Here is a 144,179-nt window from a genome sequence, read left to right on the forward strand (position 1 = left end):
TTTCATTTCCATCAAACAATGTCACAGCGTTCTGTTCCTAACACATCACTGGGTCTATATCAGTGTAGATATTCAGCATGATATTTCTTTTCCCATCGACCCGATGTGTTTTCAGAGTGTTCCTGTAATTTGTTTGAACAATGCATATTACTACCAGTTAAATATCGTAGCACATCACATACAAGGGGATCTAAAATGGGTTCAATAATCACAAGGAGGCTACAGTCAGTGACTTACTGATCACATAGTCTCCGAATGGATCGTCATCATCCTCATCATCCAGGTAAGCTGGAGCAGAAGTAATGGAAGAAAGAAAAGGCGAGAGAAAAGAAACAAAAAAAAAAAAAAAGATTATGAAAAATCAAGAGAGAAAGCATGAGAAACAAACCAAAAACAAAACTGAAAGTGCTCAAGACAATCAGAGAAACGGCCTGACAAAAAAAAAAACTTAAGGAAAGAAAACAAAAACAAAGCAAATTGCACTCTAACCTCTGATCATCTGCCTTTTTTATACTCATTCCTGTTCTCAGCCTGATACCTCCAGCCTTCATTAGGAGGCAAAGCGCTGACCATTAAACTACAAAAGTAGTTTCAGCACCACGCGGAGGAAAATATGATCACTCATAATTGACTAGAGAATTCTCAGCTTGCTTTCAGCGCTGCTTCTCACTGTTACACTCCTTTCCCCCCTCTTTCTCTAGGCAGGTTCTGACGATGGCATGAGAGCCTATTACGGCTCACTAAATTCCCTATTAGGATGGCAGCACAGTCGTCAGCAAGTTACAAGTCCAACACAAACGATATTTTACAATGTGTGTAACCTTTTTTTTAAAAAACTGATAATATTACTGTTACTATGAGTGGACCCTCACTGCCTGCTTACACCAGCAAGTTGGCACAATAACGCATATTTGACTGCCCTCTTTGTCAGCTGTATAGGAAAATCCCTCACTCATCATCCTCTTTCCATTTATTCATCGTTTAGGTTTTCCTCTTCTTCTCTGCCTTTCTATCACTCCCGGCTCCCTTCCCTTAATGTGAGTTAGCATCCATCTACTGAGATCGATATCCCGGGGCTTTTATTAAACACTGCTCTTATGCATCTGTGTGTGTGTGTGTGTGTGTGTGTGTCTGTGGTGTGGACCTGCCTGCCCGTCTTTGTGCATGTGTATTATCAGCTCCAGGTCGACAATGCTCGACAAGGACAGGGAAAATTTTGCTTAATTTTGTGCGAGTGTGTGAGCACGTATGAGCACCATGTTGAATAGACCAATCATTATTGATCCTGACTGCGGGGCATATTTCAAACCTTTGGCTTAACCAGAGGACATACGCATGCAGATGCATGCTGCACGCGCGCGTGTGTGTCTATCACCACTTTTCTCATTCCGGCATGCACGGCGCTTAGTACATGGACAAAAAGTCCTTGAACCGCTGGGTGAAGTATGAAGGTGTACGCACACATACACATAGCATGCACACGCTCTCAGTGGTGTGTATTTCTGAAAGCGAACTGTCAGTGCTGCTCTCACACACCATTCATCACAAGCTACTAATTCTGTTAGACCATTGTCGAGCCTTTCGCACCCCACGTTGCTCTCTGAAAACTCAATCAGAGGCTAATGCCCCCAACCCTCCCAACACACAAACACGCGTGCTCTCACTCTCAGTTTCTTACTCGCACACACTCACAGAGACCCTGAGGGGACAGCAGTGGTCTTGGGGGACCGCACCAGCCCAACTCTATAAGTGTGGCTCGAATTTGATAGACAAGCGAGGCACGAACTGAGTTACTCGTGTTGAGAGTGGCTGCAGTGTAAATCTAACTGCTAACACCTGAAAGCAAAAAAAGGTCTTACAGTCACTCTGTGGCATATAATTATAATCTGCGTTGCATAGTATAAAGCACTTTTTATTCAAAACGAAAATGATCATAATTAAACATTATCTTAATATCCTTGATTACAAGACAATCACTTGAGCGCCGTGACTGTCTAAGGTAAAAAAATTTAGAAAAAACCCTGTCAGCCGATTTGAATGCGGTTTGATTTACGGTTTGCTTTGTGGGGGAATATTAAAAAAAGAGGACAGCGCTGGTGCAGGCACTCTGCCACCTGTGCTAGTAGATTTGATTAGTTAATCAGAGGAATCACTTTGCCCAACTCTGCTTTTATAAAGCATAATTACAGCTCCAGCTACCAAGGAAATGAAAAAAAGAAAAGAACAAAAGGGGAAAAAAAAGTTCTCAACTGCAGATGTTTTTAGAGACATTTGGAAAGTTTTGTTTCTGGTCTTTTCAAAAAAGAGAATTAATACTTTAGCATAATAAAAGCATCACAGCAAAGCTCCTTAATAAAAACAGAGTGAAGAAAGGCTCTGCGAGGAGGGGAATTAAGGCATTTGAGCAAGCCCAGATCGGGGGCAGGGTTAGTCAGAAAAGGCCAGACTAAATTTAGCGCCACCTTTTCATTCTCTAATTATGAGATTAATACATCCTGTCACATATGTCACAATACAACCTCATGATTTATTATCCAGTCAACCAGATGGAGAGATTGAGCCAGAGAAGGAAGGAGGAGGAGAGGGAGTTTGTCTGAAAACAGCTAATCAGCATGCATGTGTGATTTGGGCCGGTCCTCAACTGAGCGGCCAGTCTGTGTATATAAAGTTGGCAGGCGGGGTAAAGGCAAGATTTATTGATGGGAACCAATGCTGAAGTTGAATTTGATTCTGTATGTTTCCTTTAAATGGCTGCTGTATAATGAGAGGAAAACACAGAGGCATATGGACCACACACCCAAACACACACACAAGCATATGAGGAGAGCTGGAGTATGGATCGTGGCCATAAAGTCTGGCCTGGGCTTCAGGTTTAAATCAATGTCAGAGCCTGATCTTATTTCATTTAATGCATGTTTTAATCATTCTCCCTTCTGATCAATGCAGTTTGGATGTGACCATCAGGCACTGCTGTGGGAATTTACAAGCACTCCTGTTCTCCTGCCTGTGTTTCCAGACGGACGTTTTACGAGGCAGTGCACAGTGTGACAGTAAATCTCTTCCTCCACTTTGCCAAAATGAAATCTCCAAATGCTGCTCACTATGCCCATATTTGTTTGTCTCCCGCTAAAGAAACTTGCATTGGCTCTGCCAAGTCAACGTTCTAGTCTCTTTATTTTAATAGTGTCTGGAAGGGGCAATAAACGGGAAGTGTCTTTATTCAATAGTCGACAATAAAACTGGATGTAGGGAAACTTTGAAATCCCTGAGTTGCGTTTATGAAACTAATTTAACGGGCTTTGCATACTTCTCTGTAAAAGGAATTTACCAGTGAATGAAAACACCCCAACAAGCGAAAAATAAACCACAAAATGAAAAATCCTCTCTTATGAACTGAGAGTTAGAGTCAGGAAGCTGGTGTGACAGATACCAGAGCTCTGCAGGGGAAATGAATACACTCATAAACTGCTCCTTAAGCGGTAACTTATTCACTTAACGGTCAATTCATCCTCGTCAGTGGATGAAGCTCACAGAACAACGTAAAATGTCAGTAGGAGGAGCTCGTAGCTATTTTGTATTGTTCATTTTCCATTTTTTAGATATACATAGATACTTAAAGGGAAATATATTTAGATTTCTTTAACCTACAGTTTCTGCAGACCCTTGACACCCATCCCCATATCAGCTCCTTCTATTTGTGTTAATCTCATCGATGCCTTTTGTGACGACAGCTACTCTGTTCTTGCTGCTTATGCTTTCCATGTATGGGTGTGGAATGGTGACAGGGCCTGTAAAACAGTCACACCAGCAGATATGCATTAACAAGCCACCTTATTAAGTGCACCTTGTCTAACCCTCCTTTTCCCTCAGAACTGTATTAATTCTTTGTCACATAAATTACTATTCATTTGAATACACTATTCTACATATTATATATTCACTATTATACAAACTATTAAACTCAAACTTGAGGGTTATTCAGCTGGAAGCAGTCATCAAAAGATAGCTACGCTGTGCTGATAAAGAGGTGGACATGGTCAGCAGTACTCATGCAGGTTCCAAGCAAATAATTGATGCTCAGTTGGTACTAAGAAGCCCAACGTGTGCCAATAAAATGCCCCTCACACCATTAGACCACCTGCAACCTGAACCATCAATACAGGGCAGGGTGGATCCATCCTGACAGTACCGCCTGAATGTTGCAGCAGAACAGGCAACTTCTAATGTCCAGTTTTGGTAAGCATTTTCAAAATATCAGTGTCCTGTTCTTAGCTGACAGAAAAGGCACCTCATGTCATGTTCTCTGCTGCTCAAGGTTCGATGTGCTGTAACGACTAGTTCCAGTTACTGTGGCCCTCTTTTCAGCTCAAAGCAATCAGCTCAAAGTCACTTGTGACGAAAGGACCCACAACACACAGCTTTGTAGGTAGTTGAATGTTTATTTATAATGTCTCCAGTGACTCCAGTTAGGCAGTTTTGCAGCCGCCTCTCTCTAGTGCAGTACACACAGCTCTGCTGTCAGGTCCCAGCATCCTACTCAAACAGGGAACGCACGATCATACAATGGAAATCAGCTGTGTTGGTAAGCCTTCCTCTAACACCACACCTGCTGCTCCGCTCCACCCCCCACCCCTCCATTCTGATGCCTGATTTGAACTTCAGCAGTTGATGTTGACCAGGTCCACATGCCTAAATGCAATGAGCTGCTGCCATGTGATTGGCTGATAAGATATTTGTGTTAATGAGCAGTTGATCAGGTGTACCTAACAAAGTGGCTGGTGAGTGTAAACTAAAGTATATGGCTGTATCCCAATTCAGGGTCTGCAGCCTTAAAGTACGCAGCCTCAACGATTCTCAAGGGCCGCGTACTTAAAGACCGCTAAGGCCGGAAGTGCGAGGCTTGTGAAATGGGACGGTGTAGCCTCCGTTGCGCTGCCCAGGTTGCCTAGCAACCATGATACTAACAGCTGGAAACGTTTCATACAGCTTTGTTTGACAGAAATGAAGGAGAAAATCTTTTGTTCGTTTGTTTGTTTCTACATGAGCTTTGATCATTCTCTGATTAAGGTCAGCTATTGAACGGTGTATATTTTAAAGTAAAGGCTTTAAAACCAAGTTAGTACAAACGTCACTAATGTCACATAACTTTGCCGACATGTGGCCAACAGTAATGTTTTAATGTTCTTCGTTATTAAACATTTGCACATAAATAAGTGACATAATATTCAGTATTTACTTAAAGTTTACTCTTCGGGCGCCCCTCATCCGCCGTTTTTTTTCGGCAAAATTATCCACACCCACCGCCGCGCTATGCATTCTGGGATATGTTGGGCCACGAAGTCTACACCGCCACGTCCTTAAAATTCAGGGAAATGAAGGACGCATTTGAGGGCCGCATTTCGAGCAGCCTTTGTCGCGTCGCTGTGACGTAATCGGCCTTAAAATGCGGCCTTTAAGGCTGCAGGCCCTGAATTGGGATACAGCCTATTTCCCAACGTGAGACACTGACAGCCATTTTAAAAGCACAGGTGGGGTAAATCTTTTTTTGAATGCAGTTTTTATCCCAAATCATAAATATAGTTCGCTTTGCAAACACTTCAGATCACACATAGTGACACTTGTTGTGCACTTTGTTTATCTATGCAGTGGCTGTAAATGTAAAAAAATGGGAAAAAAAAAAACTGTATTCAAGATTCTCTAATGTAACATCTCCTTAGGTGTATGTACAGTTTGAAGTGCTGATTGTGTTGAGACTAACAAAGGCACCAGGAATCGTGATTGCTATAAAAAAGATAACACTTTTTAATTTGTTATTGACTCAGCTTTTGTTTTGATTGTTTTCCAGGCTTTTCACCTCCTCCAGGAACAAAGATACAAAAATAGTACATGTAGTTAGGCACTCAGATATACGGGTGTCCAACTACACGGTTAGGGAAACGTGTGTATTTTGTTTGTTCGCCATTATAACGACATAGAATGGAAAAACAAAGATCACAGATGTGAAGTAAAAGAAATCTGTAAATATATACTTCACTGACTCTTCAGTCAGTTGCCCTGCTGTCAACAAAAAATAAAAAATGAATAAAAAAATAAAATACACAAACTCTCACACAAACACAAATTGTAATAACCTGGAGGTTTGTAATATCTGTCACGGTTTCTGTGGGTTTTCTATTTTGGTAGTGAAATCTGCAATAGGGCACACGCAGACATTCATCCACATGCACCCTGAAGGGGAACCTTAGACCCTCAAACTGAAACCTGTCAGTCACACTGCCAAGCTATACTGACAGGAGCGTAACGAGAGCTGGTGAGAGGCGCCGTGCGAGCGAACAGAAAGACACAAGAGGAAGCTTGAAAGCTGGAGAAGAAAGATGGGAGAGGAGTGAGATGAAGAGGAGGAGGAGGAGGAGGAGGAGAAGCAAGTGGAGGTGAGACTTCTGAAGATTGTTAGAGACACGGCGAGATGAGAGCGGTGCAGCATGCTGCTTGGTGTTTTGGCACGTCACCGTCTTTTTGATTTGTTAGCATGTGTTTATGATGTTGTTTCTCTGTCTGCTTCTGTCAATCTCTATTATTAGACCCTCAGATCCTCCTCCTGCTGTTTTGACACTCTCGCTGCTCCTGTTTCACACTTCCACTCACACGGTTCAGACTTATACACTCTCACGCCGATAGACAAGCGATATAGGACACATGTCAAACTCAGAAACATATATGCACGTGTGCAAAATCGACACAAGATCAACATGCGCTTAATGCTAAGGTTCGGCGGGCGCTTTAAAATGTGACGTGCGGCTGTATCTGGTGTTTTGTTTGGAAGCAGAAGCAGGAGCAGAGGGTGAGATTTCATCACTCAGAGAGACTAAATAACTAATGGATTGACTTGATCAGACACACGTACACTCGTCTTTCTATCAGGCTGCTGCATTGCCTCTGATCTCTTCATGCTGGCAGAGACACCAGTGCAGACGCCTGATCTAAATCTACAGTCTGTGAAACCACGAGACGGGCCTAAAGGTGTGAGATGGTGGTTTCCCTTAATGCTTCTATAGAAGGCAAACTTTTGAAGTGGAATTAAATTAAAATTACTTTGATTTGAGACGTGTACTGCATAATCAAAAGTATGAATGTCTGACCCCCCCAGGAGCGTATAAATAGACTTGAATACTACTTTTTTGACAACGTTTATGTTGCGACACTGACAAGCGACATGTTTTGATCGCCTGAACAATCGACACTCGGTGACATCATACTGCATGCAAGTGATTATCACAATACAGAGGTGGATTAAGAAGCTAATTCTACAAGGTCCTGAAAAACAGGCGACAGAGTGCTCAATGCTGTTCCTCTGGCCCTGAAACAGAGAGAGTGAGAGCGGCGTCTGCAGCTGATATCTGTGGCTGCAAGATTAGCTTGGTAATTAACCACAAAGCAATTATCGGGTGGTTGGAAGAGAAGCGCATCTCAGGGAAGGTGTTTCTTGACGTGTTTAATGGGTGTTGAGTAGTTTGATCAGTCGACAGAAGTTGTTTCGGATTCTGAGGCTCACAGTCCAACAGAGGTTGATCCACAGCTGATATGTGCGGCTGCCGAGAATTCAATTAATTAGACTGTTGCTCTTCCTTCCATCCACTTTTCATTAACCTCCATTGACACCTCAGTGAGGCCCGTGCGCGGGTTTACGACTGCGTCAGGATTAACAAGGAAATGGGAAGTTGGCAATAAACAAAGATGCCGGAGGAATGAGATTTCCCCTGGGAGAAACGCACTCTCGCAGTCACGGGGCGATTTAGAGAAAAGTTGCAATTGGAGAAGCGAGATTAGCTCCTCTCACAAAAGCTAAAATGCAATCGGCGCTCCCCCAAAAAAAGCTCAGAAGTTTTTTTTTTTTATCTTCTTGTTTTGAAGACTGACAGACCAGTGGTGAGATATCAGCAGATAAGTGGCTTAAAAGGGTGGAGTTAGAGGGTTTTGGCTAAGTGCTATTGATGAAAATAAAGAGGCCCTCTGGGGGGGTGTCCAACTACTGTTCTTCAGATCACAAACAGACTTAATCAATAAATCCAACTCTCTCGCAATTCAAGCAATGGCTGTCTGTCGGAGAGAGGTTTTCACAATATTGTGTAAGATTTATGCATACATTCCCTTTCATGATCCCATTTCATATAACATCAGCCCAGAGCATCAGCCTCACTATGTTCACGCATTCTCATCGAATTCATACTCTTCCACCTTTTTTCTCAGATCATGGGCCTCAACTTTAATAAATGAAACACTTCTGAGAGTCCTTTGTCCTACCTGACTCATCATCGGACTTGTTATCATTCTCAGAGTCAGTGAGGGTGAGGGCTGAGTTCTCGCGACTGGACACTCCTGAGCTTCGGCGGGACTTTACCCCTCCTCGTCCGGCCCACAGCTGGATGGCCCGCTCTGGAGACAGCGGCCCCTCGGGGTCTGAGTCGGCGTCAGAGCCAGCGCTAAGGGAGTAACCCCGCTGGAGTAGGCCGAGGTCGGGACAGTAGGGAACAGCGGCGGGGTGCGGAGGGGGAGACGGCTCGCACACTCCAAGCTCAGCCAGGGTGAAGTTGCCCCCTGCGAAGGAGAAAGATGGGTTTAAGGGGATTGCTGAGAATAATGTGCGTAAATGCAGCAAAACTGATCGCACTAGCACAAACGAATGCTCGCACAAGCAAATGCTCACGCACGTCTGGAAAACAAACCCACCATCACACGCAGAGAAGCACACTAATTATGAAACCACGGAGGCGGAGGAGGAAAATTGCGCTTTGTTGTGGCAGGCAGGAGGGGGAGAGATGACGCAGCATGAATCAGGCACAAAATAAAAACTAGCTGCTGGAAGAAATATGTACTGGCCTGCAAGCCTGTTAAGGCTGGCTGAGAAGGCCCGGCTGCCTTGCTTTACTGATCCACATTGGCATTCATGAGGTGTTGATGTGAGATCAAAGAGTTGCTCACTTGAGGCCTCTCAGACTTTAGTGGGGCTGCTTCGTTGCCTTCTGGGTTTGATCATCTCCCCACCTAGTTGCCATTGCACGCTGGACCCCAGGCTTGCCGAATGTACCGCAGTCTGCTGCAGCACCAGCCCCACCGCCTAACACTCTCCCCCTCAAGACAAACCGACTCGTCACGTCCAAAATAAATATATAAAATTATCCAAATTAAAGCACATCAAAGGAGATCAATAAACAGAGCTGCGGCCCAATTAAATCCAAGCTGAGGAAAAAGCAATTAAGGAAAAAGGCATGCTCAACCAATTTATTCTCTATACTAATTAAAAGAGTATTGTGGATGCAATCGCTCACCATCAGCTGTTGGGGTAAAGGGATCGGGGGAAAAACAGTTGTGATTCACTTCATTAGCAGTTTGTGAGGGAGGGTAAAGGAAGAGGCGAGCAGAGAGAGAGGTTGGCATTGTGGCGGCACACTATATGAATCAGCGCGCTGGGAATCGCACAGCTGTGTGACTGGGTTAACTGTGACTCATCAGGCGTACGGACGCAATCACAGAAAGAGGAATTAAACAGATGAGAATCGTCTGCTGGATCTTCACGGCCCCTCTTCACAGGCTCGGCGGAACTCGAGAGTTGTGCTGAAAGTAATGCGGAGGGAAACGCAGCCAGGGAAGTGGTGAAAGGCTCTATACTTCTACTCAGGCAAACAGATGGACTAGGCTAGAGAGCAGAGGCAAGTATAAAGCTCCACAGGTGGATTCGGCTAATGCGCTACAGCTTGCCAAGCTTCCAACAAGCTACAGTGCAAAGGCACCCAAGCACCACAAGACATCAGCGTGTATTACCATTCCTCGTTTTCCTCGCTTCATTGTCTTTTCCTCCCACTTAACATAAAAGGAAGACAAAAGGAACCTTCTTTACAATCCGTGAGCCAAGGGACTTTGACAATTTGTTGGCAATTTACACTACAGGATCTAACTAAAGACGATGAACTCATACCTGAGATGAAGTATCGCAGGAGGACAGGAGAGAACTCCAGGAGGCCTGAGAGAGTAGAGCACATGGGTTCTTTAACATCAGTCAGCAAATTATCCAGAACTGTTCTGCTTGCTAGAAAAGCGTCTACTCCACAATCACAGTCAGGATGAGTTTTTATGCAGATTATCCCATCCGCCTAAAATGACAATAATTGGGCTACAAACACAGCTAGTCTACACAAACACTGCGTGGACACAGTTACACAACACTTAAGTGTATGCTTGAGTGCATTTGTGTGCGTGCGTGTGTGCATGCACATATCTAATGTTACATCCCACAGGACACCGCTCTGTACAATTAACATCTCATAACCAGTGATTACACATGTAAAATCCAATCTCTCCTTATCACCATCAGCTGGAGACACCGCCCGATGCACTATGTATTCAAAGAAAGATGGATTGGGGCGAGGGGTTGAAGCAGACGTGAAAATCTATCTCAGTTATTCCTCAAACAGAAAACCAATTGCATGTTTGTTATATGATATTATGACAGATGTGGGGGCAAAATGTGGCACTGAATTCTAATCAAATCAGTCCCTGTCCGTCCATACGACACCGTCGCTGTCATGCCCGCCCTTATGCGCATTAATGTGTGTTTTAAGGCTTGTGCCATTTTGGCAGCAAACTTGGGCTGCTCACATCTGTGTCTGTTAATTGTCTGTGTGCTAACATGTTTCAGGATCCAAAGAGCCAAAAGCTATCCCACCATGATTTTACTGATGTTCCAGAGAGCTTCTGTTCACTAAAGGCCCAAGTTTATCAGTCTTCAAGTGTGCCACAGTACCAATAATACTTGCAAATATATAGTACTTTGCGAAAGTCTGTATATTTCACTAGGGAATTTGAAAATTGAGACATATGCAAACATGCAGGCCTATACAGTATATAAAGTAAAAAAGAATGCTTTAAAGTCAGTATTTGGTATGACCACCTGTCTTCAACACAGCCTCAACTCTCTTAGGCAAGCCTTTTTGTCACTTCTTTAAGTAGCTTTCATGAACAGTTTTCAAGGCTTCTCGAGGGACATTTGAAAGTCTTCTGAAGATGTTGGCAGCCTGTTGTTGACATTTTTTGTAGATTCAACAAGAACTGGGAACAAATGATGTCCTTTGGCGTCTGCTAGCTAAGAGGATTTAAAGCTGGTTCTTTGCTAGCTTTTCACATGTAGACGCAACAGTTGTTCCTACCTTGAGTTACGTGCTTTTTTAAATGTTTTAGTCATTCAAGCATAAAAAGGTCAGTGTTATGTCATTGTTAAGTGACTTATCAGAAAAAACAATCCCCTGAAAATTGGTACAAGGACACTGAAAATGTGTGAAAAATCAGCAAATGTCCATAGAAAACCTATAAATTTTTTTTAGAAAGGCCGGAGAACAATTAGTTTAGAGCACCTTTAAAAAAGTACAAGAAAGTCTGGCTCCTTGGAAGCAAAATTTAAAGAAAAAAGGGGTGGCTCAAGTCTTTTTTATTGTAATGCACTGAATAAAAATGAACTGAACTAGTTCTCTAGTCGCGAACTTTATCTCAGCATCTGTATCTTAGTCCTGGCTTCTAATATCTAATGATCAGAAAGACTGATCCGTGATTAAAAATCAGGTGTGCTACACAGAATATCCACAACCCTCATCTCCACTCGTGATATTTTGCCACAAAGTGGCTTGGGCATCATATTGAAAATCTACCGAAAAGTTATATTTATAGCTAGAAAAGCATTTTGAGAACACAGAAGTCATTCAGATATTTATCAAAATCAGCAGACAGATACTGATCATTAGTAATCCCATTTTTGACGTAAACAACCATGCAATACTCACTTCATTTTACACATGACTTCACCTCATCACCATGGAAACAGTGATTTGGGAAGCTGTTTATTCATTTTCCACCACCGATGTAGGTTTTTAAAAAATAACCATATAAGCATAATAGTATTGTGAAAATAGTCTCATATCGTCCATTCTTACTTCAGACAGAAAAAGTGACCTTGAACTTTGACCCTTTTCTTAACATGCATTCCCATTAAGGCCAACCTCCTTCCCCCTGCTCTTTGTCTCTCTGCTGAGGTGCTTTCATTAAATCCACTTTATTGCCGTTTTGTTCACTGCTCTGTCTGTCTGCTCTACCTCCATCTTTTCCTCTTTTCATCTCTCTCCCTGCAAAGAGTGTTTACCATGACCAAGGATTTCATCAGTCTTCACTACCGCATCTTATGATCCCCTTTTTCGTCATCAGCTTGCCTCACTCTGTTTCACTCCCTATTTTTTCCCTTATCAGCTTAAAAGGAAGCGCACCCCACCCCCATCTTCACACACAGTGTAGCACAGCGGCTGTCTGTGCAAATGAAACTGTGGATCATTTTTCATTGCTTTGACACAATGTTAATTCAATCACCAGCTTTCTCACTCAAACTTTAAGGAACTGTCTCTGTACTATATTGATATTTAAAAAATTTGTTAAATCAAAAGTATTTTCACTTCATTAGGATATTTAAAAAATAATAATATTATGATTTTTTTTTTTAAAGAATCTTCAGGCAATAAAACTTAAGTCTTACAGCTCTGACAGAGCTAGCATATTTCAACAAGGCCTGAACTGGCTTCACTTGGCTAATTAGCATAAGCAACACCAGTGCATGGCTAATTAGCATACCATTACATGCACACTTTTCTCTGCTACTATTTACAACCTATATTCACACAAACTATTTACAGCAACAGAAAGGTTTATTTTAATCTTTTGAAAGGTGTTCTTAAGGGAAAATCTCACTCAGTGAAACTGCACATTTTAAAGCTCCATTTGCATACCTGTTACTAGTAGTTTCCATGCTAGAGTTTCTCTGTCACATAATCCTCCCATTGTGTCGGTGTTTATGCACTGAAGTGTTTCAGTTTTACAATCTTCCTTCAGGTTACTATTGTGCCTCTATTAGTAATATAATGAGAGCTCAATAAGGTCAGGTAGCAGCAGGTAGAGTCTGTGGGAGGATAGGGTCCCGTAACTATATGCGAAAACAGAAGAGGTGAGGTTCGTGTTGGTCTGCTTCAGGATCCTTAAACCCCTACTAAATTCCTCTGCATCTGTTTGCATGCTCTAATGTCTTGTCTAATTGCACAGATTAAATATGTACTCTACAATTCTGGGATTTTTTTGATCTGGGAAGCATGACCCTTAACTGCAAGCTGCCTTTTATTCTCTACTTGGTCATTTCTGCTGCTTTCCTGACTCTCCTGTCCTTTTCCTTTCTCTTGGATCTGTTGAAAAATGTCATCACTAAAGTATTTATTAAGAAGCAATATAGATGTATTTTTTATTGCTTCAAAATTCAGATAAAAGAAAACACAAAAGAGAAGTTCATTTTCTTCAGGCATACTAAAGTGCAGCGCAGATGAATTCAGAATTGGATGCAAATGAAAATGGAAAATATTAAGAAATGACACATTTTGGCTGCTATTAGCAACAAATTTCTGCATTTCCTAGCTGTGCCAAAGAAAATAAGGCTTTTACTGTTATTAACAGTAATTTTACGTATGTCAGGAGATTGTTGGAGAACCTACCGTGCACACTGGCATTTGCTTCCTGATTTTGATGCAGCCTCCACTGAGGAGCAAATCAGTTCACTAGTTCGGCACTTCAGGGCAAATCAGAACTTGTTCTGAACTGGCACTCCCTTGAATGCTGAAAATGGCATGTCCGAGGGTGGCCCGGACTGTAAACTATTCAATCTGAAAAAAAGCAGCATAATTGCAGGCAATGAAACCCACAAGTTCTGCCTGCTTTACATCCTTTACAGAATTACACGGTGGGGTGGAGGAAAGTCAACCAGCATAATGCAGAGTCCTGCTGCCTATACTTTGCTTGTCAAACTGCTAACAAGCACAAATGATTTTTTAATGATAGGCCCTCTATCCCACAAAGCTGTCTACTCACAAACAGTCACACTTACACACATACACTGTGCATTGCACACTTTCGCTCCCCCACGCACACACACACATAATGAGTTTTATCAAGGGAAGTACATTTGGTTTAATGGATCACTGCCAATGCCATACCCACTCACACTATTGTATTGTTGTAAGTTTCAGCAAGATGCTAGCTATTTCCCCCATGTCACTTATTTTTCTGAGGCACAGCGTGTGGCGCATGAATACTCCAAATGATTATGTACTGTACCTCGGGTAAAGGGAGCTAAACTTACTGCTGAGCAAAGTAACAAGTAAATCTGCAGCTTATAACATGCAGTGTTTCAACCAAATGATAGGTCTGTGAAGGTAAATCCAAATAAATCTACAAGACTCTGTTTGGCTGAATAAAAAAACAAACAAACAAAAAAAACCACTGTTTGTACCAGTGAGGCAATACAGTCATTTTCAGGAATTTGAAGGCTTATTGTAGAGTTTAAAAAAACAACAACTGCATGGTGGTTAAAGTATATATTAATGTCTTTTTGTTTGTTAAGCCACTTAACACTGACCTGTGAATCATTCAAGCATAGAAACAGCACCTGACTTAAGGTATGACAACAATTTTATATTGTATCTTTGTTACTAGCCGCCTGTCAAAAAAACAAAACAAAACAAATACACACGCACAATCTATGAATATAAAAAATCCATTTTCCTAGCATTCTGTTTTGTTTCCTAACAAAGTACATTATCAACGATTAGTTGATAGTGTACCAGCATTTACACTATCTAAATGCTGGTTGGACATATCGTCCAACCAGCATTTAGTATTTTGGGATCTAGTCACCCCAGAGTTCTCAGTCGCTATTACCCCAGTAGGGAATAAACAAAGGGACACCGTCAGTATTTCTAAGTGGCCAAAAATGACACATGTTTGCATTCAAGCGGCATAGTGTACCTTAGCAGTAGTAATTATCACAACAGGAAAGTAATAAGTATACAGAGCAGCAAGGCAGGCAGGAAACGTTAACAAATTTGTAAAGAGAAAACTTTTTTTCCTAACCAATACTTCATCTAAGTGTCCTTTAACATTGACAGTTACCATACATGAACCGGTTCATTCTTGCAAGCATAATGCCAGCGCTCACTAATTGCTACGCGGTAGTGTAGTAGTTTAATTAACACACTGTTTTTTAACTAAAACCATAATGTGAAGCCTAACCCTGACCATAGCAGGCCTTGATCTTCTACTGCCCTTTGCTTTATTAGAGCAAAGTGTTGAGAACATTCTAGTTCCTAAAGCTTTGTCCTATTGCAATCCTCGATACAGATGTCTACACTCACCTATACACACACACACACTAATCTATTTGCTATGTTTATTTCTCTCTTGTTAGTTCAATTTCATTCACTTAAACCTACTCTTATTGGAATTGGATTTTGATTATACTGATTACCATTCTTGTGTACCTTGTGTTCTTGTTTCCGTGTGCACTAACAGTTGGTATCTAACTTAGTTGTCTCGCTCGGTGTCTTTCCGTTTCTTTCTCACATACAAATGATCATATTTCTTTTTAAATCTCGCTTTCTTCCTTTCCTTGCTCTGTTTTTCCATTTACAAGCTACACTTCACTCAAGCTAAAAACACTGAGTGAAGTGCTCTTCGAATTCTTGCTATTTATTGTGAGTCAGCGGCCAGCAACCAAGCTGTTGTGGCATTACCTTTATTGTGCGACTGACATGTCATGACACGATGACAGCGCACACTCTCAATTACACACATATACATCCCATAGCGTGTGACATGTCATTAACGCCACCATTAGCAGTGCAATAACGACCTAACAGATACGCACAAATCAGACTGCTATGGTCAAACACTTCCCACACCTCCCAGATGACACCCGTACTTTCAGTTCCCGCCTGAGCCACAGGGGCCTTGCACCTTCTAATGAAGAGACCAAAATAGGTGTAACAAATGTCATCCATTCTTGATCTCATTCTACTTCTGCCCAGAGGACAGCAGTCCGGGTTGGACAGGACATGAGGAGACATGACACAACACCATGCACTTGAGAAGAGGTCTTGTCACTGAGAAGTGTAGCTCTAAGCAGTGAGGTATTTCTCATTCATAAGCAAGGGGCCAAAACTGACTAGACTGGGAGACACGGCTTATCCTTGGTTATGACACTGGCATATTTCTTTGGCATTGGGATTAAACTGACTTTTATTAAAGCGTAAAAGTAAATGCGGGAATAATTTTAATCGTTATTATTACCCAATATTGTGAACAGAATTATTTAACAAAATGACAGATTGTAGGTTACTTAAAATATGTGTCCTTGAAAAAGTAGATTTGTTTGTACTTTTTGATTTCTAACGTCATTGAAAAAACAAATAAAAGTGGATTAAACTAAACATGCCACAGCCTGGCAGGGAGTGAATCTGGAAAGACAAAAACAAGACCATCGTCATAAAATGTGTCAGAATAATAGTTTTTTTTTTATCATGATTACCTTGTTTTAATAATCACTGGAGACCAAAATTGTAATTAAAATTAAAGTTTGATTAACTGAACAGCCCAACGTGACACATGAAGCCCAAGGCACCTGTCGAAATGCGCGGCTGACTAGCACTACTTTGGGGGGTGTTTTTTTTAATGTTACCACGTTTTTTTTGTGTGTGTTCAAAATTACCAAATCAGTCATAACTGTTTATAAATATAAATCTGCTATCTAAAATTTAAATTTACTAAAAGAAATTATGAATGACGCCGTTAGAGCTTCACATTTGCTTTTAAAAAAATCAAGATCAAGATTTGCAGAATTGTTGTCATCACTGGAGAACTAAATTTTAAATCAAACAGATATGATTTATAATTGTTTCTTTTACTATTGTAAATACAAAAGGAGACATGCTGTGCTGTTTGTCGCAGAGCTCTGGTAAGTGGTACAAAACAGCATCTGTAGTGTTCAAAGATTCAAAAGAATTTCCCAAATATGGGATAAATAAAGTACCACTGTCTGTCTCTCTCGTTCTCTCTCTTCTTTGCTTATGTATACATAAACTGCTTCATCATTTTCACAACAGATGTGCAGCCTTTAAATTGTGGAAGAAAAAATGGTAAAACCTGCTCCAAATATATAAAAAAATGCCAATTACTGCACTGAGCTGCCAGTCGTAGGATCCAGGTCCACAGAGCAGACAAAAATTCATCTCTCAGTCAAGGGTATATTTAACTGCAGGTAACCACAGCAACAACAAGTCTGCTTTATGCTATGGTACCTTCACCTGAAAAATAGATTTACAGGGTTTAAGTTAAAAAAAAAAAAGATGACTTTTTAGCAGGTCACAGAATTTCCAAGGCAAACCTTGATCGGAACAGGAAGATTTTTGCTTTATTTATACATTTGTCATCTCGGTTGCCTAGAACGGCGAGGTGGCGAAATGTGTTCCATGGGCCAAATCAAGGTTGAATTCCTACATTTCTTTACTCTGCACCAGCTGTGTAATGTTTTAAACCTTGGTTTCACCTCAGGCATCCCAGGGTAAGCAAACAAAGGATATTATTCATGTGATCATGGGGGAAAAACAAACCAAAAAAGAATGCTTCCACTGAGATTCTCACACCAGGAGCAATATATCATCATATACAAAATAATCAAAAGAAAGACCACAAAAGATTGTGGAATTTTTTGCCTCATCTATTGTTCCAATATACAAGGAAAACCAGGGGGGCATAGTACAAAGCAACCTAAGCAGGATTTGTTTGTGTTAGCTGGCTTGACAAAACCGCAGTCAGAGATAACAAGTTTCACAAAGGTGGTTAGCAACTTTCTTTGTTAACACAGTCTTTCTACTTAACGCTCTGTGTGTGCTCACATAAAAAGGAGGTGTTTGACGTGTCATTTGACTTTTATTCTGCACAGAGTAGATCAATTAAGCACTGCCTGCTCCAATCACAGCCATAATTGAGGTGAGAGAGATTATAAAAAATAAGAGTAAGATGTAGCTTTAACACTGTTGCTATGAGAATAGGAAAGAGAGAAGAAGAAAGACGAAGAAAAGAGTAACTGTGTCGTTGTGAATTTTTGAGTAGTGCTGAAAATAAATATATTAAATAATATTAATATTTTTATTTTCATGCTCAGTGTTTGTAATGTGACAGCTGGACATTAGAACTCTGTAACTTTAAATGTGATCAGTTAACACGAAAGGGTACTCGGTACCTTCGGGTACTTTATTAGTTACTCTGTCGTCTAATAAAGGAGATGCGGAAATCGCTTCAGTTTGTTACCAGATGAAAGTGAAATGAATTGTATTGATTAAACAGGGGATGAATAGCCTGCAAATATAAGTCAATCATCAAGTCGATCAATTTTCTAAACTGTGTTCTAGTAGCTTTGATTTCAGCAGTGTAAAAGAGACTTAGCAGTAGAACAGGGCCAGGCATAAAAACCTTTATACATTTTCTACATCACTAAATGAATACATGCAAATTCCAGCGACAATGTGAAGCACAGTTTGCGCTGTTGTAACTTTACAGCTGGGCTTTATTCGGTCGAGTTACCAAGGCGTGGCTTAACAAATTGCATATATGAATTGCGCCCTTTCAGCAGATGATCTATATCACGCTTACTGGAATCAGTTTAAAATGTGGCACTTCAAGCTGATTTTAAGCTCAAACTCTGAATATTACCTTCTCTAGACTAATTATGGGTTCAGCATAAGTTAAAAAGAGACACCTTCATGCCACTGTAGATGACTGAGAACTACACAGCCATGCTTCATGACACTGAAAACTCTGACTTTAAGCTCAATATACACTGTAGTTCCAGAAGTATTCCTTCACCCATCCAAATCATTGAATTTCTGTGTTTCAATCACTATAAAATCAAGCACATAGACATGCAGACAGCTTTTACAAACATTTGTGAAAGAATGGGTCCCTCTCAGCAGCTTGGTGAATTCCTCTGTGGCACTGTGATTGGATGCCACCTATGCAACAAGTCCAGTTGTGAAATTTTCTCTCTACTGAATATTCCACAGTCAACTGTTCATGTTATTATAGCAAAGTGGAAGCAACTGGAAAAGACACTAACTCAGCCACAAAGTGGTAGGCCACAGAAAAACACATAGCGGGGTCAGCAGACGCCGAGGCACACACTGCACAGAGGTCACCAACTTCCGGCAGAGTCAGTCACTACAGATGTCCAAATTTCATGTGGCCTTCAGATTAGCTCAAGAACAGCACCTAAATCCAAGCCTTACATCAAGCACAATGAAAAGCTTTGGATGCCGTGGTGTAAAGCATGCCGCCGTTGGACTCTAGAGCCATGAAGATGTATTCTCTGGAGCAACAAATCATGCTTCTCCATCTGGGAATCCAATGGACGAGTCTGGGTTTAAATAGTTTGCTGGGGGCTCAGGAGGTAGAGCAGCTCATCTATTATCTCTATCAGAAGGCTGGTCGTTCAATTCCTGGGCGGTCCAGTCTGCATGCCTTGGGCAAGATACTGAACCCCTAGTTGCTCTCGATACACTCATTCAAATATGAATGTTATGATGATAGAAAGCTCTTAAATCTAGAATGTGTGTGTGAATGGTTGACTGAGACATGTTGATGTAAGTCCTTCGAGTGCTCAAGTAGAGTACAAAAGCACGATTTAAGAACTGATCCATTAATCTTGTGCCAGTTTGATACCATGATAGGATTCCACCTGTTCATCTGTTGTTACTTAGGCTTCTTTTCTGAAACTTATAATTCCTAAGATTTTTATGCATTGTAATCCCATGACATATGGAAGCCTACCTCTACATGCTGCAAAATCAGCTGCAAACCCAATCTTTGCACAGCTCCCCTCACCCACCTTTCTGTTACTTGGGCAAGGACAGGGGGAACGTCAAAACATATATGGACATGTATAATGTAAGAAATGTGGCCTATATCTTTGCACGCAAAACACATTTAAATTCTGTCACGGGGGAACGTGTTTAATTACAGCCTAGGAAGCAACTGACTCCACTGAGAGCGAGCGAGAAAAAAACACTTGATAACAGTGACATTTACAATCTGCCTCATTTATCAAAAGCTGCCAAAGCAGAGTCAAAGAGGGTCATTACATAGTAAACATAGATTAACTCAACTCTCACAAAACCCACACAAAATTGTCTGATAAATGATTTTTATTCTAAGAAAATTGCAAATGTCAGCATGCATTTCCCTGGACTCTGTCAATTAATAGTGTTGTTTGTTACCCAATATTTGTGTGTGCCCGTGTGTCTGCGAATAAAAGCCTGTGCCGGTGCTAAATAGCTGCCACAATCAGCATGCATTTCCCCAGCCTCTCCCTGTTATTTGTCTCATTTGTTACCCTGTGTTTTCATGTGCTGTGCATGCACCTGTGTGAACATCATTCCTAATAGCAAAGTACTTTTCCTTTTATAGCACGGGGGAGGATTTGACAAAACTGAGCCGAGGTGCATTTTGGTTTTGTGTAGATGATGTCGAAGAGGCACATCGGGTTCTGACAGGCCCGCACTTACTCCCAAAACAACTCATAATCCCTTTCAATCTTTCACAAACACGGTTTATGTGCACAAATTCGTAATGCGGGGAAAATAACTAAATTAAGTGTTTAAACCAGATCCCTTTAATATATACGCAAGTCTGTGTGCCAAATGCTGGACCAGATGCTACTTTGAGTTGTAAACCCCTTTAAAGGCATCCTTGTATGTTTAGGGGCCACATATACAAACCCAGATGAGCAGTTTCCTGTCTAAAAGAGCGAATGTGGTGATGGGGTGAGTGGGGCGCATTGAGGATCGCAGGAGTGGAGTGGAGTCGGCCCCAGGATATTCTTCAGCAACTCTGCTGCTCTATTGCTGCAGCTACGGGATGCTTTTGAGTGTCAGCAGCTGGCAGAGGCACAGAATGCCAGGGAGAAGACAAAGATAAAGAGGGATCGGAAGAAGAGGGGAGGGATTGTATTTAATCTCACCGCCATTTATTTTTAATAGCATGCAGCTGCTTTGTTCTCTCTTTGATCATCAGCAGTACAGGTTGACAGTAACTCAGTGGAATGCACGAACACACAGACAAGCATGTGTGCATGAATATACACAAAGAAGAATACAAAACTTGCATTCTCTATTTTGCTTTACTTTAATTTTGTGGAAATTCGTACTTGTTTACACTATTTTTTTACTCTTCTGTGTCCCCGGTGCAGAACAGCTATGCTATTGGTCCACGAAGGGACCACAAACAAATGTGCATTCCTTCTGAGAGGCATGGTGTCACCGACTGCTGCAAGTGATAAGCACCACTAAGTAAGGAATATGCGGTAGGTACAATCTGCTACCCTAATTCAAATCACCACTGTGTACAAGTCACAGCCAAGAAGAAGACAAAGGAGTAAAGCATCATAAATGAGAACACTGACTGGCTTCCTACTGGGGATCATAGTTGAAAGTTGTTGGAAGCCTTGCTTTAAGGACTAGAGGCACCTCTACTTGTAATCAAACTTCAGATGGAAGAGACAAATATATTGCTTCTTCAACCGTGTACCCACGGGATGTTTATCTGAAAGGGAAATGCTACTACTGTGCAGCTAAACATGTTCACAAGCCACTGAGGGTGCTATAAACTAGTTTGTCACTGTAGAGGGAACTTCTTAAAGTTGAATTAGTATTTAGGGCCTGAACATGGCAAGTAGGAAAATGAAAAAAATACATAATTTGGGTCCAAATGTGGATCTGCAACAAATCGTTGGGGGCTGAGTTCCAACAGCAATGCCCATGATGAGTTTGACACTGCTAAAATCGATGGACAGCTCACTCTGAATGGAAAGAGGCCTTTAGGGGATGTTTGTGTGGCCGAGTAAACACACACCTAAGCCGAGGAGCGATTTGAAATAGTCACACTTTTATCACGTAAGACTTTACACAGGTTCCTTTGATCTTTTCACGGAGGATTCTGCAAACACAGTCACACAGAAGGCTGCTCTCTCCAGAGGGTTAGGGTGAGTCCCTGAATCCTGCTGAAGAGGACATATTATGAGAGGTTGCTGCTGCTGCTTTTCTCACAGATATTTGGAAGTCTCCCCAAAGAATGGAGAGGACAGAGAAAACAAAAGAAGCCTCTCTAGCATAAAGCTTCTTCCCAGCCACCTCACAGTGGGTTTTCCTTGCCATTCGGTCTTGAATACAGACAGCGGAGGTAATCGTGCCAGGATACGAGTGGCAGAGTTTGGCCAGAGTTTTTGGACAAGGCATTCCTTGGCCACTGTAGTGATTTGTCAAATCAAAGTCAATGGAGAAAAGGGAATGCAAAATGAGGGAAAAATGGCCACACAGGATATATAGTGCAGCTCTTCAGATTTCAGTGGCCTCATTCTGGTAATATAGGCACACGCGTGCACATTTGACCATATCTCTGAAAACGAGAGGCCAGACCTATAGAACCCAGATAGCTGGCAAAGCCTGTGTGCAGTCTAAGTCACACCCCATGAGCTTGGTCTCAAATCCATAGAGGGGGCCTGAACATAACACAAAGGTGTGATATGACCACTAAAGCAACAATACAGGGCCAGCAAGGGTGAAAGAAATGGGGAGAAAGCGAATGTGAGTGAAAGAGCAGACATGAAAGGTGTGACAGAAAAGCAAAGAAGGACATCAAAGAAAGTGAGAAAAAAAAAGTGAGAGACAGAAAGAGAGAGCAACAGATACACAATTGAGAGGGGACAGTAGATGATGTTGAGTGTTGTCCAGGCAGTGAGGTAGATAGGTGGGTGGTGGATTCTCTCTGTGACACTGATTTCAAGCCCTGGGGGTAAAACAGCAGAGGAGAATGTAGAAGGGCCCATTTAGATCCATCTGAAAGGAAAGGCCACAGCTTCTAGAGACTGCAGTGGCTGTGATAATGCCTGCTGTCTCGAGGTGGACCTGCAGGGATGACACACCCCTGGGATGCGCTAAATAGGAGCCGCAGAAAGGACTTGGAGAGAGACAAAGAGATGTACTATGAGTTGAAAGATCAGAGAGACTGTGAGGTGAATACAACAAAGAGAAAGTGCAGTAGGAGAGTATGGGGAAGTGTGCCTCTGCACATCGCTCAGAGTGATGTTTTACACTTTTGTCATATTTTTATATCTGTCGTGGGTTCAATTGGGAAGCCATTCAAACTACTAACAAACCAGCTGAAAAAAACAAGACAGGGAAATGAAACTTGTCACAGTTTTATGTATAAAATAAATCCAACCAATGCGTCTCTCGTATTCGGCTTTTATGGGAGTCAGATTTGTGCCTTATTGGGATCACTCGTGTTTTCAAATGCATGGCTTTGTGGTGTTAAATAGTGAACACTTGTAATGAGCTTTCCAGGCTGCTGCATGTTATGTTGAGAAAAAGACTGTGTTATTTGGCTGTGCTTATCCAAGCAGACTAGGTAATAAGTGTGTAATGGGGAAACAGTGGAGTTGATATCCAATGAAAGTGGGGGGTCTGTTGGAAGACACAACTGAGCCCGCTTTATCAGGATCTCCAAAGAGCCATTTCAGACAGCTAGTTTTCAAACACTAGAAATAAACTGAAATGAAAAAGGGCTGCACAAATCTGCAGTATGTTTGGACTGACATAGGATCAAAAAAACCCAGAAAAAATCAAGGATTTCAGCCACATGCAGGAACATATTGCACAATTCATCTTTCAACCAGATAAACAGACCAAATTCCTAAATGCTTCATTCAGCCGCCCATGAATGAACGTTAGCTGACTGATTACCTCTTAGCAAGGCAGAGGTCATTTTGTTCTGTTGCTATTTCAAATGAATGATACCTTGCAAGTCACATGGGGCGATAATCTCTCAACATCGTTGAGTTATTTCTTTAATTATAGGAAACAGCAGTCAGTGAACACAACGCAACATGCTGGATAGTTCAAACATTAATGTGAAATGCAGAAAGCAGATGAGCTTTTGTGATAAATTTTTCATTTGATATGTATGCAAATGTATATTATACTACTTTAAAAAAAAATTAATACTACAAAATCCAGAGAAAAATCTCATGGTTGCTGAATTCCAAAGCACACTGCAAATATGCTTCCAAAATCAGATGCTGCTTTTAGTTTAATTTACAGCGCTGAGTAAAAGTCACGAACTGCTCCTGAAAGTCTTTCAAGTTTTTTGAATTTTTTTATTTGGACACTGGCTGCTTTTCACTCATTTGCAGTCCAGTTCTTGTACCTTTTCATCTGAAATGATGAAAAAATTGTTATATTGAACTAATATAACAAATTTTTGAAGACATATATAATAACATTTTTAATTAGGTGAAATCTTGGCATGGTGTACAGTGTGTGCTTAAAGAAACTTGACAAGCAGAGGACAAAAGAAGTGTCAGGCCTAAAACACTGTCCACAGTGGATGAGGTGTATCTGAAGTACAGAGAAATTGTGCTGATCTGATGCAGGACCCAAGAGAACCATCCAATCTTCATCTGATCCATCTAATGCTTGGCCTAAGATGACTCCGCTATTATAAAGGCAGAGGTATGCTAAATTACACGAGAACTGAAAACCAGTGACAACAGGTCTTATGGAATGATACATCTGAATGAGAAATTTATGCTTCAAATTATTCTCAGTGTATACAGAGCAGGTCAGGAGATCCATTATGGTTTGAGGCTGCATTCAAGCCTCAAGTGTTCAGGATCTTGTCAAAACTGATAAAATTACGAAAGCAGAAAAGTACCATCAGATATTGATCCACCATGTAGCAGCATCTGGAAAGCCTCTGATTGGTGATGGCTTTATTTTTCAGCATGGCCAAGATCCCAAACACACTGCCAATGGAGTATAAGCATGTCTGGCTAGAAAAACACCCAGTGGAACACTAACAGTCATGGACTGAACTCCCCAGACCCCAGACCTCATTATTGAACATTATCAATATTATTGAAGCAGTAAGGGATCATCATGAGAGGGATTGGAACAAAAGGCAGCCAAAATCCAAATCCATTCATGAATACTTCTTACAAAAACTACAAGACATCTTGCCTGAGAGAGTTCAGGCTATGTTGAAGAATAAAGGTGGTTATACCAAATATTGACTTTAAAGCTTCTTATAATTGTGAAAACTCTGTTTTTTCCATATATACAGCATTTCCATGTATTCATTTACATGTAAAGGAACAAGACAGTAAAAACCATTATTTTATTATTAGTTATTCTACAAGACAATATAAACTGAGTCTTCATTTACCTTTAAACTACTGGTATATATTCAAAAAACTTAAACCATATCACATGCACATCTGAGCTCAGTGGGTGCTCTATTCCCACCTGTGCTGAACTTAAGCTTTGCTTTCTCACACATGACTCTAATGACAGCTGTAAGGGTGAGTCAATATGCATTAGCACACCACAGAACTGCAAACTGGTTTGTGTTACACAGAACCATTAAAGCAAAAATAAAAATGTGAGAAAATCTTTAGATAACCTCAGAACATCTTGACAACACAAAACAGAAAAATTCCAGGATGGCTTACCTACTCGATCACAGCTGATCGTATTTTTCATGTGGTTTTATCAGCTATTAATCAATAATACTACAAATCAGTTTCAGATATCAAACTGTTCCTCCTTGGGTTTATTTAGCTTTTTTTCTTTTTAGAAAATCAATACAAAACAAAAAGTCAATATTTGGAAATCCGTCTACCAGCTACTATCTGTAAGGAAAATAAAGTATCTCGCTTCTTTCTATCTTACCGCTAAAGTACTCGATAACGACAAAATATGAACACATTGTTTCCATCCCTCGTTATCTCACATGCTAGTTATAAAAATATCTAGTTGGAGGATCATGGAAACTCTGTCTGCTGCTTCTTTCGCTCTATCTTTCTCACACTCAACTCCTTCTCTTTCTCCATCCTTCCAGCACCATGCCTCCTCCCGTAGTGTCACAGTCCATATGGTGCTGCAACACTGTTGGTCTCCTGTGGCCACACTTCCCACGATGCATCTGCGGCTCTGGGCTTTCGAGGGAGCCGATAGGCTGAGAGGACTTTGGTATCGACCAGCTATTGCCTGGTGTGAGGTCAGCTCAGAGCAGCATTGGAGTGTGTCCGAATCTACACACACCACTGCTTCCAGTCTTTCATCCATTCTGCCAATCAATCCTCCATTTTCTGCTGTTACCTTTGCCTCAGAAGAAGTATGTTCTTCTGTTGTATTCCTTTCTTCCAAAACCTTTCTCCCCTGTGAGTGTGCCATTGCACATTTTCTTCTTTAAACTACTGCCCGATTGATCCATTTCTCAAATTTCTTGAGACCACATGCAGTTAGAAGCTGCTACCGTAGCTTTACACCTTTTCTTTAAAGCTTTAATGACGATATTCTATTTGCAAAAAACCACCAAGGATTCTTCAACATACTATACACATTTATTTATGCATTTGTTTGACGGAGGTGGGGGGGACTTTGTTTTTTATCTATCGTAGGCATTGTAGTGTTGTATTACTCTGAGCTGGCTTCCTCCTCTGTCTGTGTCCATGCAGAGAAAACAGAGCTTAGTAGAGATCAATCCCATTGAGTCTGACTCCTTTCACTAGCCAAGGATCAATACTGCCTGTTTCATGTCCCCCTGCAATACACGTGCACACGCACACACAAATCCACACATACACATACACACACAGTTTAAAGACATGGGCTACGAAGGCTGACCCACCCCTTTAAAAATGACCTATCGGCCTATCGGCTAGCTTGCTCACCGGGGGATACAGAAGTTCATTATGACAGCCTTGCCAGTGTTAAAGGTCTGCTTTGGTCCTCCTCCGCAAAGTGCAGGATCTGATTACATTAACAGCTTGCTAACAGAAGCAAGAAACGCATAGTGGCTAAAAGTAGCGTACAGCTGGAAGCCCTTTTCACATGCAACAACGTGGCCGTTCACAATGTGATAGAATTTTTTTAATGTAATGCTGGATCACAGAAAAGGAGTGGAAAGGCTTTTGAAGTCTATGACTACGCTAGGCTCACCCACCTGTGCTGGACAGAACAATACTGGAGTTACGCAGGCATCAGAAATAATTGTTCAGATTTTGACAGGGAAATGTTACCCCCAAGAGCTTTGAGTTTCGCTTTTTAATCTCAATTAGTAGTCATCATCTCCTATTACCCTGGATGCATATTGCCTGCAAAAAACCCCCAAACTCTCTTCTATGCTTAATACAAAGCTGCATTTTATGCAGGTAAATTATGCATAATGCAAATTATTATTCCAAAAAATCATATGACACTTTGGGAAATGTGTTATTGCTCTTTTGCTGAGTGAATCTGAACCTTTGCTTCATTGCCCTTAAATATTTAAGGCAACGAAGGTACAAAGAAAAACAAAGAGATGTTATATCACAGAAATGTCAAACTCATTTTACATCATGGGCTACATACGGCTTTGATGTTAAGTAGGCCGGACCAGTGACCATTATAAATGTGTAAAATTACAGAAAAAGTTCTGTTAGTTCATCATTCCTCGCCTACTGAACTACCAGAACTGCAATAAAATATACATTTTTAATAAATTCACAGACAATGCCCCTTTTAGTAGAAAGTAGAAAAACAAGAACTTTTCTGTCATTTAATCTGTTACTTGATTACTTTAGTGTAGTATGAATGGCAATTGAGGAGGGTCCTTTATTGAGTGAAAAAGCTGCAAACCAGTGGGCCTGATTGGAGTCTTTGTGAGGCCGATTCTGGTCCCGGGCCTTATGTTTGACAGCCCTGCTATAGCTGTTTATTGTGTTGCATTTGCTCAGTGTATATGCAATGTGCAAAAATAAGACATAATTCAATACACCTTCTTAACCAACAGCATGTTATTTTTATATCATTATTTTTATCTGAATACATAAATAAATCTCGTTAGGTGGATTTCTAACCTTTGGGCAAATAAGCAAAAAAGCAAATAAGTGTGTTTCCCAAAACAGATGTCCTTTGAGGTCATAAAGGTAACATGATTTTCTCAGTAATGTCTTGAGTCCAGCATAGAGTGGGTGCATAAATATAAATATGTACAGGGGATTTTAGGGCAAACTGACCTTGCCTAGAATACTCATCAGCCTCATGGTGAACCAGGTCCGTCACACACCCGCCGTAGTGCAGCCTCTGCTCATGGTCGAAGGCCTTGAGTGTTTCACTCGAGCTGTAGGACTTCTGGGTAGGCACACGACACTCATCGGTGTCCAGGGAGGAGGTGTTATACTGGGAGTCTTTGGAGCAGCGGCCCCTGGTCAGTGAGCGATTTCTGCGGTCCTTCAGATCCATGCTGATGTTGTGTGGGGGGGTTGAATGCAGCGAGAAGAAGACAGAGTAGACGGAGGAGAAGGCAGTGACGGGAGAGGGAGGGCTCTCCTAAGGGCCTCCCTAATGTCAGTCTCCACTTCAGTCACCTGGAAAACAGAGACAGGAAGAGGAAGAGATGGAGAGATGGGAAAAGACAGAGAAAGGTTGGTCTAAAATTAATGGATGCACTGCTGTGACTCACTCTCGCCTCGCACTCCCAGCAGAATATACAGACAAAATAAGACAGGAGCAAACAGCATGAGTGGACATGAGTAGCCAGGCAAATATAAAACACATTAGAGTATTGATGCAGGATAAGTAAGGCTATTGTAGGTACCATTAGGATTTCCACAGATTAACTTGTTAATTTGTGTGATTAAGGTGAACTCTTAAAAAGGAAAGAGTCACACTGCTCCTCCAGTCACTTACTGCAACTGTAACTTGATAGCAGGGCAATAAAACCCCCAAGTCCCCATTGTTTCTCTTCCTTTCTACTTTTACTCTCTGACCCCTCTCATGTCTTTGATGGTTCTCTTTTAATTAGTAACAGCAGCCACAACACAAAGTCTTCCAGCAAACTTTACCGAGCAAGCAACAAGAGCAGCAAGGCAAGTTCTCAACTCCGCAAGGAAAACAAACCGCTTTTTCTTCAACCTGCACCCATACACACACACACACACACACACACACACACACACACACACACACACACGCACACACACACACACACACACACACACACACGAAACCACAACTCTTCTGAGCCTGGCTCATCATAACCAGACCAAGGGAGCACCGCCAGCTCGTGGAGCTGCGCACCAAGGAATTTCCTTCTCTTTCATGCACTAGTAATTTCCCATACACAGGTATCCCAGTGAAATTGTGCACAGCTAAGCTTTGCTTTTATTAATGTACATAAACTGGTTTTGTTCACTGAGATGTATTATTATGTATCCTACAGTCAAAGCTCGCATTTCACATTTTGTTTTGTTTTCATCTAAAACACGTGTTCACGTGGTGCGCATTGAGCATATGGAGGCATATCACATAATCTTCCTGGTGCATGCTCGCCCTCGCTCACATACACAAAGCTCCCTTTTAGTTCTTTAGGTGGGTACATTTAGTAAAACTGTATATTACCTTTATAAATACACTCTAATTCCTTTATTACTGCACAGGAGTGAATGCTGCCAACCTCTGCTATTAAAAACTCCCAAGTCCTTAAATATATAGTTTATTGCACTTTAGGAAAGCGATGAATCAGACAATATAAATTTCCAGTCTTTTTTATTAAACTTAAATATTAACTGAATGAAAAAATGTGCAATCCATCACTAAAGAGAATTATTTGGTGCAGATGTTTTCCTTCAGTCTAAGGTGGCTCCTCTAATTTCCTTCCTTTTTTCAGAGCATCCCTGTTGCGCTTACGCTTTGCAGGGCGAAACAGAGCTGTTAGCACTGTGGTCCACAGAGACAGTCAGCCATTGACCGCGCTGATGAAAAATGGTCAGACGGCATTTAAATCTATTAGAACAGAGAGGGACTCAAATGCGGTCATCTTAAACCAATGCCAGCGGAGGTATGCACACAACGAAAGTGGACAAGTGCAGGTGCATTATCGAGACTAAAAAGAAATAATAATAAAAAAAAGATGCAAAAGGCAAGAAAGAAAGAAAGAAAAGCAACAGGAAGGATGGAAGAAGAGGAGAAATGACTTGAGGGCATTGCTAGTCTCTCCCTCATTATCAGAGTGGGAATGAATCCGGCTCCCTTAGAGGCTTTGAGGGATAATCAAACACACCCAAACACAGATACACGCAAACAGAACATCGCTAACACACATATTCAGTCCAGCGATACCTGAGACAACAGCGTCTCCTAAACTTGACATAAACTGTAAAACAGCCTGTAAGGCAACTAAACATTTGTATTATGACACTGCGTCTATGATACACGATAATGACGCTAATAAAGCTTGATGCAAGTTTTGCAGCCTTGAGGAATGCATTACGCTGGCGTCCAAGGATCAAAGTACAACGATATGACAACAACCAAACAGCCAGCTGTAATTGACAGGCACACTTCCTCCAGCTATAGCTACTATGGGATATTTATGGTAATGAACCATGGTTCCATTACTTGAGGCTGAAAAAAGTCAGATCCACCCACAGAATTACAGCGTTGCATTGCATTTGCACCAAAAATACTGTTCAGTCTTAATAGTTTTTATCAATATGAGAGCAGACAAGGGCATCTCTAAAGGACAGGCATCATTTCTTTTTTGAATATGTGATGTAATTAATTACATGCAGGAGCAGAGGAAGAATTAGAAGAGAGAGGAGAAGGAGAGACAAGTATACAGAATGTGAGTCAATCTATTCAATAAGGGCTCATTTTAAAATGCTTAGAAGGTAGTATTGAAAAGTGCCCTGCTATGTCCATTGATTAACAGTAGGTATTAAGTCTCATAAAGAGCTCATTATGCTTGGGCATCCATCACACAGGCTATTAGGAGTTCGACCTTAATGTGTTTGTACCTTGAATGGAGGGCGAGGAAATAGAGAGCGATACTGGCTCAGAAAATGTGGGGACATTCAGACTGGGGTTAAAGAAATAATGGCCAAACGAGTGGGTGTGCACAGGTGGGTGACAAATTAAAGGAAAAAACAAAACCAGAAAAGGACCCCATTGATCTTTACTGTGAAGAGCTCTTGTGTATGCTCCTGGGCATTCTGCTGAAATGGTTTAGGTCTACTTGACAGACGTGTGACCACAAACGAATACAACGGTACTCTGTGCGATCGGATTTATCCCACCCCCTCACATTTCTATCCTCACGGGAGTGGTCTCTTCCAGGGTGACAATGCCACCATCTATAGGGCATGACGGGTCACTGAATGGTTTGAAATGTATAAAACGGATGTGAATCATATGCCATGGCCTTTGCAGTCGCACAGCTCTAAACCTGATCGAGTATGGTAGATTCCGGACTGACAGCTCTGTCTGCTGCCATCGTTAAAAAACGTCAAATGAGGGAATATCTGTGGTGTACTGTAGAGTTTCTGAGCCAGTGCAATGGCACATTAAAGCTGTTCTACCAGCATATACTGAGCCAAAAATATAGGCAAAAGTTGGTCACTTTACATCAGATGAAAACTGGCTGAGAAAACAGAATTACACTAGTGATGCAGTTGTGTTTAATGTCTTAATGGGAGCTGTTTTTTGCATGTTAACACAAAGAAAGTGTCAAATCCTAAAGTGTATGTTGTGGCTAATATTAATCTATCTTTGTATGGCTTGCACCTATTGAAATTAAATTGACTTCTTTCCAAAGATTTGATGGGATAAATGCAGAACCACCTAGTTTTCTTGGACGTTTGAGCTTCACTGTACAGAATAAACTGATAATAATAAATATGAACACTCATCTGTCGTAAGTGGAAAATTTCCCTTTAGTCATCCAAAAGTCTAAGCTTTAGGTGTGAGCCTTACACACTGAGTTGTGATGTCATAAACTGGATTTTGTGATTTTACTTTTTAATGGAAAAAAAATAGTAGAAGCAGAAGAGAAGACACACAATAGCGGGCTGATGGATAGACTGGAGGAAGGTAAGGGAAACAACCTTGAGATCTGGAACACATTATCAATCACATTCCATCCAGCCAGGTGTTTCCTCAAGGTCACTGAAGCACATACAGGCAAACTTTTCTTAGTTAATTACTTCAGCGACAACAGTCCAACCCCCCAGATCGTCACAACGAGGCAGATCATCTCATTTATCAGGAGTACAATGACTTACTGTCATTCTGACTGTTCACATACCACAACTCCATGGTACGCTAGCACGTAGGTGCATGCATATTTATGTGCAGACACCCACACAGACTCAGCAGACAGACAAACACACGAATAAATGCAAAACTATAGAAAGACGTGCGTGAGCCTGCAAAACAGCCGCGTCTCCTTGACAGGCAAGAAAGCGTGGTTAGATGAAGGAGAAAAGAGACATGCACGCAACCGTGAAGTGACCATGAAATCCAGGCAGAATGAGAAATGTAATTGGAAGATGACAGGGAGGGCGGGGAATTCATTTTGGAAATTACAGAGGTGAAGTTTGGTGCAGATAATGGCCTTTTCTCTGCAAATAACAGCTTTGAAGGGGGAAAAAAAGAAATATGGAGCACACAATGTAAATCCACTGTAACTAGAAATCACACCCGGTTAATAGGATGTTAATGACATCAGTGGATTAGCAAGTATCAAACAAGACTGTTTTGTGTTCAACCTAATCAACCTCCTACAGAACAAAATCCAAATATCAAGGAAAGCAAAGTAACAGACAATGAAGATTCAGTTCTTATGGATCAAAATGAGGCTTCATTTTCTTCACCTGGCACAATCGACAGATTGAGTCATGAACAAATCCCAATTCTCCCTTCCTGTTTTCTCGCAAACTATTCTATCAAACTAGCAGAATATGGGGGTGGGAGGTTAAAGTGAATAAGACCTACTAATCAGTGGGCAAATTGGTGCATTTGTGCCTTGAAATTGCCACAGGTATTGTTCCATCATGACACAAATCTGCCTCAGGAAACCATTGCCGAGATACCCAGCTCTGGGAACGTGCTGGATACATTTGATCGGACTCAGACCTCAATCCTTTGCTCCGTTTTCTGATGATTACAGGTAGACTGGCACGATCGCCGAAAACAATTAGCTGCAAATCTTCCATCCAGCCACTGCTCACATTTATCATACAAATAAGCACGGAGGCGATGTGTGAGCGCTAGTATAGATGCTGTTTAGGGCCATCACACTGTGGGAGGCTTCCTGACCAGATGACTCCTACTGCAGCCAACCAGGAGGTTACAAATAGGGCATGTTCACTCTGCTGACTTCTTCTTACTAGACACCAGAAATAGCTGTTGTTGTTCTTAGCTCTAAGAGTTGTGCACTTGTATTATTGAGAATATTTTAAGTCTCAATAATTGTTCATATCAGAAAATACAGAAAAGTACATGTCCTATTTTTGTTTTGTTAGATGAGATGCTTAAACAGGTTTTCAAGAAATAGAACACTAAAGTAGTGCTACATTATAATATTACCTGTAACTTACACTTCTATATAGTATGTTGAACCTGTGAAATGTATTTACAGCTTTTGTATCCATAGTAAAACTTCATTTACTCTATTTTTCGTTTAACTACAACCATGTAATTACATCACACCCAATTTTATGCATGAGGATTTGATTCCGTTATATAGGTTTTCTTTTGTTCTGTGAAGTAGGTTTAATATTTTTTATGCTTCTTTAAAGCATCAAACATAAGAATAATTATTACTGTTTTTTTGTTACCCCTTCAATGTACTTTTTAATCTTTTATATCCTATAAGCATCTCATCTGATCTTATCTAGTCTTATCTTTATTTTAGCTTCTTATCATTGCATTAGAGGAGCCTGTAACACAGCCATTACCTGGCTCATTTAATTCAATTGTAACCACACCAAAAGCAGCAATCAGCCAACAAGACTGGCAGCTAAAAGCCTGATAAAACACAGCATGGAGCCTTTCCATCAGAAAATTTATCCACTCTTCCAGCACTCTTTGTCAACAGGAGATGAAGTTGTTCATTTGGTGTCTTTTTCTTTCTCAGTCTCTCTCTCCCTCTCATGATCTCTCTCTTTCTCTATCGCTCGCTCTTGTGTTTTTTGTGGGAGTTTTTTAAAATTTGAATGGAATTTGTATAGCAAAAGATGGCCTATTGAAAACCTGGCCCTGTTATCACAAAAGACAAAATTGTGGCTATAAAGCGTTTGGCTTCAATTTTCTGCTGTTTTTGTGCTGCTGCTCAAATTAAGTTGTTTACGCAGTTTGTTCACAAAGACAAAGAGAGGAAGACACGGAGTGACTGAGAAAAAACAAAAGAGGAGACAAGAAGAGAGTTGAGTACAGAGAGGTTGCGAGAGAATAAAGACAGAAAACAAATCCTTGAATGAAACTCATACTCAATTATATATCGACACAAAGCCTCTGTGCATCTTGACTTAAGGAATGAACATCCAAGTCAAAGTCCAAATATGCTTTAAATGGAAATACTATATGCACAGTTTATCAAAGCATTCAATTACATGTTCAGATTTCCCCTAAAAGCAGCGTGTACTTGACATCCGATGTGTAGGTGTAAATCCTTATTATCCTAACATATAATTTGTTCTTTTCACTGTAAAATCTTTTCTTTTCTGTGCTGAATACAAGTAAAGGTGAATCATAGTAATTAGTTTTTAGAATGTGTAGTAATAAAAAAAAAAATCACTTAATTTCTTATTTTATATATCAGAATTTGAGTTTCATTTACAGATAACAAGTTAATGTTGTAAAAATAAATGCATGTTTCTGTGTCAAAGGCTAATAGGAGCTTCAGCAGATAAATATTCCTGTATTTATACAATTTTATCAGTGCACTGCGACCTCCATTATTTGCCGTACAACTCGCACTCAAGCGCTCCGTCTATGAGCTCTGCACTGCGCCCCGACGGAGAGGCTCCTCACCACGAACAGCCATTAATCATGTCTTCGATCTCGGGTGGCTTTGGAAATTCACACAAAAACGTGTGTAGACTCACACGTACAGTATACACACAAGGCAAACGGATGGACGCATGCTTGGATGGCTCCAGTTCAACTGGAAACTACAACTCCATTTTGGATCCAAGGTGCTTTGCGAGCCAGCAGCTGAGGGGTGCAGGACAGGAAACATCTCATCTCTCGCTCTCTCTCTTCCACAAACCTCGCATCATTACCTCCAACACCTCTTTGAGCCAAATAGGTAAAAATCACTTGCTTATTAAGAGTGATCAGTCGTTGTATTCACTGGTTCTGTCATTATTTGTTTGTGTTGTTGACAAACCAATTCAATAAAGTTGTCTTAGTGAAAAAGAAAATTGCTTCCATTGTAGAAAATTGCAACACAGATGCAAAAAATACAATAATAATAAATAAGATATTGACACTGAAATTCCAACACAGTCTCATTGCAGTTCAAAAGCACAACATATTCGGTTGTGTTCAAGGGCAAGAATTTTTTTTCTCTTTTTAATTTTATTTACTAACAACAAACAAAAAAGGTATTGCTGCTAAAATACCAAGACGTTGCACGTCTTATGGCACTTCAAAACATAGTGACCAAATTTTAGCTGTTCATCAACATTAATGGAGGTGAATTATCCTCAAGTGCTTTCAGTTTTAAAGAGCAGCGTTAGTTAGTGGCATCATAGGATTTTCATCTACAGAGACAACTCTATAATAACTACATAGCTTGGCAGACTGTCAGTCTGTTGACTAGCCGGTACTGAATTCCAGTTAGCCAGACTAGTTAAGGAAGTGAATACTTGTTTGCTAGCGTTAGCAGGCTAACACATTGATCTATCACCCTTCAGTATATCTTTCTTCAAAGTAAAATGCTACTGCTTCATCTACTTCCACGCTGGTCAAGTAAGGTACATGACATGACTGTTATATCCAGATCTTCAGATCGTTTTAGGCCTAAGCGCTATTAGCTATTTCACCTGGTACTTTGCTAAGCTAATGGCTTAGCTGCAGCGCACGCTACAAGCCTTTCAGTTCACTTGTTTAGCACACAAAGGTTTGTTTCTGAGTTCGCTTAAAGGGCAATCTTGGGAAAAAAAAAAACTTTCTGCTGAAACACATTTTCTTCAAAGCATTGCTGATTTTCACACACAAGAAAATAAATTACATTTTAAGAATAATATCAGGTTGGAGATGCATGAAGCTGTCAGATTTACATGATAATTGTAATGGTACCCGTGTTTGATTACTGTGTACATTCTGGGTTTAACTACTTTACAATGCAGCATCTGAGTGCAGTGATGTGCGGCAAACTTCCATATTTCAGATTTTGAAACAATCATTAGCAAGTGTACACATAATGAGTCTGTAGTACAGTTTACAAATTAGGCTGCCTTTCATCTGCACTGCTATGCAACAATAAGGTCACCTAGAAAAATAAAGCAAGATATATTCTCCGTAATTGAGCCTAGTTCTATCGTGTTTCATGTCCCTGCAAGCTGATTTTCATACTGTACTGAAATAGAAAGGAAAGAAAGAACACATTCATTTATCTCCAGTAGTACAGGCTTTGGAAAATGCTAATCAGAAATGCAGACAGACAAGATGGGATTCTTAGTGAGCTAATAGTTGTGTTAGGCTTTCAAGCCAATGCAGAGCCTTGTTCTGTGCCTAGTTTGTGCTCTGCTGAGTATTGGGTTTGAGTGAGGCAACATCCCCTTTGATCAGCCAGTATTTATGAAGTATTGTTGGGATTGTACATGGGTACAGGATAAGATTTAGGCCTACCAACCCCAGAGTCTGCATATGTGACTCACAGTTGCTGGGAGGAGGAAAGGTCCCATCCACCTTCCATTTTCTCGCTCTCTCCTCTCATTTGCCAGGATGGAAAACAAATGAGGAAGGATGTGAGGAGGTGGTGGGTGGATGGGGGGGCATCCATCCCTCTCTCTTTCTTGCACTTGGTGCCTGTGTAATCTCCACACTGGGCTGCAGAGTGCCACAGAGCCTCTGTTTATTAGACTAATCCTTAAATCCACATTCTGCAGGCCTCGCAAACGCCTCGCAAAGCTCTAATCTGACTCAAAACAAAGGGATTAGGAACGACAAGGTCCCTCTCTCTGTCTCTCCATGTCTGCCAGAGCGGGCTCGGGGTGGTGCACACATGTGCTGAGAAACACACAAGAACTGTTGCATACTCTTGCCTGTCACGCCCATATTTGCTAAAGACTGATTGGCACATGCAAACCCTCGCGCGCACACACACACACACATGCTTCCTGTGAACACAAGCTGGCTGTGACAAGACAGCCAGTTAGAGCCAAGGTGCAAACAAACTGGGTAATTACACATAGCTCAAAAACTCATGGGAGAAATGACGGACAAGATGAGAATGAGCTGTGGGAATGGGACGCGGCGACAGCAGGGAGGATATACTTGGCTAACTAAACAAACCAGGCTTATATTATAGACTTACACTGTTACGAAAACAAATGAGAAAAGGTTTTTTTATGTGTGTGGATTGTTTTTTTTACTCACAAGCATCAAATGCCAGAGGTCCACCTTGGGTGTACTGGCTTGTTTTAGTATACACACAGCATAGAGCCAACAAATCAATATTTGTTGAGTATTTATCTGTGTTAAAGGGCCTTTACACCCAAACAGTGCAACAAGTCAGAACCTGCTACAAATTTACATTGCACTTCAGTCTCTCCACGAAACCCATTTGCTAGCTAGAATTTGCTCTCCAAGTCTCTTTGTGTTTTTCACACAATTCCATCCCATTTCCCCTCAATATGGCAAATGAATAATGCAAAAAAAAAGAAGAAAAAAAAGTCACTGCTTAAATTGTGTTCACCCAGCTGTTAATCCTAATTTTACACTATAATCTTAATAACTGAAGTTCCATTTTGGAAATGCAACATGTAATAATTCTGACAAGTGGGCTCGGCTTATTTTCTGGTTCGTCTCTTCACGGGAAAACTTTTCAAAAAAAACTTTTCTTTCAATGAGATATAAAAAAACAAGCAAGCACAAATACAGGCAAATGGTGCCAGTATGTGGGCACGCTGACATATTGCTAACATTATTGGAAAGCTTTTTGAATGATCTTATTCAAGTACTCAAAGTTGTAGAGCCTGAATGAAGTCTACTTTTACAAAGACAGTTTAACTTGGTCTTTTCACAGTTATTTACCTCTCTTTAGTGTTAGTGTGAATCCTCTGCGACAGGGATTGTTGCCACAGCTTCTGCCACACAATCTGCCATTGTGTGATCATCAGCTGATAAGGATCCAACCCAACACCTGTCAGCCAAACTAAATTTGAGCAGACCTATTCCTCCACAGGCATCCAGTGTGCGGACATCCTCTCAAAATCTCCTAATTCTAGATTTTTCGAGTTGGAAAGTGCTGCTATATTAAAAAAAAAAAAGAAACTTCAGTGTATTTTGGAGTACCATCCATCTCGGCATCTTTGCAGTGATATGAGGGCTGGATATTTCCAGCCACTTTACAGTAGTGTCTTATTCTGAGGTTATGGTGCACATCCATGCTGGGCTGTGCGTCTGACAAGAGTGTTATAATGCAGGTGAAGGTCATGTGAGATATAGAAAGCTTGGCAATCTGCAGATGGATAATGTCAGCAGTTGGGTCACAGAGCTACGCTACCCTGTTCTTTTATTCATTGAGGGAATTCCTGCTCATCCTCATTCAGCAGAATCACACCCTTGGTAGTGTGTGGGGCTTTTTTTTTCACCTGTGCCCTAGGAACTAGCTGCAGCACGGAGAGTGAGGGCAAACTTCGCTGCGGCACTGCCACTGAGTTATTAAAACAATCGAGTGCTGACAAGCCCTGCATTCTGTCGCAGAGGGAGAGGGCTAGGGCTTAATAACTCAGTGTCACGCCTTGACATTCTTACCATCTGTCTGGGTAAAATATTCAAATGTGCAATAAATGTCACTGGGGACAGCCGGTGACACTGTCTAATTAACACTATGACAGAGGTGACACACTGAAGACTTTGGCTGGCTTTTACTGTACAACATGCATCGTCTGTGTGTGTGTACGTGTGCATGCCATAACTCTGTGCGGAAGTGAAATGTTGAGGGACACTGTAGCGATTATACTGCCATCCTGTCTCTTTAGAGGGTAGTCAGCTATTGTTTAAGTTAACAGAAAAGTGTAGCACTAACACACATATTAAAAAGTGTAAATGACAGCAGCTATAGGGCTGAGCAACCCTGGAGCGGTGAATAAATGCCAAAGAAGATTTCATTTCTTCCGGCTGAAATGTCAACTAGTCGGAGAACGGGGAGGAGACACACCGTCAGCCATATATGGGTGTCTTACCTCAGCTCAGGTCACGTATGTAGGTATGTAGGTCAAACATAAGCTGCAGTGATTCATTCCTTAACTTAAAGTGAAACAAAATAACCCCTCCCATACACACACTAAAAGCTGAGGGAATTCCCAGAAAGAAGATCTAAAAGATACTTTATTTATTGGGTAAATAAGAAATGAGGTCATCTACTTATCCTAACAGCGAAGTCTGCGTACGCTTTCAAACTTGAGTGGCTCTAACAAAAATGCAACGGCGAACATGTGACAGTTTAAAAGAAAAATGTGAAGGCCAGGGATGTGTCCAAAATGTATATTTTTGCTTGCCAAAACACACTGCAGCATGCTTATATTCAGTATGATGTATCCTCCAGTGATATCATGGTTTGCTTGCGAAGTGCCTTACTTCGCAAGCAAACCATGAAAAGGAGAAAGTTATTTCTGTTCAATTCAATTCAGTTTTATTTATATAGTGCCAAATCACAACAGTTGCCTCAAGGCGCTTTATTTTGCAAGGTAAAGATGCTACAATAATATGAGCGAGAACCCCAACAGTTCATCATGGGAAGCCCCCAGGAGTCTAGGCCTATTGCAATGAGGGAGGATTCAGAGTCACCTGATCCAGCCCTAACTATAAGCTTTATCAAAAAGGAAAGTTCTAAGTCTATTCTTGAAATCTTTCTCCCAAAGTCAAACTGGGAGCTGGCTCCACAGAAGAGAGGTCTGAAAGCTGACGGCTTTGCCTACCATTCTACTTTTAAATATCCTAGGAACCACAAGTAGGCCAGCGGTCAGAGAGCGAAGTGCTCTGTTGGGGTAATATGGTACTATGAGGTCTTTAAGATAAGATGGGGCCTGATTATTTAGGACCTTATATGTGAGGAGATGAATTTAAATTAGTCTAAATTAGATTTAACAGTAAAGAGAAGCCAATATGGGCAAAATATGCTCTCTCTTTCTAGCCCCCGTTAGCACTCTCTCTGCAACGTTTCTGTCTGCGGTCATTTATATTTGGTGCCGTGGTTCTGCTCTGGGACCTTGTGCATACGTGGAAAGGGAGGAAGGTAGAGCAACAGCAAGACCCCAGCTCAGATAACAGATGTGACAGTAATTAAGTCAGATGCAGCATGAAAAGGGGAGGCTGCGATGGAGGTTGGCCACCAAGCTTGCAGATATGCAGAAGGCTGTGAGATTTATCAAGTGAACACACAGGACTGTATCAGCTCAGCCATCACGTGATGTTTGCTGGCACTGAGGTCAGTTGATCTACCAGGACTGCAGCTGAACTTGACTTTCTGGCATGCCTGAGCTAATCCTACGCCCAACTGAAAAGCCCCGGTTTATTTTCAGATAAAGAGGCATTTGCTAGCGATAAAAACATTTTATGCACTGCAATGACACAAGGACACTTCATAATAAAATGTATCTGTGCTTACAAATGTACAGTTTTAAACAACTTAATGAGCAGAAAATTGTTGCTACCACATGTTTTACTGTTCAAAGCATCATAAAAATGAATCTGCGTATAAAGCGGTGTACACCAGAATGTGTTTGAACTTTTAGCACCTAAAAAAATGCTCTTGTGCTCTGTTTCCCTCTCAGTCTGTTCTTTTCTCACTTCCCTCTCTGTATTCTCGCTGAGAGGCTGTTGTATGAAGCACCTTTAATAGGTTTGTGAGGGATATATTGGACTTCAGTAGGAGATTTGGCACACTGTGTGTGCGCGTGTGCTTGTGCGTACCTGTAAGTGTGTGCACATTTTGGATTGTCATGTAGGGTCCTATAGTACGGTGCTTTTCCACTTGTGTTACTGTGTGCACTCACACTCCAAAGCCATTAGATTCTATACAAAATCCTGAAGCTGAGAACTTTAAAGCTGAGAGTGGTGCAATCGACAAGCCGGTCTCCCACCGAGCACGTCTCGCTACTGTTGATCTCTGGTACAGTAGCGATCTCAGCTAGAGCTACAGTTGCACTTTCACATGCACATTTTGACTCTGTTACTTTTATCTGTTCTCTACAGCCCACACATGGGTGCCTCTGTCTTCGGCTGCATGCATGGTACCAATATTTCAGAGCTACCACTGATAAGTGCCTGCTACTTGGGACTATATTGTTTGTGCCTACTGTACTGTGAATGCTTCTAATGCCACCGACTTACCGTCTTGAAGTGTTTGTGCCTTTGGGGCCAATAGAAGACAGCCCAGGCTGCTCCAGCACCAATGACATAGCTGACTGGTCCCATTTAGCATGCTAGATTTAGCTTCATTAGAGAGGATATGGCTGGGAAGGCACACAGAAGAAATGAAACGAGAGGTGTGGTGGTGGGATGGGGGATGGGATGGGAGAATGACTGCTCAGCTTTTGCAAGGGCCCACTTTGCAGAAGAGGTGGACAAAAAGCTTAAGCTGTCTCATAAAGATACTTTATAAAGCAGCCATATCCATAATGGCAACGCAATAGAGAGAAATGGATGAATGAAGGAAATCAATGCAGCAGTTAGACTTGAATTAAAAAGCACCCCACACTAGGCTACATTACGGCCTGGCAAGCAGCTCTTAGAAAAGTTTGCTGTAACTTGCAAAACAAAGTATGTGAAAACTGCATTTAACAATAAAGAAGAAATAATGAAAACCAATTACAGACCACAAATAATAATGATGTTTTATTTTATTCAGTCTTCCTGAAAATGTGTTCACCACATTTCAAGCACAAACAATCCAACAATCTACCCGGTGGGGTAAAGGTATTACATAATTTCTTATGCAACAAGTGTTCTGCCTGCTGAAGCTTTAAAACCCCATCTTAATTCAAGAAATGTCCCACTTTGGCATGACAGATACAAATGAGCTATCGCATCCAATTGGCAGATTTGTTTCTCTTCTATTAAGGAAAATAAGTCTGCAAAATTGAAAATAAGAATAAATGACTTGTCAAGATGGATACTGCTTGCAGTGATGGGGAAAAAGAGAAGTTGAGGCGATTAATGTGTTGCTGTTTGAGAGGTTAGCTAGGACTGGGGACAGATGCGGGACTGTCGCTGGGTTAAAAATCTGTCATTTCGAACAGCATACCGAGGAAAGGAAGGAGACAGGATCATCCTCCGTGAGGATTGGTACATGTACATGTTACCCTTTAACCTCCTCCCTAATCTCTGCGCATTCAAATATGCATGAAGCCGCGTGACCTCACACAGAGACTGTGTGCGTGCGGTCTTGTGAAGAACATGTCCCTTAGAAACACCGCACAGGTCACCAAAAGACACCCTGCAACTAATGGTGTGAGGTCATCACACTTAGCCCTGGCCCTCGCTCTAGGTCAGTGTCACAATAACTGCTCATGATGAAGGGGTTTCCAAGGTAACCGGAGGGTTTTCAGCAAATCAGAGAGAGGGAGAAAGGACTCCTCTGGGTGTGCATGTCTTGTAGCAACCAGAAGACCTCTGGTGATTTATCCCTCACTGCTCTTGTACCACGCTAAACCATTAGGGCACAGTGATAAGAGATAAACAAAGTCTAGGACAGAGTCTGTGGGGTAGAACATAGCCTGCTCATTGCCATGTGAACCCGTCTCTGGCGGTGCTGTAAAATCATTATTATTTTTTTTCCCTTTAGAAAGGCTGGAGTGTCGAATGTACACACATACATTAATCACAATTTTGAGACATTTATAACACCTGCTGCTGCAGCTCCTGTAACTATACTGCCAATCACTTATTCTGTGGTGGCCATGGTGATTGCAGTGGAAATAATAGGCAAAGGCAGGACTTGGAAAAGTTGCCTTTTTTTATCCCACACCTACACCTGGACTTTAAAATACCATGTTTATGAAAAGTGCTCAAAAAGGCCACAACTGTGCTGCAAAATGAAACTCACAAGTACAAGTGCATGAAATGTTTGAAATCACCCGTGTCTGGGGGCATTTTTAAGATCCACAAAAGATCTGAAGACATTTTTAAGAACCACCTGAATCACCTGCTCTGGTTAGCCACAAAGATTCATTACAGCTCTGCGGGGAACTCTTGTAACCAAAAACCCTTGCAGATTGTTCCCTTTTTTTGTCTTTGTAGTAAAGGAAATAGCAGGTGGTATTGGTGTTAGTAGTATCATGTGGCATGGAGTGGTCAAAAAAAAAAAAAAAAGTGGTCGTATTATGGTGGCAGTAGCCACACCAGTCTTGTATAGTGCTATATTGATGAAGATTGGAGTGGAGTGTTCTCCCTCCTCCTTAACGCACGGGCCTATATTGGATTTCACGCTGGCTGCCCATTCACCAGACACAGCAGTGCATTCCTACCAAAGGCCTGGAGGCAATACGGCTGCTTTATTTGTTTATAATGTTTAGGCTTCCCGCAAATGGCTTGCGCTGCAGTACCAATAACTGTGCATAGTTACATTTAGGCAATCGACTGGGCTCGTTTCGACATGAGTGCCGCAGCTCAATTCATTTGGAATGGACTAAAAATCCAATAGAGTTGTCTAAGTGGGGGGGAGGAAAAGGGAGAGGAGGAGAGAAATATGGATAGAGAAAAATGGAGGAATAAAGAAGAAAGACAGGAGAGGGGTCAGTGGGACTGATGCTGAGCACGAAGAGGGACACGCGCTGATATGTTTCTGTCAAGAAAGCGATCAACGGAAAGCAAAGCGCAGATCTTCTCCCTCGCTCAAATCTAACTGACAAATAAAATATAGATGCCCTCTGAGTGCTCGCAGTTACTTAGGCATCCCTCGCCGTGTTGCACAGCTCTCCGCCGCGAATTCCTCTGGCTGCAGCGGCGGCAGCACCCAGAAAATGCGAGAGCCAACTTTCACAACTTTGGGTCCATTAAGAGATTTGAGCACATCCAAGACAAATTCCCTGGAAACACTTGCCGGAGTGAAAATATAATTCACTGAACTGATGACAGATGATGACACGCGGGTGACAAGGCAGGAGAAATTAATTTAGCGGTGTTGCAGTAGGTTGTCGCCGAGATGACACACAAATGACGGCATCTGGAAAGTGAACTGGTGTGAGTCATGTCACTTCGCGTGTGCGCCACCAGCTTGAATCATCATCGCTCGCGTCTACGTGCCTGTGTGTGTGTTTGTGTGCGTGTTTGTGAGCGTGCGTAAATCTCCCATCTTCTTCACTAGCCGACTCCTTGTCCTCTGCCAGCTGCTCAGCTTCTCACTCCATTTGCTCCAGACTTCATACACATCTGCTCGCAAAAATCCATCCATGTCTCAGTTACCCACACACACGTACACACATGCACACTATCTGCAGTCATAAATATGCCCAAAGGCCATTGACCGAGGCAAAGCAGAGCATTCACTCTGATGCATCACATAGCTCCTAAACACTTATCTTCAGCTTGTCACATGAACAAACTCGACAAGAGTGGCACAGCTGACCAAGGTCAGCAGAGAAATTCTACCCTTTCTCCCTAATTACTTTTGCCTTTTCTTCAGTGAGTTCGCCGCACATTCTTTCTCTGTGTGAAATGGAACGTCCTTGCAAACTTTAGGCGATGTCTCAGAAATTCCTTTTCTACGTGGTTGTAGCAAATAAAAAATCTGAAGTCTCCCAAAGGCTCCTGTGAAGTGAAGGATGAAAGCCAGCGAGCGGGAGAGTGGGTAGAAAAGCTTGGAGTGAGGGGTTTGATGCAGTCTCCTGAGTGAGGGGAAGGGAGTGAGAGAAAAGGGAGAATGCACGGGGAAAAAGTGTCCTCTTAAAAAAAATAATAGTTCATTGATGCAACCATTTCCCCTTAACCTCAAACGGCGAGCTTCAGAGCTAAGAAGGGCAGAAACCAGGGAGTTTTTTTCTTGAAAAAGAAAGGAGAAAAAAACATCCGTCCTCCGCCTTTTCTCCTCCTCCCTCCTCCTCCTCCCTCCTTCCTCTCTTTTTCTTTAGGCTCTTTGAGGAAAAGCAGGAGCATCTCTCAGAAAAATGACAGTCCTTATACTGGAATTTGGTTCTGTGATTAACCTGCTCATTTGCTAATTTGACTGTAATCAAGCCTCTCATCTTTCCCAGCGGGGTGCCAGAGTGCTTTGAGCAGACAAGGCAGGAGACAGTAGCAGTGAGTTCAGTGATGAGTTGCATCAAGTGCCTCCTCTCCTTTACTTCACCTTCGAGAAAAAAAAAAAAAACAGCCACTTGCGTGCTTAAAGGAATGAGCAAACAAGTTCAGGTAAGACGCATAGAGGACTGTGATACATATGGCGTAATGTTAAAATAAAAGCGCAGTAAAGAACGAGACATTCCTTGAGGCTCTTCATGTCTGTTATAGCTCTGCTGCGGATCTCAGCCCCCGCAGCCTATTAGAAAAGCACACACATTTTAGCAAAACATTTTAGCAAAAGACGAGAATTCAGGTATAGGTATTCTTCGTTCCGAGCCCTTCAAAGCAAACAATCCAGCTGACATTTACATCTGTTAAGACCCAGTGTGTGTCCTTTTTCTTCTCCTTGAATGATCAGAATCCAGTATATCTCTTTTGATTCCCTCTTTATTCAGGCTGTTTTGCTTGGTCTATCACCTCTCTCGCTCACATTCAATTCAAATGGGCAGCACGCTCTCTAGAAAAAAAAGAGGCAGACTGTATTGGTAGCCAGTGGCAACAGAAGCTTGGGGGTAATGGCATTAGACTGGCTATCGGTTTTGATGTGAACTTCATAGTTAACAATTACGAGAGCCGCGGCCATTGCGGCAGCATTTCCACACCGACCGTTAGTCCATTCGTGGAGCTGACAGAGCTGCACTCACAAATGCAACACTTGAGCTGAAGTAAACCAATCAGGCTAAAGTTGAGCTCAGATTTTGTACTGGGCGGGAGCATGGCTCCCTTAGCCCACAGAAAATCTGTTCATTGGATGAATTTTAGAATAATAGCTCCAAGTAATTATCAATCAAACAGCTCAGATGCATTTATTTAATCTAAAAGGATTGTTACTACATTATCAAGTCTGTGTTTGTTTTTCTTTTTTCATAGGGAATATGCAATAAAATGCCATAGCTAAAAACTGTCCTGATGCTCAGCTGGGTGCACTAAAGGTATAATCTTCCTGTTAGTGCAACAGGTTGCCGCGATAAAAAAGCGTTTTAATCCAATTAGATGATTGGCTGAACACACTTTAAGAGCCAACATATAGTTGCGAACAAATTAAATATAATACAGATCAAATTAGATGAGTTTTTGGCAGCGTCCCTTTAATTGGCAGAAAGAAAGTCAGAGGGAGAGAGCTTGAGGGAGGCTGACAGAGATGAGAAAGAAGTTATTTAAGAACAGAGAGGGTCTGACTCAGAAACGGGGCTGCCTGTGACAGTCAGTTTCAAGAGAGAGGAAAAAAAAACACACTTTGACATGCCGAGTGTGACTGAGGAAGTTCTACTCATCCAAGCCTTTCCTCTGTCATTCTCTTTATGTCTAATAGTTTTTATATATAATTCATAAGCTGACTGCAACCCCAACTCTGTCTTGGCTTTTTCTTTTCTCTTTCCTTCGCTGCTTTCCCCCCCTCCTTCCTTCCTTTTTATTTTAAGCACTGATAAGTGGTGATTCCGACTCTCCAGATGTCGACACAGCAGGTGTTGCGATCGGTTGGGATCAGCTCATCTCAGCTCAATCAGATGCCCAGAGAGGTGTCTAGGTGAACGGGAGCAATCCCTTAATGAGACTAGCATACTGACATAGTTTGCGCACACTCACTCACAATCCACTGGCGGATTGGCTCGGAGTCAGTAACCTACAACAGAGAGTCGCCAAGAAATGGGAACACACCGAGTTAACCTATGGACACAAATGAATCCCCCCCCCCCCCCAGAAAAGGTAATGTTGCATACAAACAACTAATGATGGTGCATTTTGCTATGTTGTGCAAAGCATCTCCATGCGGTTGCCATCTCTTCAAAAAAGAGGACCTGCACAAAAGCAAAGTGGTCGGTTGGCATGACGACGGCGTTGAGTCAAAGTCTAACGAGCTGCCGGGCCCAATTATGAATGTTTGGTCAAATGTGCACGTAATCACACACCCACACACACATATACACATGCTGATTGGATACCGTAACTTCCCCTCAGATGTCATAAAGGTGAGCAAAAGGAAGTCTCTCTGAATATTAGCCTCCTTTTCACACTCTCCCAGGTTTTCCCTTCACCATTCCTCCAGTACCAGAAAGCATCTCACCTTATGAACACCATCTGGTATTTCAATCTGAAGATGATCCCACAAAGGACCCTTTGCCTGGCCTTGACCTGCTACAATGCAACATCCAAGTACTTTTCCCCCTCTTTTTTTGCACTTACTGCAAAAACTCGCTTAGTGAAACAAAGTTTTCTGCCTCCAACAAAAAACAGGGAAAAAAGGTTACATGAAAGTTAGAAAAAAAAGCAAAAACCTAAAACTTGTGCTACTTTTGGTTTCACTTAAATCTTTCTGCAGCAGTTGCTTGTGGGGGCCCTGGCTTTACTGTTCTCTTCCTGCTTTCTTTACACTATACAGAGACATAACTCGCCTACTCTTCAAAAGGCTGAGCCGCATCAGGGCCGCATAAAAATTCCCTGATGAAGCAAGAACCAAATGAGCTGCGCGTTGCAGTGGAGGAGAAGTCAATAAAAGTGGATGGATTTTCAACTGGGGAACAATTACGTGTTTTTGTTGTGGGATGATGTTTACCTCAGTATTTGCTTCTCTTTGTATGTGTATCTTTTTGTATACATGTAAGTGTTTCGATGCTTTTTCCCCCCTTCATTTTTTGGAGATAGTGGGGCTATCCAGACCCGCCAGAAAAGAAAAACAGTAAACATCTACACATCTTGAACCCGTGTGCTAACGTGTACATACACACCCTGATGAAATAACCTCTTGAGCCATGTACGGCCTTTGCGTAACACCTCCAACCTTTCTAGGACTGTCCGGAGGGGAGCGACGATGGTAGACAGAACTCACTCACATGCTCCTGCTCCTGTGGGATTATGACTATTTTTAGATAAGCGCCCCCCTGGCCGGGCTGGCGTGCAGACATGTACCTGTGACTAATCCACAACACATGCAAACACACACAGACACACAAACTCTGCTGGAACACATGCACAAAGATCAGCCCGTGCATGCAAATGTGAAAGATATGACTTCATTTATGATTTTAGCGATTCTGCAGCCATTACGGATTCTGGTGGTCGAATAGGAGGGAAAACATGGAATAACTCTTTTAAATATAACACTTAACACGCAGCCTGTGTGTCGGAGCTTTTAGTTCCGTGACCTCCTTACCCCGAGACAAACCGCACTTGCCACAGCAGCAGTGTCGCCACCTAACCCTTCCCCTACGCTCTCACCTCTACAGATAGAGAGGTCCCATCTAAGTTTCAAATCCTCTAAAATATTCATCAGCACTAAAAAAGGAAAACTTTTAATACACATGAAACAAGACCTCGCTACCTTTGTTGTTGCTCTCTATCTCTTTGCTCCCTTCCTCCCTCTTTCCTGGTCCCTCTCTGTGGTTCTCATGAATAATGAAGGCCTATAGAATCCAGTGGCTCAGATTGTCCCTGCAGTCGGATACAGCTCTCCTGTATTGATCAAATAAGGCTCCTTAAATAATTAACCAAGCCTTTGTCATGCAAATGAGTGGCCACAGCAGTGTGTGTGTCTGTACGCTTGTATGGCTGCAAGTTCAAAACGTTAGAAGTTACCGAGGGTTCATGTTGGGGCCTGAAAACAAGTCGCACCTTACTAACTAAAGTCACACAAGAAAACCAGCTACAACATTTCCACAGGGATCGAGCAAACAGGCTTCTTTCCTGTCCCGTTTTAAGCCTTTCCTGTGATAAGGTTGATTTTTTGAGCGGTAATGGACACAATAAACAGTAGCAGTGGAAAAGCACAACAAGGTCAGAAAAAATACCTTTATACCTTTAAATTTATACATATGAGCAGCATCTGTGGTGACCTTCCAGTTTACCAACCAGGGGGATGAGATAACTTTCACTCACTGTGAATCTCATTCATGCCAGTTCTTCCATATTTCTGGCACCATACAAACACTTGGAAAGAGACTCTGCCTCACAAGTCTTTCTTCCAAGGACAGACTCTATTGTAATGCAACAGTTCTTTGCAACAAACAGCTCATTTTCATTCAACCCCTGCTTTTTTTTTTTTCCATTCTTTGACTTCTGTATGATATAAGCAGAGTCTTTTTTTGTGGTCTCTACCTTTTTCCTTTCAGTTACCGTTTTCTTTTTGAGGGGTAAAGACATTTCAGCAGCAAAGAGATGAGCAGTGATAATATTTTGATTTATTACAAAGCTTTTTTGGATATGTAGACTTATTTTGACTGTTAGCTGCAGCAGGCAGTCAACAGCTACAACATTAAATTTGTGACTCTGTGTTTTATTTTTATGATATTGAAAAATCCAAGTGAAATATTGACGTTCTGACCTCCTTTAGTCACAGATGTCATTAATTATTTAACACACAATTATACACAATGACAACATTTATACATCGTCAATTCACAACAACTGTTGCCCCAGGGTGCTTTATATTGTAAAGTAAAGACCTTACAATAATACAAATTCAGACATTCAGACACTATGAGTAGGCACTTGGAGACAGTGGGAAGAAAAAAATTCCCTTTTAACAGGAAGAAACCTAGAGCAGAACCAGGCTTTCATTAGGGATTTACTTTTATTTACGGTTATTTTTGCCAGTTTTTAATACAATTATTTGCATTTAAGGACACCATGTTATTGTAAAATGTGACAGAACAACTATTAATTTGTTTCTGCTTCGATTTTCAAGAGACTTCCACGTTGGCAGCATCAAAGTATCAAAGTTTAAATCTCATGACCCTGCAGCAAAACTTTTGGGCACAGAAAAAACCCCAAACAGCACTTTTTTTTCCCAAGTTGGACCAAACTTTTGATAGCAGACAACTAGGAAAAAAAGGGGGGCACCTGGCTGGCAAGATATCGAACCTCCTCAGCCACTGAGGTCTCTGTTCCACTGTAGATTTCAAGAGTCATTAGTAACTCCAGCTGAATAATGGTAGGTGGTGCAACTTCCAATCAAGTCGGAATATGGCAAAGCAAGTACCTTGCTGTGAGAGTTTTAAAGTATAAATACATATACCCAAATACTGAGTAACAATTATATTGGTTGAAGAGAAAAACATTTTCTGAGATGATAGTGACTCTAAACCCTTTACAGCAACTGCAAAAGACTTTTAAAAGAAGTAGAAAGTAGAACCTGGCCAAACATGTCCCCTGACTTTGTCCAATAGAACACCTTTAGTGCATTTTCAAAGTTAAAGGCTGAGGAACAAAATCCATCCAACAAAGAGCTGAAAAGAAGCATCTGGGAAGAAAGAATAAACATCTCTCCACAGACCTGTGGATAGACTGCTATCATCTCTGCTAGAATAAAAACAAAAAAAATCCCAGAAAAATGGTAGAGATAAAGAATATATGTACCTTGTAGGTACAATTTCCTTTGGAGAATAATGAATAAGGGGATAAATGTGGAAGGCATTCTGGTCTATAAATATAATTTTACCTTCGAAGAATTAAACACTTTTTTCTCCACATCTTTCTTTCAATTCAGCCATTAAGATTTAATTCACGAATTGTCCCTGGGATGTCCTTGACTGGCCGTCTCTGTCACCAAATTTTAATCTAATTGAAAATCTTTGGTGAAATTCAAAGACAAGAGCTGGCTGCGAAGAAATGAAGGCAAACTAGTAGACTTGGAAGCTTTGTGTTTGAAATGGGGTAAAAATATTCAAATGAGTGATATCAGAAGCTTGTTTGAAACTACCAAAAACATTTATCTGAGGGTTAAAGGCTGCCATTCTTAAATGCCAATTCTGGGGGTGTGGTTGACCCTATTAACCTTGTTAATAAGGTGGCAGAAAATGCTATTTGTCTTTGCTACTATTAATCACTTCATATTATCGTGTATTCTAATTTCCGTTATTGACTGGCTCAGTGGCTGGTGGTGCATTTATATATAAATTTATCGCATGCTGCATTGTGAGATTATTTTCACGGGGCTCTGGAATGACACAATGCATAATGATCGCTCCTGTGCCCTTAAAAAAACCTGAGATACAGTGAAGGACAACCTATGGCCCAACTTTGCTTTCTTTCCAACTCATTTTTCATTTCCATGGTAACTGGCAGCATGTACTCTATTCTCGTTTAATCCTTTCTTTTCCTCATTATGCTAATTAAGACCAACTCATAAGGATCACACCAATAAGTGCTCTTTTCTCTATTTTCGTGTCTCCGGCTCCTCTTCCCCTCTCTGCGCTTTACTCTGCTCATTTAATCACGATGGCTCAGCGAGTTAGGAGCATAAAAACAGAGTTTTAACCCTGCTACCATTGATACACTTTTCATGTTGAATGGTGTTAAAAGCTGATTTTATACCAAATTAAATGTTAATTTCACCCTGCCTAGCCGAGCAGTAACGTGCTTCTTTTCAAATGTATCATGAATGTAGCTGAGGGAATAGCGTTACCTGTGTGCGTGTTTCTGTGTGTGCTTGAATGAACACGACCGTGCTTGCCACCGTGACTGTATATCACTTTTAGGGCAGGGTTGTCAAGCTCATTTTACATTGTTGGCCACATACATCCCGCTTTGATTTCAAGTGGGTCGAACCAGTAAAATGACACAATAAATGTGTAAGATCACAGTAAATGTTCTGTCTTTTAATTATAAATTATAAATATTCACAAAAATGTCCTTTTTTAAGAAAACAACCTGTGGACTCACAGTAAAGAACAGGTATTTCTAGAGCAGAAAACAGGAATGTTTATCTATTACTTCATTACTTTGGTGTGGTGCGAATGGTGAATAGGAAAAGTAATAAAACTTAGGAAAATGCAGTTTAAAATCTATGCACTCATTCATATTTTCATTCAGTGGGCTGGTTTGGATTCTTTGTAAGGCAGAAAGTGGTCCCCGAGCCTTATGCTTGACATCCCAGAATTAGGGCACACCAAGTAAACCCAACTCCCTCTTCGAATACCTTACAATTCTCACAGGGCAACTTTTACAACAGCAAACATGGCGCATCAACGCTCGGCTTTGATCAGCCGAAGACATTTTGTTGCCACATTCGTATTTCTGATGCACAGCTGACAATGTTGCCAATTAACGTTGACTCTTAGTCACCACACGCACACACTTACACACGTCTTCGTAACTTTGGTCCTGTGCATCTGCAATCAAACAGGGACAAAATTCGCCAAACATTTTTGATGCCTTGTCTGTCTCAAGGCATCGTCAGCCTCCTGTGGCTGCTTCTCTTTCCCTCTCTTAACTGTGAGTAGCCAGAGGAGAGCAATCTCACCAACTGTACTGAACAGACAGGCGCCAAAAAAAAAAGAAAGAAAAAAAAAAGGGAGAAAGCGAGAAACAGAGATTGGAAAAAAAGGAGAGACATCGCTAAAAAGAACCAAGGTGTTCACTGTTTTATAATGTTTCTGCCAGAATGCCTCTCACTGAATGCCTTTTTTTCTCCTTTCACTTTATAGCCCCCCCCCCCCCCCACCCAACAAATGAGCAATTTACCTTGACAACAATGGTACATAACATAAAATTGGAACAGAAAGGAGCAGTTGACATTTTATGTAGATTTTGTCAATAGGCATTGTCACCCCTGGAAACCTCATGTTTAACGGCAGCAGACCTTGATTTAATTACTACTCAAGATCCACATCTATTCTCTGTCACTCACACACCATAACACAAATGCCAAAGAGACAATGAAAACATGATTAGAGTGATGGAGGAGATGTTTTTTTTTAGAGGTGGTGCTTTGAAAAGGCCAAATTCTTTGTTTCGTGCAAGACCAACATGCCTTTCACAAACAACACGAGAAAATTAAGTAAAAATCTCTTAGCTAAAAAAATGAATGAACAGACATGTAATTTTGTCCATGCATTTTTTTTTGGTCTTTTTTGGTTCGGTTGTCTAACATATGGCTCTTTGGTTAAATCTCTAATTTCTGTGTTTACGAGTGAAGTTCTCAATCAGCTTACTCCCTGAAACAGCTTTCATCTCCTCTCTGTTTCCAACTCACGCATGCCTTCGGGGACTAAAAGCATTCATTCCCTCAGCTATTTGTAACATGCTCACTTGTTGGCTTTAGTATACAAACACACACACAGACACCCACATATATATACGCGTGTGTGTGTGTGTGTGTGTATACACCCCCCCACACACAGACACACACAAACACAGACAGAACTTGGCGGGGGAGGGCAGGCAAACTTTCCCCCAGCGCTGCGACATCACCTCAGGACAGAAAAAGTAAATGAACGAGAGTGATTTGTGTGTAAGTGTGGAACCAAACACACAATGTGTTTTGCTGTAAAGCTTTTCTGTCAGCTCTGCAGGCTCTGAGAGCACACGGCCCATACAAATAGGCTGCCCCAGGGCTGGGTTCCTCTAATATGCCACAACTATCAGCAACAGATGACAGAACAGGGGAGGGGAGAAACACAGCGAAGGAAACAAAAGCTAGATCACCACTAACAGAGGGAGACACGAGGCTGGCTCAGGGTACAGCGAGTGTAACGTAAGAAGGACCGGCTGACACGCGGACGGGAAAAGATCTGATTGTCCCAAACAAGCAAAGGAGTGCTACAAGTAAAATCTGATCTTAAATAAATGGAGCTGAATACTGCTGTATAGGTGAGGACTGGCGAGGCAGAATGTTTACCATGCAGGTCACATGTAACGACTCTGAGCATTATAGGTTGCTGAGAAGATAAGTGTGGGTGTATAAAATAATGATACGTTATAACTGAGACAGAAAGGCAAGCGAAAGCGCGTCTAAGACAGAGGGGGGAAAACACAGAGAAACGAAGGCAAAAGAGATAAACAAACAAATTAAATGACTGACAGAATTTGACAGAGACGGGGATAAAGTGGGAAGAAGACTGGGAAAAAAAGAGGGGAAGAGACAGCGAATGACTGAGGAAGAGGGAGAGAGACATTGCCTTAGACTTTGCTATGACAACCTTTACAGAACGCAGCATGCTCCCAAATGTGCAGCTGAAATGTCACCGACAGTAAGCAAGCGAAGAGCTGCACACAGAGAAAGACATATCTGCGCGGAACAGGCAGCACAGCTGACAGAAGCAAATCTTACATCAGGAGGACTGAAAATGTGATCAATTCTGTGGCTAAATAAAATCCACGTCTCAATTCCGAAAGGCACGTCTTCTTCTGTTTTACCAGAAGAAGTCTCGCTTTCGACTTTCTTTCTTTTCAGCCTCCGCCACTTTAGCCGATGAGTAATGGTCTTCATTCAGTCCCATTTGGAACCGATATTGATTCAAGGTTTCAATCAGAAGTCTCAAAAAAACCTAATAAAATTAGCATCATGAGACTAATTTCACAGGAATTTAATAAAAGCTAAGAAAGCACGCCTGGTATGACTCATATGTTGCGCGTTCGAGCTCCTTTGTTTGTGTGTTTGCTGCGCATTTTGTTTTGTGGAGCCTCTGACAAAGTTGAGGAGTGCCCCACCTGCTTGAGCACCTTTTTAATGATTATTGATGAAGTTGTTCAGTTAAACAGAAAAACAATTAGTGCCCTGCCAGTACAGAGTCCATACTACTAATGAGCGAGAGCGTGCCTGGGCCTGCTCGCTGTACTGCTGACTAGTGTGTAAAACCTAATGGAGGCGACGCTTGTTTTAATCGCACCTGAATCCTACAGGCTCGAGGTAGCTGTCAGTGTCAATGTCTTTACAGGACTTGAGCTTATGGGGCTGAAGCAAACAGCAGATGGGCGACGGCTTCGCGAGCAGCAACACACGGCGAGTCCTTGACTGTGCAGCTCGCTGGAGCCCGGGGTGGTGGCGTGTGCAGGCGCCTTTTCCACATCTGCTGTTTACACATGGGCAACCTGACCCTTCCCCTCCGCTGCAGGCCCCCGAAGAACCCAATAAAATCATCAGCCTCTGCTCAAGATGACTGCCTTGGCCTCCCAAAGCATTTCTGAGCTTGTTTTTTTTTTTTGCCGCCCTCCTTGCTGTCATCTCATCTCTGCTCTTTTGTCTCTGCGCCGCCTACTCGTGGCTCTTTACCCCCTTCTCTTCCTCATGTTCTGTCATTTCCCAGTACCCCCTTTGCCTCCTTTGTCTACATTCGATGTATTCTCCTATAAGACAATTGTAAGCATCCAACAGCGGCTTTAGCAGAACCACTGGCTGACTGACCTTTTGCACCTCCAGCTGTTTCCTCCTCCCTCTGGCTTCACTCTTACATACTCACTCTCTCTCTCTCTCTCTCTCTCCCCTTTGACCCATTTACATTCAGAGGATAGGGGCCATAGAGGGACAATGTGTTACATAGTGTGTGTTTGTCTGTCTGACTGCAAAAGAAAGTGTGAGTAATAGAGCTAACGTCGTCCTCCAAAGAGCTCTGTCTGAGAAACATTGGCGCTTCCTCTACGTAGGTATGGGTAAGTGTGTGTGTCACATAGACAGCACCAGGCCTGACTGGGGGATTAAGACAGCCCATATGTGGGATTCACCCAACCACACACACATACATCCTCACATACACGCACACACAAGCGCACACACTGTCACAACAGCAAAATCCTCAGCTGGATTTGCGAGCATCATTCTGTCTTTCTTACTGTCCGCTCATTCCCTCAGTCTGAACCCCAATCTCATCTAGGAGAGGATTTATGAGGGGGCGCACCTCATCCCTTCAACACAACACAATCTCAATTGGACTGAGTACAGCCTTATTCCAAACCAGACATCCATTAAACCAAGGTATTACTGTAATACAACTATCGGACAACTCTATCTCTTTCTATCTCCCTCTGTCTCTCTCATTCAGGCTGAACATCAGCGAGAGTGATGTTATTAATATAGATTCTGCTATAGTGCGAAGGCATTTCATTTCTATGTATATCAGATTAAAATGCCTTACAGCAAAGACCTTATATATTTCCATAGAAAAAAAGCTGCTTGGTTCATGATTAGGTTTGGGTCTTGTTTAGACTTGGTGTTGAATTCTATCAAGTAAATGAGTGTGTAATATGCTCCATAGCCCCTCTTGGCTGATAGGCTCAGGAGAAAGGGGTTTTAGCCCACGTTACTTCCCTAGTGTCTATCCTCCTTTCCCCAAAGACTCCCCGATCCAATTACCAACCTGGCACTGCTTGGCTCAGCACTGACTCTGCCAACCTGTGTGAGCTATGTCTTTCAGCTCCACCTCCCTTAGTTTGCCTTCATTCATTCACTCTACTTTTATCTTCTATCTCTCCTTTTATTCATTATGTGACGTAGTCACGGTCTGTCAGCCTGCAGCGGGCGCTTATTTATTTGTTTTCTTGCTTTGCATTGTTGTGTGTCTGTGTATGTGTTTGTCAGCTGTGTGCTGGGATGGAGTTTCAGGCTGATTAAAGAGATGATTTATAGGCACACGATGTCGGAGGAATTCCCTGATCACTCCTCAAATCGCATCTTCTCAAACGAGCTCTCGCCATTCAACCACAGTCAGCTGCAAAAGAAAGTCACTCCAAGACGCGCACGCACGCACGCACACACGCACACACACACACACACACACACACACACACACACACACACACACACATATATATGTATATACATATATTTCTCTTTACACATATCATCTTACATCTGCACAGCTGAGAAGTAGCTCAGATTTTGCCAGTGATTCGGTGCCCTTATATTTTGAAGTCACTCGGTAAAAATGTCAATTCCACACAAAGCCTCAGACTTGATTACCTTGGTATTTTTTGGACTTTACTGGATCACAATCGGGTTGGGAAAAAAATGCTTTTGCTCCTACTTCTTCTGATCGGTTTACATTTACCTGTAAATTCTAAAGCTTACCAACTTCAGATCATCTTTCTCCATCTCACCCTATCCCTAGAATCCTCTGTCACACCAACCCTCTGCACGTCCTCCTTCACTACATCCACAAATGTTATATGAGTTCTTTTCCTCCTGCCTGGCAGCTCAATATTCATCATCCTTTGTCCAATATATTAACTATACCTCCTTTGTACATGTCCAGATCATCTCAGCCTTGCGTCTCTAACTTTGTCTCCAAACCGCCCAACCTAAACTGGTCCTCTGATGTACTCATTTCTAATCCTTTACAGTCTGGTCGCTCCCAATGAAAATCTTAACATCTTCAGTTCAGCCTCCTGTCTTTTTGTCAGTGCCACCATCTCCAAACCATACATCACAGCACATCTCACTATGTTCTTGTAAACCTTCCTTTTCACTCTTGCTGCTATCCTTCTGTCACAAATCCCCTCTGATACTTGTCTCCACCCACTTCACCCATCTTTTTCCCTTTTCTTGTGCACTGTCTGTTGTTTTGGATGGTTGGCTCCAGGTATTTAAACTTCTTCACCTTCACTGTCTCTGCTCCTTGCATCTTCACTGTAACACCTGTCTCCCTCTTGTTCACAGACTGCAACCTGTTTTGCTTCCACCTACTTTCAACCCTTTTCTCTCCAGAACATACCTCCACCTCTCCAGGCTCTCTTCCACCTGTTCCTTACTCTCACTACAGATCACAATGCCATCTGCAAACTTTATAGTCCACAAAGACTCCTTCGGGACCTCATCTCTCAACCCATCCATCACTGGGAAGAAGAAGGGGCTCAAAACCTATCCCGATATAATCCTGCCACCACTTTGAACCCATCTGTCACTCTTACTGTTCACCTCACCTCTGTCTCACTGTCCTCATACATGTCCTGCAAGATCCTCCCATACTTCCTCACGCAGCACCCTACCATATGTTCCTCTAGATCCACAGACACAGTGAAACTCTTGACCTTTTCTGTACTTCTCCATCAACACTCTCAATCTGTAGTGATCTTTCTCAGCATGAGGGCTTACTGCTACTTACTAATTGTCACTTCTCGTCTTAATCTAGCTTCAACAACTCTTCCCCATAGCTTTGCAGTATGACTAATCACCCTCGTCCTCGAAAATCGGTATCAGTACACTTCTTCTTATACGTTCTTTGGGCACTCTCCAGGATTGCATTAAAGAATCTGGTTATAAAGTCCACTGGCGTCTCTCCTACCGTACGTCTTTGTACCTTTGCAGGTATGTTATCTGGACCAACTGTCTTTCCACACTTCATCCTCTTCATAGCTGCCCTAATTTCCTCCGTACTAATGCTCTGCTCTTCCTGATTCACTAACTTTCCTCCACATGTCCTCCTCTCTTTCTTATTATCTTCATTCATCAGCTCCACAAAGTACTCCTTCCATCTTTTCAGCACACTGTCTTCAAGTGTTAGTACATTTCCATTTCCATCCTTAATCACCCTAACCTGCTGCACATCATTTCCAGCTCGATTTCTCTGCCTACCCAATCGATACAAGTCCCTTTCTCACTACAAGCCTTTTCTTTTTTCTTTACCACCTCTTTCCCATACACCTAGCCTCCCAGTACTCCTGTCTTATTCATCTACACCATGGTAGAACAGCTTAAATCCACCTGCCCTTGCTTCCCTTCCACCTAATTTCCTGCACACACAATATATCTACCTTCCATCTCTCCATCATGGCAGCCAGCTCTCTCCCTTTAGTCATAGTCTACAGTAGGACAGTTTCCTGGTGGTCACCGTTAACCTGGATGCACGACTAATCTGTTATGGCTCAAACTTATTCTCGGTGATATGCATATATGATTTGGAAAGATTTTCTACAGGATACTACGGCGGCCCTGAGAGGCCAAATGGACTGCAACTTAAGAAAACACCAGCAATAAGAAAAACTCTGCAAAAACACACAAAACACAACGGAAATAGGAAAAACAAAAACGGAAATAGAAAAAAACAGATTTCCAAAAAGCACAAGGGAAGTGTTTCTGGGGAGACAATAGCCCAACGGACCAGTTGCAGGAACCAAGCTAGGTAAGTGTGTTTTAATCTCATGGTTCATATAATGCTGATGAAGGATTGTTGGGCTAATAGTTAGGCTAACACACTTACCTCTCATCTTTTCTTTCCTCTCAAAACTGATAGACCTTCCACTTCTTTTAAGTGTCTCCCAGTGCAATTCTTAGCATATTTTGGTTCCTGCAACTGGTCCGTCGGGTTATTGCCTCCCCAGAAGCACTTCCCTTGTGCTTTTTGGAAATCTGTTTCTTCCCATTTCTGTTTTCATTTTTCCTGTTTCCATTGTGTTTTGTGTGCTTTTGCAGAGTTTTTCTTGTTACTGGTGTTTTCTTAAGTTGCAGTCCAATTGGTCTCTGAGGGCCACCGTAGGATACTCACCCTGACACAACCCTTCCCATTTATCTGGGCTTGACACTGGCACTAGCAGTACACTGAAATTGCTACTCTTTACATAATGTCTTCCACAAACCAGACACCTAAAATCTAACCTACTTTGGTCAATGTCTGTTATGTTTAAAGCACCAAGCTCAAGTTCCTGTTATCATTAATATGGGCTTACAAGAAAATTAACAGTTCATGCCAATGTTTTAATTGTTGTTATTTCAATGCAGAATCTTGTTTATGAAAATGTGTAGTTTTATATATGTGACTAAAGCAGCTCCATATAAATGGTTCTCCCTCTGTCTCACTGTGGCTTATTACATTAGGTAATATTTACAGTAATGTAGGAATTTTCTTGAGATTCTGCCTGCTTATCAGCAAAGCAGAAAATGCAGCTCCTCCACACAGTGTTGGCTTTGTTTATGTTGTGAACCACAGTATGTATGTTTTTCTATTACCATGTATAGCACTGTCATCTAGACTCAAAGAATAGGTCTAATTGGGGTAATAAGGGAGTGAGCTAAAGTGAGAAGACATGTACACTAATTGGAGCAGGAACAACACAATCACAGAAAATAAATAAATAAAAAATGCTTTAATCTCAATGTTAGCTACTTTTAAGATGTGATATTTGGGTCTACTGGTTAAACAAATTGCCTTTAATTACCCTTCTGTTGTATCAACCTTCTCTTAACCATCTTTGATCTAAGTGTGCTTCATTGATTTTCTGTATTTCCCAAAAGTAGGTTATGTCTGTTTACTCTTGATTATTAGGTTGTATTATTGATAATTTACATGTCTATCTTTCTCAAATGAATCACTGGTAACATAATTGTATCAAATTACATTGTCACTCTGCTTTGGCACTGATGCCCCGAGCAGCAAGTCCCCTGTTTCGATCTTGGCTCATTCCCCTACTGTCTTTTCCTCATATTCCCTTTCTGTTTTTCATGCTTCAGTCAATAGAGCCCCAGCAAACACACATTCTCAGTATAACACCACAATGAATCTGAAATGAAAAAATTAAAATGTAATTGATGTGCAGACCTCCAGTTTTACCTATGCATACATAACAGCCCAGTTTTAGAAGCTGAAATTTCACAATTGACAGACAAACCAGGTGAGGCCTTTTTTCTTGTTATTTCATGGTAAATTAAGCAGATACAAGGTCTTGAGCTGAACTCAGTAGAATGCTGAATGTGGGGTCCAAAAGGATGTAATGGAGAACCATCATTAGACTTAAAAACCAAAATAGCCCAATTGGAGAGATAACACAAACTTTGGGAGTGTGCAAATCAACTATCTGGTCCATTCTTTCTTATAAGGAATGCAACGACCAGCTCAGCAACACCAAAACACCTGAAAGACCACAAAAGACACCTAAAGACTGTAGAAAAATTCTTTAATCTCCAGCTAAGTCAAGAACACTCTCAATGACATAGTTGCGACAATTCTGCATGATTTTTAAAGCCTACACTCAAAAATAGACGTAAATGGAAAGGGTTTATCACACAGTGCAAACACTCAAGAACCGATTAGACTTCGCCAGAAAACATCTAAAAGAGCCTGCACAGCCCTGGAAGAGAAAATTCATTTGACAAATGAATACGAGATTAACCTGAATGATGGAAAGAGAAAAGAGAAGAAAAAAAAAAAACCCAGACCGTGATCCAAAGCATACCACATTATCTGTCAAACAAGATGAAAGAAATGTTATGGCGTGGACATATATGGCTGCCAGTGGAACCAGGTCACTAGTGTTTATTGATGATGTGACTGCTGATAGAAGCAGCAGGATGAACTGTGAAGGGTACAGGGCTGTAGTCTCTGCTCCGATTCAGACAAATGCGTCAAACCCGATCAGACAGCGCATATGACAGCATAGATAATGACCCAAAGCATGCCACAGAAGGAACCCGACAGTTTCTCAAGGCAAAGAAATGGAATATTCTTTAATGGCCTAGACAATCACCTGATCTCAGCCTGTTTTTCAGTTACTGAAGAGAAACCCTGATGGCAGAGGAATGCAAAATATATAACATGTAAACCACATATTGTTATGTCTTTGCAATGTGAAGAGAAAATAACAATAACAATGACACACCAATCTATGATGCAATCTCTCTCCCGCTGCCTTCTCATTCATCTCTAAACATCTTTTCTATCAGTTTAACACCCATTGATCAGACAGAGCCCTCTTTGCTGTAGGGCTAATTTTAACATGCAATCAATAGCCAACAACTTGTTTTTGTTTTATAACTATTACAAGCAAATTATGTGTTTGATGGGAAAATATAGACCAGCTGCGTGTTTCTGACATACTCCTAGTCGCTTCAGGTAATTTATTCTCTACTGGGAGAGACATTCGATTTTTGACACATTGGGAGTGTTTATTTTTTTCTCTTTTCCTTTCCTTGCCTGTATTTTTTTTTCAGCCTGCGGAGAGAGTACGAGAAAGGCCTTGAATAATGATGAGTGTGTGCTGTAATGCAACTTCAGTTCAGTTGAGAGATTCATTAACAAACTCTGATGATTTCTTTTTCTTTTTCTTTTTCTTTTTTATTTCTGCCACATCACTGAGCACGGGGGTTTTGGTTGATGTTATACAACGTTATCCTCTCTCAAGGTTACGCATTCTCTCATTTCCCCTGACTCCTCTGTTTCTTCTTAAAAGTAATTGTTTCGTGCTATGGCTGTATTCGGGCTATGTGAGTTATTAGCTGAATCCTCCGGCAGGAGTGTGGGCTAAATGGAATGGTGTCAAGAGGCTGGCTGCCCTGCTGTGTGGGAGGATGACTGGGAGTTAAGTAACAATGGCCAAGTGAACACAGCGTGATATTTTTCCTTTTTTATGTGTGCATCAGTACATGTGTCTATCACAGCTTTTTTCTTTTCAATGCCACATCTCCTGAGCAACATTTCAACCTGAACGTCAGATTCCAGTACATACCATGACTATTTCTACACAAATTGAAATGTATTGTTGGTCAGTGAAGGTAAGTGTGAATATATAATGGATTGCATTTTTTTTACACTGATAGTGGGAATACCTAGAGGTTAGAAAAAGGTAAAATATGTGCAGCATCCAGTCTGAGATGCTGAAAAAAGCACACTGCAAAGAGTGATAAACAGAAGTAATAAGCTAGAAGTTAAAGATCATGGTAAGTTTTTTTTTTCCCGTTTAACCTTTATTCAACAGGAGAGTGGAGAGTATACAGGAAAGTAAGGCGACAGTGTGGGGGAATGACCTACATGATATTGTCTGGGGTAGACTCAAACACAGACCCTTGCAGCAAGGACTCTTGCTTGCAGTATACAGGCCACCAGCTTCACCAGGTGAGTTATAGAGACACCCTGAATGAATATACTTGAGGAGACTGACATACCGTCATCATAGCCTGTGTTTCATTGCTTGATCGTTAGCCATTGGCTGATTAACTTGAACATTAGTCGGTTCTTACACAGAAATAAAGCTGTTTCTAACTAATCATAGTCTTTTAGGAAAAATTAGACCCCCCAAAATAGGTACCACTGGGTTGCAATTAGACCCCATTCCCAGTAACTGCAGCAAGGCTTTAAGAGAAACGATCCTGCAACAAATCATACGAATCCTAAGTGCTTCACCTCCACCCAACTTGGCCTCGCTACAAATCTAGCTGCTTGGTAATGACAAAGAACAAGCCACACAATTCTTTGTTCATTTTTCAATTCCTAATTTTTTTGATAAGATTGTAAGACTACTGCACAGTATTAGTATTTCACTCATAAAACTTTGGTTACTCCTAATGGGCAAAAAAATAGCTCAGAGTTGGCACAGGAGAATTAGACATACTCTTATCACCTTACACCAGGGGTCGGCAACCCTGGGCACGCGTGCCACGGTTGGCACGCAAAGGGTTAACTGATGGCACGACCATAGCTGGACTGGCCATCGAGCATACCGGGCATTTGCTCGGTGGGCCGATGGTGATTTTTCGTTTTTATGGGCCGATGATTTTTATTTATTTATTTATTTTATAACAGTATAAACAATGAAAGGTGGTGGATTGGCCAGATGCTGGCAGATGTGTAAAAATAACTTGTTTGGTGGTGGCTATGGCGGAGCTGCCACAAGAGGCCAGGTGGATGAGGGAAAGGGGAGGCAGGAGGAGCAGAGACCCGAGGCGGCTGCCGGTCCGAGTGTCAGGTGAACTGAACTTCAGGTAAGAAGTTATGACCTGCAGTCTATCTGGGTCAGATATAAACCAAGTTTAGGTGGAGTTTATTTTCGTTGTGCTGACTTTTTACCGTCAGATACAATAACTCGTACTGCGTGCTAGCTAGCATGACAGAGTTTCTATACAGCTGGGTGGGTGCTATGATGTTACTGATAGTGAACTTTATTTTATTCATAAGGTTAGTTAGTAGAGTTGCCAACCATCCTGTACAAACGGAATCGTCCCGCATTCAGAGAAAATATTACCCGTTTCGTATTGAGCTGAAAAGGAACACAGTTTGTCCCAGACTTCAGCTAGAATGAAAAAGACACAAAGCTGGAGTTATTCTGTCTTTACGCCGCACAGCTGCCTCTCTCTCTCATTCAGTCATGAAACTGATCAATGATCAGCTGATCGGCTTTTCTCTCTTGTTTGTTTATTGTCCACTTTGCGCCAGAAAGAAGAAACCAGCGGTTGTCGCGCTAAACAACAGCAGCACTTTCAAGCTTGATCAGCTGTTGTTAGAATTTATTTAATATTAATTTCTAGTATCAGCTGATGTTTGCTGGAGCCACAGCTGTAAAAGCTGCTGGTCATGATATCGGTTTGGTTATCTGGTGAGAGGGAAACATGAAGATGAAACCAGGAGATGTCCTTACTGAATCATCAGAGCTGAACAGGTGATGGAGAAACAGGTTTAACTTTTAGGTGACATGAATGAGTTGAGAACTGTTTCTGAGAGACAAATGACACCAGGATCCTTTTCTGTGTAGCTGACAGCTGGTAACTGTGCAGGGGCCGGTCTAGTAAAGTTTTGCCAGGGGGCCAGGTAGGACATTAACAGGGGGGCACTTTTCTTTCTTATTCTCATTTAAAATGTTTAGTTTTTATTAAATAATTATCTGAATCTGAATCAACCAAAGTTTTTTATCTGATGTACAATGTATAGAAATCATACATATACCAACAAGACAGTGTACATCACTGTCACAACAGCGTTTGTTTTCATTCAAAGGCTTTATGGCTTTAATACCTGGTGGGCCGGTCTCTGGTCAAAATGCCCGGGCCCATTTATTGTCCCAGTCCAGCCCTGGGCATGACATGCAGTGAATTGATCTGAGAGGGTGCATTAAAAAATAAATGGCCGGGCCAGTGGCGCACATCGCAAATTAGCTCGATGTGCGCCGCTTCTTGATGACGATATCTTAGCTAACAACCCCAACTACCAGATTCAACTTGTAATTGGCCAAAAATCTCTTAGCCTACTGGTGAGAGGGGCATTGCTAGCTGTCAGTTTTTTCAGGCGATGTTGAAATTTCCACATTCTGACACTTCAAATGCCTCAGGAGCTGTCCGCTCAGTGCAGCAACTGTTAACATAGAGCGTTATTAAATTTATTGCTAATGCAATCATATGGCACATTGACTTCTGAGGAAATTTTAGATGGCACTCGTCATCAAAAAGGTTACCTACCCCTGCCTTACACAATATCTTCTTCCTTGGCAACACATGGCAACTGCAGTAGCCCAAATCCAACTCAACTTATGACATTATGGGCAGAGTCTCACACACAGCTGGTCTATAGCCTCCAGGAACTATCCGTTTATTATTTTTTATTGATATCCACCATGGATTAAAGTGGGTTTTGGCAGGATGGGGGAACTCAGAGATCGGCTGTAGTGGCGCAGCATGGAGAAAAAGGGTCACTTAGAAATAAGTCATATCATAATTTTTGAGATCCAGTAGATTTTTACTTTTACAGGCAGGACATTTTCTGCTACTCCAGATCGATCCAGTTCATTGTGGTAAAAGTATATCCTATGTCACCCACCACCGTGTTTCTGTCATCTTCTGCTGCACAGATACCTGCTAGTGTTTCCCTTCAAGTCACAAAAAAAGACACAAAGTCCCACTGATGCTTTGCGCCTCCTCTTCTCTTTCTGTCAGTCTTTGATTCACACACACACACACACACACACACACACACACACACACACACACACAGCTGACCTATTAAAAGCTTCAGAAAAAAAGAGGGCTGCCTTTGTCCTATTACTGAGTAGTGGAGCTGATGTTACTGAAGTTGGCAGCCATGGATGACTGGGAGCCACCAAGGCCTTGGTCAGCTGACATTATTCTGGCCCTCAAACATTACCCAGCCCCTGCAGCGGTGTCTGCCTCTGTGTGCATGTGTGTGTTTGTGTGTGTGTGTGTGTACCTCCTGTACTATTTGTCCTTGTCCAAACTTCTGGATGGAGTTGCCATTTGCGGCTAGGTGGACAAGAGAAAAGGAGGGAGGGCCAGAAAGAGACAGAGAGAGAATAACAAAGAAGGTCGTAATCTGAGTGGATCCGAGCACTGATCTTCTTTGGCTCTCGTAGCGTGTGTACGGGGGTCACATCAAGCTTGAGCTCCAGGATAAGACGGGCAGGAAAGCAGCAGAGATACGGTATTTGGACAGGCAGTAAAGTCACCAATGACAGATTGAGAAGGATCAGCATTATCACAAAACAGAAAAAAATATGGACAAATAATTTGAGTTATCCATCTGTACTGTTTACGTCTCGACGTGTGTGTGCGTGCCGCTATGTCTGAGTCAAGAGCTGCATCTGCCGTGGGATTACTCGCATATCGCATATTGTGATTCATATAAAAATTGTCCGAGGTACTTTAGGTCGATAACCGACAAAACTTCGCCACAGCTGTAATGCTGGAGGTCTGATTTGAGTAAAGGCAGCAGAGATGAGCACTCCGCCTGTAGTCCGGGGATGAAGCTGAAAACCAGCAAACAGTCCAGATGGGTCAGCAGCACAGAGCCAAAGCCCTCCTTAACCTGCTGGATCAGGGAATCAGCCATGCTTCACGACTGAAAGGCAACACACACACAGTCCCCCACATAGAAAAACACTCAAATGAATGGCGACACAGGCTCTACCTGCACACAACCCTCCCATTCACAGCAGGTGTAACAAATCGGGCAGTTTTAAAAATTCTATCCACACTGCAAGTGATAAAGCCCAGCTCACTAGTTTGTATTTGGTAACTGCTGTAAAATAGCAAACGCCCTGCTTTATAGATTCAATGTCATAAAAAGATCAATTTGTTTCTTTGGGAATAAACAATAATACGGTGAATGTAATATTCTTTTTTACAGACTTGTTTATTTTCATGTAGACTGGAGCATTAGAGATGCCATTATAAGGCTGTCTAAATTGGTCCACTGAGGTTTGGGCTAGCCCATAACAAGCGCGGCGTTTCTGAAGCATTTATGCAACATCGCCCAACATTACAGCTTTTAGTGTTTACTTCAGAGAATTCTTTGGTCCCTATAGATGATCAAGTGTCTCGCAAATTCATAAACCAGTCCTCTGCCAGTTACTTCTGTCTTCTCTAGTCATGTGAAACTGCGTGAAGAGGCGCAGTTTACTTCTCCTCCTCCCCCCCCCCCCCCACCCCCCACCCCCCCGATTCCCACTCCAAAAAAACGTTCATTAACTTGTTTTGACTTTTTTATTCTATATCAGTAATTAATGGAGAATTAGCACGCTGGCCATCCTTAAAACTTTGAAGTCGTCAGGAGCAGGTTTTGAAAGTAATTCTCTCTCACGCGTTTCTAAATTGTATGATTAAGCACACTGGCTGCAGCTCTGCCTTGCTGCACCACCGACACGTTGGAGCGCACGTACAATGCCGGCAATTATTTTTTTTAAAAAATTTTTCCCCCCCCTGAATAATTGTCAGGGAATTGAGGGGCACACAGAATAAATAAGAACATAAGTCAGGTTTAGGGCACATTGTTATCACAGCTATGCCAGTGCTGTGACTGTGAAATGGAGAATAGAGTTTCAGCGCTCTCGAAAATCGCTCTCGCCCACTGGGCCAGTGTTCCTCTAGTTCAGCTCACCCAGAGTGATATCCTCTTGCCGAGGGTAAGTGCAGGGTCCTGAAATTCCATCCTACACTGATTTACCAAAAAACATTACGCTCTGTCTTTGCTCGAGCTAAGTAGTGCCAACTCCAGCACTCTTCTAAACAACTGTGATGCTGAATTTTTATAGCACTCCAACGCAGAAGAAAATCTTGTTGTTGTTTTTTTTTTTGTAGTAAAACAAAACGGAGACAAGTGATAAATAAAGGAAAGGAAGAGGGGGGGAGACAAATTCACAAAATCTCTTTTTTGGGGGAGAAACATAAAATAACCAATCCATTATCTGAGCGCCACCCCTGCTGTGTTCCCCTGATTCCTTCTAGCTATTAGCAGCTTAGGACACAAATAGATCACACAAGATATTAAAAAGCAGCAGGAATCTAACAGTTTAAAAGCTCTGTCGTAGTCCTTGCTGTGGAACAAAAACATGTCTGAATGCAGTCAAATTATTTTTCCGCTGATTCTTTCTTCTTTTTTTACAGTTATTGTTTAGTATTCATATTTTATAGTACATGGGTTTTTTTATTATTATTATTAGAGAAGGAATTTTCAAAGAGAAGATGCAAGGCAACAAAGGTGATAAGCTACTCAGCTGAGCATCCACACAAACCCTGCTGGTGGTATATAAAACGTATGTATTCTTAACTCCATTTTTATTCCTTTTCCCAAGTAAACATGACTCAAATGAATGGAAGGCATTATTTTGTGCCAGAAATATAAAAGCATCTGGTTATACAGTGGCAGTACTGAGGCAGATTTAATAACAAAACCTCAGGAGACAAATGTAATGTGGTTCATAAGAATGAAAACGTACAGATATACGACTTTATTGTATTTCCAAGCTTCGCCTTCCAAACATCAGCTACAGATTTGCGGTTGGCAGGAAATAAAACATTCTGTCAGAAGCGATCAAGGTATCAGGATGTGAGAGGGGCTGGTGGCAACAATTGTTGCCATCATTTAATTGACAGTAGCTGCGACCCTAATATTGTTAAACTCTTACACGAGTGTAAATCCTGACACACAGTTTGTTTTTATCCTTTTACACAAATGTAAAAGGAACATAAGGGAGCAGACAAAAAAATAAAATAAAATTAAATTGCTAGCTTCGGGTAGGAAAAAAGTGAGAATTCAAAACGTCCTTGAGGTTTTTGATGGACTGTGATCGTGTCCATGAAAACACTTAATACATTCATGCTCTTGCACCTCTGACTTAATGAGTATTCACATTCTGCTTCAAACTCTCTTTGGGTTTAGCTCCTTTCTGGGGTTATAAAATCCATGTTGAGGAAAATATTATACTGGCAGACATAATAAACATGAAGGCAGTTTAAGTGATTATGTCAGTGCGCCTTCACCAACTAAATCCATGAAAATCCACAAAACTAAATCCATGAAAATAACACAGGATGCAAGTGTTTGCTCTAAGATATAGTCTGAGCAGTTAAAAGCAAAGCACACTCACTCCTCTAAATTGAACTTGAGCCTTCTCACATATCTTATGCTGACCTTATAGCAGATGATATTTGAGGTGATTCAGTTCGAGGCAAATTTCTAATTTAGAGTCTAATCACAGACCCGAGCTCTGCTGCCACCAAACTTCGTGGATACGACTCAGTTAGAGCTGAAGTCATTTTACTAGACATCATGTTATGTATGTTAATGCCATGTTACACTTCCTTTTTCTTTTATATCACTGAAAATTTCTTCTTTCACATCTTTTCTGCTTTTGGTGTGAAGGATTAGTAAACAAAGAGAGAAAATATATATTATGTGACTTTAATGTATTTAATATATTGCACAGGGATAGTTTTAAAGAAGCTATTAATGCCTGTCTTGCAGGTTGCAGCAGGAAGAATAATTGTTCATTAGGAGCCCAGTTTAGCTCTAACATAAATTATATACTCAACTGATTGTTATTTGATTGAAAATATCTATTTTGTGTGTCTATGATATCCATATTAGTTTGGTATATTTTCAGTCATTTACTTTAATATGTTAAATTGTGTCCATTCTTTGAATTACTGATAAATACTCACCTGTAGTGTGTTTGTAAATGACTAAACTTTTGATAAAAACTTCACCAAGTTTATAAGAAACCATCAATTGATCACAACCCACACAGCGTTATCGTCACAGGCGTTTTCTTGTTCTGTGCTGGCTTTTTTGCAAAGCAAATTTCCAACAAGCAACCTCCTGCAACCAACTGTCAACCAGTCGGGGAATACATATTATTTCCTATCGACTGGTTGTTTCCAGGCAGTACTAGAATTTTATCATCACTGACAACATTCAAAATTCACTCAAAACAAACAATTAAAAACTTGAAACATCCAGAAAACCTTACATTATGAACCAAATCCTCCTCCTGTGAGCAGTCTTTCCCAAACCACTCTTGGCAGCTGTTCACATATGCCATATTTGCACAGGAAGTATGACTCAGGAACCTTTAATTATTTGTTAAAAAATGTCAGGTTTGATTAGGCTTTTTGTGCTCATGTGTGATTTTTGTAGCTGATAAGTAAAATATTCCACCACAAATGACCTACCACATTTCACCAAACACAGAGGTCCAGTAATATTATTAGTCCTGTACATTTTGGTGATTTTGGTGTCTCTTTTTTTTTGTTTTTCAAAGTTTTATTTGCTGTCCTCCACCTCTTTCTTCTGTCTGTTTCCTACATCAGAGTTAAAGAGGCTCTGCTGGAAATTATCAAGAGGCTCATGTCTTTACACAGTATGCAGACCAAGTAACAGAAAGCAGGTTCAAATCTATCAGAAGAGTGACATCGGGATGATGAGATGGATAACACGCAGTGCAGCATGCGATAAGGAACATTTTGCTGTCTTTCAAGAGGCTCAACAGTTATTACGTGGCGTTCCGTGCAAATAGGGCTATATTCTTAAATCAATGTTGAGCGACAGCAGGGTAAAGAAAACAGAGAAGTGGACTTAAAGATTAGACCGCTCTGCCTAGATACAACCGCACAAACACGGTGAACGTGAAGTGCCCTTATTATGCACAGTGTCACACCGCACCGCGAGCTCCATCAGGGCTTGACACTTATAGAAACAAAAGAACTCTTGAGACGCGACAACATGTGGTAATAATAAAAAGCCGAGGCATTAACCTTAAGTGCGAATGTTCTGTGCAGGAGTTGCAAATATAATTGGCAAAGTCGAACACGCCAAGCTCACATTTTTAGAAGACACATTCACACACACAAAAGTCTCAGAGGGCATTTTCAAGTCCAATAACATCATTACATCCATTCGTGTTATTACTATTCACATGAGTGAATAGTAATAACATCAAATATGAATATGGTGTAGACAAGTCATCTGTGTGTGAGTGTGCGTGTGTATAATGTGTGTATGCGGGTTATGAGATTAGAATCATCCAGGACATTCATCTATTCTGTTGCTGGTGAGGCGATTGAGTGGGGCTGCGTGATATGATGGCACTTTCACAAAGGATTACATTACTCTCTTTCATCCCCTTCATGCAGTACTATTTTGCTCTCCCAAATCTTTGCATTTGATAATGGACACTCCTTATGTTATGAATTAAGCTGGTGCTATATAAAGGATTAACACCCAAAGAGATAAAACACACAATCGTCTGCGAGTATATGTTCACGTTAGATACGTATGCTTCTCTTTTGCCAACTTGCATTAATCCACCACTCCAAATTGCCTTCGCATGCACACAGGATCCATGCGACGTAATGCAAACAGGGCTGCTGTTGCATTTTCGGTGGCAGATCAGTTTTAATTATAGCTGGGAGTAATAAAAAAAAAGTAATAACCTCATTTAAACTCAGGTTGCAAGTTAAATGCTTCCAATCTTCAACTTCTCGAGCTATGCAACTGACTCCAAACTCCTTAAAGTTGACACCAAGAGGGCAGAATGCAGTTCAGATTGAACCAATTAGTCTTTACTGACTTAATTTAAATAATGAAAGTTGGTTTAATAGCTCTGTAAACTGCTATACTAATAATGGCTTCATGGTTTGTATTTTAGCAAAGCAAGAAGCTTTAATAAAAAGTATGCTTCTCACCACCGCTAACCACAAGTCTGACCATGGTGGATACGACTAAGATTAATGATAAAAATATAGAACATTTTTACTGATTATAGTGCAACAACAATAGCTTATAAATCGAGACTCGCCATACATAAGGTAGACATCAATTACATTCCCACACTTAGAGAGAAAAATTTCTCCTGATTCTGATTTACTTTTAAAAACTGTACCTGACAGCACATGCAAACATATAAATTTTCCCCCAAACTGCAGCCTGTTCCACAATCTTATCTCACTTTAACAACTTCAAATAAAGTGCTTTTACTGAAACTGAACTGAAAATGAGCTGCTGTACACCGACCTTGATCTATTTTACCTTACCACCTTAACAAAAGCAGGAGAAATAGACTTATGTAACAAAACAAATGTCAGGGACATATATATACATACTGATGAAAATGATGTATGTAAATTCACCAGATAACAGGACATTGACCATTTTCCCCTTTTTTGTTCGTCTCCATAATTTCCCTCATAACTGCTTTGATCCTTTCCAGATGGCTTTTAGCTTTAGCCACTTTGTCTTCTTTTGATTTAATAGTCTGACTAGTTTTTTGCTATGAACGTTTTCATAGCTTACTCTGGTAGACTTAGCTAATGACACTTTAGCGTGAAGCTGTGACTATTTGTTTGCGCATGCATGAAATAGATCCACTCATAATTGAACATTATGAATGGCTGCTCACTGGTAAGGGATGATAATGCTAAAAATGGGCAGATTCCGGTCCCTGTCTGCTCCATCGGTATAGTCTTGGATAAAAACCTAACCACAATTTACAAAGTTAATGGTCAAAAGCTTTGGTGTTAGATGCTCATTTTATCCTAAATTTGTTCAAGTCTTCCTGTCTTGCTAGAAACATTTAATTACATGATTACGTGACAGTGTGTTTCTACAAAACTCATATCCCCACCCCCACCAATGCCCACCCTTCCATCCAGTCCCAGGAAAGAAGATGGACTGCATTCGCAGCTATACTCAATCAGTGATACAGAGACATAGCCAGCTCTGTGTCTTTGTTACTATGTAAAGAGGCAGAGAAGCAGAAATGACAAAAGCATAGGAATCTAAGCTACAGTTGTCTGTAAATGCTCTCCATTACAATAAATGACTTCATTAAAATAAAGATGTGTTCAACCACCCTCTGTGTTTCAATGAGTACAACTGTGGAACAATTTGTTGAAGTGCGCTCAAGTAATGGAGCTTCGGATGCAGCCCGTTGTATTTACACTTATCCTCTCAATGTGCTGGCCCAGGACTGCCAAAAAGTATTTGTACCTGTGCAGAGCACCTGAATATGCACACTTATGTACATAGACACAGCTGTATCGCACAAAGAGGGCCAGATCCTGCCTTTCTCTGTGCTTATTAAGACATTGAAGCTGTTAGCACCTAGCAGCACTAATCCTATAGCCTTATGCTCACTGTTAGTGGAGCCAAATGGCCTTATACAGAGCAGCTCGCACTCTTTCTCTCCCTCCCTTTTCTGACTCTCTTTCTCCCTGTGTGAGTGTGAGCATCTGTGACTGTTTGTGATGAATGGACAAGGCAAAAGAGGAGAGGGGTGAATGTGAGACATTGCACCACTGAGGCCAGTGAGAATAGAGGGGGAATGAACAAGGCAGGCAGAGACAAAAAAAAGAGGATATGGGTGTATACGGGAGTGTGATTTTGTGTGAATACATCCGTCTGGATGCTAGGTGGAGAGGGTCGGGGAAGGGGAAGGTAGGGTAGTTGCACATGAATTGCATACAAACACAACTACATGCACTCTGGCCCAGCGTTTATGTCCAGCTTGTTAAGCATGCAGAGTGTGCGCGTGTTTACACCTGTGTGTGTTTGCTGTGCCGTGCGCACGCCTGCACATGTGTATGTCCAGGCATGTGCAAGGCCGAGCTAGGTTAAACTTGTATTCGTGAAGTGTTCCCAGCAGAGATTAATCATCCTGTGCTGGAATGCAGCATCGCGGTCATATATCATCACCTGACCTCTCTCTCTCTCTCTCTGTCTCCCTCACGTAGCAGTGGAGTCAGGGTAAAAGGAGTGTCATTGCATATCTGCGGTAAACAAACAGCCGAATGCTTTGACAGAAGCGGGAAAGGTAGGAAACTGCGCTAATTATCAAATACCAGCGTTCAGCATCAATCAGATGTCACAGAAACCTGTTAAGGTCAGAACCATTTAAAAAAAGAGAGAGGTAAAAAGAAGACAATGCGAGCTACAAATGGGAGAAGAAACTAGCAAAAAAAGAGGAAAAAAAAGGGGAAAATGCTGGCTTTCAGCTGCCTCTGCTGGAGACACGCAGAAGCCGATGGATGCTCTACAAGTCTTAATTTTAAACAGAATCAGAGCCACTTTAGCTAACTCCAACAAAAATGCTAAAGATGCCAGCCTCGATGCACAAGAGCATCACTACTGCAGACTAATTTGGGTTTGACTTGGCTGTATAGTCATGCAATATATACTGTCTATGCTGGGAAGCATTAATAAATGCCTTTAAATACTTCCACAAATTCCTAAACCACAGAAACTGTAACACATTGTGTGTGTGTGTGTGTGTGTATTTATTGTTAATCCTGCATCCCAAAAATATAGATATATATAGCACAAGGTCTGAATGACCACTTCTTCGAAAGGCATTATTTTTGCATATATTTTCAGCATACCCTGCCTTGGCCTATGCATAAGTGAAAAGTTTTCCTGGAAGACCCTTTTTTAAGGAATCTCAGACTGAATGGCTGACTGGTTATTTGTTAAGACAGCCAAGACATCTGAAGAAATGATTTCCAGTAATTGTATCCAGATGACTTATTTTTATTTTTTTTACAGCACTGCATGAAAGCAGTGCTGTGCATGTATGACTTCATAATTCTGCAAATGTACCTACACACTGTGAAATCTTGACCTTCAGATGGATTGCAGCTTAATTCAGAAAATGCTTTTGGTGCTTTTAACATTTTTTTTAAAGTGCATTTATGCTTGCGATAGCCAGTCCATTTTTTAAAATTTTTTTTTGGAGTAGGGACTTAGGTGAGGACAATGTGTGCTTCCAGCTGGTGCTTAAACGTTCAAGGGTGGACGGGAGGTAGAAGATGCTGCTCAACAAATGTTCTCATCAAACCTTTACATCTTCCCACAGTAAGAACAGGAGGCCAGCCATAAGTCAATGCTATTCTGTGCGAGCTGCAATGCATGTGGAAGAAAGGACCTTTTACTTAGTTGTGTTCAGCAATAGGAAATTGATTCTTTAATATTAAAAATTCAACAGCTGAGTTTCATTACTTTTCTGAGTCTATCCCCTTTCCCTTGTGGAGTGGGAAAATATAACAGTTTATTAAATTACTTCTCTGAAAAGTCTCTGGGGATGCCATCTTAACTCCCATCCTCCTTCACAAGGCCATTTTAGACTGTAACTAGACATGTCTGCTTAGAAAGAGAGACAGAGAGAGGCAGAGAGAACATGGATAGATGGTATACTAAATATACAGATTCCACTGGCTGCCACAGAGAGTTTGTAGTTATTTCACTGGCCAAGGAAAGGCATGGAATTGAATGATCCCACATATTAAGGGAAGGGATTATTGTCAACTGACTGGTCTGAAACTGTGTGCATGTCCGTTGCCTAGCTATATCAGTGCTATCATGCAGTTATTAGAGACATGTTAAAGATAAAACCTGAATGCTTGATTCCTATAGTAAGGCTATTCACTCGTTCCACGTGTGCCCTGACAGGAAATGGTCACTGCAAACCAATACAAAGTTCTTCTGATTGACCAATTTTATCCTATATGGGAATGTTGATGGAAGTGATCTTATTCAGAATGGCAATGATCCCATGCACGGGTGCCAGGAGTTGGTGAGTAAAGTCTTTATATCCCAGTCCACTTAAACACTTGTGGAACTGTTTTGGACTGACAGATTAAATGATAATCTCCACCAGTGGAATTAACACACAAAATAAGGGAATATTTTTGGGCAGGATAATTTGCCATCCCTCCAGTAGAATTCCAGAGACTTGGAAGATAAATCCCAAAGCATACTGAAGCTGTTCTAATGGCACATGGTGGCCGAGCACCCTTTACTGCCTTTATGCTGATTTTCCTCTTGAAGTTGTCCTCAGTCTCTACATGTTCGACCAGTCAAGGTTAAAGCGGATACCTGTCTAATCCCCACAATATTCAATAGTTCCTGGGTCAGAGGGCTTTACGAAAGTTCACTCTTACAAAAGATCCTTAAGTATCATCAATGAATGCTGTTAATACACTTTCTGATCTAAGGAGCAACGGGGTCAGGCCTTAATGACTCTGTAAGTCTAAGTAATAAAGGCAGTATATTTGAGCATGACTCAACCGGTCACAATGTCTTCTTAAAGGCAGATAAGGACTTTCCCACTATTAACTCCACTCCTCGGGAACAGAAGAAAATAATTTTAGTAACTTGTTAAAAAAAAAGACTGTCTACACTGAGAAAGAAAACCCTGAACTGTTAAACAAAGACCAACAGACGAAGGATGTTATTTTTTAGTGACTTCAATTAAGTTTCCTCTGCGAAAGAAATTCAGTTTCATTCGTTTCCAATAAGGTGCATGTTCAGCTGTACCATGACTTCTTTGCAAAAAGATCAGCCTTCAGCCCGTTTCATACACAGTGCTGTAGGTGTCATTTTCACTGACAGATGACTGACAGTGCTCGCCTTCGCTCAAACATCAACATGAACGCTGAGCACCTAAATGAGTGAACACATCACTCACTGGTCAGCGGCCTTTGTTTCTGTGTGTTCCAAATTTCACCCACATCATCCGCTGAAACTGATGGTCTTACACAGCCTTGTTATGATGAAAGGCTCGGTACCAGCCGTTGTCCACATGCAAGCAGGCGCATGTGCTTGGCTGCACTTCAATGCAGGGAAGAAGCTCATCACAAAGCGCCATGAGTCCATGAGAGGGATGAGTTAAAACCAGTCGGTCAGCTGTCAGACAGATGTAGTAAATATTATCCCACTCTGCCATCACTTCCAACACAAAAACCCACAGGATCCATGAGCATGGTAATCCAAGATGAAGGCTGCTCTCTACGAGCGTCACTTTCTCCAAAGCACAGCTAATGCTGGGTGTCACACACCGCACACATGCAAACACACACGCATACGCTCTCATCGTGTAACGCTTAGCAGTATAGTCTGAGCAACACACACACATACACACATACAAAACCCGTCAAATAAAATCACAGGCCACAAAGGCTTCTGAGGAGTGTCCAAATCCCAGATGAACGATGAGTTTATGGTTTTCAAATTTCTTGTACGTTTAGGAAAAATCACAGAAGATCAACACAACACAAATCTCAGACTATTATGCATTTTAAAATTTTATTCATGTTACGTTGGGATCTAAGTATTAGCTGCTGCATCATCTTCTCCTATTATATGTTTTTTTCGTGGCTATTTTAAGAAAGCTTGTTCCGATAAAGAGCTATCCAATGCTCTACGTTAATGTGATCTCTCTTTTTCCACTGAAAAATGCTAAATAATAGGGAGCAACAGCCATGTGCGTCATAGCCTTTTAGAGAGATGCTAAGATGATATGTTGAGTCAGTGTTTTGGTTCAATTTGATGGGACTACTGGAAGCATAGACATTAAGGAGGACTGTTAATTGAGGCGCTCTTGTAAAAAGTGCTTCAACATAAAAAATGTAACTGCACTGGCAGATTCGTCACACGTAAAGTGGTACCAAACGTAATTGAATTCAGTCTTGTAATCACATTGGGAGGTTAATAATAATAATACTAATACTAATAATAATTTTAGCTTTCCTTTTATGAACTCCAGCCTTAAAATATCTCAACAGAAAGCCACTGGATATGTCATCTACTATTTTTTTTTCCACACTCTGTGGTTTCTTACTCATCTACCCACCAATTAATCAATTACTGCAATTAATATAATTTTCTCCTTCATCAGCAAGCCTTTGTAATTTTAGCCTCTCAAAAACCCACAGCATGCTATTCCTACCTATGCCTTGAAAAGCTCTCGAAAGGAGGACAATTAATGTTGAAAGTTGAAATATAACACAAAGAGGACAATCGAGCATGAATGGATCAAAGTGAGGCCTCGCCAGACGAGGCAGGAAAAAGGAAGGGGGGATAGTATGGAAGCATAACTGGTTAACTGAGTCGGTCTGTCCTTATAAAAGCCTTTCCGACACGGTTGTATGTCAAGCTGCCCAAACTCTACTGTGTAGGAGGCCAAACAGGGCAGTATCATAGGAATGAGCCCATTCCTGCAGCAGTTTCTCTATCTGGATGTGGATTTATGACACTGAGATGATTGTATATTTGGCTCTAAAAAAAAAAAAAAAAAGCAAAAAAATCCCTGAGCTTGTGAAATAACTGGGAGGATGGAAGGCCGGGCGGACCTGCCTCTAATAGAGCTGTGCCACCCAGCTTAGTATTTTCTATTTACTAGCACGTCCTGACAATTACAGCAACAGTATAAACATAATCACCCTCTCTGCATATTCTGACAGAATGAACATCCTTTTCACCTACCTCTACTCTCTCTAAAGGTCAGTGTTCTTAGTTAATCAGCAGTGACAAGAGGCTATTTGTCCTCTGTTACTACTTATGCTGTTCTTTCCCAAATTATAAAGTGCTATAGTCTAATGTACTGTAGAGCAGCAATAATTGCTATATATATATATATATATATATATTTTAACATCACAAATTGTTCCGAACCTTATACGACCTGATTGTTATAACAGGAAAAGAAGTCGATGCTTCAAGATGCAACTGTGTGTAGATTATCTGGGTGTGATTGCTCAATTCATTCTTCCCAGCATCTTAAAAATAAATGAAGATCTAAACTTGGAATCCCAAATTGAACCCTGTGGATTTAAGTTATTTAAAACTTCCCGATGTTGCTATGGTTGCGCTGTCAGAAACAACAGTGCTTAGCAGTTCACACCATGTCGAAATGGCCAGGTAAAGGGAAAAAATGCTAACACCAAGCAGCAAATGGCTGTTTCCAAAACCAAGCCAGTCAACACATGAAATCATGCGAAAGCCTTCAAATAAGAGGCACTTTACTGCTCTCAGGTAATTATACCTGAGAGACATATAAGCAGCTTTTTTCCTGTGACATCAATTAACATGGTGCAATGTAGTTCTAGTTGATAGGAATTAAAACAAAGGAAACAATGGTAACTGGTTTGTGTTTAAAAGGGATTTTTGGCTCTAAATCGGCAACAAAATTGCACTGGCCTAGTCACAACTATTCAGCTACTATGCTGGTTCATTTTCCAACACTAAGTAAGCTCTGAATTGGTTGGGGAGGACAAAATGTATCAACCGGGCTTTCAGTACCTCTACGGGTTCACACCTGTAAAGTGAAATCAAACCTTTGAGATTTTCTTATGCCGCTTTCCATCTGTGACTGTGGACAGTTCTGCACAGTGTGGGATAACACACAGCACAGGGGTCAGACTGGATATCGCTGACCTCCGAACAGCCCCGCAGCCCCCAAAATGCGCATGTGCCTGCTGACATGCACATGCATTAGGGTTATTGTGTGAAGCCTTCAGTCTTTTAATCCCCTAATCTGCTGAACCCTGGAAATCACTTGCAGTCATCTGTCAGCCAGGTCGGAGTGGGCCACAGGACTCAACAGATTCGCACACGAGTGCACACGTACACACAGCCAAACACACACGTACACAAATAGACACACACACACTTTCTCTATGCTAGTCATTTATTCAACAAGGCCAGCCTCATTGCAGGCTAATGAAGATTGATGCTCCACTTTCCAGGACTCACAGGTGTTTCAGTGAAATGTATGTATAAATATATAACCCATATAGAGCACTGGGAAAAGGAAGAGAGATTAACAGAAAGATCATCCCCAACAACATCTATGTGTGATTTAACAACAAAAAAAATGCCATATTTATGTAGAAGTCAACCTGCAGAATATCTGCATGGTAACAGCACTGACTTAATCTTGATGATTAGTTGTGAAGGGACGGCAAGGACATGGACTCAGGGAACCTGTAGTGCTCAGACCCTTAAGTCAACTCTATGCATCTCAGGCCCATTTGTGCATGTGTGTGTGTCATCATGCCAAATAGGACACCGTCAAGGCTAGTCTGGAGATTGCGGTTGACACAGCCTGCTGCTCTCCGGCGTGAGCGCCTATTAGCACTTAAGACCGAGTCTCACTATATGCACACACAAACACGGCAAACTGGCCGTGATTACACCTGGCAGGTCAAACACTGTGGCAAACAGCTGAGCCTGTGCACTCGTCCTTGCGAGCGAACCAGACAAATGGCGAGAGAGAGCAACATATGCACTTGTTTCCATATGCATGCGCTTAAAAGTGTGTCAGAAGTGATCCCACGCAAATCTGAGGGCTTTGCTTCCTTTTTTGATTTCTACGCCCCTGTCAAAAGCTCAAGATGGAGGAATGGAAAGCGGGAGAGAGATCAAAGAGCGTCAGAAATCACACAGACGCAGGCGGGCTTGAAGAGAGCTAAAAAGGTGGAGGAGGAGATAGCAGGGCCGCAGAGAGAAACTGTACCAGTTAGATTGAAGTGTGAATCTCAACAGTGCGTCTCATCACCAAGATCTTCGTGGCATGTGTGTGTGTGTGTGTGTCTGCGTGTGTGTTTCATGTCATAAGGTGCCGATGACTGCCAGGCTCTGGGATATACAGCTGGTGTGTGGGCCTCATATCCCTCGCCACCCTGCTTGATATACAACTGACTTTAAAAGTTTTCCTTATTCATCCTTAAACTTTGTGCCTGAAATCCTTAACTAAAAGTCTCACTCATGTTCATTCCTGTGCGTCCTACACTGTTATGTTCTGCTGCAGCTTGAAGGGGGGCAGCTATCCTGTGCATGAGCACATCACCAACAACAGCAGCAGAAGAAGAAAGAAGAAAGCTCACACTTCCACTGCCCTCACCTCTGATATAATACCAAACAAGCAGAAGAAATATGAATGAAAAAAGCTGAATAAAGTGCAGTGCATAAGAAATAAGAGACAGGAATGCATCGTTGTTGCCGTCCCGAGGAGGGGAGGCAAGAGGCAATGACAAGTCAAGCAGCCAATTAAAGCCCTCCAGCAGCTCCATGTTTGTTATTGTGAACTGAAAGCGTGATTTTGGTTTCTTTTCGAAGGGCACTCACTTAGGTTACTTTCTCATGCACGTTACGGGGAGCGCTGAAAAGAGGATGCTGCGCTGCGGCAGCCATAAACGCGTCGGACAGGAGCTCTTCATCACGAGTCACGACAGGGTCTCGAAGTCCACCCTGATTCTTTTAAGGTTACTACATTTCTTTAAAAAAAATATGCAGCGCAGAATCGCCATGTGGAAACCTCTCACGCCACAAAAAGTCCACCGCAATTAATAAGGTCATTATTGACGGGACTATATTTTTTTGGACGTCTCTCCGCATGGCACGTGAACGACACTGCAGACGCGGGGAGATGACCCCGATCACCAATGTCAGCCAAGCGTCAAGGGCTCGCATGAGGACTACAGAATGATATTCGGATAAAAGGCACCTCAATGTCATCGCTCTGCGCTGCCCTCCTCCCCTTCCTACTTGCCACAAGATATGACTGTGCATGTCACACACACACACACACACACACACGTGCTGCTCGGTCACAGAAGCTGGCGGGTTAATCAGCAGCATCGTTTCCACAGGAATACATTGCAAAATATCACGTACCTGTTTATAGTTACGTGCGGCACTCACTGCATAATCCTCCTTCTTCAACTTGAACTTTTTCCTTCCCTCCAACCGAACCAGCCCGAAGCTACTTGACACTTGTTTATTGCATGCTTCTCTCTCGCTCTTTTTTCTTGTTTTGTTTGTTTGTTTTTGCCCTGACTATCCTGTCAAGCCGCTATTGAACGAGAAGTGAGATGACAGCACGAGGGGATGAGCTGATAGAGAGGGCAGGCAAGGAGCCTCCAGTTCAGCATCTCACCAAAATCGTGGAATCAAACGGAACCATCCGTTCTGCGCTGGTGGTCGTTACAGGCAAACAGTGCTGACTGGCAAAAAAAAAAAAAAGGGGGGGGGGAAGAAAAAGAAAAAAGCAAACCCCCAAAATGGACCAAAACCGGATGAATACGGCTGTGCGCAAACGGCACGTCTTCCGTTGCTTCTCTTCGGACCCGAGAAACGGCGGGGCGAGCGGGCATGCTCTGAACACTGAACCACGGCCGATCGGTAAAGGCTGCGCGCAGCGGCACCCAGGGAGCGACCATTCACACACACGGTATAGAGAAATGACCGTGGCTCGCGGAGCGCGCGTTCACGGCCCAGCCAAAGTCAGTGGTCATTATCAGCGCATGCCGAAGAGTAATCCACAGTAGGCTGTTACAGCCACAGCTGCAGCACTACGAGATGAGATGCAGGGGATCAGCAGTGACAGCGATTAAACCATCTGAATCCCAAATGTTGAACTATGCTATGTTGAATAGCAGATCACTATTGAGGGCACTTCCTCTATTAATCTAAATCTATTTACATATTATTGTCACTTTAAAACATATTTAACATGGTGTAGGATTTATTCGAAAAATGCATATTCCACTCAGTATTAATATATGATTACTTGAGGACATAATGGGACAATTTCACGAGAGGCAGCGGCAGCAGCAGCAGCTACATTGCCACATGTATTTACAGACTAACAAGCAAAAATTGAATCTCAGTGCATTTTTCAGGAAACTTACACATGCCCGCTTTTGGTGTTAGTGCCTTCTTTCCAGGGCCTGGTGCTCATTACAGTGGTCCTCAAGCATCTCTTTTTAAACAGTGCACCCACTGCTCTGCAGGCTACTGTTCACATTAGCACACTGCCTAATGGGCTTTCTCCGTATTAGCAGCAATAGAAAGGTGCAATAATAGAAGCATGCAATTATGCACCATAACTAGGGAAAACATTGTTAACAGTTACCCTATTGCCTCTCACTCTCCGAGCTGTAAATGCATATTTCCCAATGGAGGTATGATAATAACGCCTGCTTATTTGAAAACACCTTGTAAGGAGAACCTTGTGGCTCTTTTGATAAAGATTTCATTTCAGAGGCATTTTTATGCATAACTGGGGATTGGCAGGGGACATAAACCTCCCACTTTCTGCTTTATTTATTTATTTATTTATTTTACTCGTTCATTTTCTTCTTCTTTTTTGGCTTTGGCAATCCATCAACCCGCACACAATTGGTATATTGATTGGGACAAAGGTGTCCACTTATAGCGTAAGTAAAATTTAACAAAACTGCAAATGGGTTTGAATTCACAGATGGCTTGGTTGAATTCAGAGCGAAGGGTAAAAGGAAAGAGGAAGGAATCACTGGATCTCTAGTGGGTAACACAGGTGCAGTACAAGATGAAAAATGCAGATGAGGGTAGGACGGCGTACTGAACCATTTTAAAGTCCCCAAGTGATAACCTAAAAAAAAAAAAAAAATAGAAAGCTTTGACTTGGGCTCATGGTACCCATTCTTAATCATGCAGGTGCAGCTTTGTCCAGGGATTTTTATTTGTCTCATATACTGTCCAATGTGGAGTTTTGTTTTCTTGAGGCTAATGAGCTTAGCTACATTAAGATATAGCAAGGCAGCACTAGTTTGTTGACAACAGTGTGTGATTGCTTCTTATGGCTGCATCCACATCTTTGTTTCTTTAAAGTAAAAGACACAAACCAGAAGACCACAGATTATCATAATGGTAAAAAACAACAAAAAAAACAAAAAAACACAGAGGCACACCCCCACCTTTCCTTCTGATTTTGCAGGGTGTTAGTGTGGACTTAAAAGCAGTGATGTCAGCAGTATTAAATCAGTCCTTTCTATCCATCTGCACTTAAGTCCTTGCATATGGACACACCTAGAGATTAGCCTTAATATGTCCTATAATAGGCCAACACTTAGCCAGCGAGATGCAGAGACTGGCCAGTGAATAAACCCCAGATTAGATCAACCAGAAGCTAAAACCACACACTTGCTCACGAGAATTTTGCTCATGGTTTTTCTTTTTAATTCGAGCTTCTGCTTACGGCCCTGCCACAAAGCAGGATCAGTTGTGGAAATCCTCCATCCTCTTGTCTTTACTCGCTTCCAATTTTCTGTCAGTATTAAGTAAATTGGTCTTCCCCTACAAATCCAAACAATGAAGAGATATTGTTGCTACTGAGTAAGCTATTTTTTAAGTATTGTTGTTTTTGTAGTTAGTATTTAAAGTTGCACAAAATAAGTTAGTGTGAAAACCCGATTCTCAGTGGTTGTCTTGCCTAACTCTCGCCACTTAAACATCCTCCCTCATTTGGCCGCTCTCACACGTGCATGTATGCATACAGAGACATAAACACAGACAAGTTTGTGCAGTTCCTTTGCATATATACTCAACCTTAACCTCAAAGTGACTAACCCCAAGCCTTCATCTCACTCCTAACTGTGACCCACATTCGATCTTAATGCTTTGCTGATAATGTCACAACTTCTGCCAAAAGGACCTCTCTCCTGCGCTCTAAAACACAAGTGTGAGCCTCGCATAGATTGACACAGACACAAACAAACACAGGCTACACTTGGCAACAAAACAACGGGCAATTAATCAAACACCTGTTGACGAAGCATGAATTAAGCCCGCAGAAATGCTAATTTTAGCAAATTGTCACGAACGACCTAAAAATAAATGCTAATTGTATCTAACATCTGTGTTTAATTGGCCATGATTATGAAAATTATTAAGAGTCTCACATTAGCAGCAGACAAGAGGCCAGACTGTCCATCCATTTGTTAATTAAAAAAATGTTTAAAAATGTTTATTCTAATGTTATTCTAATGTAGACTATCTGAGATTAAATGGGACGAGATGTGTGGGTCCTTCTCAGGAAGGTTGGTGATCAATCCTAGAACGCGCACAAAGCAACAGTGTGTAGTGCATGCAGACACTGAGAAAGGCCTCAGCCACCCAGAAACTCCTTCTTTAACGTAAGACTAGTTAATGCCTTGCACACTTGCTGCAAACTGCCATCCTTAATCTCAAAAGGGGGTTGCACTGCATTTCCTAGCCTTTTCGGTACCTAGCCTTCTGTCCCATCCTTCTGCCTTACCCCGTAATTAGAAACAGTGAGGCACACAATCTGACCCGTGGATGTGTTGCTTGAGACTTGCTCAAATGAGGAAAAAAATAATCCCGAGGCCAGTTGTCACATGCTATGCGTGTAGATGAGTTAGTTGACCTTTCCCTATCATGAGCCAATATTAGCACAGGCTATTATAACCTATCAAAACTTAATGCTTATAGCCAATGCCCAGGGTCCATGAGCCTTACAGCGCTCTGACTGTGAATTGTGTTCCTAGTGCTATCTCTGCTATTACAGACTGCATAGTGTCAGGGGTTCTATTTAACCTTGTGCAATGAGTTCTGTCCCATAGATATATCACCATCAGTCACATCTGCATCCACAAGGGTTAACTCTCAATACAAACTGCATCTGTGCATGCGCCGGGTGAAAACGTGTGCCTTACAAACACAATGAAGAAGATGCATTGCACTGTTAATTATATAATCAATTTGATTAATTTTCAAAATGCAAATGAGCTAATTAAAGGACCTGAACTTATAGAATTAGCACTGATTAGCTGGCTAAGCACTATTGCTGCCCTCTGGATAGACCCTTATTAAGCTATATTAACTGTGCCTTTCTCGATACAGCAATAATATAGCTCGTAAGTTATAACTATTCAAAACAGCATGAAAAGGATGAAGAAAACCTGATGGGCTCTGAGTTAACAAATATGAGAAAAAAGCAGCAGTAATGGGTGTTAGACACACAGTTTCTTTATCCAATTTGCGCTCAGAATAACCTTTGCTGCACAAAATAAAGCTGGTTATTAAAGTCCATATTAACAGGCTTTTGGGCATTCCTTTCAGTCTGTTTCTCCAGCGCCTGTCTATTTGTTTGTCTCTTTAGTAACAAAAGGCTGTGACTTTGTATTTCTGCTCCCAACCATTTCTCTTTTTCTCTCATCTCACCCTCAATACCGCAAGTGCCACTGGGAGCTGGCTGATGTGAGGCAGTAACAGGTACATCGGGGACTTGGAGAGAGTGGAAAGGAGCCCGTTCGGATTGGCACACAAGTCTGCTGTAATTACGTCGAGTAGCGCGGGGGGGGGGGGGGGGGGGGGGGGGGGGGGGATGCAAATGAGCATATAGTGTGTATTTGAGGGGCAGGCTATGCTGTTTTATGTTTGCATGTTTCATTATGTCCATGTGTGCACACATGTCTGCACATTCAAATGCGTGCCGGCGTGTTTTCGGGGGAAGCATTAGATCCATCAGCATGAGTCAAGAAGCTTACAGGCAGCTTACAGTGCAGCGGGGGGTTTGTGGCAGGGGGTACTGGAGAAGGAGGGGATGGTGGGTAAGACATGAGAGGAGGAGGGTGAGGAATGCTGGAGGGCTTACAGAGGAATAGGGCACAGCTGGTTTTTAATTGAGTCTCCCCCTCTACTTCACCATGTGTATATATGTGCGCATGAACACACACCCACTTATTTTTACTCAGCAATTTCCCATGATGGCTCAGAGAAACTAAACACTTCTGTGTGGCAGCAAACTGCATTCAAAGACCTCCGCAAGGGCTCACTTTTGGTTATATGACTGGTACATTTTTCCACCAATCAAGGCCTCTGACAGCTGCGTGCGCCCCTGAATTTTAGTCTCAGCTCAAGGCGAAACAGCCTGCCTCCTGCCGAACATCAGCCTGTGATCTCAGCTGGGAGGACCTGGGGTTACACCCAAGTTCAACCTTTTTCTTTTTCCAGTGTTAATGACTAATTAGGAGCTGGACCAGTTTAACGAAGATTCACTCTCGGCCAGCTATTTGCCAATTTGATTTCATTTCTAAGCTTGCTCGATAAACAATTTAACATTATTGCACATTCGCATATAATAAATACATTCATTTCCTTTTCTGTTACATACATAAGAAAAATATGCTGCTTAACTAAATGTTTTGACGATATGAAACAGTGAGGTCTATTGCCTTAAGAAGAAACACAGTCATTATCTTCTAACATTGAATTTAAATGTTGTTAAGACTGAAATCTGTCTTAACAACAACAATCTGTTTTAAAGCAATGCCATTAATATATATATATATATATATATATATATATATATATATATATATATATATATATATATATATATATATATAAAATCTCCATGAAAACAGTTTGCAGTTCTTATGAATCCAGATCTTGGATTCATAACTATAGTTATAGTTAGAGGCAGCAGCTTAATCCAGTCCTAAGAAAACTAGCTAAACTGCTAAATCAATATCTCAACATGAGCTGAGATACAGGATAAAATAAAACATTATTATCTCTACAGTTTGCACTCTGTTGCTTAGTCACCCTGGAATCCTTATACATTGTTTTCTTCACTGTGTCAGAAAACAGAAAGAAACTTATTTCATAAAACCATCAAAAAACATTGCTTTTTGCTGTTGTCTGCTGTCAGACATGAATAATACCTGGCAATCTAAAACCCAATTTAAGAAAACACAGACCCGATTTTATTTACAATAAAGCGTAGAACATTGGTCAAATGTTTAGACATGTTTACTGTTCATTAGCAGCTCATTTTGAATTTGATGGCAGCACCACATCTGAAAAAAGTTGGGACAGGGGCAAACAAAAGGTTGGAAAAGTATATGCATCTAATTAGGTTAATTGGCAACAGGTCGGTGACATGATTGGGTATAAAAAAAAAGTGCATCTTAGAGAGCTAGAGTTTCTCAGAAGTAAAGACACTAATCTGCAAAAGAAAAAAAAAATGTGTCTACAATATGAATCTAATGTTTCTTAAGAGTTTGGAAATTTCATCATGACATGATATCGTCATAGGCTGGAAATCAATACTGGACCTATTACGACACTTCATTAAAAACAGGCATTGTTCTGTCATGAAATGTCAGAACATTTCCAGAAATCAATGTCTGAGAAGAACACAGATCACTGTGGCACCCACAAATGCAGATTAAAGCTCGATCACGTAAAAAAGAAGCCATATGTAAACATGATCTTCTCTGGGACACAGCTCATTTATAATGGACCGAGACAAAGTCAAAAACTCTTCTGTTCTGAAATTTTTAAATTCTTATTTGAAAATCATCAATGCCTCGTCCTCCAGGTTAAAGATTAAGAAGAGAGGGACCGTTTGGCTTGTTATCAGTACTCAGTTCAAAAGCCTGCATCTCTGATTGTATAGGGGTGCATCTGTACCTATGGATTTGGCAGCTTGCACATCTGGAAGAGCACCATTAATGCTGAAAGGTATATACAGGTCTTTTTTCAGGGAAGACATTGGATATTTCAGCAGGATAATTGCTGTTAAAAGAAGAGGGGATGGTATAAAATACATTTTATGGTCTCATGTAATGATATGATATCTTTTTATGTTCTATTGTAAATAAAATGCTGCTTTTTACTGTTTTGCCTTTCTTAGATTTGCAAATCATTACATTCAGTTTTTATCTACATTGCTAACTCTTTTGGGGGTTGCGATTATATACCAAAGCATTGGCACATTGCACTTTGTTGTGTCTGCATGAATAGACTGCACATCTGACACCCAAGAAACACAATAATGAAACATTTTCAGCCACTATTATTTCATATAAAAGACAAAGTTTGATCTTAGCTCACACACTGTGTGAAGAATCACATAGTGATATCAAGGTCCATGGTTGAAATCCACAGTGGAGCTACTACAAACACTGTGAAACAGCCATAAATGGCAGTAAATGTTACCCTGCAAAAATAAAAGTCTTTTTCTGCTCTCTGTGCAAACAGCTCAAATTTGTATTTCCATGATGCAACACAAGAACAAACAAACAGCGAGAACGTCTCTTTGTTTTGATGAGTTGTGAGAAAATATGTGGGATGTACAAGGGAAAGGGATTGGAGCACTAACTAGAACAGAGCTTTCCTCTAGATTGTATCAACAGAGTGATAACATATTTTCTGTTCCAATCCCAGAAACAAGCATAAAGCAAGATTAATGATACAAATCTTTCCCAACTTACTGTATAGTTAAAGCTCACTCATGTTTAGATGTTTATGCCTGGATGATGTAATGATGTGATGATCTAGACAATTATCTCTGCTTCCAGTGACTACACTGTTCATTTTTCACTCGTGTCTAGACAGTAATTGTTGACTTCCTATTAAAATAAATCCAATTTTATGCTTTTTATAGGTTCATTTTGAAATAATGAATGACCATGCTTTTAGCAGTATATGGGTAAACAAGGCAGAAGAGCTAAAAAAAAAAAAAAAATCCAAACGGTGCATTAACGGACTGGAATGCTTTTTGTCGATGGTGTCCGCTTTATTCTTGACCACAACCGAATGCTATCAGGGCCCCCGTTTTGCACTCTGTCTGCATATACACGCAAATGCACACATGCACAGGCCCACAAAGATATGGTGATGAGCTCCTTCTGCTTTGTCTGCACTGCTCTTTCAAAGTGGAGCTGACGCCACATGACTGCCACCTCATTAGAGGCTTTAGGCCCTGAGCTAACAGGCCACAGAGACAGAGGGCCACGCCACGTTTGCTAATTATAATAATAACAATAACACTGCCTTAGGATGCTACTTGCTTTTCTTTTCAATTAATTTTATCAGATTCACTCAAGGGGAAAGAAGTGGAGGAGGCGGGGGTGGTGGTGGTGTGCATGCATGTGTGTGTAAGGCTCTTGTGTTTGTTGGAGGGGGGATGGGGTTTCAGCCACAGCACACTTGCTCTATAGGTGGGAAATGATGTGTTTATTCTATACACTTGGCCTGATGACAGGCTGTATAATTGCTGCCAAATAACAATAGTTAACCTGTTTTTGAATAAAAATCGTTAATGCCTGACGATGCTGCTGATGTGACTGATATTACTTGCTAGCAACAGTTGGTGATAGTTTCACCCGTGGTAATGCTTCGACAAAGTCGCAGAGACGTGGCATGCAGAGGACCCCTTTAGCCCCATGAGACAGCTGATGTTTGCTCAAGACTTGTTTCGAGGTACACTGAAGCGACTGCAGAGGAGGGAGGGGGGCTGGAGGGGCAATAAACAGATGTTTCTAAAGGGAAGCTGTGGCCATCTGTGAGATATTGCTTTTGATACTCCTCAACTTTCACCTGGATCAGAGTTCAGCCTCTGCTATTTCATGTTATTATGTCTGGAATGGATAGCAGTTATCTGCAGGTGCCTCCTTGACACAGATACCGCGCAGCTCCTAAAATCAGTACATCAGTATAAAAATACACACTGAATCATAGTCAGGTTGTCTTGTGATAATGTATTCAGATATGATATGTGTGTCTTGGAGAGATGTATAATTTATTTTGACACTTTTGCCTGCCATATTACCATTTCCTGGCACATTCTGCAACAAACGGGGTAAAACACTATTCTCACTCTGCCAAGGTGAGATTTCAAAACAACAGCAAAAACTCCAGGAGCATATGCTGCCTTCATTCTCTTATTGTACAGAACTGGCTTCAAAGACAGCTCACAATGTTGCAATGTTGATTAGTGCAGGGTTAAAGATAGGCCTGACAGAATTAAACTAATTACAATGAAACAAAATGCTCTTTTTTAAGCAAATCTGCAGTCATCTGATATATAGGCTGATCTGTGTCAGTTTTCTTGCAACTGTTCCAAAGCATCAACACTACAGTTTTTAGTTCAACTCCAGTTCCATCTAACGTAAATGTACGTCAGCTATAAACATCATATTAGAATTTCTTTTAAAATCAGACCTTAATGAAAATGCTTGGTTCCATCATCCATCTATCTATCCATCCAGATCTGTGTCACAGGGCTGTTGGAGCCTATCCCAGCTGTCATATGGTGAGAGGTGGGATATACCCTGGAAGGGTTGCCAATCTATCGCAGGGCTAACACATAGAGACAACCATTCACACTCACCTTCACACCCACTGCCAATTTAGAATCACCAATTAACCTAACCCATGCATTTCTTTGGATTGTGGGAGGAATCTGTGGGACCTGGAGGAAACCAAGAGTGGCATAGGGAGACAATGCCCTTCCAGCCAGTGTGTTCAAACCCGGAGCTTTTTTGTTATGAATCAACAGTACTAATCACCATATAACTGCACTAAACCACTGCACTGGGTGTTTGCAAATTAAGCTGAGTTACAATTTGTGTACATTCAGTCAAATCTCCCAGCATATTTCAAACTCAATTTACACTGTGTAATGTGGGAGGAGTCCCAGGAGACCCCTCCCACTGCCAAATATTGATCTTTAAATATAATAAGGACAGGTATTTGTAGATATTCACTTGACCGTAAAAATTAGGGGAACAGTTGAAAGTGATACGCACCCTGCCTCTAAACAGTAAACTTTGTATAGTCAGGGGTTAAAGTGGAGTCAGCAGGTGGAGGAACCCTAAAATTGGTTGCAATGGCTCAGTGTGGGGAAAAGAATCATAACTCACGATAATTTATTTTGAGAGCTCCAGTAGATTTTCTTAATGTGCAGACTGTGATCAGTTGACCTGCTGCTCTTTGTGGCTGTAGACAACTTAATTAAACCAGATGTCAGCAGATGTTTCATTGGTTGTCCTGGCTGACATCCATCCTCTACACTGACAGTACACTCTTTATCCTGTGTTTTTTCTAAACGGTATAAAGTTAGTGAATGGATCTCAGCATTTTCAGCTAGAATTCATGAGTCTCTGCTACAATTGATGTGACCTAAGTCTGACCATGCAACCACAGCCACTGGGCACCAGTCACACACTGTTCTTTGCTTTAAATCCATCACAGTACAGCAAACTAACCAGTTCATCCTGCACTAACATGCAACCTTTAAATAACAGTTAGTCTACCTCAGTTTGTTTTTCAGCATGTTTCACAATATGATAAAACATAATGTCAGATGCACAATATCGGATTTAAAATGAGATATTGAGGACTTACATAAGCTTTACAATTACAGTTTATCAAACAGCAGTCCTTACCTTTAAATTTACCCTCTCTTCTTCTTTCTTATGTTTCTCCATCTCTGAGTGAAGTTAGCTCTCCTTCTTTTCTTCCCCTGTGAAATACAGCAGCTGGACCTTTAGCTAGCAACACACTGTGGGACGAACTGCTCACAAACAGTCTCTGTGTTTGCTTATGTTTGTCAAACTGATAGAAACGTTACATTTGAAGTTACCTGCTACTGAAAAAGTCACTCCCTTTATGCTCCTCTTCCGTAGGGGTAGCTAGATGCGGAAGTACCGCAACCACAACTATGTATGTAGTAGGGCTGCACGATTTTGCATAAAATGAGAATCACGATTTTTTTTTTTGCTTAGAATTGAGATCACGATTCTTTCACGATTTTCTTTTCCAGTATAAATATTTATTGCGCTTATTAACTGCACATCAACATCATAACAGTTGAGACTGAACATAAAACAATAAATAAACATAAAAACAACAATTGTCTCACATTTTGTCGTTGCTGCAAAATGTTGTACTGCTTGAAATTCCGTCTCCACCGTTGCTCGACACTGTGTGTATAGAGCAGGTAGTGCAACAATAGAAAAATAGTTGCGGGACGGCACTGTGTAGCGTTTGTCTAGGGCAGGGGTCTGCAACCTTTTACACCCAAAGAGCCATTTGGACTCGGTTTCCACGCAAAAGAAAACACTGGGAGCCGCAAATACTTTTTGACATCTAAAATGAAGATAACACTGTATATATTGTTTTTTACCTTTATGCTTTGTGTGAACAACTAAGGTGTGTTGCTTATGAAATCCATGAAGTGCTACAGAGAAAATTACATTTTATTTATGTAATCAACACATTTTGAACTCTTAAAGAAATATAACAAAAGGAAAGACACCAACCTGAACTAAAATGATCCAGCAAACAAAAACTGTTCTCAGCCACCACCCTTATATCGCCTTTGGGCTGTTGGAGCCTTGACCTGACTTTTAAAAAATAATTGGTAAAAAAGCACTATGCTGCTGAAAAATTAAAAATAGATATTTGCAAAATTCTGCCTAAATATGTATTTTACCAGGTTAATGTGTGCGGCGGGGCGTGGTCTGCAGCGCTGCTGCAGGGGAGGCGGACGCACCTGAGCCACACCCGCAATCATGCCTCGCTGCCTTTACGTCTGCGCTATCTGTGCTGTTGTGTTGTTGGTGGTGTATGTCGGGCTGTGAGGTGAAAAGCTATAGCCGGCTGTATGCGTACAGCAAACGTGTGTGAAAAGTGGTCAATAAAGAGATGCTGAAAAGCGTGTTCATGCAAACATCGTCGGTCTGCCGTGATATGTTTACAATAAGACTTATGGTCCCGAACCTCTGCGCACAGCGTCTGCTAATCGGGGCTGTACGAAGTCAGTTTACGCAGGACTGTAAGCTGTCATCTGTCAGGCGTGAGCGGTGTTTGTCTTTAACATAGTTCATGGTGGAGCTGCTGACATAATGTGGATCAGAAGATCCATAACTGGCCTACCTGGGGTTGAAAGTCTCGATAAATGCACGGCGTTTCGGCGGGTACACCGGCTTCCGCGAGTGTGACGCTTATTTTGAGCGATGAAAAAATAATAGAATATAATTTTATTTTTATATTTCAATATCACAATAATCTTCCAATTTAGAACTACAAGTTAAAAAAAAGAACTAAACACAAATAAAATACACTTCAGCTAAATACTAATTTATTTTCCCAAACCACGCGGAGCCGCAGTATAAGGACTAAAGAGCCGCATGCGGCTCTGGAGCCGCAGGTTGCCGACCCCTGGTCTAGGGTGTTGATTTTTCCTAAATCCCTCGTTTTGCACAGTGTTGATGGGAGCCATATCTTTGGTCAGGTGATAAGTAATAGCCTCCGTAATTTCTTTGTGCCTGCGGGAGTTCGACGGATATGGGGAACGCTGCATTAAGGTTCCCGTTATTAATGTTTGGGTGGTTGACCGGGACGGATTTTCTCCAGTCACTTTCTCGTCATCCCTGACGTGCTCTCCTTGTTTTTTCCCTGCCAATTTTAGCAGCCAGCTTCTGTATCACGTGGTATAAGGCTCCGCCCTTGTCATTTGTTGAGCAGGAAGAGTGAGCGCTTGTTTTTATACAGATTACGTCCCGGATCAAAATGCGGTACAATCGTCGTTGTATTTTTTTTTTTTTTTTTAAATCGTTGTAATTTGGAAATGAGATCGCGATTTTCTAACGATTAATCGTGCAGCCCTAGTATGTAGTCGTTGTGGGTAAAAACCCCCAAAACAAAACAAACAAACAACAAAAACAAAAAACGCTGTCCCACCTTTAACCAATCGTCATCTCTTTTTATGCGAACAGGACTGCCTTCCATGTGTTTCATATCACTTTGATGTTTGGAGGCTCCCAGTGACGAAATAATAACTGACCCAAACACAAAAGTAAGGAGTCTGTTTTGAAAATGTAAGGAGTAGAAAGTAGAGATATTTGTTTAAAAATGTAGGGAGTAAAAGGAAAAAGTGGTCAGAAGAAAAAACACTCAAGTACAATTTTCAGTTATTTATACTTTAAAGTATAAATAACTGAAAATTGCACTTAAGTACTGTAACGAAGTATTGGTAGGGGAGACCGGGGATAGTTGTAACGTGGGTCAGTTGTAACACTTCCAATTTCTCCAATCAGGGCTAAGTTTCAAATGATGTGATTCATCCTGTACATGTCCAATTCAGTTCTGCTATCACATGTGAAAAATCAGCATATTTTGTCAAACACAGACAATTTAACACGAAAAAAAGTAATTTGTATGCCAAAAAGTAAGTTTTTCTACTTTATTTCAATTTCTAATAGCATTATTAGCTTTGCAGTTAAACTCATCAAACTTAAATTATGTTATTTGTATGCCTATGGGGATATATTCTGTGTAGGTCTTTAGTGCTAATGTTTTAGCCATTGGCTGTAATGTTAGCTAGTTCATGGCTATAGGAGTCTGGGTTAGTTGTAACAGCAACAGTCTGGGTTAGTTGTAACAATAATGCAGATGTTAAAACTTACCACACTATTACTTTAACTTATATTAAACAAGTTGGGGCAACGACATCAGCAGAGAGAGGTTCACTGGTCACCTTTGTATATGCGGTTAATGCCATTGGCAACACAATTCCTCCACTGTTTGTGTTCCCACACATACATTATGCAGACCACTGTGTCAGAGATGGACCAGTAGGAAATATTGGTAGTGGAAATAAATCAGGATGGGTGCAAGAAACAGATTTCCTCATCTTTCTGAAGCACTTTGCAAACCACACCAAGGTAAGCCATGATAAAAAGTAATGGAATTGCGATGCTGGTGCACAACTACATTTTTTCAGCTTCATTGTTATGTTCAAAAGTTGGTGCAAGAGTTGTAGGTTATGATGCCCACTGAGCCAATGAGGCCAAACTCAAGGAAGACCAACCAAAATGACTGAAATATTCAGTTGCAGAAAATTCCATAATTTGTCTTTTTTGGGGGGTTGGCATATGTTCAAAAGCTAGATTTCTGCATTCTGTCACACACACATAGCTACATAAATGGCTCTAAGTGCATTCATGTGTTGAATAAACAAAGATTACATGTTAATGTTTTGTTAGTACCCTTATTTCATTGTGTTACATTTCACCCCAGGATATGTTACAACTAACCCAGACTATGGGGTTAATTGTAACATTTCACTCTTTGTGTTTGAGGCCATACCATGCAATGGGTAATTGTGCTGCAGAGAAAATAGCTGCACTATTTAATAGCCGAGACATGTAAATACTTTGCATTACATTTTGAATCCACTACCTTAAAAGAGCTCCAATTTACAGACAGAAATGTCAAAAATGTTACAACTATCCCCGGTCTCCCCTACTTGCCTCTGGTCAGGACCAAGCACATCCTTACATAGTTCTGAAAACACAACACTGGCTAAACAAAATCACCTTAAGCAATTAGAGGAGTTCATCACAATGATTAACATTATAATTTTTCCATGAATTCCAGACAGTTCTAAAACATTTTTTAAAATTTACCAGTACCAAATGAAATATGTTCTATTTGTGCTAAATGTAAAATAAGTCATATTACTTTCAAACTGCTGCTTCCATTTGTTCAAACTGAAAACATCAGAGCACGTCAGCATGCTCAGACTGTCTGAAAATACCCTCAGACTCCCGAGGCATGCAAACAAACATAAAACATGACACCGGGGTTCAAAAGGCATCAGCCAGTGTCTTGGAAATATTTACTGACCATCACCAGCTAGCTCAGCATTAACCTCGGAGACTGGATGATGCACTCCGGGATTCTTGCAGTTCAAACACCCTCAAGCTCTTAACTAAACCGACCCATTCCTGAATTCCCGGTGAGTCTGCAACATATAACTAAATCAGCTTTGAAGTTACCTGAAGTTACACCTCCAAAACCTTGAGCAAACTGAACCTGTGCCACTTCAGTCAGTCAAATGAACGCAAACAGAATGGTTAAAGTGGATAAATGAATAATTTTGGTGTGCGTGTTTTTTCTTTCTTATCATGATGGTTTGCACCTTCCACAGGAAAGTAAAACCGTTAGGAAGAAGGACCCTCTCGAAAAAGATATAAAGGTTTCCCAAGCAACCACACTCATCATTACTGACAAGTGAAGGACTAATAACACGTAAAGTCGCATTAACCAGTACTGAACACATTAGTAACAACTTGATGAGCCACTAAGGTTGCTGCTCAGGATCACAAACTAGTTTTAATCACATCACAGTTCAATAGTTTATTCAGCAGAATTACGTATTCCTTATATAGAAGGCTGTCTAGAATATAACATTATCTCTACTCTTTTGTATATTTTTGACAGTTGTGCCAAAGCAGAACCACCAATCCATGCATTTTCTTCCACTTATCTAATAATAATAATAATGATAATTATTATTATTATCATTGTTGTATTATTATAAAAACAAACTATACTAAACACAGTCTCAAGTGATTAAAAGCATTCTCAAGTAGGATGTTGATTAATGGAAAACCAAGATGACACATTCATTTGACTGACCCAAGAAAGGAGAGAGGGACAAGAAAAAATACTGAGAGGGACAAAAGCTATAATTAAGTAAATTAAACCCCTCTTATTTGCATGATCTCAATTAATGTGCAGTCCATGTAACTGCAACAGGCACACACCAGAAATCAAATTAGCAGAGATGAGACAGCATCTGTCTTTGGCTCCCATGTCCCTCTGGACTGGAAAGGATGGCAGGACTGGCTCCAAACAGCCCATTGTTTTCACAAGAGCTTGATGAATGGGTGGGTGACAGAATGCTGTATGTCAGTCACAGAGACAAACTTACTCTGTTTAAACACAGGACGGCATACATATGAGAGAACGAGATGGTGATTTAATTAACTGCCACACTGTCAGTTATGAAAGTACTTGTGGTAATGCAAGAGTAAGAGTCTGATCCTGTTTTTTCTCTGAAAGAGAGCAATTTGGCAAATAAGACACAAAAGATCCCACAGGCAAAGAGCGCTATTGTTATTTGAGAACAAACTTTATCTTTATAGACTTGTTCTGTTTATTCCAATTTAGAAATTTGGCACAATCATTTTATTCTCATATAGAATGATGGTTTTCATATTAAACTCGCTGCCATCCATACATCCATCAACCTACTTGGGGGTAGGATGTCTGGAGCATACCCAAGCTGACAAACTATGGAAATTCAAGTACAAAAATCTGAACGTTTAAGTGGCTTTTCAGCCACGGTGACTGACAGGCATCTCCAGCACATTTATCTGAAGTTCAACTGTAAGCTGAGACAGATGGAATTACAAAAAAGTGTTTGTGTTCATATTTTTGTATGTGTGGATGTGCTCGCAGTTATGGATGCATTGTAGAACTAGTCACTGCAAACTCTTTTGCAAGCCAATTTATGAACCTTGGCAATAATACCAATTTATGTACCTGAACAATGGCCCTTGTTTGGGCTCTCATTACTGCCCATGCTTGTGTGCACAACTGAGAAAAAGAAGAAAACACACACACACACACACACACACACACACACACACACACACACACACACACACACACACACACACACACACACGCACACTTTGTGCTTGCTTATATTGCTGCATGACTGGTGCTGAATTTAGCAGGTCTTACCTTCATGGAAATAGGCCAATTTTCTTTGTGAGGTATCTTGTGACTGCTTTGAAGGAGAAGATGGAGATTCCTTCTAGTTCCAGCTTGGCCAGTAAATGGCGCGTGTCTCCTCCCATCAATCACAGAGCTGCACTAACAGACAGCTGGCTGCCTAATATACACCTCCATTAGGAGTATCTCCTCCTCACCGAAAATCACTGGAATCTCAGTAGATACTGCAAGTATATGGAGCACTTGTCCTGAGGCGCATTGGCCTACCTTTCCAGCTGAAGGTGTGAATGAATGTCAGGCTTTCAGTTAACACAAACACTGGCAACTAACATCAGTGGCGGCAGCGAATCGCATACACAGCTGCCAATAATAGTTGAAGACAAATGAACCCGACAGCCTGAATTTTTATTCTAATGTCAAAAACTCTAGAGACAAAAATCTATGTTTGCAACAAGCCACAGAATACTCACTGCAGTTTTACTGACTTATCCACTATTTACTCTTGCTTTGCGTAACTTAATACTTATGTGCTTTTAATCATGTACACTATGGTATGCACATGAAAGGCTAAACTAAACTGTGACACGGCACCTTGCTGTTTACCTCCACAATGTAGTACAATGGCTTAGTATTAGTTTTAGAGACCCTAAATCCCTCCCCCTCCGTAATTAGTAGTTTGTTTCTTCTTAATCATTTATTTTTTAAAATAAGGCTATTTTTAGTAGTTTTTATTGGTTGGCTGGGTGGCTGTGGCTACAATGTAGCTTGCCATCACCAGTGTGTGAATGTGTGTGTGAATGGGTGGGTGACTGGATGTGTAAAGCGCTTTGGGGTCCTTAGGGACTAAGTAAAGCGCTATACAAATACAGGCCATTTACCATTATTTTAGGCTTAAAAGAAGCATGCTTTTAATTTCCGCTCAGCGACTATGGATTTTGGCACCTATAAAGACAACTCTACATTTTATTATTTGTAGCTACTGTTAGAAAATTAGTTAGCATTAGGGTCACGCTGATGATGATGGGTTAGGGTTAACCTAAGGGTCTCAAACTCTTGTATGAAATAGGGTGCATTTGGCGTTACTGGGCAAGCTGGACTTGTTAAGATTTCTACCTTGCTTTAAATACACACTTAAGCACCCTCTGGTGTTTGTGTGCTTTCAGTATTACCATTATTATCATTTATAGAAAAAAAACAAAAACAAAAATGTATTCAATGTAAAATTTTCCCAGTCTAATCTTAAAGTGTCTAATCTTAAATATTTTGCTAATTTGCTACTTACAACATCCCACATTATTCATTAGTTTTCAAAACAAACTAAATCTGAAATTGTATTCGATGTAAAGGTGTACCTCTGGGGAAACTGAATAAATACTGCATAATGATGTGCGCTGTTACTGTGTTATTTGTACACACAACAAAACACACAAAGTAAAACATGCTCATAAAGCTTAATTAATATGCTTGTTACCCCACACAGATACAAAGACCTGTTGGATCCACACAGCTGGATCGATACTCCCACGCAACTCATTTGGTATTAAGTCATCAAAACAATATCAGCAATTTTGTTTTATAAATGCAATATGCTGTATGTGTGGGGATGCATCTCTTTTAAAGGTTCTCAGTAGACTTGTGCCTTATTTGGATCAAAATAGCCCTTTGTCACATGACCCAGCCCGCGCTTGCCACATCACTGTAAGAGACGGGCACACCGTGGTGGATCATTTTACATAGCTTATCATTTTGTACACAAATCATTTCTATGGTGTTGAAAGTATCAGTAAAAAGCGTGACTAAAAATAAAAACAAAAACAGCACCACTCATCTCCGTTAGCTATAGTAGCTGCAGTTAATTAAAGACATCCTCAATCCACTGCTTCAATTGGTTTGATTGCGATAGCCCTTGTGGTAGAAATTATGTATGTTTAAGATGCTCTCATGCACATCATCTCCACATGTGGAGAATTCCAGACCTTGACAGAGATATTGTGCCTAGTTACAGTTGCTAAGATAGGACTGAAAGGCTGCTCAGTGAGTGAACGGTCAGATGCAGAAAGAGAAAGAGATGTGTATTGACTGTCACACCTCAGCCATATCAAACAACCATTATTACTATTTCATATAAAATAAAGACACAGAAAAAGGAAACAAACAGCAATTTCATTGCCGTGCTTATGAAGTGCGCACTTTGTGAGAAGACACAATGAACACTCAGTCAATCAATACTTCCCCTCTCTTCCTGCTGTCTCTCAGTAACATATTGGAAATGGAGTTAGAAAGATTGATTCTGTACACAGCGCTACAGGCCAAAGGAAAATTAAATGAAAATGTAAATGAAGACTGCTGTGTTTGATGTGTTTTCTCCCTCAACTTGTTACCCTTCTTTCAGGCCTTTGCCATAGCTATTTGGTTTTTGGTTAAATCACTGTGTGCCTTTATGAATAAATACACATAACGGTAGAAAGAGGAGAGGTCAAACTGAAGGTAGGGGGTCAGATCAAGATTGTTATCATTATTAAACATTAAGCAATGCCAGTCCTGTGCTGCTGCTAGGAAGAGAGCACAAGTAGCAGCCATCGATTTAGGAGAGGAGGATATGGCTGACAGCACAAAAGAGGAGGAAAAACTTCACAGAAAGGTCAGAAAGCTATTTCAGAAATGGAAAAAAAGAAGAAAAAAAAACATGTATCTGCCACGCAAACTTCCACCGGCACACAAACATCTACATAGACACAAAAGAAAACAAACACAATCACCTTGCCTCAGGGTTAAGGGAAACTGTTCTTCACCTCTGTACAGCCACTCCAGTTGTCAGAAATGGCTTTGAGCTAGTAATGAAAAACTTTAAAGCCAAGGAACCTGTTTGGAGTGGTTAAATGTCTGAGCCATACGGCTGTGTACCATTTTATTTTTAGAGAAAATGCTAAATGTTCATGCTCATTTGATGTGTCCATGATGTTGATGTGACAAAATAAAAAGGTTTTATCACACGTTTGAGGATGTTGTTATCGGGGAAAAATTACATTTAAGAGTTATCCATGTCTGCAGGTCCTCCACAATGGCCCAGTTACAACAGACTCTTGAAATCTTGAAGCAGTCAAGTTAATTTCCATCACTTTTGTGATTAAAATATAATTTTATTAAAAATATATTATGAAAATGGAGAAAAAATGTTTCTAGTCTTTGCTTAAAAAGTGAGATTAAAAAGCAGGTGGAATAACTACAAGAGTTTAACAGCTGAACAGCTGAACTTTGAGCCAGCTGCTAACATCACCATGCCACGTGCTCCTACTGGCAGCGCTAACATATTGATGTTTAGCAATTATAATGCTCATGTCTTACAGCTTGCATTTTGCAAGCTAACATTGCCTAATCAGCTGTAAACAGCACATTAAATCCATTTGATTCCACACACTACTTGCCAACAAATTCCTGCTAAAAATCACAGCCAATAGCCCAACGTTGCCCTCTCTCGAGTCACGTCACTAGCGTGGCTGAAAATTCATAGCTGGGATATTGTAAGGATCGGAACTGCACTTCGGAAGACAGAAAATGTCATGCTACCCATGCAATCTGCAGCGGAAAATCTCTATTCTGATACAGATGACATTTTGAAAGTAACCTTCTCAAACTTTACCAATTCATGCTTCTTATTGCAGGCTGAGACAGTTTCATTTGGTTTAGCACATTAACATTTTACAGGTAGATTCACTTTGACTAATCCTCATAATATGGTCTGTGGCAGGTCTTCTGCAAGCACCTCCACGTCCTGTTCTACAAGAAGTGAGATCTACGGATGACAGTCTGTTATAATACCTCATATGAAGGTGTTGTTTGTCTAGATTAAAACCCCTCAGTATTGTATTGTAAGAATCCCATCTTCTATTCTAAACCTGTATAATCCCCGGAGGAAGGTGACAGGCCTATAATGGTGGAGCACAGATCCCCAGCATTGATGTATACAATAGTGTTAACCTCACACATCTCTATTAGTGTGCCCACTGACACAAGCATTACAATCCCCCATGGGAAGTCAACTAAGATAAACAGTGGAGGGTAGCAGACCCGACGCTCATGCTTCAAATATAGCCACTCATTTTTCAAAGCACAGCAGGTGGCGATACTTCAAATGTGATAGGGCATCTGTCTAGTTTTGACTTAGTTGCATTTAATCTCGTGGTTATTCCGCGGAAACATGCTGCATAACGAAAACGGGAAAACAAAAACAACAGCAAATGAACACAAAAGCGTATTGCAAGGGAGCACTGCATGCTATAAAATGTGCATCAAGCACGTCTGTCAGAGGGAGAGGGCGAGTGTATCCGATGTTTTTTGGAGTCTGTAGGGAGGCATAAAGACTTTGATATGCAGCAGTGACACACATTAGTTATGTGTGCACACATTTGCATGTGCTATGTGTGCACTTGTGTGAATGCGGTGGCTGTGTGGGTGATCGTGCCTTTGACTGTGACACAAACCTGTGCATCTGTGTGGGGGCCTTGAGTGTTGGAAAATTGGCCTAACATCTGTGAGGATGTAAGACAACTTTTATCCATGGCGGGGACATGGAGGAGATCATAAAAGCCCGGGGGGTGGGGCGGGTGGGGGTCTGAGGGTTTTCTGGTTGAGTCCAGACCTCCTGCTGGTAGGGGGGGGGGGAAGGGAGGGGGGGATCAGAGAGAAGTTTGGGACTCTTTTTGTAGGGCTGTGGGCCACAAATGAGCAGGGTGGAGCAGAAGGAAGCAGGGATATGGCTTTTCCGAACATATAAATGCTTCCCACCCTCATACACCAGCCTCTCTCACTCTGATTTCCACTGGCTTATCCACAGTATTTCAGGAAAGAAAAAAGGGGTGTTTGTGTGTGTGTTGGAGCTGGGCAGGGGATGGGTTCTGCCTTATTTGCTAATATGATCCAGCCCAACAGAAGGCAAATCACATTCTGTGGGGGTGTCTCCTGTTCCCACTGCAGATTTTTTACACTTTGTGCCACTCGACAATAAATCACGCCACTCCACCCACCCCCCCACCCAGAAGGGTTGGACATGCCACCACTGGCAACTAAAACAAGCACTTCACTCATTCTGATTTATTCCTCCCATCGCAAGGAGGAGAAGAGGAGGTGCTAACAGGGTCCCAGGGAATGGTGAGCAGAAGGAGCTTGCTTGCTTTCATGTGTGCCTGTTCAGATGCTCAAGGATGCCTCCTTAAACTGCGTGTAAATGAGAAGCAAGAACGAGAAAAGGAGGATAAATGGACAGCTATGCCGACCACCCTGATATCTTTTTTATTGCCCCAAAAGACACCTGCTATCTAAGTTTGGCATTCAAGTTTTGAGTCTGGCTCTGTGCTGAACTCACCCTAGCACCTGCGGAGACTGGAACAAGACCACCTCCAAGCTCAGAATTAAGAGCCACACATGCCGGCATGAGCACACGTGCATGTGTACACACAGAGAGACACGTGCACGCCAGCCCTGAAATGGGCATGACTGAGTTGATATGTCTGAGAAAAGGCTTCCTCCAGATACCAAATTAATCAGCAGGCTGGAAGATGCAAATGACTGGCCTACATGGAACCAGCAGCACGAAGCCAGAACCCACACAGCACCATAGACAGATGGCCTGCAGGACCACACCAGCCCTCACATAAGCTACCTCTGTGCCATCCCTCTCATCAGCTCCCCATTCTATGTCAGTCATCTTGTTTTTTAAATGTCCGGATCCATTTTACATCCTTTTTCTTCTGTTCTGCTGCAGTTGTCTGCTTTTCTCTTTCCATCTCTAATTAAACGGAACTGACTTTTAGAGTCTTCAAGGTAGAAATACAAACACTGGCATGAAAACAAAAATGATTCTATCCACTAGAACGGCACGATTTTTAGTTCATGCGAGGCGATGTTAAGCTAAGTAGATTGTTTTTCTTTTCTTGCCATTTCTGACTCAAGCAGGCTGCAGGAGAGCTAGCACAGTGCAGGAGGCAGAGAGCAGAGTCTCTGACCTATTTAGGAAACTGGCAAGAGAGCAGCCAGGGAACATCAAAATACTTCAAAGGCTTCTTTTTGAATCCATCGTTACGCCCAACTTAGTGTGTGCGCGTGCGTGCACGCACACACCGCCGCATGCATCCGGGCACGTACAAATGCATCGCCTCCACGCACACGCAAACTTCATCAGCTTTCTCATACACATGGTAACACATAGACACAGCATCCCCAATATATTCTGTCTGAGCTGTTCGTTTGAACTGTGTCCCACATTGCTAAGTACGGAGAAGTCTGAGAAATCACATTAAACGGTAGGTCTGCCACAGCATCATGACTCACTGTACCTTGGAAATTCTGCCACAGACCTAGCTGTATAGAATCTATAGCATCCCTCTGCCACTCACAGGCTATATTTACTTTAACTTTGCTTACTTAAATGGTGAAAAATGTCATTAAGACGACTCAGATAACAGCTGATCTTAAACTACTTGGGGTATTGATAATAAAATAAAATGGAAAAAAAAGTGAATTTGATTGTTTTTCACACTTTTGCAAAAATCCCTAAACACCTTAACAGAGTCCATCGAATTCATAACATGTAAACAAGCTTCTTGCCACCACCTAGTATGCAAGAGCCAAAACAGGTTTCAGGACCTTGGACAGCTCCTGTATCACGTCAGCTGGTCAGGACCTTGGACAGCACCGTGAAGGAAGTCTGCCCTCAAAAAGCAGAAATTACAGCTTTGGAAAGCTGCAGGAGCCTGTTGTGTGTCTGTTTGTGTGTGTTTGCATGCAAGTCTATAGCAAGACACATCCTTTTGTGACATCCGTAGCACAGACAAGTTTTTATAGCTTTGAATTTGAAGGCTGAATGCTTTTTTAACTCCCCCCTCCTTCCCGTGTAACTTTGACTTTGGACACTTTAACCTCAGATCGCAGATCGATAGAAATGAGATGGGATGCAGCCGATGTCAAACAGAACGACTGAGATAAAAAGGGACCGTAAGAAGTGTTAGAGCTTTTTCCCTACTAGGAATGTGTTTGGGTGCACTGTTTTGCCCCAGGGGCAAACTTCCATGAGTTTATTTGTGTTGGTGTAGAAGGCGTGTGTGTGTGTGTGTGTGTGTGTGTGTGTGTGTGTATGTGTGTGTGTGTGTATGTGCATGTGTGTGTGTGTGTATGTGTGTGTGTGTGTGTTTGTGTGGGGCCATGCACAATTAATTGGTCTCACTAAGAGTCATTGTGTGTGAATGTGTTAGGTTGCTTGAATGATGTTGTGTATTCTTCTTCAGTGGTTAAGTCAGTCAGTGTGAGTGTGGAAGAGAAAACAGAGAATGGTATAGAAAGAAACAAATTAATGTCTTGGGTCATGATTTTGTGCCAGTTTACATGTGTACACTGCATTTTACCAGGGGGCTTTTCTTTATGCACTGTCCCCAAATCCTACCCCCCCCCCCCCCCCCCCACTCCGGTCTTGGAGTGTTAAATAAATGATAGAAAGAGCAGAAAGTCGTAGCAGTCCTTTTAGTTTGAAGATACCAGTTTTCGTGTAGAACAAAAGTGAACCAGGATGAAGTCCTCATTTGTCTAAGTGGTTTTTTTGTTGTTGTTTTTTTTCATGCATATTAAAGTATATCTGCAGTTATTTTGTGTCTAAAGACTGTTTGTTACTGTTTGTTCGTGCCACAGCTCTACTTGTTGTTGTTTTTTTGTTTTGTTTTTTTGTGGTAACTGGAGCAAGTCCAAATGGACCCTGTAGTTGTTGGGGAGAATGTTGCTGCATCCCACTGAGAAGGATCTGGGACAAATGATAGATAGCCTTGGGCAGAGGAAGTGAGGGGTGACTCTGGGAAACATGGAGGATAAGTGCATACTCTGGGGTGAGTGGCTGGGGTCATGGATGTATTCAGGACATTGGAAATAAAGGATTGTATCTGGTATATAAGGCGCTGTTTGGTCTGGTGAGGACAAATTCTCAGTAAAGAGAGGTGCAAAGTTTAAGCCACATACTCACTTAATAAACAAAAACAAACAAACAAGTAAAAGCAGCAAATATATCAAAATATGCATAAATCATGGAGAAGAAAGATTTATAGATACATAGCTCTAATATCACTTTAATAAGGACGGATAATTTGGATGAGCTGAATGTGATTTATTGAGATCGAGAAGTTAATGTATTTGGTGATTACTACTTAAAATGTACTTCAGTCAGTGCTCCTGTCTGGGAAACATCACTAGTGACAGGATTTAGGACAGGACCACCTAGAGTCTAGTCACTGCTGGTGGTGAAGATGAAGATGGAGGCTTGGATGGAGTGACTCAGGTGAGGTGGAGTTGGGGGTTACACGATCGAACGCCTGAAAGGGAGAATGACAGAGACCGCAGATTTAAACCAAGCACAGTTGAGGCTGATTGGCTCAAAGACGACGAGCAAGAAGATGATTGGACTAATAGCATTGAGTATGACAGTGTGGGAAAGTCGTGGTAATGTAAAAAATAGACTAGCAGCTAAACAGGCAGGAAAGCAGGAAGACGAGTGATTACAGATCTTGCTTACTGATCCTATGCATAAGCTTCATGTTTATCCAATAACTATATCCACACTGGACCTGTAGCTGGCAATGCTGTTGCTCACTTTGAGTATTAGAAACAGTTATTGAAAAGCAGTCAGTCTTGAACAGTAGTGAGCTTTTAAAATGAGCAAATGTTAAAGTGTGTATAAAATACAGAAGATTAGCCATGAATTAACTGCAAAGCTGTTCACACTCTGTTTTATCAATTTATGTTATTAGGTATCTGTATATAGTTAGCCTTTCCAAAAAATGGCTAAGATTATTATTATTATTATTATTATTATTATTATTATTATTATTAAGAAGAAGACGACAACGAAGAAAAAGACATCCCTGTGTGCTTGTGGGTTTCCAGGAAGAATCTTATGTTTCAATTTTTACTTTCAATTTAATGAAATCATTAAGCTAATTAAATCTACTCCACCTTTTACCATTTATTTTGTTACTTATTTATTTTACTGTCTTCAGTAACAAGCATTCATAACATGTCATGGATATAGTTATGATGCACTTTCTTTTGTTAAAGTACTGGTTAAGCTTAAGTGCACAACATACTGGCTCATAAAATATTGACTTGCATACAGGTCTGGTCATATTCTATTTTTTTGTTCATGGGAACAAAAAAACAAACAAACAATAAAATAATTATAAATATAAATAATTGTCACCCATGTAGCTCCTGTTAAATGTAATTTCAATCATCCATGATATAAGCTGAAAAAATATTCCGTAAATATACAGTATAATGGACCATTTTAAAATATAAGATCTTTTTTGCGGATATTTTTCATGGATATTTGTCTACTTTGGATTTTGTTGTTTATTACATACAGACATGTCCACAAATATCTGTAAACAATGCAAACACACACTAAAAATACCCCCCAAAACAGATCATTGATGTCAGAAAATTACCAGGAGATATAACAGATTTGTTTAATGTTGATTTTTTTTTTTTACAGTGTACAAAAAAAGTACAAGCATTGTTGTTCAGAAGCTCTTAAAAGCATGTAAGTGAACAAGACCTTTGCACTGGGTTACATGCTCTTTCATCATGTTGAAAATAGGCACTGTAGCTTAATCTCTGTTAGTCCGATATTACCCTTTGTACTTCTGTAAAAATCAATAGCAGAAAATGGACTTCAGTCAGTGCTCCTGTCTGGCAAACATATTCTAAAAACAATAATTACCTCCTGTTTTTTTTAAAGGATCCATACATACGTGAATTTAAATAAATGTACTGAACGACAAATGGCATTAGGGGTGAGGGCTACAAACACTCCATGGGGACGTCAGAAAGCACTAACACAAAGTAATGTTGGATTTGAACTCCAATGAGATAAAATAACAGCTGGAAAAATATAGGTGCCAATCTCATCGTGTAATCACGTAACATTAAGAATAACTTCCTTACTATGACCCATTGTGGTTCCATAAGGCAATGCCTAGATATAATTTTGTAAACAAAAGAAGGCTATGTATTACTGTAAGTACTTGAAAAGAATTTAATTGATAAAAAACTAAAAACTTGATAAAAAGTCTAACATAAAAAGTCTAACATTACAGTTTGTTACAATGTTTTATTGTTGGAGTTAATTCGTTTAACCCCCGAGGGATTTCGATGACCTCTGGAAACTGAGATATTGGAAAGACAACAAAGCTGATAATATTGGCAGATCAAAGGAGATACAGTCCATATCATGAAGTGGTAGTGAAAAGGGCAGTGTTGTCTCTTCAAGTCGCTTTCAAATCAATTTGTTGATGGATGACATGCCTTTTGTGAAATGGACTAGCCCGCTTGTCTCACACTTGAAGAAATTGCCTTTGAATAGCAAAATGGCAGTTTTTGAACCATCATTGACGTCCTTTAGACTCTGTCATTTGTAACATTGCGGTGTGGCTGCAGAGTACACTTGGTCCAATAAGAGGTGGAACCCTCAACAAATCTCAAAATAAATGAACTCCCCCTGGATTTTCCCCCAAAAAGATAAAGTGCAAGCTTCGATGCACCTACACGCTTTGCCATCAGCCACTGTTTTTTGCAGCTTTCTTAAAATACAAAGAGACACACAAACACACACTTTGTCTTTTCACACCCAGAGCTGCCACAGCTGGCTGATGGGATAAGGGCAGAAGCAGGTAGGCCAGCTAGGCTCTGTGCCACAGCTCCCGGCTCCAGGGCAGTAGTGTGCCTCACAACATGGAGGACGAGGAAGCAAACAGGGGCAAGAGCCACAGCTTCTATATCCCTGGGCTGTGTGGCATCGCAATCACTGCCACAACCCTGACATAAGCCACGGCCAAAGATGATGGCTGTGTGCCCTTGCTCCAGACCTCTGCCTAAGTTATTCACTCCAGCCGAACACTTTCAGAGCCCGCTTCAATTATGGAACGAGGCCCTGTACTTAACGCTTACACAAAAACACCTTCTACCCCGAGAATAAGACAACATATCCTGGATGACGAAAACACCCACTGCAATGTTGTACTGGGTTTTAAGGAGCGAGTGAGATGAATGACAAACACTGAAAATTAAATGCAGCTGGATGCAGGTTTTCCCACCTTGGGCTTCAAGTCTGTCATTGGGCCTCCATCCCCTTGTTTCAGACACTCACCGTCAATGTATCAGGCAGACCCCAGCCTCGAGGGTACAGACCCTCTGCATGCATACTGACGAACCTATAAACAGGCCATTTTTTCCCATGACATACTACACACTCACGTCTGACAGGATGTGGGCAGATTGTTCTAACAATATATCCTTTAGACCATCTTCAAGAAATGTGTATACTTCCACATCCCACGCACGGTTAGAAAAAAAAAGAAGAAAAAAAAACGCTGCTATTTTAGCTATGTACAGTGCGAAACACAAATATATTCACTGCTTTCCCCCCTGTCTGCGTTGGATATGGTGCACTTATCTTCTGTGTGCCAACATTTTAGAGGGGGAAAAAAAATATTGCCTTTGGCTCCTTCGTGACACAATTTCTTATTTCTGTGAAAGCTGACCACTGGCACACGCTGGCGAAGTGCAATAGTAATCACATATAAAATAAGCAATGTCTTGGTTTTACTGGCTTGATTTATTTTCTGATTTGCATTTAACTTTAGCACGTGCAAACTGAGGGAAGATAAACATCGGAAAAGGTAAAATGAAAATAAAAAAGACAAATATAGTACAAGGGAGGAGTGAGAGAAAGTGTTTATGTCAAATCTGAGAATAACGGGGAAAGATCGCCAGCTGATTGAGTGGAGGCTGAACTGGGAGAAACTGTGAGGTCTGTGTGCTATAGAGAAGCTTTGCCACAGAGAGAAGAGTCAGCCAGCATGTGCATCATACACACACTACACACACAGACACAATAGAAAAACACACTGAATGAGGTCCTCATAGCCAATGTTTCCTTTGCTTCAGTCTCCTTGAACTGTCACTATGCTTACACACTGAATCACGAGACACTGCTGAGGAAATGACACTAGTTATCCCCAGCAATACCCGCTAGAGAGCTGTGTGGGTCTGTGTGTCTTAGAGTGATTTCGTAACTAGGTCAGATGATTGGAAAAGACATGGACCCAGCATGCTGCTGCTGATAATGTCCTCTGTATGGCCTACAGAGGAGAATGCATTCATTCATCTCGTCTCTCATCATTAATAACCTTTTTCTTTTCCATATGACAAGATTCCATATGACCAAAAGCTGAGAAAGTCCTGAGAAAATGAAGCAGAACTAATGAGAAAGTTCATGTGTTGTTCATATAGTGGCCCAGTGTTCATACAGCGATACTCTTAGTGTGAGGTACGGCGCCTCGGGCAAGGTTCCTATTAGCAAATGCCTGCAGCAAAAAAAGAAAGCCAAGTGTAGAAATGAAGCGGTGAATGACAGGGGACTATGTTTTAGTATTAAGATAGTTTCTGCTTAGACTACAACATATACTCGTGTTGTTGCACGAACATCCACACGTTGTTCTCTGTGAAGAGAGTAGCATGAATGGAAGATGGTAAAACAAATTCAACCGCTTCCTTATGAGGTGTCACAGTACATTGACCAATCTACTGAAACAGCAGCCTGGCTTTAGAATTTAATTAATGTTTTTTACAGCCACAAACTACCAGAAAGGTGATTTAAGTGCACTGAATGTGGCATGGTTGTTGTCGTTGGTTCTGTTTCATAAACTGCTGATCTTCTGGGGGTTTGATGCACCATCATCTCTGGGGTTTGCAGAGAAAAGTCTGAAAAAGAGAAAATATCCAGTGACCAGCAGTTCTCTGGCTAAAAATGCCTTGTTGATTCCAGAGGTCAGAGAAATATGATTGACAGGAAGGCAACAGTAACTTAAATAACTGCCCCACCCTGTAATTTTTGGTTTAGAATAGCATCTGTGGATGTTCAAGATTTTTGATCTTGAAGCAGATGGGTTACAGCAGCAGAAGACCACACTGGGTGCCACTCCTGTCAACCAACTATAAGAAAACTGAGGGTACAGTTTGTGCAGGCTCACCAAAATTGGAAAAAAGACAACTGGAGAAACGTTGTCTGGTCGGACCATTGCAGCAACATTTGGATGGTAGGCCAGAATTTGGTGTAAACGACATGAAAGCATGGTGCTGGTGTGGTGAGTATCGTTTTAAACACCACAGCCTGTCTGAATACTAAAGCTGATCATCTTCATCCTTTATGACCACAGTGTACATCTTCTGATGGCTGCTTTTAGCGAGATGTCACAAAGCTCATATCATCTCAAACTGGTTTCTTGAGGCTATTTGAGAAGACTGAGTGGAGTGTACTCAAATAGGCTCCACAGTCACCAGATTTCAATCAAATAGAGCACCTTGGGGATGTGGTGGAACATCACATCATGGATGAGAAGCCAACAAATCTGCAGCAACTGTGTGATGCTCTCATGTCAACATTGACTAAAATCTCTGAGAAATGTTTCCAGCGCCTCACTGAATCTGTTCTATGAAGAAAGACGTCAGTTCTGAAGGTAAAAAGGGGGCGACCAACCCAGTGTTGCGAAACACACAGTATCAGCACTAGCGAGCACTGGTGGCTGATTGAAGGATAATAGGGAGTTATAATATATTGTGTCAATATGAGTTTCACTTTGCACTTTGCACTGAAAAGACAAACCTACCTGAATTGTGAGGTTATGTAATTGGTCTCATTGTGATGAAATGATGAGGGTGTTGAAAGTTATTATTTAATGCTGAGTAAAATGAAATGTAATGTAATCATCTCTGACTGAATCAAAAAAACCTGAGAAAATGACAATGGAGTCTCTGTCAAAAGTATGAAACATGGGTGCTTACAATTCATGTGAAATTATAGAGTTAGAGAAAAACCTTTTATTTCAAACACGTACTGCATTCTTTGGAATTTAAATGTCAAAAAAAGAGAAAGAAATTCAACAAAATTTCAATGCTCTTTAATCATACTTTAACAAAATGGTATTAACATCTCATTTGAGGTGCGCTTTGCCTATATCAAGACACCTCCTTCATTTAAAAAAATAGGATTTGGTAAAAGGTTTCTCATGTTAATCTGATGGGACTGTTATTGCACATTTTTCCTACCATCAGTAAATGTATTGCTTTACTATCTTTTCTGTATGTTATCAAAACTATTTTCACACTAAACGCTGCTTCTTTAACATCATTACCAATTCACTATGATCTCTACGTGCATATATTAGACACTGCTAAACGTAAAAGCATAAATAACTGTCGAAAACACAGATGATTGTTGAAACCTTATCCTCTACCAGCGTGTATTGATTAGAACCAGTCTGCCTGGCTTGTCAATGGGTAATTTCATTACATGAGAAATAAAAATGAATCAATCAATTAAGAGCTATAATTTGACAACCACTAACCTGATGCACCACAGAGCCCAATTAAATTAATCAACCACCACCCACTGATCAATCCAAATGGACAAAGCTGTATTTTCAGCATACACAGACGCCCACAGACAGCTATAAAACACAGCTAGGCTCATTATCACAGGCAAAAAAATCTCAGGACACTGAGAATAAATTGAACAACAGTAGACTGTAAATTCTTGATACTTATTTACTTTTTCTTTTTTTTCCTCGATGTTTTATGAGCAAGGGAAGGAAAAAGACGCACACATGCTAATATTTTAGCATCATAGGACTTCTGCAGGTATCATTCTTTCTTCTTAAAATTATACGGTATTGCTCTAATCCACCAACGTTGTTCACTGACCTCTTGCAAGTGTTTAAGGTACATTCAATGTCATATAATACAACATATGTTAATATTCAACCACACATTAACGCCATTTGGAACAGGCAGCGTTCCCAGTCAGTACATTATGTTATGTTGAAAAAAACAATTCAGCTTGCGAAGGCCTCGTCTCCTTCACCTTTCCTGTCCTTTTCTATTTTTTTAAGTGCCCAATGATCATTTGAATATTATAACCACTTGACCCTAGAGACACAGCACAACTCTTTCTCTCTTCCTGCCACACACACACACACACACACACACACACACACACACACACACCCGCTGTGCCACAATCAGTCTGCACCACCTACTGGAGCAAAAAGACAGAAAGACAAGATGTCACTCAACCCTGACCTCATACCCAGGGGGGCAAGCAGGTTCATAACTGTTGTCAGGGCAACACTGCAGGGTGTCTTTTAGGTGTCACTGGAGATGGAAAAGGTAAAGCCCCCACCCCCACCACCCACCTCACTGCATCACTGAATATGGATTGTTCCATGCGGTTACGCTCCTACTGCTGGGGTGCCCTCTTTTTACCGTTTATGCTTGAGTGCCAGAAACAGGTAGTTTGTTGGCGAGGAGTTGGCGAGGCGATCAACAGCTTCTCCTACTTTGGGAAATGCTTGCTCTTTCTCCTCCATGACAGCAAGAAGCGTAGAGTGTAGAGTCAGCGTCAGCTGGGCCAAGCACTTCTTGCGGTAAGACGACTGTCCTGCTAAAGCCTCTCCTTTCTCTCCTTTGTATATTGAAAGTGCTTTCATATCCATCTGCGTGCCTCTCAGTGAGCCAGCCTGTAAGACAGACAGCTTGGAGAATGAGGGCTGATAAACGCCCCATTAGACAGGTAATTGCCAGAGTATTCTTTAAATCTTAATTACATTACACGTCAACAGTGTTCCCATCTTGTGATAAAGAAACAGATGTTCGGCACATATTATTTTTACTGTTTTGTGCCTTCATAAAAAAATACTGTATATGCATATTCACACGCCAAGCACTTGACAACATAGTATTTCTAAGTGGGGCCTTCCTTTGCTTTTAACATAACTTCAGTTTTTCATGGCATAGATTACACTAAATCTCAGAAACTCACTGTGAGACATCGGTCAATATTAAAATGAATACATCATATCATTTCTGTACTTCTGACAGCTCCAGGATCATGCTGCATGTATACTGCAACTCATCTGTGTTCTTTTGGATTCATATTTGAAAAGTGAAGAGACAGTTGACCTTTGCACCACAACCAACAAATATTGAGTCAAGACAGGTTGGGTTCAATGGATTCTTGCTGGTCAAGAATCCATTGAACCAACAAGAATCTATAATCTGCTTCAGTAAAGTATTTGTTGGTCTTAGAATGAAACTGGCATTCATCATCATCCTTTGTATACTTTTTGACCTTAGCTCAAATCAAATGAAAATTTATTTCTATAGCACATAAAAATACAACAAAGTTGACCAAAGTGCTTCACAGTTGGTCAGAGCAACAGCATAAGACAGAATAAAGGAGGGTAGGAAACAATATGACAATTGTTTGAAACAAAAACTAGCCACAAAATAAAATACTAGTTAGAATCAAAAGCCAGACTAAAATAATAAGTTTTAAGATGCAATTTAAAAGACTGGATGGACTCGGAGGAACGAATATAAGGAGGGAGGTTATTGCAGAGTCTGGGAGCTACGACAGGAAAGGCCCGATCACCTCTGGACTTCAGATGAGACCTCAGTTGCGTCAGGAGCATTTGATTGGAAGATCTAAGTGCCATATTAGGGACATACAAATGAAGGCATTCTCATAGATAGCTGGGAGACAAATTATTTAAAATTTTAAAGGTAAGCAGAAGAATTTTGAAATTGACACAATAATTAACAGGGAGCCAATGTAGGTTGGCTAAAACTGGTGTGATGTGGGCATAATTTCTAGCTGAGTGGAACGTAACGTTTCTTCTTTTTTACGACAGCAAGACAGCCCAGAGGCAAGACTGACAGGCATGACCGTTTTGGGGGCTGGAGATAGCTAATAGTGGTCAACTTGGGACATCTCGGGCGGGTCCAGCAAGTGGATGGTGGTTGAGTTGGGCCCTCAGAGTCAAGCAAAAAAGATACTGGAGGGCTGTGCTCGATGAGGGAGAGCCAGAAGGCAGAAAACCAGAGCAGTTGGCAGGGCAGACAGATGTTCCTTGGACTAAAGGTTAACTTTAACAGCTGTATCTAAAGGTCCATCTTGGGATAGGCATTGCAAATCAGCCTTGGCTATAACTGCTGTGGTTCGGGATCCATATTTGTCACCATACAAATGTACAATACAAAACTCTTGAACAGGTTCAAAATCAGGTTCAGAATCAGGATGGGGGTTTTTGGCAGTAAGTGTAGATAAATTATGGAGAAAAACTCTGGGCGATGACTTGGACATCAGCTGACTCAGGGCTAGAGCAATTGTATCAACTGACTTGTAGTCACATTCAGGGATAGAGGAAATATCTGCTGAGTCAAGAGTCAACTCTGTAACAGGGGGCATGTTAGCTGTTTTTGACTCAAAGAGAGGGGAAAATATCTGCTGACACAGGAACAGGGGTGATGCTGGCAGACTCAGCTGACATTTTTCCTGTCCTGGACTCACATGTTGTCTCATGCATGTAAGGCAGCCACTGATTTAAAACGGTGTATGTGGTAGTCATAAGAGAACTCAGTAACATGAGGGAAGTCTTTATTTTAGGCAATCATGACTAACATAGCTAAAGTTTAAGCTTGTTGTTCGCTGACCAGGAAACTGACTCAGAAAAATGGAGTGCCCTTTGACTGAAGAGAGAGGATATGTCAGTAGATCCCACAAGAGACAAACATATTATATGTTAACTGTTCTGTGTGTTCGTTCACTGCTTTCATAGTCTATAGTCATTTATACAGTATATAGTTTGATTATTTATTCCTTAGTAAACAAGTATTACTGTAGGACATCAAGGATGTGTATGGCTGGGGTAATCATGTATTTATTTTTGTTCCATTCAATAAACTGCTCCTGTGTTGGGCTGACCTAATAGATATGTTGCTGTGACAACCAATCCAGCAACAGTTTTGAAGACCCCGTCCCCCTTCTTAAAAAAATAAAAATAAAATCCAGGATCACAACAAGTTGTCAACAATTTAATCCACCTAAAATGCTAATCCACATATGGAGAACAAGCCCCTGGGCTCTGCGGGATCCTACCATCTGTTGCAGGACTTCTTGTTCTTGTTGTTTAAGATGTATATTTGCGGTCATCTGGGATGGGTCAGACATTTTTACGATGGTAATGTGTGATGCATAAGAATGGAAACATCTGACGTATTGAAGACTTTATTCAGTATTGGGGAAAAAAAGAAAATAAAGTCATTTCAAACCCTGGCATAAATGAGGTCTCTATCTACCAGACAAAAGCCTACACGATAGCACATTATAACTCCAAAGTTTGAAAAATTATTTATCACCATTTAGCTGACGATATTACAGCTTACATTTGCAATGTCTCCAGCTAAATTGTTGCAGTAGCCACTTGCAATAAAGGGACAAATGGCCCAACAAATCACATCTTTTTGCCATTTTGTTTTGCTGAAGGCACAAATGCAGTTTTGAGCAAGAAAAGAACAGCCACATGCCCTTTTTATGCCTGACAGGTTCTCTATTTTCAGTAGCCCTCCATAACACATATTGAGCGCTAATGAATAAACTCCAATCCATGCACTGGTTCCCTCGCTGCAATTTACTATTGTTATAATGGCTGAAATAGCCATTCTGGCAAAGAAACAAAGTAGCACAGAGCAGCCAAATTCCATACAGGAGTATAAAAGGGTCAAAGGTTTATCAGGCTTTCAACCGTCTTTATCTGTAGATGAAACTAAACTAATGACTGGGTAATAAGTGTCTCCTGGGACTCTAGAGCACACATACAGACAGGGCAGATGAGTGAAGGTTTACTGTACAGACGGTTTCAACACGAGACCAAATGCAGGAGGAATGCAGTGAGACTCGCAAAATTTGGAGCCGATCTAACGTGACAGGCCCAACACTTTTCATTTTCGTCATTCGGCTTTCACTCATTTCCTGAAATTAGTGAACTGAATAGAAGCGAGTGAGAGGCGGCTCGTGAAAATGGAATGCTGTGAATGTGTGAATAGTAGCTGCTTTGTTTTGGAGTGTATACCTTACACATGAGAGCACCCTGAGCAATGAAGGTGTAATGCAGTGAAGCTCATCTTCATTTTGACAGCTTCCCCTCCGGTGGTAATGACATTAAGTGATGTGGGTAAATCTAGCGTGTCTCTATTTCCTGGTCTCTATGAGGAGAAGCTCCCTGATTGGCCTCAGAGTGTAAGAAAAATCTTTAAAGTTTATTGATGCGGCTGATGGTAAAATTGATGGAAATTGATCAATCTAATGCAAACAGAGCAATAACAAACTACTCAGTTTTTAACTCCGGTGCAAAAAAAGAAGAAGAAAGATTGGCATTCTTTCCAAAGACCACATATCAGGATAAAAGACAGACCCAAAGGACATTTGCCTAGTCAACTTTGGATTCCTCCTGTCATTTACCTAATCCTGATGTTCACACTCCAGTGGTGTGAATTGAGGGACAAGGAGAAGGGTGATGAGAGGATGAGAGACAGAGAGAGACCAGGGTTGTGATGGCTGTCTGTAGATGGTCCCAGGAGGGTGAGAAGGGTTGGGCCTGGCTGGACCAGGCTGGCCAGAAGCTAGAGCATGCCTGACAAGCCGCATCGGAGCCACTGACAGATCTCTGAGTCTGAGCACTGACTCAAGTGGACACTACAGGACGCAACACAGCTAGAATCTCAAACACAGTCATCCAGGCAGGGCCATCTGAATGACACTAACATATCATGGCAAGATAAAAAACAACGTTTTTTTTTAATATAAAGCAGTATTTTGTTGGCTATTTTCATTTTTACTTTTTATGTAAAATAAACATAATCATATTAAAGTACACAGAAACTTTATTTAAACAATGTAGGCGGAAAAACAAATCCTTTTGGAGTCTAGTTTTAAACATTTCAACTGCAAATCAGTTAATTGGTTAATTAACCAGATAGTGTGCAACTGAACAAAAATATATACTGTATGATCAGTAATATTTCACATATTTCAGAATGCTAGCAATCTGCAGTAAAGAAAACCCCCAAAATCTGACTTTGAGTTATTTGACCAAATATGACATTTCCATGTATTTTTGGTAAGTTTAATGTAAACACTAAATTTTAGTAGAAATCTAGTCAAATGTTATGTACTTGACTAATATGTGTGCAGTTTATACAAAATATATGTTCCTTTTAAATTATAATTTAATTATCAATTATTTGAATAAATACAACTTTGATTTTATATACTTCAGTTGCATTTTACTCAAAGTTATATCCTGGTGTTTATGAGGGCTGAGAATCTTTTTTTTTTTATGCCGAACATACATAAAAACAACAAATAGCTTTGAAGCTGATCCTGGGGACCTCTGTGTAGTACGCTTTTGCAGTGTTTTGGTCAGTTAAAGTTTTGCTAAGCATAGCAATTATTGTAGTTACTCTTGTGTGTTTTCCCACGGTAATAGTTGTGGGTTTTTGTTTACATGTTCTTTGTTTCTTGTAAAAGTTTAAGCCAAGGTTCATCAGCCCTGCAAAGAGCTGTAGCTACACTTGTTGGTAGATGGTTTTGAAATAATGTCCCTTTTAATCCTGTCTAAGCAGAAGAAAAACAACCAGAGGAAAACACACACAACGACTCCAAACCTAAAACATCTGAGAAAATCGCTCACCTTTTTTTTTCTTGCTGATTCGAGATTCTATTTTTGTATATCAGAGAAAAGTTTGGTTTAACCTACAGAGTGCAAATTACTCTCACTCACTTTGCACCAGTACTCTTCCACCTGGTATCCCCGTGCTTCAATCTCTGGAAACATCTTTTCTGAGATGGGCTTGTGCTGGGAGATTCATTTGGGCTTGGAATTGCTCACATCACCGCAATATTGAATCTAACCAAGCCAGACTGCAGCAAAAAGGACATTTGGACTGGATGAAATTGGATATTCTAGTAGTTCAATAAGCTTTAGGCCAGAACTGGATGGAGGCAAAGGCAATTATTCATGTTCGACACCGAAGTTGGCCAAAGTCTGAACTGCTTTTAAATAAAACAACACATCCAAATGGCATCATTACTGCTATCACTGGAGCTGATGGTTACTCTTATATGAGAGGTGAAAGGCTCTCAAGAACAAACAAGTCATCCTGTTTTCTACTTGAACTTCCTCATATCCTATGACCTGGATGACTGAGAATATTCTGCCACATTATTTCTATCCCGCTGTTTTCCTGCTGGAGCCTGACTTTATTTCCTCCCTCGGGTGAGGACCATCTTTACTCAGCAGCATTTCTAAATAGAGAAATTGTTTGTTTGAAAAGGTCAACACTGTTAATTATACACCTCACGAGGATGAATGTCCCTGTGAGATTGAAGCCGGTTTTTCATAAACCCTCCCTTAACAGAGTGGACAGGTTTGAATCTTTAATGCTGCCATTACTGTTCTTTGAAGCATGCTCAATGAAACGATTTGAGCATGATCATTTCTAACTTACACGGGGAGAAATTTCAAGTCTATTAGGCGTGAAAGTACGAGGTCCTTAGACAGTGGCTCTTGAAGAGAAATTAGAACGTGAAGAGTGTAATTTTGACCACATTTCACAGTTCTCTTGCCTTTGTTTGAATTGCATTTGTTTAATAGACTTAAATAATTCAGGCTTTGAATTCTGCTTCATATCTCTGACAGGCAGGCCCATTCTAATTACAGGCAATATATTTTATTGTGATTACAAATTCAGGCAAGAGAGAAAGAGAATAGGAAACTTTCTACAAGTGTCGGTGACAATTTCTTAAAATGGGTAAAAATGAGGGGTAATCTGAAAAGATTCCTATTTAGATGAAGGCTTGTTGTTGCCAATCACTTCAGGGCCACCCTGTGAAGCTTCGTTTGAGCACGGGGGAAAAAAAGTGAGGAAAAAAACCCCCCACACATCACATTTCTAATGAGGGGGCCTAGACCATTAGCATTTGTGAAATTAGCAAAATCGCTTGCTTCGGTTTGATGAGATATCTTTAAAAAAACCCTTGATTGTGATCGTTTTCGAGAAGATGATATCTCTTTTTTCCAAATGCCAGATTGCATGTCATCATCTCTGGTGTTGTCCGCAGTTCTGGCGACTAATGACAGCTGATTTATGGGTGATGCATCAGGATAAGAATCCAAGATTTGGCCCGTTTTTTCCCCCCTCTGCATCTTACGCAAGCACATAATGTAATCTATAAGATTTAATGGAAAGCAAGATAAAACACTGAATCAAAAAGATGCATTGTGCAGTGCACTAATGGAATATGTAAGTGAATCGTGAAATGTCCAACAGTATCTTTAGTGCACTTACCAGGAGCTGAGTGTGCTGGCTGATATTATTTGTTTGCTCTCAGAGTGATCTGAGGCTGTGCTGCTGTGCTGTGGGGATGGAACTTGATGGACGTTGAGAGGTGCTTGGCTGTGGCCTACTGTAGTGGCTGATCTGTCTGGGATCAATACCAGCTAATTACAACCCACATTGATCCAGAAGGCTCACTAATTTAGAGCCGAGCCCCGGCCCTCTCCATACAGAGCCACTGAAGCAGCTCCAATCCCAGCCCTCTGGCCCTGCAAACATCTCACTCAGCACTAAGCAGCTCATTATCTCTGAGGAGCAACTAGTGGGGCATTTGCCTGTCTCCTAGGAATAGCTTTAATAGTGGAAGACTGGATACCTGTATAGGATGCTATAGATTTTCAGATGTCACCTTTATTTGTTTTTTCTTGTCACCAAAGGTAAAGGTATTTACGTATTTCCGATCTAGAGTTAACAATACAGGCGTTATTCTGCTTCTGAGTTAAAAAAAAAGGACACCTACCTATTCCTACTTTATTTTCTCTTTTACTGGGTGCAGATCCACACTGGTGGAGTCTAAGTTTTTTATGACCTGGATAGAGATGCTTCATAGCTTTAAGGCAGATTTGTGATTTGTTCTAACAAAAAGAAAACCTTAAGTACGATACCCACTCATCCTGTCCCCTCAGATTCCATAAAGTGTGATTTTATAAAGAAAACTTTTAATTTAGCGCCCCTGTTTCAAACCATCTGGATGAACAGTTTGGCAGCAATACATCCATTTGGCTTCGTGTTGCAGTGTGCATGTGCAAGCATGTGGTTTGGCTTGTGTGCCTCCAAGATCAAGGCCACAATCTTTTTATCCTCTGCCCTGCTGCAAGCAAGCTTTGATCTGACATTTTGAATGTTGGACCTTCTGTTCTTCCAATGTTCTGCCCTCACACACCTACGTTTGTGCTGCAGCTGCCGTTGGGAAGTTTGCCGTGACCTTTGTAGACTCTTTTTGGTGTTCAGGTGTCAATGACCCATTTTGACCGCATCTGAGGAACACAAATAGAGGAAGGTAGGTGAGATAGAGGAAGTCAGCAGCCCTCACAAATTCGTCATCAGCTCACGCTCGGGGCAGATGTGAGCAGACTAACCACGTTAGTTAGATGCTTCTGTCTTCCTGCATGTGACCTCTGCCTCACTGTAGCATTCATCCCAGGCTAACCACCGTTTTTACCGTTCCGTCTTGGCACTTTCAACACCATTCAACTCCATAAGATTGCCTCGCTCTGCAGCTATTATAGCACTTCCTCACTCTTCCAGATTGAGCGTTTTCACTTACACACCTATCTTTGCGCTCCTGTTTTTCATCCGTCTCACACCATTTCCGTCTCTTGCTCCAATTGCTGGATCACCCCAGGCTCTCCTAAAAGTCCACATTCACAACAGCTAAATTCCGCTAAGCGGGAGCCCGGGGTATAATTGCTTCTTGTACTTTGGCGTGGTCATCTTGTACCACTGGTTAGCACATGCGTGCACACAAACATAAATAAGCGCACGTGAACAGGCTTACATTTACTCTCTCAGATACACGCACTGAAATCGGGGCACACACACACAAATGCCATTATAGAAAAAGGTTGTCATTATTTTGCTTAGGCCTTAACTGCCTTTTACCCTGCTGTGCCAGACACAAGCAGAAAGGGGTGTCTGCACTAATAGCACGTGATGAATAGACCACTCACCTTTAATTCCTTGTGGATTTTTTAAGTATGCCCTCACCTCAAATAGGCTGGATAAAAGAGTCATCTGTAGCCTATAGGTTGCAAAGGTGGAGTTAGATATATTTTTTCTAAAATTAAACAACCAAAAAATGTGTAGGCTACATTTTACTTTGATAGCAAACTGAAGAGTTCAAATATGATTAGGCTAGGTAATATGAGTACTACTATGAATACTAGATTTTTCTCATCTTAGGAAAGCCGGGGTGATGAAAGGGGTCTAATTCTGAGTCTTATGCTCATGTAATTTTGCACAATGAGGGATAATAATAAAGTTTTAAAGTGCATCTCACACAAAACATGGCCATGCTTGTAAAATACACTAATACAGTACTGGCTTGAATTCAAAAAGTATCATACTTGTGAGGGCCACCCCTTTTCCCCCAGCCCTGGCATTATATAGCCTACATACAGATATGAATCGTCTCATCTCAAGTAGAGCTGGCGACAGGTGCAATCCATAGTAGTAGGAAGTAGTTGCCATCACAACTGGAAATATCTCACACTCGAGCAAGAAGTGTCTACCAAGTGTGAAAAGTGTCTGCCATACGTGGCAAAAAAAAAAAAACATGTCTGGAGAGACAAGGTGAGGCAAAAAAATGCTTTGGTGGCTGGTGAGGAGTGTGGTGAAGAGGCAAATACGCTGTAAGCAAGTGCATGGGGAAGAGATGCTTTGTGACACTTGCTATGTGACAAACACAAAGAGTAAATGTAGCTAAAAAGCTGATTAATTTGTTAAAACTGATATATTTAACATTTTCCCCTCACCTATTTTGAATTTATATATAGAAAGTTGGACTAAGTGAGTTGAGAAAACCAGGTGAGAAATAATTTATAATCCATAATGTTAAAATTGTTTGTCTCCAAAACTCAAAACTGCAAAATACCAGCAAACCATATGAGGCACTGTTAATATTAATATAGTTAGAAGGGGGTGGGGGGGAGGGAACCCTGCAAATGGGCATTCTTCACATATTGTGCTTTCTTGTGATGTCAAAAAGACAATTTTTGGCCATTATCACTCCAAATTACAATTAATCATAAATAATGATGAGAACTCCTTTATGTGCACTTTTCAGTGGTTATAAATGTTGACTGAGATAATACCCACTCCCACCCCCCTACTATGTACACTTTCTATCACTCAATGCCAAGCTCTAACTTGTGGTCAAATGAGGGTTGATGGTCCACATAGATCCTTTTGTAGCTTGCCACCACTGTGAGTTTAACCTCTTTACTGTGCCTGAAACAGGTATAAATAACCTATGACTCATTCTTGTTTTTTTTTTGTTTTTTTTGGGTTCCAAAGCCCATCTACAATGCAGGTCTTGTATGGCAGGATGTTGAGACAATCATGCTAATGGAACTGTCTCATTTTAATTCATGTGCTAATGTATCTCTGAATCATTTCTTTCCTCCACAACAGACAAAGTACATTTTACAACTTCTTGAAAACATGTTAAATTAGTAAACAGGTAAACAAAGTCCGCGTGCTAGCGAGTCTCTCCATCATCTCATCTGAAATGGTATTTCTGGTTTTTTTTTTTTAAGTTGTTTTTTTTCCACTTGTACTTCTTTCCTGGAAAACATCTCTTCCTGTCAATAAAGATGTTTTTTTTTTTTTTTTACCCCCCACAAGCCTATTTCTGCAGCAGGAGCACGAGACAATGGAATACATTTTCACATGAAAAGCTGGGGACAGAAAAGGAGCAGGAGGATGTAGTACTGTGCCCTTCATCCGTGTTACCATGGGGATTAACTGTACTGCACCCTCCAGGACTCTAATTGGCTGAAGAGGGTTCCATTTGGCCTCTTAGAGTCCCACTCACAGGTTCTTTCCATTGCATGTTCCATCTAGCCACTTCACTGTCCTATTCACATGGAAAATAGAGATCTTGGATGCACTGATAAAACACTTAGAGGACAATTTCAGTTTTTTTCCCACTCTTTTGTCAATCATACACTGCACTGCATCTTTGCCAGAATTTTTAAAGAGAACATGCTATGGAAAATATTTCCAAACTTCAATATTTAATCCCAGTATGTCTGTAGAATCCCAAAATCTACAACACAATCCCCTTATTTTGTCCTTTTCCTCAGCGATCATAATGCACATCTCTGAATGTGATGTAAAACAGACACGAGCATATCGGATCAGATCTGCCTGAGCAGCAAAAACCTCTTAAAGTTTAAATGACCAGTGGTTGAATAAACTAAAAAAAAAAGCGTAGAGTGATTTTAATGTAAACCCAGCATCTTCTTCTGATGTCAAAATTCTCACAAAAACAAAACGTTACCATTAGCTATTATCATACGTCCACTGCTCTGAGCCATGTCAGCGTGGTAATGCTGAAAGACAGAAATTTGAAATTGTGAAAAAGTTAAACTCAAACACTTCTGCAGAAATCAACAAACATTCATACAAATAAAATTAAAAAAGATTTAAATCCGGCTTCTATTCTCTTGATACCATCTCCTTACAGCTACTTTTAAAATGCTCCTTGGAAGTCTCAATCTGACAGCTTGTATTTGCTCATTTGTAATGCATGCAGGAATCTCTTCCATTGTGTCAAAAATGGTGACTCTAACTTAAAGTTGCAGGGTGCCTTTTGAATTGGTTGGCAATCAGGGGCAGAGGCCCTAGTTGTCTGATCCCTGGTTGCTAAGACTGGCTTTAGGGGCATAGAATAGTGTCTTAGGGTCTTTTTCAAGAGTGAGAGCAGAGCGGAGCAGGAGGTTGACAGACGGAGCCTCAGCAGTGATGAAATCACCAATCTGTTGTGGTGAAGACTTATGTTCTTACCCTCACCTATGGCCACGAGCTGTGGGTCCTGACCAAAAGAACGAAATTATGGATACAAGGTACAAGGAGCTCCCTCTTAGAGATAGGGTGAGGAGCTCTGTCGTTTGAGAGGGGCTCGGAGTAGAACAGCTATTCCTCCACATCAAAAGGAGCCAGTTGATGTGGTTTGAGTATCTGACAAAGATGCCTCCTGAATGAAGTGTTTCAGGCATGTCATAATGGGAGAAGGACCCAGGCTAGATTAAGGACATGGCTGAAGTGTCTCAAGACTGGCTTGGGAACACTTCAGTATCCTCTAGATGAGCTGGAGAAGGTGGCGAGAGATTCTTTACCACTCAGATTAGACTGCTTCCTCCAGGACACAGACCACTACAAGCAGCAGAACATCGATGGATGGATGGGTGAAGTTTCAGGAAAACTGTTGGTACCATGGTAGATGGCACAAAAGACATCTAGAACATCACACTGACAGCGAGGCCCTGGGAGATGAATGTGAAGGTTTAAAAAAAGCCTTCCTTTGAACTTTAACTTAATTAAAATAGCAGATAGTTGTGCTATCAGATGCACTGATCAGTGTTTGTTTACAGCTGCCTGAAGGATGGTATGGCACCAACATGTGATCACACTTCTCTTAACCCTGCCTCACAGGTGAAATCACAATAATTCCTGCTTCTCCACAGTGACCCAGGTTGTGAAGAAGAGAGTGGCGACTCATTTAAACAGTAGGAAACATTTACCTGACATTCATCAACTTCATCGTTACAGCGCTACAATAACAAGACAAATAAATGCTACTTGAACTTTTGCGACCCTACAGCTTAAAAGTCCAAGTCAACAAAACGTAGGATTTATAGCAGTGCTTACCTTTGCTTTAACGATGAACAATTTTTTGTTCTTCACCTCCCACATGGTGGCATTTTTTACCCATCCAGATCAAAAATACATGCAGCTGTCTGGCAACTGGCAGCAGCGTAAAGTGAACAATTCTTTACAAGATACACGCAGATGTTAACAAACTGGGGCTCTGGGAGAGTCGCCACGTTAGTGAGTCGGTCACATGACAGAAAACTATGGCTATCACAGCTGCAACTTACACTGTATTTACCTGTAAAAGGATTTCCCAGGAAGAACAACAGAATTTCTCACTCACATCTGCGTCTGCAGTGGGGGTGTGAAATTTATCAGTATTTTTGACATTCTTAAGGGTTATTGTCTGGTTTCCATTTCTGAAAGAGCCAGAGAAATCTGTGCTTTTTGTAACACCATCAAGCCTATATTCTTAGACCACCATGCCATTTGGACTGCTTAATGCAGCAAGCGCATTCGAATGAACAAAATGGTGCATAAACTGGAGGGTTTTGCAGTTTATTTAGATGACGTGGTTGTGTACTGTGACACATGGGAAGAACATCTCTGAGAGAGTGCGGCAATATTTGTCAGGTAGTTTTGGGCACAGTTGACTGTGTCTGTTTAAGTTTGCAAAAGTTGCCCTAACCTACGTGGGCATGGTTGTAGGACAAGAAGACGTTCATCCCATCAGTGTAAATGTTTTGACAACATAGTAATTCCCAGTTCTTTCCAACAAGTAGGAATTGCTGTGTTTCCTAGGAATATTAACTGATATGATCACAGGCTTTTCCACAATTCTTCTTGTGTTTTGCCCCCCCCAAAACTGAACTGTTTTCTTTCTCTTTGGGGTCATATGGGTTTATTTAAACCTTACTTGCTTTGTCACATGTACTACTGATGAACTAATGTTATATTTCACTTTTGTTTTCTTTATTAATAAATTTAATTTTCATACGAGTCATGTGTAATCTGTGTAATCTGTGTAATTGCCAGCTCTTCTTAAAAGGTATGTGTGCTCCAGCAGCTCGATTTAATGCTACAGACGTTGAGACAGACAATTTAGAATAGAGCTAAAATCTGGAATTTTCTAATGGCATAAACAACTTAAATGTAAACAGATATAAAAGGGATGTTTACTATCCAGAAAAAATAAAATAGATTAAAAAAAACCCAAAACAAAGAAAAGAAAAGTGCAGCCTACCAGCAAGCTAATTGCTACTAAACTGGTCGCACAGGTTAATGCTACAAAAGGCTTTCCGGTAAAATGTTATATATGATGGAAATCTGATAAAATGATGCAACTACTTCCGCTTCTTCTTTTTATTTTCACCCCTACACTCACCCACCCATGCTCTGTTTTTCATTTTATATTCACAAAAGGTTATTTCGCCAAATCCGCTCGCATAGCCCTTTCCGTTATCAAGATGAACTGCTGATGTGCCTCAGTGCAGAAGACAAATGTGCAAAGTCAGACAGCACTCTGCCCATCTCCAAAAGAATGCCCTCAGTCAGACAAATGCGCTTATCTCAGATGTATTCTCACAAAGTTCTCTGTGCTGACAAAGAAGTGCAACTTCACACTGGAGTTTTGCTCAAAGCGTATCCAAAACACTACAGAGACACAGCGCCATTGTTGACACGGCCCAATAGTGAGACCTGTTATTACGTTTATGTTAAAGGTAGGAATTAAAAGTCACTTTATTAAATTCTACTCAGATTTTCTTTGTCCACGCTGTAATATCTGAAAAATTCTTTATTCAATCAACGACGGATTAGCGTGCGTCAGTATTCTCCATATTAAAACTTTCTCAAAAGCACCAGATTGTAGGTAATGTGGGCAGAGTATCTGTTTGATTCATCGATCGTGGCTCTCGTCTCTTTCTTGTCTCTCAGAGTTCCTTTTTCAACTTTTTAGGCAATGTCAGGCTGTCAGATGGTCAGTCCACCAATTTGGTCCACACTAAGTCTGGATGGATTGCCATGAAATTTGGAACGCTCCCCAGTGGATAAATCCCACTGACTTTGGTAGTACTCCAGTTTTTTTCCCCGTCTATGTGACGGATTGACACAAACATTTTTACAGGGATTTGTGGTACCCAAACATCAAGTCACTCCGACTTTCCACCAGTGCCACGGCATGGTTCATGCTCATGATTTCAAGAGAAAAGTGTGAAAAACTTTTGACCTACTAACACGAAACTTGGTATAAACATTCATGTTTTCCACTTGATAAATTTGTAATAAGTTTGACTTGACATCTTCCCCCGACCTCCAGCTTCACCATCAGGTCATTTCTTTCCCTGAAAAACCTTCATTAATAAATAAATTTTAAAAATATAAAAAAATTGGATTTTGAGTTTCCTGACTTTCCTCCTCAGTCATTAGTGGTTTTCTAGAAATCACCAGCATGAGGAAAACATTTGGCAGTCGTAGCTGCAGAACATCTAAATCAAAAACGATGAAGTAAAATGCCAAAAAGGTCTCATGAGCTCAAAACAATGTCATGAAAACAACGCAGGCTATATAAAGTCCACCCTCTGCAGTCGCAATTCTCGTTTTATCTGCCGTGACACAAAATACATACAGATTTGAAATTCAGGAAACACATTATACATAGAATACTTTGAATATAGTCTAGCATCAACTGATAATATGCTAAAAAATGATGTTCCAGACAGAGGAATCTCCTCTGGCGCTGAAGCAGTCTGATCTGCCTATCTAACTACCAGACAGTGTGACCTGAATACGGCGAGAGGAAAACTGTCAGCACTGTCTTCTTTTCTGGGCTCATTTGCTACTTGAACAGATGCACAAGCCCTAAAGCAGAAACAATGAGATAATGTGATAGGTTCCGTCAGATGCATTCTGACAAATACAATTGACCTTGTGTAATGGCTCTGTTTGGAGCAGCTTTCCTGCTCAGTCAAAAGGGCCATAGCATAGTGGGCTTAGTTAAAAAAAAAAAAAAAACGGAGACAAAAAAGAAAATACACCAGCAGGACTGAAAGTAAAATACTGTTGTGTGTAATCAGTATAACATAGAGACAGATATAATATGACTAAAATTGAAAATGGCTTGTGTCAATCACGATAAGAGCTAATACAACGATAAGAGCAAATGAGTAACTATAAATTAAAAAAAGTGTACAACGAAGTTTGCAGGTTATGTGTGCTATGTTTTTTAATGAAATAATAATAATAATAATAATACTTATTATTATTATTTTGCAGAACACAACAGAATTTCTTATATTCCACAACTCAGGAAGTAACTTTTACTAATGGACACAGAAAACTGCTCCTATCTATCTATCTATCTATCTATCTATCTATCTATCTATCTATCTATCTATCTATCTATCTATCTATCTATCTATCTATCTATCTATCTATCTATCTATCTATCTATCTATCCACGATCAAATAATATTAGTGAGTGCTACCTCCTAACTAAATTAAAATGACATTTACCAAAGTGATATGAAATGAATCCATAGTAAAAATAATTAGGGGATAAAAAACTATTTGTATCTGTTATTTGTAGTTTTTGCCTCACAGCATGAAGGCTGTAGGTTTGCTCGTTTGCTGGGGCCGCTCTCTGTGGAATTTGCATGTTCTCCTTGTGCTTGCAAGGATTTTGTATTTGGGTTCCAGTTTTCTCCCACTTTCCAAAGACATCTGTGTTGGATTAATTGGTTATTTAAAAAAAAAAATTGTGTATATGTATGTGAGTGTAAATTGTCAGGTGTCAGTTGAATTAACCCTGCACCCAGCAGTGTTTTGCTGCTTGCCACTAGGCAAGGCAGGCGACTGCTCTGGGACCCAGGCCAGTGGGGGGCCCCGAGGGCTGACAAAATTTAGACTACAGCAGTGGCGATGTGCAAAGTTTGCAGTGACATAGGAGGGACCTGATCTCCCTAATAGGGCCTAGTCTGACTTTACTCACTGCAAGTGGTATGCATGATTCTTTTTACAAAAACCTAATAACTGAGTGGGTACACTTTTAAATGATTCATAGTACAAGAGTGCAAGACTCCTGTCCCTTTGACCACACCCACCAGCTTTGCTATAATGTACTGGCAAACCCTGGAGTACATCTACATCACTGCAGAAAGGTAGGATTAGCTGGTTGAGGTCAGAAAAAATAAGGATTTTCAGCAGGTGCTGCTCTGTAAATATCAAATACATACAGCTGTTGCTTCAGGCTATGTTTAACTGCTGCTGCCTCACAAAAACCTACAGGTAGCAGCAGCATATGGTAATGCTGAGAATGTGGCCTCTGTAACAAATGTGAGTGCCGCTAAATGCTTTTTGGCAACCAATCAATCTTAACAATGGACAAGCTGGGTTTCATTTTCCCCCTAAGAATAATAAACGTGGAGAAAAGTGCCAGCGGAGAAACTTGTTGTTGTAATAATTAAACATCGTCAAAAAAATCTAACATGCCTGTAACAAGGCAACAGGTAAAAGAAATTAGCAGCCTGTTGTTATGGAAACAAGATGTGTGTTGCACCTATTATTACTTGTCACACACAAAAAAAAATCTCCAGGTCGTATTTTTTTTCTCTTCCACATATTAAGCATGTTACCTATTATCAGAGTCTTATGCCACAAAGTGTGAGGACTTTTCATGGCCAGCCAAGATGCTCAACGCTTACTAGATCTTTTCTAACACAAATAGAACATTTCTGGACATCAATGAAACACTCGTACTGGTGATGGACCTTGTGTGTATATATTTTTCAGATATGTGAAAAGGAGAGTTTGATCAGTTCTGTTTTCATACATTTTTGTTATTGTTAATTAGTCACCTGTATGTGCACAAGGCTGCTTTCACAGATTTTATTCCTTAGGAGGAACACAGATAATATTTAAGAAGAGTGAAAATGTTACATCGTGTGATTTTCCCACTTAGCCCGCGCAGTTCTTTCTCAGCGCTTTCTTCCACGCTTGGATAAAAGCCGTCTTCGAAGTGCACTTACAGAAATTTCTCATCATAAACTCAGCTATGGGCAATAATTCACACAAATTCACTTCAAATGCTCTCAGCCAATGGAGTAATGAAAGGTATTTTGCAAACAATTGGTCCCTCTACTCCTACTTTGCACCAAAGGGAGAAGAAGCAGTGACTGAGTGAGCTGTGACATTGTGCTAGCGTCAGCAGGCGCTCAAGGAAACGGGCTCCTCCGGCACACGGAATTTAGCCAGGATTAATGAAGATGCCAAAGTCACCCCTTGGCTCCTGGCTCTAATGGCACAACACACAACCTTAATGCAGTCAACACAGGACGCCATATGGCATCATTGCCGCTCACACACAGGGAACTTTTTGAGCTGAAACCCCAGTGCACTTGAGAGAAAATACAGGCATTGCAGATTTGTTTGCACACGCGTTTGTGCACACTTGCGCAGGATTGTTAAAATCACATCTAAGTGCATCCCTGGCTAATTTAGACCAGCCTTTTAGCAGACAATCCTCTGGTGCCCAAGCATGAGTGATATACAGATCCACCCACAAAGGCCCAGGCTCTATCTATCTCCTATGTCATTGGCATTCTAAATCTCTCAGTCATGCCTGCATCCATAATGGCCCAATTACTGCCAATGGGGATCCCACTCCCTATCTGACAATTACATCTGTTAGAGTTTGAGAGCGTTAATGCCTAAAAAATATCAATTAAGGTGATTGATCAGGATGTTAATATCCTATTAAACAGCAGTCTGGGGCTGCAGAGCATTTCTGTTGATTGGGCTGAAATGAGAGAGACTCTCCAGCATGAAGTGACTGTAGTTTAGTGGGCCAGTTAGATTGCTGATCTAATGAACACAGAGATGGCCCAGAGTTGCATTTTATTGCCAGATAAACCTGGACAAGAACAACTTTGGGTAATTGCTACTGAAAGGCATTTCATGGAGCAATAAAACGCCAAGTAGACAGACAACTTTCTAGTCATGTGAGCCAGAACCAGACAGTTATGCAGGTTTTCAAAGGACAAGAACAGGGGCTTTGAAAATCACACTTTTAACATGGTATCACACAGTATAATAATTCTCAAAGGATCCTTCACTTCAGCCGACTTGAATCAACATTTATTTTTCATTAAACTCGCCGCCATTCACCGTTGGAGTACAGCAAGGTGTGCCTGTAATCCTCATTTACAAATTCCCAGAGTAAACTCTGACATGGGCTTTTTTAGTTGGAGTGTTAAATTTGCCTCGACAGTGTTTTATCTTGAGGCGATGGCAGTCTTCTTCTTCTGAGGCGTTCAGCATTTTAGCTATACTACCTTCATATCATATCGTGGTTGTAAACGGTGCAAGCGCCGAATTTTACTTCTCCATTCAACCCAATTCACCACGTGAAGAGGATATCTGGTATTTAAGCTCGCCCTGAAACGATTGGACGCGTTTTCAATTGCAACACGACTCCTTTCTACTCGACTGATTGTTTGGAAACATAAAGGTTCTCCTTGCATTGTTGGTGAGCACAGTGAAGCCTTGAATAAGGGGGCAATTAAATTCTAAAGTGTAATTTCATACATTTGCAGCGTGTTACAAAATGTTTCCTCTTTTTATCGTCTTTTCGATGATCACCAGAGTGCCGCACTCATCCCTCCCTCTGTTCACCCCCCCCCCCGCCCCTTTCTCTCCTCCACAGCCTCCATTTTTGAAAGGCTCCTCGCCGTTCCATTCTTCCCCTGGCACGGCATCACACACTCATTTCATTTCTCATTTACAGACTGATAATCAGAATGTCATTACAGTGTCCACACTGGGCCGCTGGAGGGGTAATTGAGCAGCATAAAAGGCATTTGAAAGAGGGATGAATAATAGAACCGGAGAGGGGGGTGAGTGGCGAGCTGGACTTAGGCCTGCTATCTCAGGTGTCTGGCTGCTATCAGGTGGCATCCACCTTCGCATTATGGTTAACCATGTCTACGTCAACCTCATTTTTCACCTCCAGCACATTAGAGGCTGAGCAGGCATCAACACTCATTGGGGGAAAAAAGGAGAAAATCAATAGGAGAGTTTTAGAAGGTCAAGTCAAGCATCAACAATCGCTTTACATCACAGAAGCCACCCAGTTTTAGATGTTAAAACGGAGAATGATTTTGCCCTTGATGGGTGTGTGTTAATGTCTTTGGGTGAATTCTGCACAGTTGCATCTTCTCACAGAGCACGCCCACTCAGGCAGAGGTTACGGCCATGTGTCACCGGCATCCTGCATCCTGTCTTTATCTCTTCCTCACAAGCCAGCTGATTATTTAATCACTGGATGGGCGCGAGCCGCGGTTTCGCAAGTTCACTCCTAAACAATAAGTCTGATCAGAGCGATTGAAATCCCGAAATCGAGCGAGGCTCCTTTGGTTCGAGTGGCAAACACAACAAGAGTTGAGCATCATTATAATCTAATGTTTATTTTCTTTGTTGCACCCCCCCCCCCTCCTGCATCCACCCGTACTGTGGTGTGGCAGCTTGGCCTGGCGCCAGCCCCCGTTTGGCCGCGGTGGTACATTTCCATCTCATTCATCACATAAAGACAGATAATCAGAAAGTCATTACAGTAGCTTGACACCAGTGCTTGCCCCAGGAAGACAGAGTAATTGAGCACCACAGAAGGGGAGAGAGCAGACTGAGCCAAGGCCATGTGGTAATGAATGTAAGATGTCGACATGAGAGGAAAGGAAGAGAGGCTCTCAACGCACAGAGACCTGGATGGACAGAAAACGAGACTGACAACCAGGGAGCATGGGAGACCGTGTGTGGGTAACGTGGACAAAGCTAACATTGTGAAATGAAGGAGGGAGAGTGGCAGTAACAAACACTGACATGACTTTCAGGTAATTGAATCAATACACAGACTGTCAGGGAGAAGAAACCACTGGAAGGTCCTGTGATGTTTTGGTAACTGTACCGGGCTGGGCTAGTGGGGAAACCTACAGTTTTCTTTTAAAACACTTAGCTTAAAAGTAGCTCATGAGAGTGCTTTCTAATAACATTCATCAATCAGCAACTTAATGTAATTAACATTGTGAAAGTTTTAGCACTGCCTGATGCACTGGCACATTTTTAATTTTTTCCTTAAAACTGGAGCTCTTTATATTTGCAGAGGGTGCATGCAGGGATAAGACACAGAAAATTAGGATGCAACAGTCTAGACAGAAACACGAAGAAAGTTAAAAAGGTGCGAATGAATCAGGATTTCAAGAAAAAACAAAAAAACGAGGGTGGAAAAGAGACAGAAACTCATTCTTAACCAGTCCAGGGGTCGGGGAGTATGTGTAGACTACAAATTCTGAGAAGGGGAGGGGAAATCAGTTTTGTTATTCATTTATAATCTAGACACTGATATAGCAGTTCTTTTTGTTATAAACTGGTAAATTGTCTTTCCATCATGTTGGCCCACAGTAGAGCAGCTGAGGCATGGGAACTGTAACATTCATTTGAAACACGTTACCATTTCAATCTACAAGAAATGTTAGAGTCAATATTCATTTTTCACTAATTATTTGGTGTTGATGAAATATGCTCAGATGTAGGCTTTTAATAACGCAATGACCTCAAAAGCCATTACATGACTGTACATTAGCTGCTTGATGATGATGATGATGTTGACATTGATGGTGGTCATGAACTCTGAGAAAACGTCCCCTGCTTGTTTTTAATTTTATAGTTTCAAATCATCTGATGCTAGTGACAAGAATTAGCAGCGACCTTGTTCATTAGTCTTAATAACACTCAGTAATAGTCCTTACAGTACACAGTGCATGAAAATTATATTTAACTTCAGAGAACAGCTGAATTGCAATGGCAATGTGACTTGGGTATATCCATAATAATAACAGAGCGGGACACAGCGCTCGGAAATACTACAAAATATGGAACGATGGAACGACTTACATCACTACATCACAACCTTCCTTTTGACAAAAACTGCTTATACATCATCCCAATTGTGTTGGCATGGCTGTGAAGTAGAGGGTATAGCCTTGCCCTCCTGTTGAGCTGTTCAGAATAAATATTACAGAAAATTTGTCAGACCTCGATGTGTAAATGACAGAGGCAAAATCGAAAAGTGTGCATAGAGCACTGGCTATTTTATCAGCCAAATGGATCATTTTATTGATGTGAAAATGATGAAAACCAAACTGTTTCAGGATGGAGAACAGGCATAAAGACTTTATTGACTCGCTATCAGTGGAACATGCTGCTCTAATTGTCCAAGGCGGAGATAAGCCTGATGGGCTTGATGGACTCTGGAATTTTATTACACGTCTTGAGGAAGCTTTAACAGTTTCTTTGGTTGTTAAAGATCAGATATTTGGTTTATATTTGTACTTGTTTGCCTTTTTATAGCTTTTATACCTGTTTTTTTTTTTTAAAGTAGTAGTGATTATAAAACTGTAAGTGTTGATGTTGACAAAATATTAGTTGTTTGCTTCATTTCATAGTTTTAAAAACAAAACTAATTAACTAATATGGGAATAATTAACAGGAACACTGAAGATTAAATGGACAGCATTTAGCCATAATAACATTCAGTAACAGTTGGCCCTTGGCACTGCAAATCCTGACATACCCTGCTATAGTGCAACGAAAATTATATTTAACTTCACAGGAAACCATTAACCTCTGGACGTAACTGACCCAAAAGAGCTGCTATGCACAAAGGACCAATGCTGGCTAAACTGTTAAACAAATGGATATGTAAACCATAGAAATATAATTAACTTGCATCCAACTGGGCATATATTTGCATTTGCTTATGGTCTTTCTACTTCTAATTTGAGTAAGACTGAAATACTAAACTAGCAGGGAATGTGTATTCTATTAAAATACATTACATTTGTATTATAAATCATTACATCGTCTCAGTTTGGCGGGGTACATAAAAATACGACACTCTCAAAGACCTAATGGACAGAGGTCTCAAAGAAACATCTCAATTTTCTTAAACAGCATGCCTCTAAAGTTACAGCGACTCTCAGTTACACTTCCTGCCTGTGTGGCTGCTGACACCAAATGAGTAAGTGCTTTACACCTAACCCACCTTGTGACTGCAATGAATATGCTTAAAGTGTGATCTCCACGTGTCAAGGCGGACAACGGCTTTTCTGTCAAACCCTGGTTGTCTTTTAAGATTTTAGGTGGTGAGTGGTTTATTGCTGCCCGTAGGTGCTGGGACAGCTTTTGCTGAGGAAGATGTCTTTTTTTTTTGGCGGGTGGAGGTTGGTGTGTTTGCAGGATGCTTTTTAATGTCACTTGTTGTTCTTCTTGTCTTGGCTTCCACTTGCAGCTTTTACAGCCAACTATTTCTCACAATTACAGTTTAGGTGCTGCTGCTGACAAAGAGAGTTTCGACTCCACCCATTAATGAATAAGTCAGGAAATAGCTGTTGCCCAGAGTTTCCTGTTACGATATGTTTTGATGGAAGTGAAGGGAAAAAATTCAAACCTCAAATGCAGGGGCATTAAGTGGGGTCTTAAATGGGTACCTTGACAGACCAATTTTCAAAATCACAGAGTTCCTATTACTTCAGTCCAGTTCCTCAATCCATGGTAAAACAAGAGAGTGAGGGACCCAAACAGCCTGAAATCTCACCAAGGGTTTTTATTCTAGATAACAGTTTCTGAAGGGCATCCTGGCTGTACTGGAGGGCAACAGGTTTATCAACAAGATAAATGCTGTTTTCTGGGGTCTTCACCTCTTCCTCAAATGCCTTTGTCACAAAGTATCTTCACTCCACTTGGAGCACGTCTCCAGTGAAGAAACAGGGCCTAATCACAATGTGAAGCATTGTAAGAACTGCTTGCCAAAGGTTATAGACAGACAATCATTGTCTAGACTGGCAGACGTTAACAAGCCTCAGTGTTATCGCGAGGCACACAGTATAGAATTGGGATAACCTATAAGTCCTATAAGCAGAGTTTGAAATAGGTTTCTGGTAATTCAATGGTGTTTTTTACTATGCAGTACTCTTTGTGCATTTGTCATCTAGACCCATGAAGAGATCACTGCACTTAAACACTTTAAATACAACCTTTTGTAATTATTTATAACAGTTGGGTTAGGTGGGTAAATGCAAAAGTGTGGTAGATAAAAATCAACAATACAAATCAACAGTCCATCTGCTGGTCTCTGTTATGGCTCAACTGAGAGCGATGTTTTGGGGCAGCTGTGGAACACCACCTGCCAGGTTTTGACCCCAGCCTAGAGCTCAGCTGTATCCAAGCAAGATACTCTGCGATTTGCCGTGGTCTCTGCGGTTCCTCCAAGAGCACCTGCAGATCTTAGTGAGGGGAAACTAAAAGGCTGAATTTAATACTCTCTGCTCCCTCACATCTGTTGTTCTGGCAGATATTTTCCGCATCAACAGTATGATCTTTTCATTACAGTTCAGATACGAAATAAATTGATTTCATGTGCTCATTAGTAGCAGTCATTTATGTTGTTTTTTTGTGGGGCGTTTTTGTGGGTGGCGTCTAATCAAAGAAGGTTGATTTGCCCCTTATTCCCATGACTTGCAGTATAAACATCAATACGCTTCCACATTGCCAGTGGCCGTAATGTTAATTTAATGTTACAAAGTGACTCCATGGTGAAACAGTTACTTTGACACAGTGTTGCTTCCTCTTACCGGTGTGGGCGGTGACGCATGTTTTCATCCCAGGGTTTAAAGGGAAAATTTGACAATTTTGTACATCAAAGGCTGTTTACAGGTCTCAGTGAATGCTACTGCAAATGTGGGGAGAAAATTTTTTTTGTGGCCCCAGAGGGAGCTTCATGAAGTCTTCTCAATTGCCTTAAGTTATGTTGGTTGAGTGTAAAGACTAGAAGTTTGACAAAGACAAATAAATGTGAGTTTACCATCTGTAACCCGTTCCTCATCTTCGCTTGAGGCTAGCAGCTTAAGGCTACATTAGCTGACACAAGCATAGCACAAACAAATCTCTGAACAGACAGCAGTCAAGTTGCATTGTGGGTAACAGCAGGTTTTGACACTGAAGAAGAAGAAGAAGAAGAAGAGGAAAGGAAAAATAAATGACACATTAAATACTGCTGCATCAAATTGGATCTTTTTTACTGTCCATCATGAGCCCAATAGTTTCCCACACACAGTCTGCACTTGGGCAACCACCCAGGTTTATCAATGGCCACCCAAGTACATTTGGCAACTAAATTTGGATTTTTTTTAAGCCCTCTGAGAGAATGACACCATCTGCAACTGACTTATTATTGGATAATCTGCTTGCTCTTATTTTGACAGTTAAGTCATTGCTAAGCATCTAGTCCAGGCCCTTTCCTTTACATGTTCACCTTGGGTGGGCAGGTTGCTGTTATTGTGGTCCTTTGTATCATTTAGCTGCCTCTTCAGTGAGTCTCTAGATCGGCACCAGATGGACTCCAACTCTAGTGTCTTAGACTACAGCTTTTGACTGTAGTCCTCGTTCTCTTTAGATCCACTGCAAGCTGGATGGCCATTCTAAGCAGAAGGAGAACTGCAGAAGGAAAACTGAGCTCATTGAGCAGAACATGGACTAATGTTGCCTGCAGCGGCCCAAATTTGTGGATTTTGGAGTCCATCCGTGGGACTCAAAACTTGTGGACTTGGAGTCCAGCTATGAAATGAGAAACTGAGTGGAGAGAGAGCTAATAATTTTAGTCTGTTATTTATTTGTCACAAAGTATATGCTTATTAAGGTTTGGCAGAGGAGTTCTGTAAGCTACACAAGCATATTCACATATCTCAATCTAGTATAATTTAGTATGAATGGTATATTAAAAAAATATTTTTTTTCTTACACATTTCACTAGTATTTGCAAACTCTTAGTGAACAGATGGTACTGAAAGCTGCAGACTGTCCTCATTCAGGTGCTTCTAATCAATATGTGTTGGGACTACTGAGCCTGCCTACTGGAAACCTGACTCACGTGCTGGTGATATAGGATACAGCTGATGAGCTCAAGTGGGAGCCACCCATGAATACTTATGTGTACTGTGCTCAGACTAGATAGTACTGCTGTATCTGTTTCCTGAAAACCCAACTCAGCTTTTTTTATGCTGACACAGGATACAGCGCACACAGTTTGTTGTAGAATCTTTCCTACAATATTCACTGCTCATCTGTGAATCTGTGTGCCATTTCTTTCTGGTAGAAAGAACCAATTAGAAATGGAACAGTCAAACTGAGGGATGTGTCATGGAAACCTTGTAGAGACTCATTGACTAACACCACTGGCAAATAGTTGTTCAAGAGATGTATAGTATAAAATATAGACAAGAAAAAACAAGTTTGTCAAGGAAAAGCCAGAAGAGGATATGTGTTAATACAGGCACAGTCTAATTCAGTTCTGAAGCGTATTCTTCCAAAAAGAGAATTTTCTTCATGCTTCCTTCTATGTCTAATCTTCTTTTCAGATGAAGAAACACAATGAGGTTCTGTACTTTCTCCTAAACTAGAAAACAAACCTAAAAGCTGATTTTGAAGCTTCCACAGAAACAAAACAGTTCCAGAACAAATCAACAGAACTAAACCTTCCCAAAATAGAGAAGCCCATTCCAAATAATAATAAAAAGAACAGCACACACACACACACACACACACACACACACACACACACACACACACACACACTATATATATATATATATATATATATACACTATATACACTGATTATTCAAGTGTGCTATGTGCAGTATCTTGACATAATCAGACAGGTGATTAATCTCAAACTGAGGCTCTGAAGATCAAGAAACACATGCACCCTTCCAGCTGGGACATGAAAGTTGCTGACACCAAGAATCTTAATGATTTAAGGATTCCAACCAGTCAGTCATATAAAAAGATTAACCGAACACACCTGCTGGGAAAAAAGGGGGACCGTGACTAAGAGATTAAACATGTAAGCCTATTTCTGGATGGTCCTTACTGAATCCAAAGCACAATAACCTGCCATGAGAATATCTTGCTGCAGCAGGTGAATTTGTAAATGGAGAGAAAAAAGAAGCAGTTCAATGTGTAACAGTCACATTGGTATAGTGATAAGACAACCCAAGTCGAGGGTTAATGTTGTCATCGGTATGCGCCACTGCTCTGTGTGTGATCGTGTGGACATGTGTTTGCACACTAGTGCATGAGGAGGGACGGATTTCATGTTTTACCTCTCCAGACACCTTTGTTTTGCAACGTTATGGGTTGTACGAACACTGTGCGCTATGTTTGTTAAGCTGCAGCCGTTCAACCGGGCTTATATGGTTGACGAAGAGAAGCTATATTAAAGAACACGCTGTGGAGTTCCCAATGCCAGTGTGAGTGTGTATTCTTTTGACTATCCTGCTAAGTGTTTTTACCGCCTCCTCTCAACCACTAAACACAACCCGACGTTACAAATGGAAAGGTTGGTTGATTCAAAAGGGTAAAATATCTGAGAAAGAGCTGATAAAGACTGGACTTAATAAAAGAGCTGAAACAAGAGGTCATTTGTAGGACAGTGAAGATGCCTCAGACTTCAGGGCAAAGCAGCAAGTAGGAACAGCACACACTAAGCTGTGCAACCAACTTATTAATTGGATTCTGCCAAGACCAGCACAGGGATACCAGAAAGGATTCTCAAGGATCTAAAAGTTCTGTAACTTTAACAAACTGCAGCTGCTGCACCAAATCTCTCCAAAGTTGTCAGGCAGCAGAAATCAGAAAGTAATATGCACAGGCTAATAGGCCAACAGGCTAACAAGCAGTAAGTCTACTGTCTGACTGCGGTACATGAAGGAATCTGACAAGCCCTCAAGCTCCCATTCGGTTGAGTTCCTTTGTATCAGTTTGAAATACCCAACGATCACCGCAGCAAAAGTATACAGCTATAAGAAAGAAGAAGGGGAAGAATATGCACTCACTCACCACCTGGAAATCTTAAAGCAAGCCATTCTGTCATTTATTTGACTGCCATTTTATTGTGTAACATATTAGAACTGAATAACAGAGAGGAAGAAAGATCTTTTGTCGTGCTGGAGTTGCTAGCTCCAGGGGACAGAACATATAAGTGCAAACTCGCTTAGTATCAAACCATCTGATATGCCCATAGAAACTATTCATTCATTCACTTTGGGCCAGAAATACTGTCCACAAAAGTGCCATCTATCTATTTTCGTCCAATTTTAATCACTTCAACATTAAAGCCCAGGTTTTTTTCACATCCACTCCCCTCTATTTTCCCAGTTCATTAACACTGATCTAGGTGTGAATCCTTTCATTGGCAGAGGTGGGTTATTCTGCTAAAAATGTGATTGAAATAAAACCTCTAAGTGAAAAAAAGGAGAGGCCCATGCTGCTTTATCAAAATATTTCCCCTAAATTGCTCACATGCATTTTATCAAATAGAAAAGCCAGCTGATTTCAATTTCCCCATCCTGCGATTCCACCAACCCAGCAGCACGCATCACATTTTGCTTCGCTGTGGCACTTTGATTCGCCTGCAGAGCCCATCTCTCCTTTGTCATGCAGTTTTAACCCATCTTGGAGCTCACCTTAGGAATTAACTGCTAAACGGACACATGCCTAAAAAGAGGAATAGTTATGCGATAGATGAGCAAGACAAAACAACTGTAGATGCTCAAAATAACATATCCATATCCACATACTTACATGGACTAAAAGCGCAGGAGCATTTTATTGAGCTAATGTACATTTGATTACAAAATGGTGAACTGCTTCTGCTGTGGTCTTGGTATCCTAGAATAGTGTTTTTTTGTGTTTTTTAAATAGTGAGGCTTTGTGCTTTCAAATGATGTATAGCTTCATTTTTTTTCCCAAAGATGATTCAGAATGAGTCGATACCATTTAAAACACAGCAGCCTGTATTCAGGCTGGCGCGTGTTAAACAGTCGTCTCATCAACACACAGACTTTGACTGACTCATCAATCACAGCTTGGACCTCACTCACAATGGTAAACACACAAAGACTTGTGTTAATCTTGAAGTTTAACACATGTCTCTGTTCTTTAAAACAACATGGTGGACCCAAACACACACAGCACACAGACACAGAGAGAAGATTTAAAAGCTTTATTGTAAAAAGGCAAAATTGTCTAGCTAGTAAGTGCGGCTGAAGGTGAGCATGGCTGGTAAGAAGACAGGCCTGAAGATAAAGGGGAAATGGAGGATGGGTCCACAGAGAGAAATACTGTTGGTACGTGTAAAAAAACAGTAAAACTGACTGTGGCTTGAGAGAATAGCGAGCACTGAAGATAATGGAATGAGTCATGACAGAACCATGATTCTGAATTGTACAGAAAAATTGTCTGAAGTATTAAAAAAAACACGCTTACATTTCTGTGAAGCCTATAATAATAATAATAATAATAATGGATTCCATTTATATAGCGCTTTTCAGGGCCCTCAAAGCGCTTTACAATTCCACTATTCATTCACTCTCACATTGGTGGAGGCAAGCTACAGCTGTAGCCACAGCTGCCCTGGGGCAGACTGACAGAAGCGAGGCTGCCATATCGCGCCATTGGCCCCTCTGGCCATCACCAGTAGGCGGTAGGTGAAGTGTCTTGCCCAAGGAAACAACGACCGAGACTGTCCAAGCCGGGGCTCGAACCGGCAACCTTCCGGTTACAGGAGGAACTGCCAACTCTTTGAGCCACGATCGCCCGATTATGCACCTATGTGTGGGGAAACACGCACTGGTTATCATGTAGCTGAAAATTCCAGCGGAATTCTCCACAGACATGTATTTGAAAATTAATATAGTTGCAGTTTCTCCAAATATCCCTCGTCAGTTGGATGGAGAAAAAAGAAAGAGAGAAATGTTTCAGCAGCTCCCCTCCTGTTTCTGTTAAAGCTTTACACAAATCACTCTTTTCTAGCCTTATGTGTGTGTGTGTGTGTGTGTGTGTGTGTGTGTCAGCAAAGCACAGAAAAAGTAAAGAAAAACTTGACAAAGATTGTCTCAGCAAACCTGTTCGACATTACTTTGAAGTCCTGTTGTTTTTCCATAGTTCCACTATGGAGAAACACTGTTATCACAGCATCAGGTAAGGAGGGAAAGAACAGCATTAGCAATGCAATGTAAAAACATAAGATATTTTTAGTCTTGGGTATGGCAGTTGCGAAATCCTGTAAAACATTATTTGCTAGTGTGCTCTCTCTCAGTTGTACATTTGAAATAGCTGGAATATGAACACAAAATATGCACAACTAGCAACACTGTAAAAAAAGGTGTTTGCGTGCATAAATCATATCACATGATTTACTACAGTACAGCAAGTTAAATTCATGTGTAAGAGACATCTTCACATGTATGGAGCCTGTTACTTTAGTGTAAGAATGCCTGCATGCGACACTTTCCTTGGTGCTGCACATAGTTAGGTCTGCTAGACTAAAGTGCTCTTTTAAAATAGAAGCCTTTTTCCTTGACCCCTGAGGCTTTTACCCCCATACCACAGCTGGCACCATAATCCAGGACCATTTGATTCCACCCATTAAAATGTCCTGTGCAAAGAGCAGATCTCTATGCAGCATTTTAATGGTGCGCAAACATAAACGCATAATTCTCATAAAAGAGTGTGGTAATTATATTAATGCATCCTTATTAAAAAAAAAAGTCATTTTGCTGATCTTGGAAGGCTTGTCAGTGACATAGACGCTACTCCATTATATTACCTCGTGATTCCAAGAACTGTCTGATTTCCTTGGTTTTGGAGGAGGGTGTTTGAACGCTTGAACTTCAAGGAAGTCAACTTTCTGTTCTTCTTTCAGGTCCTTCATGTGTTTTTCCAGTGTTTGCTGTATGCTGCTAAATTGAAAGCAGTCAGAATGTTTATGAAATTAGATGTAGACTTTATATATAATGTCATGGCCCTGAGCTTTAGTTCAAAGGTGCACAACCATACAAGCATTTTCTGCCAAGCCTGTGGCACTGTTTTGATTTCTTTATTCCATATTTGCGGGTTTCTCACAGAAAAACTGTTGCAGTATCAAATTTTCAGTGACCGTAAAGTTATGTGCAGGCAGCATATGTTGAATGTGAAACAAATGCAAATAAAGAACATAATGCTGAACTTGCGGGATGATGATGAATATGAAAATCAAAAGAATTGGCATTGGAATTGGGAAATTTAAATATACAGATGTCAGGAATCGCTGTATGTGAGACAATGTCTATGCAAATTATAGAGGAAGACGTCAATTTGTATTAAAGAGCATCATTTTCACGTATCTGTCCACTAGAGTAACACTCTGCAATTAAAAAGTCTACCAGGTCCTGAAGCTATGATATGATTTTTGCCATTTCTGTCTGTTTCTCTACTCTCTCTTTCTCTGCCCCCCTTTCTTTCTTTTGTCTCTCAGGTGGGCAGATCATTTTTGCCTCTGCCTCTGGGCAGTGCTGCCTTTCCTGGGTTTGCTCTCACACACCTGCAATTCATTGCTCCATCAAGTGCTGAGTATTAAATGACCGGCTGTGGGAGTGATCCTCTGCCAAATTGTTGCCTGCACTATGACAGTAAATTGGCACCCTTTGTTTGACTCTTGCCTTTGTATGTTTTGCTCTGTAACA

At 41.0% G+C, this 144,179-nt stretch overlaps 1 protein-coding gene across 1 annotated transcript; it reads right to left on the reverse strand.

Moving 5' to 3' along the window:
- Positions 1-208: 208 nt before the first annotated feature.
- LOC102785444 (teneurin-2) lies at positions 209-82,156 on the reverse strand. Its single transcript, XM_035909619.2, has 4 exons — positions 81,437-82,156; positions 28,016-28,366; positions 8,302-8,595; positions 209-288 (listed from the first exon to the last, which is right to left on the reverse strand). Exons 2-4 carry the CDS (start codon positions 28,239-28,241, stop codon positions 209-211), a joined length of 600 nt encoding a protein of 199 aa, XP_035765512.1. The 5' UTR covers positions 28,242-28,366; positions 81,437-82,156.
- Between the last annotated feature and the right edge of the window lie 62,023 nt (positions 82,157-144,179).

Source organism: Neolamprologus brichardi, chromosome 2, assembly GCF_056152115.1.
Source record: "Neolamprologus brichardi isolate AB-2024 chromosome 2, ASM5615211v1, whole genome shotgun sequence".
Lineage (NCBI taxonomy): Eukaryota > Metazoa > Chordata > Actinopteri > Cichliformes > Cichlidae > Neolamprologus > Neolamprologus brichardi.

What these genes read in the sequence shown, in the direction of transcription:
- LOC102785444 (XM_035909619.2), bottom strand. Translation starts at nt 28,241, where the DNA reads ATGGATCTGAAGGACCGCAGAAATCGCTCACTGACCAGGGGCCGCTGC. An exon ending in TGATGAGTATTCTAGGCAAG is followed by an intron (nt 8,596 to 28,015) that starts GTCAGTTTGCCC and finishes TCTCCTTCGCAG; the next exon opens with GGGGCAACTTCACCCTGGCT. An exon ending in CAAGTCCGATGATGAGTCAG is followed by an intron (nt 289 to 8,301) that starts GTAGGACAAAGG and finishes CTTCTGCTCCAG; the next exon opens with CTTACCTGGATGATGAGGAT.